A 117445-nucleotide genomic window follows, 5' to 3' on the forward strand; every position below is an offset into this window, starting at 1 on the left:
CCTGGGTTAAAAACAAAAATTCAAAATCAGCACTGTTTAAAGGTATCACAACCACATTCTCATTAGTAACTTGAAATGCCTGGTCACATTCTTGTAGTCCACACTGCAAATGTATCCCCAGGGGTCTTACCCAGCTTGACCTTCTTAATCATTGCTTTTCCTTGCAGCATTGATGCTCTGATTTCATAGACATCCATACAGACCAGGTACAGACTCAGGAATGCAGCATGTCACCTCTCAGGTCAGCAACAATAAGGCTGTACCACTATTAGAACCATATTCCTAGGTAATTTCTGACAACAGTCTGGCTTCCCTCCCCTTGCTACACCATGTAATAAGATGCTGCATAGCATTCCCAGGAGTTACTTCACTTTGTCCTGACTCCTTGTGTTCTTGCTTCAGCTTGGTCTGAAGCTCACTAACGTTGTGCTCCGTTCTGTTTGCATTTGAGGACAAGAACAACATCGCAGCAATGCACAACTTGGAAATTTGGTTACCGTGTCTGTTTACAGTGGATACTCTCAATAGCAATGCCTGAGTTTGTTTCCTGAAAATTCACTGCTTTCCCAAAGTATTAGCACTAATTTTTTTATGGGATTTTAGTAAACTAGCATTTGGCATCTGTATCTTCCTACTTAACAGACACCAGCCTTGAAACTTTGGTTTTTTAACAGCCTTTGTGTTCCAGCTTCTTGTAAACTCAGTTACGATCCAATTCCTGCCAAACTTACTCAAACAAAACTTCAGTCTGATATAAGCAGGAGATTTAGGTAAAGCTAAGGGAAGGGAAAAAAATAATCAACACATTTGATTTCTAAGGAGCCATTCTTTTGGCAAGGCAGTTCTAAACACCAGCCAGCTACAGGACACCTGGCTTATACTTGGAGAGATGGATTCAGAAGAACCCAACCTGAATGTTTTAATCCATAATGTTGAGAATAAATAAAAAAGCACATGTGTACTTCTTGCAGGAGAAGATTCCCTAATTATTGGAACATTTGTTATTTAATTCCAGATTCCGACATGGCTTCAGTCCCAGCAGTTAAAAGCCTCAGGCAGAATGAGTGTGACTCCCAGAGAAGCATCTGAATGATCAGACAGGAAGGTTTTCCTTAACATTCACCTGCTATACTGAACTAAAGGTGACTAGAAATACTTTGGGTAATTGGACTGCAGCCAAAGAACATGCCCCAGCTGCCTAGAGAGAGGCCTCACTCCCAGCTTGAAAATTTCAAGTAAAGCACTCAGCCTCTCTCTGTCTCGTGCTCTGCTGCTTTAGGCTTCCAGGAGCTAGAAAGCAAACACCAGAGAACAACTTTCTCCTTTGCAGGAAAACAGCTCACTCTGGGAGAGTCAGAACCGAGCTTTGGTGCATGATGGGTGGCAGGGAAGTAAAAAGAGCAAAGTTTTCACACAAAGAACATTTGAACTGCAGAAGTCACTCATGTGATGAAGCAGTTGCCATGAAACTGCACCCTCTTCAATATAAAACTGATTTCTTCACCTTGGAGTTTTCTGACATTCTGCTATGACAACAGAACCATGTAAGTTTGTATTTTCATCTTGCCCGGAGTAATCTACTTGTTAAGTACCTTAAAGGTATTCTGAAATTCCACTGAAAGACACTCAAAAATACTTCCACGTAATTCCTAAACACCCCAAGACCATAAATGGGTATTATTTTCAGAAAACAGAATGTGTGCCAAAAAGCTTTAGATCAAAGTATCTTCCAGTAGTTTTATTCCAAATTTGGCCATGAAAAAGTCCAACTTAAAAACCAAAACTAATCTAGCCTTGACATTCAACTGTCTGATAACAGTCTTCTTTTAAGGGGGAGGAGAAAATTTGACAAACTGAAGGTGACTCAGATTGAAATGACTATCACTAAAAAAAAAATTTTATCTAATTTATTTCGGGAAAATGTGCCAGAGTGCTTGTTAAAATTTCTGCCAAAGACAACAAAGTAGACACACGTTTCTTTCTTTTAGATGCATGTTTCTTCCTTTTTTGCCCTATAGTTCCTTTCATAAGAACTACACGACACTGGCAGTTTCAGCTTCCAGGGTCAGTAAGAGCTGCCTCAACCCCTCTGACAATGTGCTTCAACATTGAAGAAATCGTTTTTTCATAGAATCAAAGAATCACAGAATAGTTTAGGTTGGAAGGGACCTTTAAAGGGCCATCTAGTCCAACTCACATGCAATAAGCAGGGACATTTTTGACTAGATCAGCACCTCATCCAACCTGATCTTGAAGATTCCAGGGATGGGGCATCTGACACCTCTCTGGACATCCCATTTTAGTGTTTCACCACCTCCACCATAATTTTTCCCCTAATACTGTTTGATTTGACCTTTCTTCAGCTTAAAACCATTACCCCTTGTCCTATCATTACAGCCCTGCTAAAATGTTTGTTCCCATCTTTCTTCTAAGCCCCTTTTAGGTACTGGAAGGCTGCTATGAGGTGTCCCCAGAGCCTTTGCCCCCAGTTCTCTCAGCCTGTCTCCATAGGAGAGGTGTTCCAGCCCTCTAAACACTTTTGTGAATCATTCCAACAGGTCCGTGTTATTCCTGCACTGGGGACCCCACAGGTGCAGGTGGGTTCTCACCTGAGCAAGCCTGTCAAGTTTACTTTTTTGCCCCTCATGGTGGCCAGAAGATGACTAAGGAAGTTTGGAGAGAAAGAATAAAACAGTCTTTAAAGGTACTTAAAAAAATAATCTCAACAATAACTGAATCCATTTAATTTAAAAATTTATTCAATGGCTTAGCTACAGTTTGAAATAACTTTCTGAGTCATATGTGGGTCAAAATTTAAGACTGGAATCTGAAGACAATCTCTAGCCAGTGTCAAAATTTACCCTGAACCTTTAGACAGAACATTTGTTTTGTGCAGTTACCAGCAAGAACTAAAAACGTATGTGATAAAGATGGAAAAATAGTAAATTTTGTTAACTGTTTTTTTTTAATTGCACCTTCATGTAGGGAACTAATATTCCATTGGTATGGCTAAATCACTCCAAATAAGCAGGGCAGAGGGGTAGAATCCCCTCCTCCCTTGCTGTCCACACTGTGGGATCAGCTCAGGACAGGTTTGGCTTTCTGGGCTGCCAGAGAACACAGCTGGGTCATGTCCAGCCCCTCACTCACCAGCAATTATCAACACCAGGGGCTGTGCAACCCAGCTGCAGGTTGCTGTGCATAAACTATTTACCACACTGGATTGCAGTAGTTTTTATTTGGGATGCCATTTTGATCACCACATTCTACTTCCTGACTGCAGATAAAGCCCACTGGCAGATCAGTGATCTTGCCTGAGAATATCAATGTATTTCTCTGTCAGCCTTCATGTTACTATCTATTCCTTGCTGAACAATTTCACACATTTCACAAAAGGCTTTGATTGCTTAACAGAGCAGTTTTATCAGGACAAATGCAAATTACTATTTACAACACATTTTTGATTCTCATCTTGGCGTCAAATGGTGTTTCTCTGTTGCTACTCATTTAAGACTTCACTTAGACCTTAGAAATGAGGATTCACCTTATAAATTAAGAGTATTCACTCTGAGTAAATCTTGCATTCACTGTCTAGACTGTTGGAAGATGTTAGATTTCAGCATTCCCCTTATGCTGAGCAGATTCAGATTCCTACAGAAGACAGATGTTTGGAATTCTTGAACAACTCTGTCTTGCCTAACAATACACTGAAGAATCACATTTCAGATGATGGTTCTGCTTGTGTGACATCCTCCCATCTCCACTTTTTTGCAATAAAATGAAATGGAGAAAATACAGAAGAGGAAAGCAAATAGCATTTATTGTCTAAAGACAATTCTGATCCTGAAGCAAATTTTAAGGTATTCCTTTTTACAGAAGCTGGGTGTATTTAGTAGAAATTACTCAGAACAGCAACTGGTTTAACCAGGAATATGCCCTTCTAGCCCAAGAATGGAACTGATAAAGCAATTTCTGAATGACTTTATATAGGCACAAGGCAGCTTCTTCTAATTTTACCAGGTTAATGACAAAATTGGATACAGCCAAGTAGTTCATGCGTGCAGCTGTGCTGAATCAGACAAGCTTTACCAGAACAGTTTTAAGAAATTGTTAACAAAATTCTCACACAGAAAAGTTTACCAGAGATAGAAAACTAGCAGCATGAAAACCGGGAATTGTTTATTTAAGACATCCTGGACACACTGTATTAATGTCTCCTACAGAATTCAGGTTAAACCCTGAGCAACTGGCAATCTTTTTCTGTGTCATAAAATGTAGTTCTCAGAATATATGCATGCAGCTTTTTTGAGCACCTATCCTTCAGAAACACATGATACCTTTAAACACAAAGTTTTGTTTTCATGATGCTTAAAACAGGATTTCTGTCAGCATAACTTGTGTTCTGCCTCAAAACAATATACATTTTTGTGTGTTGTGTATTATTTTTAAAGTGTTCAGACAAGAAAACATTTTAAAAAATTTTAATATTGTTGTCTTTAATTCTGAAAACAAATAGAAAACAGTACATTTTCCCCTCTAATTGTAAACTTGTGAAAGACTTAGTCTAAGCATATTTTCACATTGACTTGGGCTAGGAATAGCCAGTTTTCAGGCAGAATTTCACACATGTGTAACACGGTTCCATTCTGTATGGTTCATGTGATCTAGAATACACAATTATTCAAAAAACATCCAAAACTTTAAAAAACCATGGACAGGCAGCATGTGCTGGTGTTGCTTGATAACTAGCTGATTATTAACTAGTCAATTGGCAGCTTCACGTTAATCTGTGACATCAAGCCACAAAAAAATGAGACACCAAGTGAATACTCCAAGCACTTGTAATTGAACACTAAGTTTCAGTGTAATATGTAAGGAATATGACTGCTACCTTGCCCAAAGAGTTTGGGGTATTTTGTTGTAATTCTTCTTAAGTGTTAAAGAAAATAGTAATTTTACAGCACATTTGAAATGAAGTTGGATTTCAAAGTGAGTTCAATGCTTTTGGTCATCACCATGGAAATGTGACTACTCAGGCACAAGAAATTTCTTTGGTACTTTTATTTTTCTTTTCTCTAAGCACAGCATTGGTGACAGCTTTTCTAAATTTAGAGATGTACCTGGAACTAGAACTTTGTCTTTTCAAATCAGATCTCCCTCCACATTCTCTTTGGCATTCTGCACAAAGATTAACCTAACCCCTCTTTGCTGAACAATGCTCTTCAAAGCGGTACTCTCTGAAGAAAATAGTCTAATTTTGTAAAAATGGTTTATTCTAAAAATTGGCACATCAATGAGAAGATCCCCCTGAAAAGATTCTATTGTAACACCTCTAAAATGCCAAAGTTCTCAGTTATGAAGTGTACGCCACTTAGAACTGCTTCACATCTTGAGTAAAAAAAGGATGCAACAAGCAAGAAAGCATCAAGATTTCAGCAAATGCTAATAAAAACTTTCAGTGCTTCTGTCATTAAAGAGTGGTTTAGGTTGGAACAGACCTTTAAGATCAAGTCAAGCATTAACTCAGCATGGCTAAGGCGAACACTAAACCATATCCCCATGTGCAATGTCTACACACCCTTTTAAATCTCTCTATGGATGTTTACTCCGTCACCCCCCTGGACAGCCTGTTCCAATGCTTTTCACCTTTTCTGTGAAAAAATTCTTCCTAATATCCTAATTAACCCCCCTGGACCAGCCTGAGGCCGTTCCCTCTGCTCCTGTCCCTGTTCTCTGGGAGCACAGCCCGACCCCCCCGGCTGTGCCCTCCTGGCAGGAGCCGTGCAGAGCCACAAGGGCCCCCTGAGCCTCCTTTGCTCCAGGCTGAGCCCCTGCCCAGCTCCCTCAGCCTCTCCTGGGGCTCCGTTCCCTTCCCAGCTCCGTTCCCTTCCCTGGCCACGCTGCAGCCCCTCCATTCCCTGGGTGAGGGCCCAGAGGTGCCCCAGCCCTCGAGGTGTGGCCTCAGCAGGGCCGGCACAGGGACGGGCCCTGCCCCGCTCCCGCCGCCACCCCAGGGCTGGCACAGCCCAGGGGCCATCGGCCTCTCGGCCCCCTGGGCACCCCTGGGCTGTGTCCGGCTGCTGGCACAGCACCCCCAGGGCCTTTTCCAGCCCCTTTCCCCCATCCTGGAGCTCCATGGGGTTGTTGCGAGCCGAGGGCAGGACCCAGCACTTCCCCTGGCTGTCCCTCAGCCCACGGATCCAGCCTGGCCAGAGCCCTCCTGCCCTCCAGCACATCCACATCCCACCCAGCACCACCAGGTGCTGCCAGGAACCGCCTGAGGGGCTCTCAATCCCCCCATGCAGAGCTTTGATGAGGATGTCAAACAGGCCTGGCCCAGCCCTGATCCCATGGGAGCCTCCCTGGTGCCAGCCCAGCTGGGTGTCCCTCCATGTCCCACGGCTCCCGGCCCTGCCCTCAGCCCGCTCCTCCCCAGGGCACAGGGCCCTGTCCATGAGCAGCCAGTTCCTCCAGGAGATGCTGTGGGAGAAGCTGTCAAAGGCTCTGTGAAGCCCAGGCAGACACATCACAGCCTGTCCCTCAGCCCTGAGCAGCTCACCTTGGCACAGGAGGAGCTCAGGCTGGTCAGGCAGGACCTGCCTCTCCTAAACCCAGGCTGGCCAAGCCTGATGCCCTGGTTGTCCTGTCCCTGTTCCTGATGGCACTCAAGGTGACCTGCTCCATGGCCTCCCTGGCACTGAGGGCACGTGACAGGCCTGTAATTCCCTGGATCCTCCTTCTGACCATTCCTGTAGATGCATGTCACATTTGCCAACCTCCAGTGAACTGGGACCTCCCCAGTTTGCCTGGAGTGCTGGTAAATGATTGGAAGTGGCCCAGCGAGCTCTCAGCACCCCTGGGTGGATCCCATCCCACCGCTTGGGAGTGTCCAGGTGTTCTAGCAGCTCACTGACCATTCCCTTGGGGATTACGAGGGTAACATTCTGCTCCCATCCCTGTGCTGCAGCTCAGACTGCTGACTAAACAAGGTAAATGTACTGTCTAGTATTCTTCCTAATGAAGTTTGTCTTTGAAAAGAAACAAGTGCATATGCTTGGAAAAGAAATCAGGCAAAGAATGTCTAGACCCAAATGAACCAGAAGGTAACTACAAACCACTTGTAAAACACTAATGTGGCAAAAAACATCTACATCTCAAATGCTTGCAAATAAGAGTCCAAGTAAGCCAACCACAAAAATATTGATGTGTTTCTACTTGCTAACTAAGATTTTTCAAAGTGCCTGATAATATTTATAATGAGATAATATACTCTCATTTTAAAACATTTAAAAATATTTTAAAATATTTACTTTAAGAAATTAAGAAAATCTAGACCAATGCAATGTGAATTACAACAATAGTTCAGTTACTTTCCTAGTTAAAGGCATTAAATTGGTATATTTTTACAATTTTACACAGTGCAATGTGATAAAGCCTTACTTAATGACTTTCTTATTTGGGACATGCTACAGTGAACACCTGACAATACAAATCAGTGTTATCAAAATGACACATAAGAACTGGGGGATAGGAAGATGTGAAACAAGTGATACAGTAGGAAAAAAAAAATGATTGTCACATTTTTGAAACTATCTTTTTAACATATAAGCATTTGAAGTTGTCGTAAGTACAAAAATTAGTAAACTTTTAACCACTATAAAAATTCATAGTTTTAACTCACAAATCCAACATGTGCATTTACACATAGCTTACACAAAACATCCCAAAAAGGCAAACCACAACACAGCCCTGTTCTCCTTTCCTTAGAGGAAACTTCTCAGCCAGCCTAATCTGGAAGACACACATCTTCACGACCATCACAAGGATTTCAAGTCACTTATTCTGTTTTCTTTGCTTGTTTTTTCTTAGCACCCTCATGGTGCTGCTCAGAAGGCTGGTCACAGACTGAAGAGCCATTGGAAGATGTGGTACTTTCACCCTTCACTTTGGAAGGTGCCTTTCCTGAGCCAAAAAACATTTGGCACACTGCAGCCTCAATGGGAGCAAATGGAGAAGTTGCACATCTCATCAACATCATTTTTACCTACGGAGAACAAGGATCAAGTTACAATAAAAGTTGTGATGGCTTCACAGGTAAACAAGCTCAAAGCTGAAGGGGTGTATGGCATTTTTAACTTTCTACACAAGGATGAGGCTGTGCAATCACCAACAGAATTCTGCTCATTTTAGCTGAAACTGGGCAAAGAATGCTTTTTTTTCTGACCAACGCTCTTCACGCAGCTATGAAGGGAATTTACAGGGAGGTCAGAGAGGGATTTTTCCTTGGGAACTGCAGCAATAGGACAAGGGGGAATGGGTACAGGGGAAACTTAAGCTGGATTCTAGGAAGAGATTTTTTACAGTGAGGGTGGTGAGATACAGGTTGCCCTGAGATGTTGCTGATGCCCCAACCATGGTAATGTTCAGGACCAGGTTGGATAGGTAGGGTAGGGGGATGAAACTGGATGATCTCTGAGGTCCCTTCCTTAACATTGTATGACTCTATGTTCTGTGAGCTATACACAAACAATGTGCACAAACAAACTCTCTGTAAGATTCATCATCCTGAGAATAAATTGCATTTAATGCCATACATGTAAGGTGAAGACCAGCTTTTATGTGTAAGTTTTGTGCCTTGTTCAAACTGAAAAACTAAATGGAGTGGCTTCCTTCCACTTAAATTGGAAGAATGGGATGTGTAATTCCATTTTGAATGTATAGGTCTATAACCAGACCTTAATTAGACTTCCATATTCATTCCACAAAGTTCAGAGATTTAGGTGGGCACCCCTTAGGACACATAACTTGGAATCAGGATTGAAAAGCCTGTTTTTCAGATCAGGGTACTGGACAAGTTTATATAGCAACAGTTTTTACAGGTTTCAGAGACATGACAAGTTTCTAGGAGACATTATTAAAGGACTATACCAGATACACTGTTGCTTTATTCATTTATTTGCTAAGTGGGTGCAAGTTCCTGACTGTCAGTACAACCATCAGTGTAAGGATTTAGTTACTCCAGTGCAGCTGGACAGCCAGCTCCTGTGGACACCTGCAATTTCTCACTTCCAGAATAACATTCCTTTCTTTCTTCATTCCCAGCATCTACTGTTCAACAATGCCTTTATCATTTCAGATGGAAAATCAAGGGGATATAAGCTTCAAGTCTTGGCTCCCTACAGTTGACTTCTGCAGAATTAAACTTGTCATCTCCTTCCCAGAAAGGAGACTGGCAACCACACTTCCACACATTCTTTGGTCTGTTCAACACCAGCTCTGAAGCTGTTAAAATTGCCAGATATCTGCTAACAGAGATTATGTTTTCTTATAAACTAGTAATCCAGAAGAAAGACATCATCCTGGAAATGAACAAGACTGGAGGGACTGAAGACTTCAATAGAGAAGTAGTGTCTATTTTATTACGAAATAGTTACAGCTACTTCAAAGTAGTTTTGGTACACTTTCCCTTCCCACCCAAACACTTATTTTGCGAACATCTTAAATCAAATGAGAATCCAGCTGGTTTGTTTTACAGGCCCACTGGCAACTGCATAGGTATACACAAAAGACAGAGAAAAGGAGAATTTCTTTCTACAATAATAAACCTTTTTTTTTTTTTTGAGATTAGAGACATACAAGCCTGGAACATCAAATACTGAGTGCCAAAATTCCTGATTTTTTCTTTTCCTCCCTGTCCCCTGCATACATTGAACAGAATCAGTAAAAGAACAGGTCTTCCATTCTGCTTATGTACAGAACTCTAAACACATATCTTCAGCAGGAGCTACCTTCCCATCAAGCAGCATGCATTTCAACAATTAAATAAAATATTTTCTGTTATTTGGTCACTAGCAACTTTCAAATTCTTACCTTGAAGACAACAAGAAAGATGGTGTATAAAAACACAAGGTTGTGTTTTGCTATTGGCAAGTACTGTCTGCGTTGCAGGGTGAAAAGAACTGCTCCTATCAAAGTTACCTTCACAGGGCTAGAAATCAAACAAAGAATGTTAATTTCTCTTCTCTGCTCCACAGTGGAAGCTGCCTGGAAAGCAATACATGTTCTTAAGTGTGCAAAATAATTATTTCTGAATAGAACTAAGGAAAACTTGTGGTAACAGTGCTAAGATCCAAAATCCAGCTATAACTAAATTAAGATTTTCACTTTATATAATATTACTACACTTTCTGTCCATAAATCATCAAGTCCAGCACTACTTCAGACATCCAACAAACTCCTTTTTGACAAATACTCCTCAAATCAATGCTTCTATTCAGACTTTATATGTCAGCTTGATTCTCTTCTTCCTTTCCAAATATATCTTCTTGAAGAGTTAAAATTACAGAGCTCACACTACTTGGACTAGACATAAAAACAGGTTCCTATACCATACTCCAGGAGTTAGTTACTCCAAGGTGTTGAAGAGTAACACAGTCCAAGTCTTGGTCCACTGTAAAACTCCAGCAGCTCTGGGGCTGTATCAGCTTAAACCTGACTGAAGCCAGGCCTGTATTACCATTTTTTGCCAACAAAGCTGTGCGGACCTGAGACATGCAAAGATTTCCACTCTGTTTCCAGCTTACAGCAATCTTTGTTGTGGTACTAAATCCCTTCCGAGGTATGCAGCCAAAAAGCAGGAGAACTTTGGTCAGTCATCCAGAATTCTCTGCATTTCTTAATCTGCATGTGACATGTACAGGTGACATTCCTGTTATCACAGAGCATCTATTGTGGATCTGTTCTTCACTGTCTTTTCAGGAACCAAAAAACTACATCAAATTCCTGCTCAAGAAGCCCAAAAAACCATACTGTGTACACAGGCATCTCATCCATTTGCAAGATGTTTGATGTTTTTAACTCTGTAACTTAGTTCAATTTAATGCTCTTAAGACTTATACATAAACAAAACCTTTTAGATCTTTTTTGAGTTACTTTGAGCCATACCCACAGTGGAAAAGGAGAATATATACACGTAATGCCAATCAGTAAGCATTGTTCTGGTGTTGCACCTGTAAAGACATTTTTATTTGTGTCTACAGTGCTATTTATGACAGTCGCCTTTTCCTCTGTAAGTTTACTTTCAAGACTGCCATTTAGGCACTGATAAGAGAAAGAGAAATTCTAAATACTTAGAATTTCGGGAAAAGCCAACAATTAACACAATGCACAAGAAGTTGAAATTGCCAAAGAGAAGGCTACAAATGTCTCACCTGTTATTCTGTGTCTAGGAGTGGCGGCTGAAAAGCAAGATAGCTTTTTAAAAAAATAAAATTATGATTTTAAAAGACCTGACTGTAACCTGGGAAAGATCAAAAGAATTTTAGGAAATTATCACAGTGACCTTATCTTGACTTACAATAATAGCTTGTGGCTTTCCAGCCTGTTTCAATTCTCATTTTACAGAGAAAACCAGGAGGCATGTAATATTCCTCATTCTTTGCTCCTGCACGAGAAGTAACTTTTTCCATCTTGCAGGTCATTTCTGCTATACTGAATAACCAATTTGTACTTTCTCAAATAATTGATGTCTTTGGAGGAAAATAGCACTGGCAGCAAAAGTAAGAGTGACAGTGTTCAAAGGAAGCCATCTTAGTGATGCTCAGAACATACACCAAAATTCACTTGTGTATTTCTACTACCACTGTGCTTTCATTTTGGATAGAAAACCATGTCCCTGTAAGACAAACTGAGCCAAAACTGCTTTCTAGAAACTCCTCACTAGGTATTTACTACTTTCTGACAGGTTTTTGTTGACTTCTCTTCCCATTTGCAGCTCTTGGGCTGTGAACATAAAATGATTAAAACATCACTAAAAGTCCCAAAGTTCATTGTCCCATCTTTCAGAGGATACACACCAAAACAGAGTACAAATATGTCCTAATGGGTTTTTCTGGGTTTTTTTTTTGGCTTCAACCACTGAAAGTAAGCATCCACACCAGGAGCCAGCATAACAACAGCTAACTTGTTGCAGTTTTTAAAAAAAACTTACTAGGACATCTGCAGGAGCTCATTGGTTTCAGGTTTCCACACTCCTCTCACCAGCTGCTCAAAGTTGGAAATTAAGCCACCACCAGCACCTGAAATTGCAGAGATTTATGGCAAGTTTCCACTGACTGCTACCATTGCTATGCCACTGCTCCCAGAAAAACTCATGACACCAGGTGCTAAATGTGGCACCAAAGCCCAGACTTAAAAAGATTTAATCCAACCTCTCATACAAACAAGACTCAAACAACAGCATGAGACCTCAGAGGCTGAGAGACTCAGCAGGAAGCTCAGGTCTGCCTGCAAGTGACAGCATCTGAACTGATGCAATCATCACATTCACACGTGTTGCTTTCCACAGCAGCACAGAATCAAGCAGAAACAAGAGCTGCACAACTACTTTTTGAAGGGACCCTGATGCTGTGGCTGCAAATACAGCTGTCAGGAAGGTGGCTTCCAGAATTCCAAATGGCAGGCAGGCAACAAGGGTCATTCCTACGTTTAAAACCAAGTAATGGCTACAACATAAAAACCTAAGATACCCAGTTCTCTTCTTCAGCCTCATGCAAGGCAATAATGTTGTTGCAAAGTTCAGCAACAGCTACACAGAAGATTTACTTCTTTATTGTCATCAACTGCCCATCCTGCAAGCTCTCGTAAGACCTTCTGAAGGGAACTCCCCTCCAAGTCCTTCAATGTCACTCTTAATTCAGGCAGAAAATCTGCAGCACAGGCTTTTTCCTTCAGGGGACATCAGACTGCATCAGGATTACCATGCCCAGCACAGCAAGGATGGTGCTACAGATCTGCTGTAGGGGCTAGACATTTAAACACCACCCCAAAAAACCCCAAACCCTCAGAACAAGATGCTGTGCACGTTACCTCTGGCCCAGCCCACAGCCACCATGATGAGACAGGCATCTTTGTAGACGGTGTCTGCATGCGCAATGCCATCTGTGATCTTCCAAGTCCTTGTCACTTCTTTCATCCCTGCCACCAGAAGACGAAGAGGCAGAAAGGAAAAGCAGCGGCAGAATATGTCTTCTGGGCAGTAAAACACCAGATACCTGAAAACCATCAGGAAGAAAACATTAGCCACACTTTTGCTAAGGAATTATTTTTTCATAATCTTTAAAGATATTTTTGGAATGCGTCTAGCAATGCCTGACATACTACTGACAACTCGAAGTCTCATGGCACACATCTTGGAACAAATTTGAAAAGCTTCTGAGCACACCTGAGCTTTTGCACCACAACCGAGCACTACTGACTCACTGTCACAGAGAAAAATCTGTTCAAGTCCATGTGAAACAGCTTTACATTTTTTCCAATTGTTCTGCACCTTACATATCACATTTTTATAATTCAAGTCATTAAAGTGGTATCTGATTGACTTTGTGTGGTTTGAGTTTATCTTGTGAGTTATTTTTTGTTTAGATTGGACTAGGGGAGGTTGTTTTGTTTTGGTTTTTTGTTTGGGATTTTTTTTTTTTAATAGGATTACAACAGGGTGGTAAATTAAATGCTGACTCTGTGCTTCCAGACTGTAGGTACCTGGAATTATATAACTTCAGCAAGAATGCCTCCACTAGTTAATGTCATACTACATGAAATGCATGGCTATTTTTAAACACATTTAACATCTTAGTACTCACCAATTCTAGCTTTTACAGCTTGCCAGTTACAAGCACATTTCTTTATTCAAAGCACTGAAAGAACACTAAACAAAATATCTTTGATCAACTTGCTTTTAAAACCAAGTAAAGATGGCTAACAGTTAAATCCTAAGTGACAGTAAATTTTAAAAGATCAGATTATGTAGTGTTTTATTATATGTCTTCAATAATAAATAAAATTCAGTTCTTACTGAGACATTCTCAAAAACTCAATCAAGATTAAGTATCTTGATTAAGTTGTCTTAAGTAGATTATTTCAGTACAGGAGTAAGAGTAATAATTGCATAAGAGCACAGAAAGTGTTTAAAAGGAAGGATAAATTTTGTTTTCTTAAAAAAAAAAAAAGACATTGCCCCTTTAAGGTTTTTGATCTCAATCCTGCCTACCAAGAATTTGTGAGGCCCTTCCCTTTATCTCTTATTGTAAAGATAAAGATATTGTAAAGATGCCTCTGTATGCAACCAGGCTTCAGCTGATATGAAGCCAGAGATGCAGAGAGAGGATGTATTTTACAGGCTACTGCAAAAAACCATTTAAGCCACCTACTCCCAAAACAACTCACACCAGAATTAATTTAGATCTGCAGAATGTGGGTTTAGGACCCTGAAGCACTGGTGACAGGACTGAGGCTGGCCCTGAAGGCCCACCACGGCATTCCTGCCTGTAACCTCTGCTAACAGCAGATGCCGCTGTCCTACAGACTATTCCGGAGCATTCCCCAAGCCCAGCACGACTCCACTCACTTTCCAGTCCCAAGTGTGGCTTCAGGAATTCCATGGTGCACGATCTGGGACCAGGAATTAAGGTCACTACACTCAGGAAGAGGGGACTTTGTAGAGCTGGAAGCTTAAAACGTTTTGTAACGTTCGCAGCTCCTCACTAAAACCTCCTTTAATTTGTGCACAGCAAATCACATTTGACCACAGTGAGTTAAACAGAAATCCGTCTCTCTTCAAGTGTACTCCTAGCTCGTGTCACTTGATGAAACAAGCAATCATTCTGCCCACATCAGACTGACACAACCACAGGCAGGTTCTGTTAATAATTCACTAATAATACATATAATTAATTTCACCAAATTAAATATGTCATCTTCTATTACAACACAAAGACCATAAAACTAATACATATACCCAGAGAGACAGAAACACTTGCTTTCATGTTAATGAATTTGCAATTGTAAAACTTATGGGGCAAGTGGAACTAAAGGATTTTAAGCAGGTCAGACTATCCAAATATAGTGGTTGAGATTTCTAAATTCAAAACCCCACTGCTGCTCGCAATTTTTGTTAAGTTTGAAGTTTTCCTCAAAGATCATTTTCTGGAACAAATGAACTCCACCGGAAGACCAAATTTACATGAAAATAACTCCAGAATGTTTTTTTAACTCCAAAGCAGGCCAAACTGCCTAATACTTGATTCAATTATACGATTCAGCTAGCTACTGTCTTCCACCACTACACACACCCATCTGGGACAAAATGAAATACAGAAAAAAAAAAAAAAGTGTCTGGTAGTAGGAACTGGAGGACAGATGTGTCTTGGAAAAAGCCAAAATTTTTACATCAGCCAGGTTCTGATCTTCAATAACTACTTTTTAAAAACTTGGCTGCATTTATGACATACCTATGTTCGGTAAATCAACAACTGAATAACTTTATTAAAAAGTAATGTTTGCACCTGTTTGGAATACTAAAAAAACCTAAGGCAAGTCTAATCTAGCAACAGAGCATTTGGTAACACAACAGGCTGTAAGAGCTGCTCTCTGTTCCCAGAGAACAGGATCATAGCTGCTGTGACACTCTGGATGAAGAGACAGCATCCAAACCCACAACACTTTTAAGTAAAAGTTCTGATTTACGCGGAACCCCGATGGTACAGTATCAGTTTACAGCATACACCTTCCTTAGAGCCAATATCACTCATCTTACCCAACTGTGGCTGCTTACCAGACTGAGGATGCCAGTAGAATATTTATGGTCTTTGCCAGAAATGCTACTGGAGGCTCACCAAGCATCAAGGAGGACAAGACTGAGCCCCCAAAGCAATAAAGCATTGCACTAAACCAGCAGGCCAAGGGACTTCGGACCGACACTTCCACAACTCCTGTGGAAAAAAAACCCAACAACATGTAACATTCTGCATAAACAGGAATGAAAACTGGAGAACAACATCATGTTTTAAAGGTCGGTATTTTTCGATTTAGTTCCTTCGGGTAATGAAAAATCCTCCAGCAATCAGCAGGCTCTCACAGGAAAATTTTTCAGAAATACAAACCCCAGGGCAGGGTGACTTAAACTCCTAAAGAGAAGTGAAAGGCTGACATAAAGTGTTTTCTGAATATGTTTTGTGCATTAGTTTGTTATATCTAGGTACCAAGAGGAAAAAGCTTTCAGAGCATAGCAGTGAGGTCTTGTTGTAAACAGCCTGACACAGGGACACGCTTTCAAATTTGTATTAAGAACACCTAAGTGGCTAATCTAAACAGGATTGCTGACATTTGGAGAGTTATTCTAGGAATTCCATTTCTGCTTTTGAGTGTTCCAAGAATTCAAGGTAACTGTTTTCCTTTCTTTTCTCACAATATGCTGCTGTGATTGCTGGGCAAAATGAAAACTGCATCCAAGATAATTATCAAATCGTTTTCACCTGCACTCTTGAACACGGGGGGGGGGGGGGGGGGGAAAAAGGTTACCTTGAACTATAATAATAAATGTAAATTTCCCTATTTATTAAAAGGTTGACAGTTTGGTTTACTTCATCATCTTTAAAATGAACAATCATTTTAAAGTGCAAGTTAACTATGCCAAAAAGAGTACATAATATTCAAAAATTATACTGGAGGTATTGGGAAGTATTAACCATTTTCACAGGAAAACAACATTTTACCAAAGCTAGAAATATGCTCAAGTGGTTGTTTTGACTATTTCCTTCCACTTTAAAAGTTCAGTGTTGCCAAAGCTTCCCCTTTACACTTGGTTCTGAGCTGTTTGCCTGAACAAGTTTAATTTTCCGTAGTCCAAAGGCTGAAGTTCACAAAAGCACTACTGTCTGCCCCAAAATGAAATCTGACATCTGTTCCCAATTCAGAGTAGAATCTTTAGTTTATCAGGCATTTCTGTGGGAAGAGAAGCTTCTACCAAAGATGAGAGGCTCAAATATTTAAAAAAGCATACAGCACTCTCAATTCATTCAATGCATTAACAAGTTTTGGTTTTAGTGTTCCAGTTTTAATGCTGGCATAGATATCAAGTACCGCAGCACTATCTAAATGCCCATAAAACAGCCAATTTATAAAAATGAGCACTCCTCAGCACTACAGAATACTTGAATATAAAATAACATCTCTTTTATTTTTAACTATTTTGCAATTTATTTTTCAAACTGCAGTACCCAGTGCTCCCAGATAAGACACTTGCAAATTATTAATGGCTTGTGCTTACTACTTTTGGAGTAGGCTTAAAATTAGGTCTCTGTTCTCTCTTCAGAGCCATTCTCCTGCCTTCCAACAATCACCAGCTTCTCCACACTTCCTTTGCCCCACAACTAGCAGCAAGTGGTTTTCAGTTTTAAGGGCACATCCAGATTGCCCTCTAGCAGTAAGCTCCACAGCAGAGCAGGTAAATGTCTTCATTTTACAAGTAAAAGGTCAGGAAACTGGAACCTCTATTGCACTTCAACATTTTTCTGTTGGTCAGCACTAGAAATGGCTCAAATGTCAATTTTTAACAAGGATATATATATATATATATATATATATCCTTGTTTCCTAACAAGGAATATACACAATACAGAAGACAATGAGGCAAAAAAGTTGATACTAGTTTAAAGATCATCTCAGCATTGCTAGTTAAATTATTACTAGGGTGTAGCCTTTCAGAAGACAAATTCAGTTTTTAAGTAGGCCACATGTTTTTATACAAAGTGGTCATTTATATTTGTCCTCTGATGCATCCTCTAAAATTAATGAGGCATCACACAACCACGCAATGGTGGATCTGCCAGAAGGCCACCAGCCCTGCAGATGTACACTTCTGAAAGTTAGGGAAAGGTTTCAAAACACAAGGACTAATTTTGAATATGGCTTTAAGAATTGTTCCTGAACAATAGTAACATTAAAAAACAAACAAACAAAACCAAGGAAAAAAATCAAAAAACCCCAAACAAAACAAAAACAAAAAAAAACCCAAACAAAACAAAAAAACCCCCAAAACAAACACACAAAAATACACAAACAAACAAAACAAACCCTTAACCAACTAACTATTTGTGTCAATAGGATTATAACTGCTTCAAACTTTTCTGCATGTTCCAAATAGGCAATAATGCACACTACACACACATCTAGTGAGCACACCAGGAGGATTTGTACATATTTTGTCTAGTACCCCATTCAACCACATAGAATATCCTTAGTTAAGATAAAGGATTTATAGAGTCAGACTTAACAGAGCAAAACTATGCTGAAGCGAAATTATTTCTCTTCAAATCACCTCAAACACATCAGGAACAAACCAAATATGACACATCCTCAACCACCACCACCTTTCGCTGTGCCTCCATCCCAAAAAAAGAAAATTGCCTGTTCTACAACTGGCTGGAGTTGCAAGCAAGCAACTCCTAGGCCATCCTCAAAGCACTAATCAAGAACTCTTCTTTTAAAACATACAGAAAGCAACAAGTTGGTTGTCCTGTCACAAGTGAGCAGGAAAGCCTGGCTAGGAGGATTGGGAAAGTCCCACTTAGTGTAAACCCATCCATGATCCAAATGCCCACACTGAATCTGATTTTAAGCAGTGGGGGTGGGTTGGTATTTTAATGAGACAGTAATCTGGGATAAAGTAAATGTGGCTGTAACTTGACCACATACTTCTTACATCACCAGGCACTCAAGGCTATCCCGTAATTTCCCTGTCAAATATAGCTACTGTTGTAAGTTTCCAAAAGGAACATAGACAGCATTAATCGATGATAATATATCCATACTGAGTATTCATAATAACTGCTATTTCAGTTATGATTTAATACTCAGTTAAAACCACTTGGGAAGTGAGAAACAGGCCAGCAGGCAGTCACCTGGATTACAGTTATTAATTCCAACTATTAGAAAATACCCAGGAGTTCTGAACTACCAGCTATTAAACTGAGAAGGAAAAAAAAATAAAAAAATAGGAGCATGGATCTGACCAGACTTTGGATAGCAATTTTCTTTCCCTAAGTGTTGTCTCACTACAACTAGGCAGAGAGGCCTCTCATCCTCATCTTTAGGTGTGCCCATTCCAGAGGAAAAGTTTAAAAGCATTGCATGATAATGTCAGAAAGTCTCCTTCTAAATGGAACAGACACATTACACAATGCCACAGCCCAGCACCCGTCAAAAATTTTAGCAGCATTAACAAAGTTTGGTGAAGATTCTAGAATGCATAAGCACTTTACACCAGTCTCCACAGTCTGTTAAGTGCATTTCCTCAGCAGATGGTTAAAATTCACCTTGGAACAGTTAGGAAGGGACCAAAGAACAAGCTCTCACTAAACAAACAGGGCAGAGCCCTAGAAATCTAGGAGCAGGAGCTCCCAAATTCGCCCTGTAATCCCAAAAGCCAGCTCAGTTTCCTACACAGTTACTGTACACGTGTCTAAACCCACGCCACAAGTAGCTTGATTCTAAACACAGAAACAAGGCCAGTGCCTACATTTGTGACAGGAAAAAAAACCAAACAACAAAAACAACAACAACAACAAAAAAGAAAACAAAAACCAAAACAAACAAAACAAAACAAAAAAAAACACAACCAAAAAAAACAGGCTTGGGGTTAACAGCCAGAGTAAAAATGATTTTCTGGAAGAGAGCATGCAGACTGAAATGCCGTGATGTGCTCTTATACAAAACCTTGTTAGTGGAAGTGGAAAGCTTTGCTAAATTCACTTTACAGTCCACGGGGTACAATGCTGACAAGCCACTGGCACAGGACCTACCTGTGAGAGTCCTGAGCTGTTTCCTACAAGGCAGAAAGGCCTTAACACCGCCCTGCACAAACAGGGTGTGTGAAGGATGTAAAGTCTAGCTAATCTCTCCTCTCAGATGCAATTCTGGGCACAGAGATACTGTCCTGTGTTACACACACATTCTCTGCATAAACCCAACTTCGGGGGGCTTCAGCCCTTTTACTCCTGAGACCTCAAAACTGAAACAAACAATCAAATAACTGAATTTAAAAAAACCTAAAAGCTTTCCGACAAAACTCTTGGCTGATTTCGCCAGCGCCTCTTAACTTCTGGAAAGCGAGAAAAGCTTTGGCTGGGTGTCTTTAGCGGGCAGTGAGACAACACTTATGGACAGACGGGCTAATGCAGGCGGCAGACAATCCCATTTGCACGGCCACGAGGTAACCGGGACGGCGGCTCCCTTCGGAGCCCCATCCTCACCCTGCCGGGGCTGGGCACCCTCCGGGACACACGGGGGAAACACCAGGATCCGCATGGGGGGTGTGGGGTGTCCGCCCCGTCCCGCCCGCCCCGCTCACCCCGCTGCTCCTTCAGCGCCAGGACGGAGGCGACATAATGCGCCAGGTCGAAGAAAGGGAACATGCGGAGGCGGGAGAAGCTCAGCGGCACCTGCCACAGCTCCATAGCCGGGCACGGAGCTCCCGGAGCGGCTGCCCGGGACGGGAGAGCCCTGAGGACGCGGCTTGGCCGCTGCCGGCCGCCGTCAGCGCGGGGCGGGGCGGGCGCGGCGCCTCACGGGGCTGTCCCTCCCTCAGCCCGCGGCTCCGCTCTCCGAGGTGCCTGCCCTGCCTTTTGTTTGCCTTTTTTTGGTCAGAATGCTGGTAGTCCTGCTCCATGCACAGTTTGAGGTCGGTTGTGGCCTCCCTCAGAGGCCCAGTTGCGTTTGTGTTGCTTCCCTGCGCACTTCGCGCACAGGTCGCTACGCTTACCCTGATACATTGTTTTTTGGGGTTTTTTTCTTTTTTCTTTCCTGTTGAATATTTCTGAAGCTCATCAAGAGCATTACCAGCCTGACGGTCGGTTCCACATGTGGTCTTTCCCAGGTTGATGCTGTCTATTGATAGGTTACTGAGGTTATTAATGTACACCAGATGCTGCCAGAGCTCAGCAGAAGCGCTTTAATCCATCTTTACATCCATTTTGATAGTGAGGGCTAACTTTGCTTCCTTAAAGTTCTATATCCAGTGTTGCACCAATCCCACAGTATTTTCAGCAAAGCTAGTTTGCTCATGAACTACCCAAGTGAAACATTTTTGAAGATCCACTAACTCCAATATACATGACATTTGCTTTTTCTTTGTTTACCAGACTCGGAGGATCTGAAGAAAATTCATGTAATCAGGATGGTTGGGGCTGGAGGTCTTAGGGAGATTAATCCACAAACACCAGAGGTTTATGTCCAAAAAGGAGACAGAGGAGTCCTTTTACTTTAATCAAATAAAGGGAGAGGACATGGGGCATTCCCCTGAGATCTCTCAAATTTTTGGAGGATGCAGCCTCCTTTTTATCCCAATTTCCCTTCTCTCTTTCCCCATTGGCTGAGGTACTTGAGAAGTACAGACTTCCCAATACGCCTGATACCAAAGATTTCCCTCTAATGTACAACCCTCCCTTTTAATTTTTAATTCTTGTGGAATTTAGGGGTTTTTCTTCTTCATTGTTTCTTTGGTCTTTCAATGTCTAATTTCATCTATCAGCAAACCTAAAAACCTTGTAAAAGCAAATATCTTTTTCCGTTCATCAATCAGTGGAATCCTTCCCATTGTTTCTTTTCACTCCCAGTGCTGGTTTTATCCACCAGCAGACCCACAGCTTGTTTGTAAACACAAATCCACTGTTCTTCTCAGAGGGGACCTTAATACTCATTCATGGGCAGGAATACCTTCCACAATCCCAGGTTTCTCCAAGGTCCATCCAGCCTCGCCTTGGACTCTTCCAGGGATGGGCAGCCACAGCTTCCCTGGACACCCTGTGCCAGGTCCCACCACCCTCACAAGGAAGAATTTCTTCCTCATATCTTATCTAGATCTATTCTCTTTCAGTATGAAGCTGTGAAAAACGCCAATCACTTGTTTTTAAAAAGTTTAATGATAATAAAATGGTTATTGAAATAGCAATATAATTAGAGTAATAATAATTTGGACAATTTGGATTAGGACAATATGAGACAACAGAAACAAAGAGTTATGGACGCCTGGGTACCTTTTTCTGGGCAGCACAAACCCGAAAAAGGACCCACGTTAACAGAAGATTAACCCTTAAAAGCAACAGCCTGTTGCATATTCATACACCTCATCCATGATGCATAAATTCCATTCAAACACAGGATTCTGTCTGGTCAGTGTCAGCTTCTTCCTCTTAATCCTGATGGTGTCTTCAGGGCTGAGCAAGGTGGGAAGACGTTCGTTTCTTCTGATAATGGAGCAATAAATTCTCTTTCTCTGAAAGATTCAGGTGTCCTGTGGCTGCTATCTCAATGCGAGTCCTTTCTTTAGAAAAAAAGTATCCTACATGGCATAGTTTCTATTTTAACCTTATGTTATAACCTAAAACTATACTTAACACACTACTTAAGAGGATTAATACAGCATAACTTTCTAACACAACACATATGATATTCATTTTAATATTTGCGAAAAGCCAATCATAAAATACACATTTTTCTCAAAGCTGTTCCCCCTTGTCCTCTCACTACATGCCCTTGTAAACAGTCTCTCCATCTTTCTGACAGGCTCCTTTCAGTTTACTAGTTTGTGAATTTTTGGCTGGTTTTCCCTACTAAATTTTCCCTGAACTCTTTCTATCTTTTCCATTCAGCTTCCATATGCTGGTGAAAAGAACTTTTAAAGGCCCCAAGTTTTGCAAGTTTCCAAGTTTCCAATGCTCCAAGTTTCACTGTATGGTGAAATTAAGCAAAGCAGTCTGAAGATCTGCAGCTTTCACAGGTGGTCTTGAACTTGTTCTTTGCCTACCAAGAGCTAATTTCAGGAAATAACTGAAATTGTAGAAGCATTCTGGGGAAAAGGTTTATGCCACTCAACATAGCAAACACTTGAACTTTTCCCAGAATAATTTCAGCTTGGTATGAATAGCGAGCTGTTATTTTCATTGATTTGCCTTTTATCAGTACCATGTTCCCAGAATAAGTTCCTATTCTCAATGTCTCCTCCTTTCTGTGCATCCAGTGACTCATTTGCTCCCTGAGAACTGACCTATGTGCATGCAGCCCATTTCTATTTCCTGGCCATTTCCATCTTCATTTCATCTACATGAAGAGATCCTAATTTAGTCAAAGTGATCTCTTTCTACCCCTGTCATTAACAAATCCTTATTTTCTGTCCTGCAGACTCAGAAGCCAGAGTTTGTTTTCTAGAGCAGAATATCGACTTGCCCAGTTTAGAGGTAATTAGACATAATACATTTCTGTAGCAGAAATGAGTTCAGCTTAATTTTTTTTTTTTTCCCCCTGAGCAGGGCTCTGCGTCCGTGCAGCTACAGCCACGGAGCTACTGACGGGATTTAAAACGATGTAATCTTTTTCACTCCTTGCAGTACTGGTTTATCCCCACCGAGTGGCATCCGTTTCATTGCTAGGCAGTGAAAACTACAAACTGCTCAGGCTATCTCGTGTGCGATAGCCTGAGGGAAGAAGGAGAGGGAGGGAAATTAAAATGGCAGTGACCGCAAGGAACCTACGGTGACACAAAAATAAAGTCGCAATTTGGGCCAGCAACATCTGCACTGCAGCCACCTCTGTGCCTGCAACTTGTGTAGAGATACCCAAATTCTTTAACATGCCAGCAGTGATACCTCTACTGCTGCTGTTTTGAAGCAGATCAGCAATCCCTGCTTGAACTTTCAATTTTTAGTCAGGTCCTCAAATACATAATACTGCACTGTCACTGCACCTGAAGTGTTGCTCTCCAAAGCAGAGTTGTGCTGGTCTGGGCTAGGGTAAAGTTAATTTCCTTCCCCGAGGCTGGAGTGGGTCTGTGTTTTGGATTTGTGCTGAGCTCAGGGGTGATGATACAGAGATGTTTTTGTTATTGCTGACTGAACAGAGCCGAGGGCTTTGCTCCTCCTCATGCTGAGGAGACCCCAAGTGACCCCAGGGATGTTCCAAACCATGTGACAATATGTTCAGTAAAGTGGGAGGGAAAGGAAAGGGGGGACATTTAGAGTGATGGCATTTGACCTCCCAAGTCACTGTTCTGTGGATGGGACCCTGCTCTGCTGGGAATGGCTGAGCACCTGCCCAACCACGGCAAGCAGGGAATTAATTCCTCGTTTTGCTCTGCTTGTGTGAGCGGCTTTTGCTTCCCTTATTAAACAGTCATTATCCCAGCCTGTGAGCTTTCACCCTCCCAGTTCTCTCCCCAGTCCCACTGGTGGGCAAGTGAGAGGGTGGCTGTGTGGGCTTGGCTGGTGACTTGGGGTAAACAACACAGAGGTAACTGGTGTGGAGGTGGATCTCATAGCAGTGAGGTGGGAAAGCATGTTAACCACCACAATTTAAACAAGAAAGACATTTTGATGAGTTTTCCTATTTACCAGGAAATAAGAGCAGCAGTTTCTCTAAGACTGCTGGTGACCAGGGAGAGATTACTGCATGTTCAGGGTGGCATCTTAGCAGAGCAGAGAACAGAGGAAGCCACAAAAGAGAAATCAGACCACAGAACACAGTCTGTGTAATAAAAGTAGAGTAACAAATAAGAAAACGTAAAATTTGATCAATTTCCAGCTGTCCTGGGCATCTCAGCAATAATTTAAAGACAGTCGGTGATAAACACCTGAAATGATCCTGCTCACCCTTGAGCAGGATGCTGAGAGAACTGTGTCAGTGTGAGCTGATGGTATTAGTGTGTGAGCTGGGTACACCTGTCTCTGTGTTAGTGTGTGTGAGAAACAATTGTTTGTGTTTTGCTGATTTTAAACTGGAAGAACACATGCCCCTTTCTTCATAAATTGGGAGCAGGCTAATAGTGAGATCTGAACAGCACAGTGTGCATAAAAGAATTTTAAAGATGGACTGTTGTGTTGTAAAAGTGGAAAGCTCATTGTGAAATCAAAGCACAAACCTGAACTTACTCTGTTGCTCAAGGAATTTTATCCTGACCTTAAAAAACCCCACTGTAAACACCTGCTGAATAGTTATCCAACTTGTACATTCTCCAGAGTATTTTTCAGAGGGATTGTGTTAATTTTTGTGTTTGAAAAAAAAAAGATCTGTCTACTTAGCATGGAAGTATAGCTGGTGAAGTTGCTGCTTAATGTGAGATATGTTTATTTAGTGTTTTATTTTGTAATGTCTGTTGGGGTCCTACAGGCAATGGCCTGGAGTTCAAAAATAGTGCCTTAGGGGGAAAAAAAGGAAGAGAACTCCTTTGGTATATTTCATCAGTATGCCTCAAAACTCTTACTCTTCTTCCTCAATTCAGGAAATTAGGAATAATCTCTTTTTATGAATTATTAGGTTAAGTTTTTTTTATCTTCTAAGATCTCTCAAGCTCAAGCCTGTGGATCAAAATCAAGTCAGATGAAAATAGTAATCCTTGTCACAATATGGAAATGGGCATTTCTACTGTCTGCTCTCAGCCTACCACATTTGTGATTTGTAGCCATGTGCCACACTGCTGTCTGTCTCCTTCCAAACAAATTCTTGCTCTGCTCCACAGTTTTCTGCCTTGTTTCCCTGTTTTCCAACAGTTTTTTATCTCCATCAAGCTGCTTACTTTGATCTTCTAGAGCATTTTCCTGTTTCCTCTCTCACCAGCACCATATATTCATCAACCCTGCATATTTCTTTCAGTGTCACTCCCCACTGCTTGCCTGGTTGTCTTGCTTTCTCCATGGCATCCTCAGCATTTACTCATGGCTTAGTACACCTGTCAGTCTCCTGTCTGTCTCTCTGAGAATCTGGCTGTTCATTCCACTTTTGTCACCTTACTTGTGCATGCCTTCAATCAAAACTCATAAACTCAGGCCCCACCTTTCTGCATCTTCCTGCTTCATCACTCTGGTTACCCTCCTTCTTTTCCAGTTTTCCTTCAGAAGGTCAGATCCTGTCTCCTTTCAGATTTTCTGAAAAAAAAGAGAGAAAACAAATCATAGGAAGTTCAGATGGCCAAGTTTCTCCTAACTTAACATTACTCTGGTTTATTTTCCTTGCAAGCTGCTTAGTGCCAAGCTAAATTGGAAAGTGCAGAAATAATGTTGGGGTTTTTTTTTTTTAAACTGAGCAGTGGTGTTCTTTGACTTACATCCACCTCAGCTCCATCCTCCCTCATGCCAGATTAGATTCTCCCAAGCATTTAAGGATCCATTTAAAATTTCTCTTCTGCAGCCTTTGAAGCAGAAGCACTGTGTTCTTTCCTAGGTGAAGCCTAGGACTGTAGCAGCTGCAACCAGTTCTGCTGGCTCTCTCCAAGAGGTCCCTGGTGTCTACCCTTAGGTCATGGACACACAGGTAGGCAAAAGTGTGTGCTTCAGGCTATGGATGTATACAAAAAGATATATCTGTCTATCAAAGAAATACTCCAATATTTTGTCTCTTTATTGCAGTAGTAAACTCAGTGATGACTTCACATAGAGTTTAATTCAGGTTAACAAAAATTAGAATTCTTGGCTGCTAGGCCTCTCCCTAGCATGTTTTGTTCCTTAACAGTATTCTTTCTGAAAGGAGCTGATTTATAGAGAAGACTTTAACTCTTATTACCTTGATTATCTCTCTGCTGCATCCTTAGATATATCCCTTGCTGACTGGTTGGTGGGACTGAGACAAGCTCCAGCCCTCTGTTGATCCAACCGCGATTCAAAGGATGCCTTTCCCTGCAGTCGTGACTTTCCCTCAGCACTGGCATGCAGGAGTGCTGTGCTGTCACGGTCCCTGGGTGAGCTTTTGGTGATTGTATTGACTTGTGGTTCAGCTCCAACAAACACTGAGCACCTCCCTATCCTCTCAGTAGGTACCTGATTCTCAGGACTGGGTGCTCAATGCATCTCCTGTGCCTTTCCTCACTGTAATGCAACAGTTGTGGGCCTGCTTCATCCAACTGCTCAGGATTCTCTTTTTCTGGAAAAACACATGTCAGTAATAGTAACTCCTAGCTAGTTTCAAGGTTGTAATCAATCACAGCTGGCAATACATTCTTCACATATTCTTCTTACATATTAACATCATATGTATATAACTTAATAGTTTCAAATGAGGCCAAAGCCCATTGCATTTAAGTCCCTGTATATATTTAGCAAAATAATCATCTTTGCTTACTGTAACTCACTATTTCTATTAAAAACAGCTAGGTAAAGCAGTGGTTTGGGGCAGGTCATCCCTCAGGTCAGGAGAAAAACAAGGAGACAGAACAAGACCTTCTCCTCAAGGTTATGGTACTAACTCTGTTTATTGCTTTGTCAAATCCTTCCCAGTCTGGTCTCACCCAAGAGCTGCTGTAGAAAGGAAGAAAAGGATACAGGAAGACCTCAAACAGTACAAATGACAGACCTCAAACTACTGCTGTGCACTAAGTCCTGCTGCATTCACTGGCTTTTCTGTGTTACATCTATCAGCAGGGCAAAAGCCCAGGTCTTTAAAGCTCATTAGATATCAGTGGATTTTAAGTGTTCCAAGAGCTCCAGGCATCTAGCACTCAGGGAGCATAGGATGTGGGATTGCTGATTGTCTCAGATTTAAAATTGTTTTTTTTAATCAGATCTGCTTATGTGAAATGTGACACAGCTCATAAAAATACTGTTTGGTTGGGATCACATCTGATAAACTTCCCTGCTTCCCAGGGAAAAGAGAGAAAACAAGGCACATTTCCATGCATACAGTGAACATAGATGCTTCCATCAATATCTGACAATTTCAAAATACTCTTTATACTTGAATTTAACCTGGTAATCTTACATTTCTGAGGCCTTTTTTCTCTTTTTTTGCTCAGTGGCTCCATTCATTGTTATTTTGTTAATTTTGTTAAATACTGATATAGGCCTTGTAATGCACCACACATTCAGCAAATGAGATCTCAAATAAAGAAGAGCAATGCTGGGAAGATATTGCATGTTTTCTACCCTATTCATGTAATACCCTAATGCAAATGCAACTGAACCCAAGACTGTCCCTGAGATGACAGCTTCAGGGCAGTCATTTTTCCTCCTCCATTTGTTTTTATAAAATGGTGTTCAGAGGTATTCTACTTAGGGCTTCAGAACTGAACAAATAGTCTCTTCTGCATGAGAAAGAGGAGCTGTCCTATTTAAGGCAGAGTGCAGAGCAACTGTCTTCCTTCCCTCTCCCATTTTCCCTTGGAATAGCAAAGGATCTTTGGAGACACTTGACTGGGCACAGTCCTGGGCAAACAACTCTAGGGTGACATGGCTTGAGCAGGAGGCTAGATTAGATGGATCTCAGGGGTTGCCTGCCAATGCAAACAGCTTTGGGATTGCTTTAACCTTGAAAATGGTTTTTTCCCTATCCTTTATATTTTTCTTTTCCTCAGAGCTGTTTCCTGACTGATTACTGCTGCAGCGAAGACGATGTAAAACCAAGCTGGGACTCCATCAGCTCCTGCAGAGGGACAAGTCCAAGCTGTGAGCTTGTGTCTGCAAAGTCACTGCCCCTTATTCAATAAATTTTGAGTGCATCATCAGTCTAACTGGACAGATGAGGGTGTGTGTGCTCAGAAGCTGTCTAGTGCCATAGCTACCACCTGACAAACCATTTGTGGAGCGTACTTCAACTACTAGATTCTGGGAAGGATTAGTTAAGGAGGGGAAAAAAAAAAAAAGCAACATTCAGCAGGAAACAGACTTCTCATTGTGCCCCTTCATTGTATATTCTCCGTGTTCCCTTTTCTGCTCAGAGGCACAGGCCAGTTTGGGACACTCTAAATTGTCAAGAGCAGCAAGGGGTTACCCGGAGTGTGCTTTGTTTGGCAATACAGACGGCTTTTTTTGTTAACTGACTTGAACCCATTGTCTGTGCCCCCCCCTCCCAAACCTCTCTCCTGCCTTCACCACCCTTATCCCTAGCCCAGCTCACCCTCTGCAGATCCCCTTACTTTGGGTTCATGAAGTACAAATTAGCATAATCAGATTATCTGCATGGGGTTGTTCAGCACTGAGCTAAAAAGGAAGAAAAGAAAAAGTGGCTCACAAAGAGGAGCCCTGAGGAGGGCAGAGCGGGTGGCATTGCTGTTGTGCTGTGGTGCTGAAAACTTGCACCTGCATAGCAAGCAGATCCTCTTCTCACTAAGGACTCTCAGATGGTATTAAAGCATAGGAATTAATTGGGGGGAGGGTAAGGACACTGAAAGGATGACAGGAGAGCTGGGATGGAGAGGAGAGGAGAGGAGAGGAGAGGAGAGGAGAGGAGAGGAGAGGAGAGGAGAGGAGAGGAGAGGAGAGGAGAGGAGAGGAGAGGAGAGGAGAGGAGAGGAGAGGAGAGGAGAGGAGAGGAGAGGAGAGGAGAGGAGAGGAGAGGTTCTATTCATTTAACTGTCTGGACTGGGAATGTATGCTTCGCTGACAGAGAAAAACAGTTTGATTTCTATTCATCATGGAGAGGAGATCATCTTGGTAATCTGGCCAATCAAGATAAGACTTTTAGAGTTTCTGCTGGAGATTGATAAGAAAGGTAGAAGAAAAAAAAGGCAACTGTCTAGGGGCAGGGTATGTGTCTCTAGGGGGAGTTTCCTGGACATTTTCTGTGGTGGACTTGCCTTGCTAAGAGTAGTAAACAATCTGCTTGATTGCCTTAGTGGCTGCCCTGATTCTCCTCTTTCTGCCCATGCTGGGAGATGAATGCTCCCAGAGGACTCAAGACTCAAATCCGTGGCCATGGGTTTTAAAAGCAGCTAGGGGCTCTATATGCTGGTGTATTCAGGAACATGAGATTGAATGACTTGAAGGTGCCCGTTTTTAAAAATATATTCAGGCTGCTTCCACACTACCAGCTTTTCCAGCTGAATTGTCTGACCAGTCAACCTCATCTGTCTGATGTATCTTAAAAGCATTCATGGACAGAGATTACAAGAAAAACACCCCAAAAAGCAGTCACGGCAACCCTAAAATGTTTCAAGTTGAGCCCTCGAGATCAAGAGTCTTACTGACAGCCCCAGCCCTAGAGTTTTTCCTCACTTCAGAGAGACAGGATGAAAGGAAACATAAATGTCAGGGTAAGTCAAGCTTTGAGGCTGTATTTATGACAAACTCCTGCCTAACTTGAACCTCCAGTTTTCAAGAAGACTGTCTTTGGTTTGATTTATCTTAACAGCACCACACAGAGAGCTGCTGGAAATATTTAACTGATGAAGTTGTGATAAATAGAAAGAGAAACTTTTTTCTTTACTATTATTTTAGCAATATTTTCACTTCTTTGAATTTAAAAATTTTACTTTAGCAATCTAACAGCTGTACTATTGAGGGACATACAAAACATATTGGATAACCAGAAACACATAATCAGTGTATGTCTGTTTTGGTTCAGGAGCCTGTGTTGGGAAATACTTTTGGGAAATATTTGAGATTAATTGAAGCCACTACTTCAGAATTACCAAATTACTGGCAGTTTGAATCACTTGTTAGATGTAAGAGAAACAAGGTGATGTTACTCTTTTTTCTGCAGCTGACATATACAGAAACGGAGTCTGTCCATGTCAGAGGCAGAAGTCTACGTCCCTACAATAAGTGTAGTGTCCATCCAGGTTATGTCAGGCAATGGCAATCTCTCTTGTTTTCATTTTTTTCACTTACATTATTCTTTAGTCTGAAAGAAGAATTATTTTAATTATAAAGGCAAAATTTGTGTGTTTTTGTTTGCATGTGACCTTAAGTGAACTTAAACTGATTTCAAGGAGATTCTAAAGGTAACATAGATCAATAGATAGTAGATAGACAGAAAGATAGAAAGACAGACATGTCTGGTTTCTGTTTTCTGTATCTGCTCAGCTATTCTATTCAAAATTGACAGATAAACTTATGCTGCTGAAGTTACCTGCCATGACTTTCTCACTTCTAAACCTGAGAGCTGTGAGCACCTGTTGGCACTCCACATGTCTGTGCAGAAATGTGGCCTTTGAGACTGGGCTGTGCCAAGCACAGTGGCTGGGCATGTTCACCAGACAGCAGCTGGCTGCTCTTCTGTGCCTGGAAATTTGGGAAAAATGTTTGCAGCATAGCTCAGGAGGAAGAGCCAGAGCAGGCAGCTCCCTTCAGTGTTGAGTAATTTCAGTTTCTTTTCAAGTGGTGGGAATATTTCCCACCCAAGCAGGCTGTGCCAGCACCAAGTGCTCTTGGCAAATCCAGTCTGCCAAGCTCACTCTCTCTGTAGGGAGCTCTCAACTGGCAGCTGGCTTTTTGCCATTCAGTCCCACAGAGACCACTGCAAAGCCTCTCAGCAGGACCTGATTCTTCCCTCGGAAATATCTTTTAACCTACAGGCAGTAAAATATTTCAGGTCACGGTCAGCTGGTCAGAGATCTTGCGGTTAACTAGGTCTGATAGCCTCCACTCAAGGTGCTTTTAGGCATTGCAGTTTCCTCTTGAGAGTTCAGGTCTTTCCAGTAAGTGTAAAGCTTTTTAAAGCTGGAATTTAGTGCTGTGAAGTCTTGAGCTGAGGGAATCCATAGGTTACGTTCTGGTTGGCTGTAAATCAATGTATCAGAGCATGGCAGCCCTGCTGTGATCTGAAGGCAGAGTTAATATTGTCTGCTCTTGGCCTTTCTCAGCTCCAGGGCTGAGCCCTGCTGTCTGCCAGGGTTTGCCAAATATAGTCACCAAGAGAAAATCAATGCTAATCAATGTCTACAGACAGGGTTGGAGGCAGAACACCTCCCTGGAGACTTGCTGTCTGCAGGCTGTCATCCTTTAGCTTTTCATTAAGGTTTTAGGCTACCTAAGAGTCTGTTTTTCAAGGTGTAGAGTAGGGAATTGCAGAGAAAGTGAGGGACCTTCCCCATCTCTAAGGTAGTGCCCCCAGTAGGTGTAGAAAGGTGTATGCCGGGGGAACCTCTGCTGCCCTGTGCTTGTGGATACCTCTCTGCATTGCTGGCCAGTGTAAAAGTCAGAGACTTCATCTGAATCCCCAGTGCAGTCCATGCTGAGATCCACAGGAGTCTCACTAACTTCTTCCTGCTCCTCATCCTGAACCTCTTCTGTGCTGTTCTGTGACACTGACACTCAGCAGGACAGACGTACCCAGGAAAGACTGTCTGCTCTTGGCCTCTCTTTCTGGTTCTCGGTTCTGGGGTGTCTCTTCTCCAAAAGAAGTTTATCACAGGCTCCTCTCTTGTGCTCTGCTGGGTTTGCAATCCCAGGCAGTGAAATAACCTGTGGAGGGATGGGGTGTGCATTTGTGTGCACATGTGGAAAGGAAGTGGACTGAAGATACATTGGGATGAGGCTCTGTTCCTTACACAGAAGAATTGGACCAACTCAAAGTGCAAAGAAAATGCTGCCCATGGCTTACAGAGAGAACAAAATTGAATAAATTCAACCAGATATAAGTTGGGCACAGGGCAATCTCTCTACCTTCTGTAACCCAAGTGCTTTTCTGAGCTGCTTCTTCCACCCACCTTCTCCCCTCTGATTCTCTCAGCACCTGCTGTATTAAAAATACAATGACATCCCTGAAAAGTGGCAGATTTGGGCTCTGTCACTGTGTCAATGACCTTTAGATTTAAGACTGGCTCCCAAGTGACCCCTGCCCCACAGGTCAGTAGTTAAGTCGTCCATTCTCTCCACCTCCTTTCATCACCCAGCCTTCAAAGAACAAAAGTCAGATTTGCCTTCTCACACTACTTTAGCCATGCTCACTGCATTTCATTCCCTAGCAGCAAAGAAATTTGTGAGAACTGGTTAAATACTGGAAAATAAGTTCTTAAATTGTTCACTAATCATATGCTTGTGAAACTTATTGGTGCTGCACCTTTGCTTTTTGTTTAGAATCAGGTGCTGGGATGGATCTTAGTGTCCTGAAACAACTCTGCTTTGCCATTTAATGTAGCTGTCCCAGGAATCCTGTGAGTCCCCCTCTGTGATGCTCACTGTTCCTTCATTCCCCCATTCAAACAAGGCTGCTGAGTACAAGCCTTACCACAGTGTCTTCCTCAGCCTGGGCAATACTCCAGAAACACATGTGGGATCTCACTGTGCACTGTCTAGTGCCAGGCACAGCATGTTCACATCCACCAGCATTTGAATCCACAGAATCTCAAGCCAAAGCCCAGATTGCAGACCTGGCCTTCCTCTAACCACAGGCTGGCCCTCACTGGGATTCATCAGGAGACTACAGCATCCTTTCAGGATACATTTGCAACTCATCCCTTTCCTTACATGGCCCCAAATATCCAATTTCAATTACGTTCCACAGCCACAACAGGGATGTTGAGAAAGTGGACGTGATGGGCGTCAGCTCCCTTAGGCTCTGTGACAGGTGAACAGTGGCAGAACTTGTTTCCTGCCTCTGGAGAAAGTAATCCTTTTCAGCTCATTTGAGCTGAAAAGTGGAGCTGTATTGTTCCACTGATCCTGTTAGAAATTCCAAGTGAAGGAGTGTCTCACTGAGCTTCCTGCATCACAAATTCACAGGAGCACACTTCACATAGGGGTACCATGGGTTGGAGCAGACCATGAGTCTTTTAACTTTCCAGCACTCTGGTTTTTTATCCTTGGAGATAACCAAGGATGCTTCTAGAAAATACCACCTTAGCTGGTCTTCCTTGCATATTGACAGCCATAGCTTCACAGAAAAAAATTACAAAAGTAAAAAAAATACTGTTCATAAAACACTACTCAGCACTGCTAGTTACAGCTGGGGACAGCAGGGTCCTTAGGACTAGGGATATTTTTGTCATTTGTACTAAGGTTTTGCCACTGCAGCAACACATCTGAGACATTTTCAGCCAGCTCCAAATAACTTGGTACATCTCCATGGCAAAGGTCCCGTTATCTCACAGCACTGTGTTGGCATGGCTGTACCATGGTCATTTCCAGAGGAGGGATTGCCACACAATCCTCAGCATTTAAACTAATTTGACATCACCTCCTGGAAGCAGAGGGCTCTCTCTAAGATGACATTGCCTTGTTTGGTATAAATACATACTGGACATCACACATTTCACACACATCAATACATTTTGAACCTCACATTTACTGATTTCTTGACTTTTGTATGTAATTCCTTGAGACTGTGCTTTGCTGACACACATTTTGTGCAGAAATTCCTCTCTTGGTGTTCATAGAACACTCTCAGGGGTGTGAGATATGCAGTCAAGCATGGAACTGAAACTGTCCCTGTGATCCAGTGATTTCCCATCCCTTCCTCACAAGTTCTGCGTCTGTCACCCTAGTGCTTCCTCTCCCTCTCCAAGACTCAGATTTGGTTGGGGATTGGATTGTTCTCACCAGCTGTCAGAAAGAACAGCTTTACATCCTATGCTCCCCTCAACTTTGAATTAATTTTTATATCCAAACCTGGACTCCTGTTTGAATCTCTAGGTTGTGCCTATCTGAACATCTCCAGATAACAATGGACTCCAAATTAATTCTTTAGAATGTCATATGCTTTTTAAAATGAAGTTGATTAAAATCTTTTGAATTGTGAATTTTTGGAAGAGATAAATAACAACATTGTGCAATGAAATTTTAGTTATTTGTTGTCTTTCAAGGGCTGGTCAAAATCTTCTTAGCACATAGATAGAAATACACTATGAACTAAAAGCATAAGGAATTACAAAATAAACAAAGAATTCCTGTCATTATTCATCATCTGATAATATTGTTTCTACCACCAAGACTCTTGCATAAGAGACAGCAGAAAAATCCTCTGCTGGAAATCACATCCTAAGGTCTTTGAGATCCTCTACTGAGTGGTGTGCAAATGTGAAATGAAATTTTAGAGAAGTTTAGAGCAACAAAGATTAGTTTCTTAAATAATTTATTTGGAATATATTAGGTGTTAAATAACATCATATAGCACAAAGTGTTATCAGTTGCACTGCATTTGTTCATGATGACGCAGATAAGAAATCCCCAAAACACGAAGAAGAAACTTGACCAAAAAAAAAGAAATCTTTGGTAGAGAGATCTAGGGAAATACTTGCTGAATGTGACAGTAGGGAGCTCCTAAACTGAAAGGAGATCAAAGGAAATGGTGATATGAACCGAAGCAATAACAAGAAGGGAAGGTTTTTAGCATAGAAAATACAACAAGCATGTTATGTTACAAAATTGCCAGGTTCCCTTTCCCCTTCCCAGTATGACAGCTGCTCACAAGATGTTTTTCCTTGCCTTGGTGATTTGTGTTTCCTAGGATAGCAAGTGACTGATAGACCCAACAGCACCACCATGCCTCAGCAGGGAATGCTCTGGTTTACTTGGACTAATTTGTCCTGCTGCAACTCCAGCAAGCCAGCGGAAAGCTGGGAGGAGGATGTGGCTCGTTACCTTGGAGGTGTCATGCAGAAGAAGCTGTGGCTCCATTTAGTCACATTAAGGTGGGCAGAGGTGGGGAGGAACAAACAGCAAAGGACTCTCGGTGCCTTTCCACTCAGCTGCTCCCCAGGGCCACCCTGGCAGCTCACAAACCCAGGGACAGGCAAAGTGTTCAGAAAGGAAACCAAATCAACATGAATCATTCCAGCTTTCTTTTTTCTTTCTTTCTTTTGGTCAAAATCTCTCCACTGGCATACCTGTACCTCCCAGCCTCAGCACGGGATGGGGCGAGCTGTGTTCTTGTCAGTCCTTGGCTTCTGTCAAGGCTGAGGACAGCTCAACATTCCCACAGCAGGAGCCAGCCCTGGCTTCTTTGGTGCACCTGGTGCTTGGTGAAGCTTTGAAAGGCAGCTCAGCTTCAGGTGCCAAATCCCCTCATGCAGAAAGGCCGTGCATGCTGCATGCACAAACCCAAGTTCTGCTTTCTGAAAGCACCTCTTTGTCTCATGAACAAACAGAAACAGCCCAGGGACATGCCTGGCCTACAGGAGCTACATTTCTTCACCAGTCATGAACAATTTTCTTTTCTAAGCCTTGACATGTACCTTGGCCCACATGAAAATCACGAGGCACTTGTGTCAGTGGGAGCAGGATCTCACCAGAAAGCCATTCTGCTTAAACCTGGTGTCATTTTCTCTGCTATTTTGGGCTGCTTATAAATCACATGAGCAGACCAGGCCTTGTCTGGCACAGGTCATAACTCAAGTCAGGAAATTAGATTGGATTTTTTTGTGGGCAGCAATAACCCACAGTGGCCACTTTCATGCAGTTTATCATGTAAACACCCACAGCGTGATGGTTCCTACAGGGCAGTGACTCAAATGGAAGATATTTACACCAATTTCTTTGTCCTTGCTCCATTGGCCCCTTTGGGATGGTATCCAGGTGCGAGAACCTCAGCTAGGGCAGGTGAATTTGGGGAGTTTAAGGGCAGTCAGTGAGATGTGCATGCATAACCATATACACAGCTTTGTCCACAAAGGTTTTCACTGAGGGCTTTGTCCTGGCACCTCCCTCCCAAAAAGGACCTCCCCCATTGCTACAGATCCTACAGAGCAACAAAGGCATTGAGTCACCAACCTCTTTGATGGGCTTTTAAGGCAGCTGGGGTATAGCTGACCATCTTCCTTCCTGTGCACCTGTCACTGCTATGGAGGAGATTTACTTTGCCTATTGAACCCACTGAAACTCATCTGTGACTATGGATTTTGTCGTTTTGAACTGGCACTTTTTGCTTTAACCTAACATTTAATTTTTGCTTAATGTGCTTTGCTCTGACATCAGGGGTCCCTCCAGTCTGATGAAGAAATATGTAGCTAGGTTCAAGGGCTAGGACTTAAATTAAAAAAAAAAAAGTATCAAGCTAGAAATAAGATCCACAAGTTCAAGAGAGAGTGCAATTAGCCCCTAGAACAACTCAAATATCACATCTCTCAAAATCTTTCACTACTGAGGCCAGATATCTGTTGTGGACAAATTTTGTGGTGCTGTCATAATTCTTCATCTCAATAGTGTTTCCTTGAAATAGAATAGGAGAATAATCTCTTTCCCTGTCAGGAAAGAGAAGGAATTTCTATGCCCTGATTTATGGAGGAGATCTGGACAGAAGACTTTCCTGGCCTGGACTCTGCCACGACAGCAGCGAGTCCTTCCAAGCTCCCAGAGATCACAAGTTCTCCCTCTGGACTTCCAGGTTTTTTGCACGACCAAGTATTTCCTACCCTATTAAATAAAAATGCAAATTAAATAGCAATAAATACAAATAAATAATCACAATACACCAAAGAGCAACCCACAGATTCTGCCAGGAGAGAGGGACTATCACACTAACACCGAGACTTGCACATCTCATTGTCTGCTAGGGGGATGATGCCTCTGACCAACACTCTACTATATTGCTGCTCATGCCGGGACAGGAGACACCACAGTTTTCAATCAGGGTCAGCTCCTCCATGCTCTGCAAGTGTGGGAAGAGCCCCTGGATGCTGCCCCGGGCTGCCACTGCTGTCTGCTGCAGGCCTGGCTCTCCCAGGACCTTGACGAGGAAGTTGATGTATCTCATGGCCAAGCGGAGCGTCTCGTTCTTGCTCAGTTTTTTGTCTGGTGGGTGGGTGGGAATGAGCTTCCTCAGCTTGGCAAAGGCACTGTTGACGTTTTGCTGCCTCCACCTCTCCCTGGTGTTGGTGAAGATCTTCCTTGTCATTCTCAAGGTGCTGCAAAGCAAAGGAGATGGTGAGTGAATGCTGGATACCCGTGGTTTTCACACAGGCTGCTTTTTTAGGGCCGCTGTAACCTCTGGGCCAGTGGCAAGCACAGAGTGGTTTAGGCTGCTAAATTTTACCCCCTCTTGCTGGTGCTCTTGTCCTCCATGTCCTTCACAGATTCACCCTAAAGTCATAATCAGAAGTATTAGAGATGCAACCGGATGTCAGAGTTCAGTAAGAACTTCACAAAGGAGGTAAAGCAGTTTAATTTCCTTATACAACATTTGGTGCTGCTGCAAGCAGAGTTCCCCCCTGCAACAGAATTCCCAACAGACAATGCATTTGTCATCCCACCAGGCTGTGTGAGAGCCACACAGGCACTTTTTATGGGGGAAAGCAGGCAGACCCAGTGCAGAACATATCCCCGCTTTCCCAGCCTCATTTCACACCTCCCTGGGGTCTGCACCCAGCTGGCCCAAGCTTGGTGATTCCTGGCTGGAGCTAAGCCAGGTGGACTTCACCATGGGCCTTCAGTGAGCAGCCAGCCCACACCACAGACGTGTGACTGTGGTTATTTCTCCAGGGCTGAGCAGTCTGCTTCCCTGCCCAGCCCACAGTGGCTGCAAGGGAATAAAGAAAAGTGTCTGGTGGCAGACACTTTTCATTCTGGCTTCTCCTTTAACCCCTGAGAAATGCCACAAGTGTGATCAGTGCATGGGGGAAAGTGTGATTCCTACAAAGCATGCTGGCATCCCAGACAAAACCTCTCCCCAGCTGTTCCCTGTCCACCCTCACAGAGCCAAGCATAGGGAGCCCCGTGCCCAGAACAGACCTGGCAAAGAAGAGTACTGAGGCAAGGGGTGCACAGTCATTTTAAATGCCATTTACCAGAAAGGCTGTCAAAAGTTCTTTGTGCTGCCCTTACCTGTCTCCCACCACCCTGGGAAAGTGCCTTCCCTCCTCTCCCACAGCCCTGGAGGAGACAGACTCCTCCATTTCTGAAGCAGCTCTTTATGCCAATGGCATGCAGACAGTTGGAGCAGGGAAGAGCTTTCCACAGCCAAGAGACTGAAGGACAAATGTTTCCTTACCCTCTTAGGCATGTGAAAACCTCAGCTTTTTATACCCATTGGCAAACCCTTCTTTACTGTAGTCCTCTGAAGGGGAGTGGGGAGCAGAGGGAATAGCATCCTTCATCCCCAGGAAGAGGAAACTTTGGGATGACAGCCCAGCTGTGATCCTGTTTCCATCTGAAGCAGCCTTACACCATGTAAGACACTTGGGGTTCACCAAAACACGCGGTGAAAGTCCAAGGGAACAAAGAAACACAAATGTGACTCACAGTTTAATTGGGATTCCCTGTCAGAGAGCCAAGGCAGGGAAGTTCCTGCCCAGCTCCTTCAAGTTTCACAGATCACCAGCTGCCAGGGGAACACAGCTGCAGCACTGTGAATCCTGTCACAGCTGTGTTCAGAGACCTCTGCTCAGGGATGCACACCCCTGAACACTGTAAATGCCTGCTCTCACTGACAACACCTCACATGCTCCTCTTGGCCCTGGCCTTTACACTGGTAACACATTTCTATTTTGGTAGAGGTCTGAAATTACTGTCATACCTTTAGGGGATGAGAAAACTGTCTCATCAAAATGGCCTTGTTTCATGAAAGGCTCCTTTAAAAAACAAACTCCTTATATTTCAGGTTGCTGAGAGTTTTTCTTGTCTTTTGTAGACTTACATTAAGACTCATTGCTTGATCCAAATAGGGATTATATCTCTCTTATTATTAATTTTTTTAAATTGTTCTCCTACCCCGTGTATCATTATTGGTTTGTGCTGTGGGAACAAATCTGCTTGGTGCTTTGCACCTCCCTCAAATAGGTTGCGTGTACCTTTCTGGCAAGAGCACTGCCACATCAGTGGTACAGATTTAAACACTGCCTTTCAGTGCTTCTCTGTACTGCAATGTTTTCAGTGCCCAAGGCAAAACTTTTGCCTTTACAGATTAGTTCTTCCAAGCAGCTGCTCAGATCCATGTGAAATGCAGAATGCCACCTGCTTCTTTCTCTGTCCTCTCTTTTGGTGTTTATGTTGTTGTTTGATTTTTTTTCCTTTTTTTTTTTTTTTTTATTCTGAAGACATCTCTATCTGTACAAAGGTAACATAAGGGAAGTTAGGAAGTTATTTGGGTGTCCTTGTCTCTTCTGATGGGTTGACTGGACTGTATTTTGCCAGGCCTTTGGGGCTCTGCACTGTAATTATGCCATGTGGGTCAGTTTTTGCTGGGTACCTGTTTACATCTCCTTACAGCTGCAAACACCAAGAGAGAGTCTGCCTCTTGTCTCCCTCCTGCTGCAGGCAGCCCCCAGCACAGCGCTCCAGGAAAGCAGGGTAACACCCAGCCCTGGTGCTGTGAACATGCCCTCTGGTCCTGTTAGTGGTGTTATTGGTGGAAAAATAAACCCAGCCTACTCCTTCACGCCGTGCTTCCTTTGTCTCTCCTCTCATGCCTTTGGAAAGGACAGTGCTACGTTTGTGGTCACAAGCCTTGTCAGCAAACAGATGCCTTTGTGAGAGCAGCTCCTGCTTTACACTTCAAAAACGCGTGTTTGTATTTCTGACATTTATTCGAGATCAGCAAACAACAGCTCCTTTCCTTTCCCAGTGCCTCCTCTTGCAGGGATAGCACTTTGGGGGAGCTTTGTTTCAGGTGTAAGCCACCTTATGTGTCTCTCCACCTTAAATTCTCCTTTCTTTCTTTACTGGTGTGGGTTTCCTGTTGTTGTGCTTGGAGTTTCCATTAGAAACATAGCAGAAAAATTATCCTGGTCCAATCCTGCAGTGATTGCAATGTTTCAGCACAGCTTTTTGCTCTAGTCACCTACACATCCCTCAAGTTTTCTGTAACCACAGCACCTTCTAGTTAAAATGCAGCCAGTTTGCTGGCAAGGGAATCTGATTTCCATTTCTTTTGTCTCATTCCCTTCTTTCTTTTCCTTCCTTCTCTCCAACTTTTCTCACCAAACTTGTCTTTCAATGTACTGTTTGCAACTTCAGGTCTTTGCTAATTTTGCACAACCAAGCAATGTATTCTTTAGCTTTCTCTGATGCACTGTAGGAAATACATGCCATCTACTTGGTCTGTTTTAAATCTGTGCAGAAATCACCTGTTTGTACAAATAGCATGTAGATTTATTGCATGAACCTGCAGGTTTGGACTCTGTACTTTCTGCTCACCTTTCCTAAACACAGATTAACAGCCTCACATTTAGCTGAGAATTAAGAATCTAGTAAAACAGCAACTTAAATTCAAGAGGATTAATTCTGCTCTCAGTAACCTAAATCTGGAAGTTTACACCATTTTCACTGGAGGAATTACTTTGAAGGGCAAAATTTTGCACTGAGGAAAGGATTTAACTCAGGTCAGGAAGGCACGTCCAGAAGTAGGATGTAAATAGAGTTTCATGAGCTAAAGTGCACGTCTGCAACATGTAAAGAGAATTATGCAAAGAAACAAAGGAAAAACAAGCCACCACCACCCACCAAAGAGACAACTAAAGCTCTTTGCACCCCCTACCTACCCATTTGAAAAATATAAAAATGTGTGGTGGGCGGAATCCTGGCTGTTTCCAACGCAGCCAGACAAAAGACTGAGCGGCGGCGGAGATGAAGATCTCTCCCAGCAGCAGTTCTCACAGGCTCTCCGTGCTAAAGCCTTTCAGGCAATTCAGGCAGCAGCAGAGCAGCAGAGCAGCTCGGGCACAAAGCACATCTCTGCCAGACATTCCCCAGCAAATGGCCCCCGAGCCAGCGGTTAATGCCTGAGCGCTGGCAGGGGACTCGCCGGCAGCCCGGCACTCAGTCATAATTAGCAGGATGCTATTAACTAAAGATCTTGGGCGAGAAAGTTCCTCCCTCAAGTTATACCTCTGACCTCGGTGAAGTTAAACCCATGTTGAAACTGGCCGCTGGAGACCTGCTCCTGCAAATCTTAATCAGACAGCAGATGCCTGCTGCCACCAAGAATTGGAGTGCCTCTAGTAAACCTGCGGTGCCACACCATCGCTCCACAGGGGAAACCCGGTGCCTGCTAAAATTGGTTATTTAACACACTGCACTGGATTTTGTTAAGTCCCCCAGCCCTTAAGTAAATGGCAGCAGAAGAGCAGATGGTTTCCTCTCCCAGGCAGGTGCTTGTGAGCCCGATCTGCCACGGGGAGAAGAGATTCTCCAGCTATCACTCCTTGCTGCTGTGCTTTGTTCGCTTTGCATCCCTGTGATTTGGGCCGGAGGAGAAAGGGGAAATTCACAGTTCCCCTCTTCAGTTTCACACAGGCCTCAGAGCGTGGCACTCAGCTTCACGCAGAGGGCAAGACCGAGCATGGGTATTACAAGATAAAACACTACCTATTGCTGACATGGGACTTTATTTCTTTTTCCCATTCCCTCGGAGGAATAAACTCATTCCTTGCAGCTTAACTATGCACAGTTTGCTGCTTGGATTTCAGGGACTTTCTTTGGGCTGGGAGGGGAAGGAAGGGAAGAGGGGACGATGCACCCCAGCTTGATGGATTTCAAGAGGAGCAGCTCGCCACCAGGGACAGGCTCTTCCCCCAGCTTTCCTCAGCTCATTCTCCCCATTGCTGCCTCCCTGCATCTCAGGTCTGACCCTTCCCAAAATGCCTCCCACCCAAAATCCCACAGGCGTACCAGTGGACAAGGACACAGAGAGATCTCAGTGCTGAGAGTGAATGCTGGGCTGGCAACCAGGGACTTGAGCTTCTGTCTGTGTTTCTGTGGTTCCCTTGCCTCAGGCAAATTCCTTTTTATTTCTTTTTTTTTTCTTTTTTCCCCTGCACCTCCTTGACCCTCCTGCTTATTAACCTCTGCAAGGTTTGTGGAAAAAAATTGTCAAGTGTATGTAAGAATTTGTGTGTTAGAGCAGATCCAAGCACAGGGTGGCCCAGCCTTGCAGTGCTGGTAAAATGAATGAGAAGAGCCTTTCCCTGCATCCCCAGGGTGATTCCTTACACTATCAGTGAACTTCATTTTATTTCAAATAAGATGTGGGAAGAGGAACTACTTCAGGAGTAAACAAGGGCTCCTTTCTCTGCCCCTTGCCTCTGTTGGGGGTGTTATGTGACAATCACACCACGGCACACAGGAGAGCAGAGCAGCAAAAGCACGACAAAAACCAGTCCATGCTGACACAGTGATTTACCTTTTTTAGAGCCTTTAAATCCAGGACAAAATGCACACAGTAGAATCTCTCCTCCTGGGAGCCCTCCTGTCTAAGGGCAGCATTTACAGAAGCTCTCACAGTCACACTCGTGCTCTCACTGAAGCTTTAGAAAAGGGAAATCACTGGAGTCCTCAAAAGCAGCTGTGTGAAGGTCTCAGGACTAAGTCACCCTTCGTGTTTGGGGTTACTACACTGCACATGATCCCAGTTCCAAGGGGCAGCTCTTTCACCTGACCCAGTGCTGCCCCTGGGTTGCTGAGCTTTGTGATCCAGTCGCCCTCCTGGAGGGTTCAGGTCTTCAGCATGGAAGAGCTCTCTGCTTTCTGAGAAAATCAGACTCCACAGTATGCACACTGTGCCGTCATGCCCTCTAGGCCTGCCTTGGGAAAGGAAAATCTGCAATGAAATGAATGGGCTGCCACCCAGATGGGTTTTGGGAGAGCACAGAGTATGTGGCCAAGACCTTGACAGTAGTGATAAAGATGTAGCTCAAGAAAAGTTTTACACATGGAGTGCAAATGCACTCTGCACATGGGAGTGGGCTTTTTTGGGGTTTGGGGGTTTTTTGTTGTTGTTGGGTTTTTTTTTTTTTTTTTTTTTTGTCATGTAGCTCTCTTCTGCTGAATATTTTTTATGGCTCTTTGCAGAAAGATGAATTATACCAAAAAAAATAAAGAACCCACTCATGGGCTGCAACAGCTTTTGCTAAACGGAGTTCCAGTGCATTGGCAGGGGCATGACAGCTTGCTAAGCTGAGAAAGGAACACTCTGCCAGGTTTAGCTTTTATTTGCTGAAGCTGCACTTGTGCTGTTTTCTGTTCCAGAGAATCTGAGAGTCTCTCTTGGAAAAACGCTTCTCTGGCCTGAACGACAGTTCCTGTGGGTTTCCTTTAACAACAGTCTCTGCCAAATTAACAGCCCAAGTACTACAGAGAGACACCTTCACGGTGCTTCAAGGTAAACACAGAGAAGAAAAACAGTTGGGTTCTGTTCCAGGAGTTCTTCGGGTCTCTTTTTCGTTTTTGTTTTTGTTTTTTTGCACACAGGCCCAGTGTGCAAAACCCTGTTCCACACTGGTATTTCTCCCACCTCATTGCATCACCCATTCCTGCCTCCCTCTCTCTGGCCTGAGGAGGCAGGAGGGCAGCTGTGAATAGCAGAAAACATTTGCCTGTGTATGCAGGGAAGTCCACATCCCCCTTCAAGTGAGGAGTGGGACCCGATGCTGCACATCTTACAGCTCAGCAGAGAGCAGTCTGCAGCACCTCACGCTGTTGGAGAAGTCTTTGGGAGCAGAAAGGGGAAAATCCAGCCAATGCAAAGGACATTTGTATCAGGGGGAAATGTGGGTATTTATTGTGTTTGGACATGGCCCCCAAACAATATTTGCTTTTGCTTTCTATCCAGCTCTGCTCTGATGCTGGTGGCAGATCTGTCTGCGACTCAGACACAGCAAGACTCGAGGTCTGACAGCACCCAGTGTCCTCTCCCTGCCAAAACTCCCCCTGGGCTGCTGCCCACCTTGGGTCACACCTGTCCCTTGGGTCACCCATGAGCACAGAGGGACGTGGCCACCACGGTAAAACACCAAAATGCCAAAAGTGAGATGCAAACCGCTGCAAGACGAGGAGCACAGCCCCATATTCCCCTGAATGTCTTGCCACCAGCCTCTATGGGGCTGCTCCTGAGAGAAACACCAGCTCAAAGATCATCCCTGCCTCAGCCACCTGTGTTTAGTGCACAGATTTCCTGCCTGGCATGCTGGCTCCGTGAGCTCATCATTCCTTGGATCACCTGCTCATATCACAACTACCTTAAAGGTTTATGTAAACAGGCAGTAAAACCAAGCTGCCTTTATCTTCTGGGTTTTTTCCTGGTTTTCTGGGGTTTTTTCTGGTTGGTTAGCTTTGTGGTTCATTGTTTGTTTGGCCTTTATTTTTTTCCTTTTTTTTGATATCTGTGTGAAATAAGATAGAAATGCATGGTGGAAAAAGATTCTGAAAACAAAATATTGTCCTGTAGTGTTACAAGGAAATCAGGAAGGATAGGGACAGCTACTTCAAAAAACGTGCATGTTTTGCTGTTTATTAACTTTCTCAAAAAATTGTTTTATGCAGAAGGCTACCCCTGGAAATAGAAACATGTTTTATACTCGCAGTTTCAAAAGTTTTGTCACAAATCTGAGAGTTACTAATATTTAACAGGAAAAGTGAAAATTTTTTAAAAATGCTAAGCTTTTCCTCCTAAGTGCACTGTTGAACTGCAGAAAATTCAAATGCCTATATGTTTTACATCTGCATCAGATGTAACACAGATGACCAGTAAAGTATGGTGATATTTTTAAATATGTGAGGATTGGAATTTAAAACTTATTCCTTACACTTTTACCTGTTGACACTGAATTTCCACACAGTCTAGTGAGTAATTAGTACATGATTATTTGTGCTTTGGCAAGGAATTTGTTTTAAATATCAAGCAGCATTAGAGAATTCACTTAAGTTTTATTTCTAAACTCAGGGAATCTATGATGCTCTGTCTAATCCTTTTGCACCACTGCAATAACTCTGATTTACAGCAGCTTGCAATGCTATAAATGAGTTTGCCTAATGTGCAATTATACAGCTGTAAGAAAATCTAGGAATAGTTAAGAACAGTGATTATAAAATCACTTTTGTTTCCTCCACATCTCACCGCCAACATTTCTCTCAAAAGCAGTAAAACCAATCAATATTTTCTTCTGGTAAGGTCTGACTCACTGAGTCCCTGTGGGGACTAGGAATTTGGAAAGCTCAGGTACAAACTGTCTCTTCACTTGATGAAGTGCAGCCACCTCTAAGTGGCTGTTTGTCAGATGAGATGCCTTGCTCTTAAATTTTTGATGACAAGAACCAGAGGTGCCACAATAAAAATCCAGAGAACTGGTAAAAGGCCACTGAAGACATCCCTTCCTTTTAGGATATTCCCCGCTTGGAGGGGAAATTTTGGCTTCCCAAAGAAAGCTGCAAGATAAGCCCAAAAGAGGGGAGGATAGCTGTAAAGAGAAGAGGCCATTCACTTACTTTTCTGCTACTTGTGCCTCTGGAAACCTGGTCAGGGGGCGGACAGGCAGCAAAATCAGGAGCTTCCTGTGATTCTTTCCCGACTGCTTTTCCAGTGCCTGCCCACGGAGCTGGCTCTTGCTGGAGTCAGCCTAGCGCTGGTCCCGGCTGCCTCATTTATAGAGTAGCAGTTCCTTTGTCTGGCGCGTGTCACCACTAGTCCTGGCAATCCAGGGAGCTCGTTTTGCATCTCCCAGGAGATGCTCTCTCTGTCCTGCCTTTTCTCTGCTCGCCACATGGCCCCCCTGCCCTTCTCTGGGGCTGGTGTGGGCTTGGTAGCAGGAAGCATCCTTGCCAGCTTTAGCCACTTATCTCAGTGACTCTGGCTAGAACTTTGCAGGAAAGGATGGAACCAGCATTAGCAATGGTCTAATTTTCCCCTCTTTTTCCTCTTCTGTTTGACGAGATTTAAAAAGAAAAATTACTCATTTATCCAGCTCTGACAATGTCAGTGTTTCCAGAAGCAGAGATGGCTCTTTCAAAAGCCCTGCTGAGGAACAGGCTGGGAGTATTTATTGCACTCCCAGGCAGGAGGAAGCTCCTGCTCTGCTCTGACAGAATGTGAGGTGTAGCTGGGGGGATGAAAATGTGCAGACCAGTGGATCCTGCCCTCCCTTCTTTGGTGGGAGCTCCCTCTCACTTGGAGTCACAGCTGGCACATTCTGCAGGCAGAGGACGGTGACAGCTGCTGCCACTGCCCCAGTGCTGCCCCAAGCCCTGGTGCCCCTCTGCTTCACTCTGTGTGGCAGCAGGAGGTGAACTCACACCTCTTCCAGCCTGCCCTTCACTCCAGGGCACTGAAGGGTTAACTCATGCTTTTACAGCAAAGATGAGCCAGCTCCACGGCCCTGTGGCTAAGATGTAGGGTCAGTGAAACACAGACTTGTGTTTCATTGCTGGGGTTTCCCCAAAGCTTCCTCTCTGAGCAAGGACAACAGGCCAGCAAGGTGACATGAGTGCAAAACCCAAAACCTGCAGAATAACCCCACCCCAGTCATGTGTCTGTGTCCATGACAGGGACTGGTCCATCCAGCCTCAACCTGGCCCTGGGTAACCACTCATTTATAGGTCATTTATAGGTCATTTATCACTCATTTATAGGTCAAACACTGGCACAGGCTGCCCAGAGAGGTGAGAGGTGCTCCACCCCTGCAAACACTCAAGGTTCCTTTGGATGGGGCACTGAGCAACTGATCTAATTGAAGATATTGCTCAGTGCAAGGTAGTTGGACTAGGTGGCCTTTAAACGTTCCTTCCAGCCCAAACCAATCCTTGTTTCTATGGAAAGAGTCATAAAATTGCCCCAGGCACAGGCCAACTACCCTTACTGCAACCATACAGATCCTTTGGGACCCATCCAATCCTTTCTGCTCCTCCATCCACTTCTCCATGAAGTGCTGGGAGTTTGCTTTGGATGAACTTAAGAGCAAATAGGGAGAAAAAGAGCAAGATACCTGCTTATGCCCTAGAGCAGCAGGAAATATCCTGGGGATACCAAGGAGAACAAGGGGTGGGGAAAGAGAAGCCCCAGCTCATCACCCCCCTGTCATGGGGCGGGAAAACTCCTGCACCCAGGACGAGCCGCTCCAGGCGCATTGCACCACTCCTTCCCTCCGCCAGCTCCCAGGAGAGCTCAGCTATTTCCCAGACCAGCTCACCCCAAAGAGCAAGACGGCTCAGCGGTGCTCGCCTGTTGGGTTTTTAACAGCGCTGAGGATGTTTCAGCAGACGGGACTGCCCCATGAGTCTTAACAAGGCAGCGGCGGAACGATGCGGTGGCTCTCTCCGGAGAGAATGAGCCTCGGGTCCCTGCCAGGGCAGGGCTGCTCCCTGCAGAACTCGAGCGGAGGTTCAGCCCTTTCACACGGTAAATTAACAGTGGCACTACAGCCTGAAAGCTGTGTCAACCGCTTCATTTAGCACAAGTGTTATGTTAACTAAAGGCCCTATTCCGGAGGGGCCTTTGGCCTCACAGAAGCCTAATTTCCATGTAATTTACATTGGAGAGTTGGAGAGTGCCCCTCCTCTCTGTTACTTCCTCCAACCTATTATCTACCCAAAACCTGCCCTGAGATGCTCCGGGCAGCAGTCGAGGAGGAGGCTTGCAGGTCCAGAAAGGGAAGGGAACTGAAGCTCCTGATCCCTAATTGCTTCAATACTCCACTAAAGCCTAGAGCTTTCAAAACCTGTCCAGAAAAAGCACTACAACCAGGAAAGCAAACAAACTGACAATGGTTATTTCAAACACTTTGCCAAACATTTTTAAACAAGCAAAACTGAGTCATGCCTTTTTTCACCAAAACGCACAAGCACTTGTGGGAATGTTTAAATTTCCAAAAGTCAAGCAAAAGCTATCATTAGTACTTGCCCTGACTGCCAGCTTGTGCAGCCTCCTGTTTCTACAGGAACAGTCAACCCACAAAGCTTACAAAGTCTGCAATTATAGCAAACAAATATCACTACATACCCTTCCTTTAATAAAATATAAAAATATTCATGTTTCGATGTGACGGTGTTCACAGGGCTGAGGGATGAGGGAAGAGACGGGGATCTGACTCCATGTTTCAGAAGGCTTGATTTATTATTTTATGATATATATTATATTAAAACAATACTAAAAGAATAGAAGAAAGGATTTCATCAGAAGGCTAGCTAAGAATAGAAAAGGAAAGAAAGAATCATCACAAGAGCTTGTGTCTTGGACAGAGACTCCGAGCCAGCTAATTGTGATTGGCCATTAATTAGAAACAACCACACAAGACCAATCCCAGATGCACCTGTTGCATCCCACAGCAGCAGATAACCATTGGTTACATTTTGTTCCTCAGGCCTCTCAGCTTCTCAGGAGAAAAAAATCCTAAGGAAAGGATTTTTCAGAAAATATCATGGCTACGTTTCAATAGACACATTCTCTAGTGCAGCTTTTGCTTCTGTTAACACAAGTAAAACAAATACTCATGCCTGTCACCATTTTTTGCAAGCTTTTACTTCACTGAGTGTACCCCAAGAAATAAAAACCAACAATGGTCCCACATATACTTTCCTTTCAGGGAGAGGGGTAGGATGGACTGCTTCTCATCCCCACGCGTGCATCCACACGGGAGAGGATGCAAATGTGACAGAACTTTGTCCTGCACTGCTGGGGCACACCAGGGCCCACTGCCAGGCACTGGGCAGGAGGTCCCAGGTGCAGAGCCAGCACTGGTGAGATGGCACAGGGTTGCTGGCATTTACACCAGCTTTAAGGGTCTTTTTCATGCTGTCAAAATGGTCTGAAGGGGTCATACATCAGGGTCTGCTTCACCGTGTCTTTATTAAGCTTCCTATTGAGCTGTGATTACTTGGCACCCATGAACCACACCAGTCTTATTCATCTTCCTCTCCATCCTTGTCAGTGGCCTGGCATCAGGGGGAACACATTACAATCCATCCATGCAGTCCTGGCATTACTTTTCCACAGACAAGGATAGTGCAGCTCAGCCAGGAACAAGCGCTGTGCAAGCAACATTGCACCCAGGGCTTGCTCCCTCCTCACAAAAATCTCTGCTGGGATACATCCTAACAGTTTCCCTGGAGTCTGGGGCAATTCTTTGCCTGCAACAGGTCTGGTTTTCAGCAGCCACATGTTACCAGTTCATGGATGTTGAAGGGGACACCAAATGGATTTTGTGAGGTGTGATGTTAGCAGGTCACTTCAGCCACCTCACCTCTGCACCACGGGAACTGTCTGACCTGGGTGGAGCAGCAGCCTGAATGCTCTGTCTTATGAACTTATGAAGTCACACATGTCCATGTGTGACTCTGTGAAGTGGTACACCCGAGAGTTGGCCATTTTGAAGAGGTCAGTAACATGTGGGTGGCTGCAGAGTGTGAACATCTCAAAAATGTGCCTCTTTCTGAACTTTGGCATGCCAGGATTAAAATTCCTGAAACAAACCAGGGGCAAAACCCTGGTTGTTCCTCTTCCTAAAAGGAAGAAAAGCTGTTTCCGACTGTGTGGTATGCCAGCAGGAGCAAAAGGCTTCATCCTGCTGCACAACTTCCAGAGCCAAGAAAAGCCTCTCCAAGAAAGAGTGATGGTCAGATGGGCAAACAAATGTTTATGGTTCCCACTGGGCCAGACCTCAAACTCTGTCTCTCTCCAGCAAAACTCCTATTTGCAAGTGGCCAGGAGATAGCAGAGAACCCTGTCTAAATACAAGCAGAGATTTCAAAGGATGGGCCTGGATTTGAGTAATTTTTTCAGCTTTGTGAGGTGACCCAGGTGAGCCTGATGAAACAGCAGACACAGAGTGATGGGCAGGAGAAGGACAGAGAGAGGCTGCAAACTCACAGCTGTGTTACCACTGTGACTTCAGAGCCCTGCTCTACATATGGGAACAATAAGAAACAATTACTCACATCTGGGCTGCTGCCCTTTAAAATCATAATTTAGATTTATAGATTTTGAGTATATTGAGCTGGAGGAGGCTGCTTGAGGTTCAGAATGGCAGCCGCATGCAGACTGCTGAAATACTAAACTTTCATCATCTAGAGCTTTTCTGTGGCATTTTGAATCTCTTATTAGTGTTAACAAAATGCATCAGGGGGTGCTTTAAATTCTGGCCACACTTTCTGGCTTAATTCCAGAAGCCAAAAATCTCCTCCCTTTTAATGCTGAAACTTGCTGATAGCATTGAAGAAAATGTTTAGCCACAGAATAAAGAGACTGAAAACCTAATGTGCCTCTAAACCTTTTCACTAGGAGCAAGGGGAGAGACAAACAGCTCATTTTCCACTTGACACAGATGCACCTCGACATTAAAAGTTATTGGAAATCACCTAAAATAGAGGAAAACAAGTCAGGCATCTGAAAGAAAAAGCAGCTGCCACTTTCAGGAGCACACAATGTGGAGCTCAGCCAGGTTGCATGCAGCAATAAGGCACCCACATCAGCATCACTCAAAACAGGGATTAAAAGAAATGTGAAGTTGAATTTGAGAAATTCTTTCTGACCAAAAGACTAAAAGCCCCAAAAGTCTTTGCCATAGGTGCACCTTCTGCAACAAACTTACAATTAATGGCAAAAAGTTGTCAGGAGACCAAGAGCTTTCATTTCCAGTATGACTTCAGGCAAAACCCTCAACCCCCAGCCATTTGGATTTTATGTGCTGGGGATTCCAGGATTTTCCACAGTCTGGCAAGTTCTCTTCCTTCATGTACAACTCTTTGGAACCATGTAGCTTGCTCTCTGAGGTGAACTCTTGTAAGAGAGGAGGGAATTTGCTCTGAATCCCTCCAGCATCCCTCAGTGTCGGTTGCTGCGTGGGAATGGCTGAGGTTGAAATCCTTGAAGGAGAGGTCCCAGGTTTGGTGCCTGGGGCTGCTCCTCTTACAGGACCAGGTGTTCATGTGTGTGCAGAGGGACACTCCAATGAAGACAGCCTTTCAGGAGTTCATTATGATTTTACAGTTCATTTAATGTAGAAAAAACAGATGCACTCACTATCCTAAATCTTAAAGGTAGCTTTCTTCCTTCACTTTTAAAGTTACTCCATCCTATTATTTTGCTGAATTATGAATGTATGCCAATATTGCTGCCTTGATGGTGGAGAGATGGTATAGCTTCAAATTTCATTTTCAATGGTTTTGTTGTTTAAGTTAAGTACTTTCTTATAATTTTTTATCAATTTTGATCAATACTGTTTAAAGTATTTCTGTACTTCAGATGGTCAGCTGGTGCAAAGGGATGAACTTTGATCAGTTACCACAGAACAGTTCTGACTTGCAGCATACAGGAATCAACCCATTACTCTTTCAATTCACCTGTATTCCATCCCATGATCATGCTAAACACCCCTTTACTTTCCACTGCCTCTACAGAAGCCAAGGGCAGACAGAGAAATGAAGACAAACTTTAGACAAAATTCCTATTGCACAGGTGAGAACTGTGCAAGATGCATATCTGCATTTTTCAAAATAATTTCTCTCTCAAGGTCAGGCAGAAGCTCCTAACGGTTTGCACCAGGGTGCTCATTTTCCCCACCTGGCCATGGATATTGTTCCAGCAGAGCTCCTGTCCCAGCCTCTCACACCACAGCCCAGGGAAGCAGCTCCACTGACACCAGAGAGGTCCCTTGTGTACACACCAGTGTGTCACCACCCCACCTGTGTCTGTCACCTGAGCCCATGCAACCCTGATGTGCCCTGTGACCTGCTGGACACATCAAACCTGCAGGATATGAGACCTGTGTGTACAAATTTTAAACAGGCATCTTTGCTTACCCTGAGTGAAAAAGGTGTCAATATCAGAAAGTGTGTTCAACAACAGAGAAGGGATGGGGAGCAAATTCTCTTGGGCCACCTGTGAGTACCAAAAGCCCAGTGCAAAGCCCTGGTTGTACCTGCCACAACAGAGGCAGCCTCACCCTTGTCACAAACAAATTGCCTTTATCCTGGAGCAGCTTATCCACAAATGGAGCTCAGCTTGGTTTTCATGGTCATTTTCAGTGGGCACACGAAGAATTAACAAGCTCTCAGCTCCTCTGTTTTATTACAACTGACTTCCCTTGCCTTCTCCAGCTTTCTAGTCCAGTTGGTAAAAAAAATACCCTCAGTTCTCAGTGGATGGAAAATGTGACAGCCTCAGAGACTGAGCGAGAGCCACAAACCACATTCTGAGCAATGGTCAGACTTGAGCAAGGCACTGGTGTGACTGCTGGGGCTCCTGGCCCGTGTTTCAGGAAGACACAAGTCTGTTCTAAACCCAGAGCCAGAGGTGGGGATTACTTTTCCTGCACTAAAGCACGGGAGAAAGTTTGGCCCAATACAAGTCCAGGCTTTGCAGGCACAGATCATTTTTGGTAAGCTGCCCCTTCCTTCAGTTTCGTTGCTGTGCTCAGGGGCTGACTCCAAGCTGGGGACAGCATCTGTCAACCAAACGTTGTTTGAGGTGCTGGGCTTTCCACTGTGAATAGAAAAACTCATATCACAAGTGCAAAGTGGCAGGCAGGAATCACAGAATAAACTGAGTTGGAAGGGACTCTCAAGGATCATCAGCCCAACCCTTGGGCCTGCCCAGCTCTGTCCCCAGGAGTCCCACCATGTGCCCGAGGGCATTGTCCAAACACTCCTGGTCTCTGTGCTCCAGGGAGGTTGGGGATGCTCTTCCAGCACACCAGAGGTACCATCCTGGGGCAAAGTGCTCCAGGAAGGCACCAGCACTGCTCTGCCCAGCCCAGCACCCAGGCACTGCTCACAGGGAGCACCCACTCCTGGCCTTTGGTTTGCTGGTGTCTCCCACTGCTTGGCCAGGGCAGAATGCCTGCCTGCCTGCATGGAAACAAAGCCCTGCTCCCCTGCTCCTCATCCCAGCACCCTCTGCCCACCCCTTTTCAGCAGGGCTGCCTTTTTGCAGTTTAAATGTTCCTTTTTAGAGTGCCTTTTATTTCCAGCTTGGAGAGCAGCGGGACGAGAGATGGGATAGGGATGCTGAAGTAGTGATTTACATAATCTGATTAACAGAGGATTATCCAATGGCTGCTGAACAGCCTTAGTGTGCTTGAGCTAAAAACCTTACTATTCATTGCTCTCACCACCCTGCAGGGCGGCTGCACCTGCAGCACCAGCTAATACTCTCCTGGGGACTTCAAGGAAGGAGAAAAGCAGGGGCATATTTTTATTATTATCTGGGGGAAGGTTGAGGAGCTGCAGCTCCTTGTGTGCAGCCCCTAATTGATCTGTCTGCATTGTCACCAGGAAGATGAAATGAAAGCTGAGCCAGTTGGCATTATCAGGAACAGCCATCACCTTTGAAAAGGGACAGCTTGTGTGGCTCCTCCCAGGTTCCCCGTGGCCAGTTCCACGGGGCCCATCCTGACCTGCCATGAAAGGAGCTGGGCACAGAAGGGTCTTGCACATGCAAGGACCTGAAGCACAATTTCCCCTGTGCCTTGCTCAGCTGGGAGCAAGTCAGGCCCAGCCCTCACTCTGGGACCTCTAGGATCATCAAGCCCAGGCATTAAGTGCCAAGCCCACCATAAAGCACGTCCCTAAGTGACTAATCTATATGCCTTTTATATCCCTCCAGGGATCACCATCCCTTCTACCCTTTCCATTGGCGGCCTGTTTCCAGGGCTTGACAAAGCTCTCAGAGGAGAAATTTTTCCTGGTATCCAATCTAAATCTCCCCTGGCACAACTTAAGGCTGTTTCCTCTTGTCCTGTCACCTGGGAGAGGAGATCAATCCCCAGCTTGCTACGACTGCCTTCCAGGTAACTGAAAGAAAAATAAGGTGCTCCCACCCTAAACCTCCTTTTCTCCAGGTTAAATGATTCCAGTTCTCATAGTGGAGAGCAGCAAACCCTTCTGTAACAATTCAGCAGGCAGGATGAAATAAAACCAGCCTGGAAGGACAGCTAAATGCCACAGCTCCTTTAGCACAGTGCAAACTCAGCACCACTTCAGGGCATCGACTGGGGCTGAGTCCAGCTCTCCCATAAGGAATGGGAGGTGGGTGAAATTCAGGTCCTGGCAAGGCAAGATGCATTCAGCATCTGCTGGTTTCAACAGAAGCAGGTCTGCACCCCAAGCATCCACCCGTGATGAAGGGTTGAAACTCCAAACTGAGAAACACATGAACTCTAGAATGGAAAGAACTGAGGACACAGAGATCTTCAGCTCAGGAGAAAAACCAAACACTGTGAGCTGGGCCCTCCTACACACGTTCACATCAAAACCAGGGAAAGAAGAAGAATTTGGATTTTTTTTTTCTCCCTCCATTAGACAGAGGGACATCTGCAAGGCGGGCAACTATAAAGAGTTTTAGAACATTCCAAGGATACTAAAAACTGAACTTCCTAGAAGAAAAGAGACACAAAACCCCCACATTTAATCCTTCCCCCACCTCTCCCCACCAGTAGAAATTCTGCAATATAATCACCCAAGACTAATTGTGAGTCTTTGTTTCCAGGAACACACTCCGTCCACACAGCGAGGTCTGGAGATGCTTTACATATTCACTGGTGACTCAGACTGCTGCATTTGTCTCTGAAGACCTGCCTGACAGCTGCCACTCACAGACACCACCTAAACAGATTTACAGCTCAGTGTGTCTTCCCCTCACTCCTGCCCACGGTGTGAATGAACAAAGGAACACGGCGGCCTAGCAAAGCAGGGTGGTTGCAGAGTGTGGTGAAGTCATCCTGCCTGTTTGCTCATCCAAATTTTCCTCCTCTTCTCAAATCAAGAAGGGGAAATGCTTCTGACTTGGGGGTAAAAACCACAAGAACAAAGAAGAGAACACCAGGAGACAGACACATGGTGTGTGCCCAGCCATCACCACTGAGTGGGTTGGTTTATTTTCAAGGAGCTGTGACACAGAGAAATGTCCTTTCACTGTTCAGCCCTCAGTGCTGCCTGGAAACGATGAGCCCTGCCAGCTGCTGGCTGACCTGCCAGGCTGGACAGCAACTGCACCTGTGGGATGTCCAGCAAGGTGCCCAAGGTGTCCATGGCATCTCCGTGCTCCTCTCCGTGGCAGAGGTGTCGTCAAGATATTCACATGCTTTGGTGTAATTAATATTCCCGGGTTTAGGAGTTAAGTAGCATCTACAGAAAGGGATAACACTGCATCCTGGGGTACACAAGCTCTCCTGCTTTGAGAAAGATAATCTCTGTTGCTAAACTAATCCTTCATGCTGGCATCTTCCCAGATGTCAAGAGGAATGAGAAGCCAACAGCAAGCTAGAATTTCTCTGTGCCACGTGCTGTGGGAAACCTGTTCCCTGCAGAGCCTTATTTTTCTGTACAGCTGTACCTCTGTGAGGCCTCCTTACACCTCGTGATTGTTTAATCTAGACCCTTGTCTCCTGATCAGAAAAGCATTCAAATTGGCAAAATGGACGTGAGGGGAACTTGTAGGTGCTGGTGGGTAAAAGTCAGGCCCCTTCTTCACCTGGTCTTGTTACCTCAGTACAAGAATTGAAGGGCTAGGACCCAGTGCAGATCATCTGGCATCTCATGGTGTCCCAGGAAAGGAGAACATTTCCACAGATCACAGAGACAGCAGAGACAACAGCAGCATCTGTTTACTCTGGCCTGTGTTCCCAGAGAGGGACTTTTATACATATTCCCCAGAGGCTCAGCAACCAGAACAAAAACATTTCCTCACAGCTCCTATTACCTTTTTTCCATGCTTCTGTCCCCAGAAAAAGCAGCAGAGCTATTTAGCTGCCATCCATTCCCCAGGCACACAAACTTGACCCACATGAGGCACAGAAAATACACAGACAGCACAAACAGAATGAAGGGGAAAAAAAAAAAAACCTTCTCCTGAGCAGCGGGCACATTTCTCACAATAAATCTTCAACATATAAATAGCAGCAGCAGCAGCTCCTCCCCAGCAGACAGCAGGCCAAGTTATGGAGCAAAAATCACTCCAAGGAAACACATTCAAAATTCAGGATCTAGGTCTGGTCGCAGTGGTGAGAGGGAGGGATGGATCTTGTGAGGCGGTTGTACTGCTCCAGCTTTAGGTGTCAGCTTAAACATTGGCTGTTTTCAAAAAGGTGCCACAAACCAGGGGCTCTTCCCTTTCCCCCTTGCCCAGCCCTGCCCCCGGGCCCCTCCCGGCTCCCTGTGCAGCTGAACAACTCTTTGGGAGCCCAGGACAGCTCAGCTCGGGGGCCCTGCGTTATTTATGAGTTTGGGAATCAGAGCCCTTCGGTTCACTGCCAGTAAATGGCAGCGATTGGCAGGAGGTGGGGCAGGGGGGGAGGCTTGTGTGCAGCTCTTCATTCTCTGCTCCTTATGAAAAGGGAATCACTCCAGCTAACTGGCCCATGGAGATAAGGATTTCAGACAATCTGCATTAGCCTGATAAGCCAGGTTTGCATTTCATAAAGATTGTTTGTTAAGAACCTCGGTAAAATAAAATACAGTCAGGAGGGCTTATCAGCACAACTCATTTCCACCCGCACCACTCCGCCTGTCAGCGCTGACATTTTTTTTTTCCCCCCCTATAAATTAAGGTCCCTGCTTGTGTCCCCGGTCTCTGGGATGGAACACGGACCAGGGATCAGTGGGGGAGGGCTGGGAATAGCCTGAAACCTCCCAACTTCGACTGGTCACTGTTAGAGCTGTGGTGCTGATCCACAGGGTGTGGGAGGGCAGAAGTGCCCACCTGGTGGGTGGGTTGGATTTTCCCTCTCCATGCAAGCCAGAGCAGCTGGGCTGGCATCAGCAGCCTTCCCTCTTTGTAGCAGTGAAGGATCAGAACAGGGAAAAGGAGTTAATATACATTTCCCTCTATTTCATGCATTCCCACTTCCTCATGATGCCTCAGGTTTTAGCTTTTACATTTTTTGGATTCTGTGCTGCTTTAGTCTGGGCTTCATATGAGGGGATGGTGAGCTCTGTGCACAGAGCAGGGAGACAAAACAATTCCTTCTCTAGCTGGGGACCAGGGACAAATGATCCAAATCTCAGGCCCAAGAGGACAAACAACATGGGCTGGAGAGAGAAAAACAAGAAGGATGGGACTTCAAAACCTAAAGCTGGAATTCGACAATGAACTGCAATGTGCAAATGGAGCAGAACTGATAGAAGTGAGAGACCCCATGACCAGTCTTCCATTTTGTGACCATTTTGGTCCATCTTGGGTGTAGCCCTGGCTGGGCTCTTGTGCTGCCCAAGGTGCACCCATTGAGGCCTTTTAATAAATCCCTGCTTTATTCTTTAGCTCCATCTAGTCTCTGTTCTAGGGCAGCCTTCACAAGGCATCACTCACACAGAAAAAACCCACAACCCCTAACATGTGAAATTATGGACTCCCAAGGCCCTGTCAGCTTTCCCTCTTCACTCCTCCCTCCTCCCTCTTCAAACAGGCCATATTTTGTTATAAAACAGCCTTGATGAATCACAGAAAACAATTAGAACACCCTCTGGTGCTCAGCTTTTCCCCCTCTTTTTTTCCCAGCACCTGCAGTGTCTGCAGGGAACACACCAAAGCCATTCTGTTTGTACAGTGCTGCCTTTCCAGGAGGTGGATGCCCATTTCTGCACAGACCATGAGCATTATTCAGGTTATCACACTAATTCAGAGTCAGAAAATCCTTTTCCAGCCCCCTTTGGATGGAGAGTCCCAGAGAAAGGCAGCCACCCAAAAACAATTAACAAACACAGGGCCTTCCATGATTTGACAGCCAGCACAATTACAAAGTCACTTAATCTGTATCATCTGTTGTTTCCAGCTGCCATTGCTGCACACACTTTATTAGGGTTTTTTTTGGCAGAAAGACCTTAGCAAGGCAGAGAGCATCCTGGTAGGGCTTTGCATTTCTACCTCAGTCCCTTGCTAATGCTGTGGAATAACAAAACAATTAGTGCCACAGGTAAGGATGACTCTCTCTCACATCTTTTAAGGAGTATAGCTCTCAGCACGAGCACTGCTGACCATCAGAAAAGTTGCATTAGCCCCATTTCAAACAGATTCCTCCTTTTCAGGCCCATTTGTGGGTGACATCTGGGCCTGTGCAGCCACAGTGGCAAAGCCTTGTATTACTTCAGTGAAGTTCTCATGAAACTCCCTTGCCTCAAAAAATGAGATGGAAGATGCAGCAGCCTGGTCACCACTCTGGCCAAAATCCGAAGTACCCATCTCCAGGCTTCCACCAGCCTCATGCCAGCCTGCCAGATGAGGCATTCATGAGGACTGGATAACAACCAGAGCATTTCAGAAGTGATATTGGGAGGGATGGGAAGATTTGGTGGTCAAAGAAAGAACAGGAAGCAATAATTTCTGGGTCTTTCCTTGTCTTGTTCACAGGAGATATTGTGGACCTTTACTCAGAGGTTAGGACACCTCCAATGTGCTGCAGAGGAAGGCAGATCCCTGGAGGGCTGAGGGGCAGCAGATTAATTGGCTGACTTCATTAGCTGCTTGCAGCAAAGTGGCTGTAAAAGAAGAGGCTAACGATGGTCTCAGCACATTGACCCCAGCAACAGCTTTATCTCAGCAAGCAAGAAGAGGCATTGCTTCTGATCAGACACCAAATGCACTACAGAGGCATCATTAACCCAGAGAAGTGGCTGCAGCAAACAGCCAGGGGCTAAAGGCATCAGCAGTGCAGGAAAGGCATCACAGGTGGCTACAGGCAGCACATGGAAGGTGTTTGATGGAGATGGGTCCCAAACTCCTTCACTGGTGTTCCTGTGTTTCCAGGTATGTTGGAGATATGGGCATTGTGTTTACCATTAACGAATTTATAGATGGCACCAGGCTGGGTGGGATGTGGATGTGCTGGAGGGCAGGAGGGCTCTGCAGAGGGCTCTGGCCAGGCTGGATCCGTGGGCTGAGGGACAGCCAGGGGAAGTGCTGGGTCCTGCCCTCGGCTCGCAACAACCCCATGGAGCTCCAGGATGGGGGAAAGGGGCTGGAAAAGGCCGTGGGGGTGCTGTGCCAGCAGCCGGGCACAGCCCAGGGGTGCCCAGGGGGCCGAGAGGCCGATGGCCCCTGGGCTGTGCCAGCCCTGGGGTGGCGGCAGGAGCGGGGCAGGGCCCGTCCCTGTGCCGGCCCTGCTGAGGCCACACCTCGAGGGCTGGGGCACCTCTGGGCCCTCACGCAGGCAATGGAGGGGCTGCAGCGTGGCCAGGGAAGGGAACGGAGCTGGGAAGGGAACGGAGCCCCAGGAGAGGCTGAGGGAGCTGGGCAGGGGCTCAGCCTGGAGCAAAGGAGGCTCAGGGGGCCCTTGTGGCTCTGCACGGCTCCTGCCAGGAGGGCACGGCCGGGGAGGTCGGGCTGTGCTCCCAGAGAACAGGGACAGGAGCAGAGGGAACGGCCTCAGGCTGGGCCGGGGGCAGGTTTAGCTGGATATTAGGAAGAATTTATTCACAGAAAGGGTGATAAGACATTGGAATAGGATGCTCAGGGAAGTGGTGGAGTCAGTGTCTCTGGATGTGTTTAAGGAAAGGCTGGAGGTAGCACTCAGTGCTCTGTTTGGCTGACCGAGTAGTGATCAGTCATAGGATGGTCTTTCCCAACCTACTTGATTCTCTTACACGTATTGATGAGGATCACACAGCAAAACAGGACCTCCAAGGCAAGCCAAAAGCCCTCCTGACATCCTTTTCCCTGTCTGTGCTGGGACTGAGTCACAGGAACACACTTTTCTTTCCAAGCACAGAGCAGGACACCTTGTTTTGGAGGAGTGGAGGCTGCATTGCACTGCTGCAGAGGATGTCAGACCCTGGAGAGGGAATGCTCCAAGGAAAAACCACCTCATTTTCTTGCAAATAATGCAGGAGAACCCACTGCATCAGTTAACTGGGGGGGTACAGGGGTATAATCTGCTGACCTGTCACCCCCATAGAGGGATGGGGACGAGATCAGGGGAAAAAAAACCTTAGATTGTTCAGCTCACCTGCCCCAATGGCTTTTTATGCACCTGCCGACTGATACAGCATGAGGAACTGAAACATCCTTGATTTAGAGCATAAATTACATAGCAACAGCTAAAACACAAGTGTGTTATCAACATTTATTCTCATACCAAGTCCAAAATCACAGCAACACACCAGCTACTGAGAACATTAACTCTGTCCCAGCTGAAGCCATGACAAGAAAGAAATTTTTTCACCAGATGTCTCTGGTCAGTCACAGAAGGACCCCTTTCTACATGACAAAAATGTATCTTGGCTTCCTAAAATAAAGTAATTAATTAAAATAAATCACAAAAAAAGGGATAAAAATACAAACCCAACAACCTGCCCTGGCTCCTGTCTTTACCGGCTGTTCCCTATTTAATCTTCTCTCCCTTTCCATGTTTGTTCAGAAATCCCTCTTCCAGTGCAGCTGAGAAAGGTTGTTACCAACAGGCAACCAAGCCTGAATGCTGACAATGTGAAATAATTACAGAAGCCCAAAGAGCAAACACAGAGATTTTTTTAAATAAAGCAAATGCTCCTGCTGCCCCAACTGGCTCCTGAGACACTGCTCTGGACAGTGGCAGTGATAAAGAAGGGCTGGTGTCAGCTCAAGGAGGGAGGCCACACAGTTCAACAGTAGCTCCTTGTGGAAGCTGCTTTACTCAAGAGTTTTGACTTTTCTGACTGGAAGTGGATGGGTGAAAGGCGTGGTAATTATTTGCTTTATGTCAAAGAGAGCCACTTGGCTTATCCTGGGTTTGAAGTGGAAGGAGAAGAAATGGCTGAGCTGAGGAAACACAATGCTATTAAGCAAAGATTATTAGCTGGTGTAAATCGTCTGCTGGTGCCACTTTACCAAAACAGTTGATGTAGATCAGTGAACACAAGTGCCAGGCAGACTTTGATGTCCTTCCCCGTAATTTCTCAAGTTCTTGCTCTGTTCTGCAATTCACAGAGTGATAGAAACACACAGAGAGGAAGGAAATGAGCCTGAGCAGTGAGGCAGCTGCCCCTGAGCTCCTGAACTGCTGTGTGAGCTCAGAGAATTCTGTTGGGGAGGAATAAAGGACAGAAACACATCCCTGGGAGCCACTGCACTGTGACAGGCAGTCACCTTGGAAGGAAGGTGTCTGTGTTGTTACACATCTCGTTCATCTGTGCAAAACACACAATTACAGTGGGCACTGCAAAGCAGAGACTGGTTTTCTCTGCCTTTTCCCACAATTTTCTAGAGCTGACAGATTTCAGACTTCTAGAGAATTCTAAAGCAACAAAGGATTGTTTAACACCAGCAACCAGTATCTCCCAGGCTCTGCTTCAACAGCAAGGGTGTAACAAGATCAGCTACTACTTTTTCATCTGGACTGCAGAGAAAGACAATCATACTTCCAGGATCCTCTCCTGCCTGCATCACCACAGTTTTGCCCATTTTCTGTGTCTGAGGTTAAAAGAGCAGCATGGTAGAACAGACACAGGCCCTTCTGTCGGAATATGGCTCCTGGACAGGTGAAAAGCATCAGCATCTCCCTCAGAGCCTCTCTGCAGCCAAGCATTGTCCATCCCATGATTGTTCTGCAGCCTCAGCTTGGATCAGACACACCCTTTTTGGAAGAAATGCATTCACCCTTTTGGTGCAAACAATCACATATTTTTTCAAGTGTTCAAGATGCTGCAGTTTTCTCTCATTTCCCGTGAGAGCATCACTCCTAACGTGAGCTCCGGTGTCTGATTCCAGAAATAGATCCTTTCTTAAGCTCATATACAAACGATGATTCCAATTTCCACCTTCTAAAAGCAGGAAGTTCTGGAATACTACAGAATTATGGGAAATAGGAACTCCCTCCAGCAGGAAGACAGGATTAGGTACAGAGAGTCCTTAAGTACAGTCAGGTCAGCCTTTGCTGGCATTTGCCTGATGTGTTCTCAGAGACCCCCAAAGTAACAGGTTTTACACATTTCCACATGTTAAATACTCAATCAATTTGCATTCCTCCCATTTACTTCTATTTCCTACCACCCACAGAAAGGAGCACACACATCCCTTCCTTTTTCTGTAACTATCTTTTATGGCTTTTGAAAATGGCCTTTTATGGTCCGTTCTCTTCAGGCAATGCTATTTCTTCAATCTTTCCTTGATGTTATTCTGGAACTTTGATCACTTTTCTGTCTTTAACATCTGCACATTAATAACATGAAAAACCTTGTTTGCTACAGGGAAGACAAGGGACTTCACATGTGGTTGCTTAAGACCATTAGGAGAATTCAGGAACTACCCTCCTCTCCAGAGCACTTCCAAAATGAAGGCAGTAAGTCAGTTAAGAAGGTAACATAGAATTAAGAATTACATTTCAGATGAGGCAAGTCAGGAGAACCCAAGAGGAGGCACATCTCAATCTGGCTGTTTCTGTGGGTATGCCAAGGCTTCAGCCTCATGATGTGCCCCCAAAGAGCAGCAGCTCCACGATGTTCACACTACTCCTGGGCATCCAATCTGCATCCAAGCAGGAAATCTGTGGCCGGAGCACTGTAAGAGAGTGACAGGAGATGTGCAATCTCTCTGTGCAACTGAAGGATCCTTTCTCCTGCCTACAGGTGGGCTTCTGCCTTATTCAGAGCATCTTTACTGTATCCAAGTATCTTTATTAAAAAATAAATGCTCAAAGACAGGCAGTCAATAAGCAGAGTAAGAAACATTTCAGGATCTTTCTCCATGCATTATGTCATGGTAACTGCAATGAAGTGTGTTAAATGCTGCCCAAGATGACAAAACAAAGGATGAAACAGCATCTCAAATTGCAAATTAGACTCTCCTTTTAATCAGTGTTAAATATACACTTGTATGTTCTGAAGAGAAAACATTTTAACCTGAAGAATACCTTACAGGTATAATCAACTATTCAAGACATCCTCCCTTTCAGGGACATGCATTTTTTTTCATTAGTCTTTTCATCGACAAAGTCAAAAATTTGACAGATTATAATTTTCTGAGAGCACCTTTTCTTTCACTCTTAAACATTTATCACATCTCAGAAACTCACAGACTTACTGCATGTTATTACACCAAGAAGTTCAGGACAACAGAGTTATGAACATGGAAACCACAAGGACATTCACCTTCTTTTTTTCCATTTTAAGGAAAAGGTACAAAAAAAATTCTACCTGAGAAGTTATCCCTTATAATGTCATGGTTACTTAAGCAAGTGAGTGGTGTTAGCAGGATTTCACATCTCTCTCTTCTTAACCAGGCAGAACAAAGTTCCATCCAATAGAAGAGCCAGCCTGACAAGTTGTTGCCAGAAGCTGAACAATTTACTCCAATGTTTCAGTGACAGGAGAAACTGAAACTGAGAGGACTGGCAGGATTGCTGCTGCAAATTTGATGGAACAGTTGGTATTTGTACACATTTCTCCTTTCCCTTAAAGAGAAGCCTCTGTTCTGTGGAACAGAAAACTGTGAATAACCCCCATTTCTGTCTACTTGCAGGAAAGCAGGGATAGCTGTAATTTGCTAAAAAACAGTAAAACATTTTACAGGGAGAACACACGGACTGGGACACTAAAACCAGAATTTTATTTCTTTTCATGGGGAAGCCATCCCAGCAGCATGCACCTTCACATTCTTTAGGAAGGACAAATTGAAAAATGTCCAGTGTCAGTAGTTTCTCCTTCCATTCACTTAGTGTTACACCATCACCAGATACCTCCTAGATGTAAAGCAGGTGGTCACACAGGTTCTGTGCCACAGAAACATTCCACTCCCAAGAGCAACCCCTTGCTCATGGTAGGGATGTACCAGTCTCAAATCAAGCACATTTGAGGTACTTGTAACTCTGGTGTTTTGAAGTTAAACAGTCACACATTTCCTTTGAAAAAAGAGGAACTTCTCTGAGATTTTCCAATCCTAACCTTCTCTCAAGCTTGAGAACTGAACAGTCTGAAGGTTTTGATGATCCCAGGGATGTCAAAGCCACCTGGCCACTGTTTACATTTAAACAGTCAACTGCCCGTAAGTCCACTGCAGTCTTCTCTACTCCCTTTGTGCAGTTTTTCTTTCAGCTTCCCTTCCTTCCAGTTGCTTTTCATCTTCTCCTTTAACCACATGGAAAAAGCACGATGAAGGTGAAGAAAACACCTGTTAAGCAAAGGGAGGAAAATGCCTCCTTAGGAAACATGCAAAGGAAACGGATGTCGATGCCTTTGGGCACTGGGAAATCACAAACTGACAGTTCTGGGGACAGGCTCTGTCAGCAGACAGGGGTCAGTAGATTTGGATGACATTGTCCCACTCATCAATAGGCCAGATTCCGTTGTCCTGCACGTTGAAGGGTGAGCTCTTCCAGTCCCATGTCTTCACAGGCACCTTCCACTCCGGGCCGTAGTTGGCCTCCACGTACTGCAGGGTTTCACAGGGCACGTGCACCTTGAGTTCCACAAACTCAGTCCAGCACAGAGTAAACTTGGGAAAGAGATACCTGTGCCAGAACAGAAGGGTGTGGTCACTGGCAAAAGGCTAGAATGCGCCTCTAAGTAAGTTCAAGGAGAAAGCAAGCAACAGCAGCAAGTGGCCATGTCACATTTATACTGTTTTTTCTCTTACACACTGGACAAGGGTGTTATCAACAGTAACTGGTGAACATTTGCTTCATGTGCTTAGGAAGGAGCCTTCCTAATTCTTTTGTTGCTTGTGTTCACATCATTCTGCCACCTATAGGTTCGTCCCTGCCTCTGCTTTGCCTGTTACAAATGGGATTGAATGGTTACCCCTTTTAGAAAGCACTGCATGCTTACAGGAGTGGCAGCTCACAGGTAAATTTCCACAACAACATCCTATCAAGTCGAGGTGTCAAACAATACCAAAGTCTACCCACTACTCCTGCAGAGGATCACTCCCACTTCTGAAGTTCTGAAGACTTCCACACAAAAAGAATTTTTAAAAAAAGTGATCCTAAAATTCCTTTTCACAGGTTAAAATGAAGCCATAAGCACTTTGTCCTTTTAAAAAACGTTTGTACATTTGTGTGATGAACTAGAACTGCCCCCTCCATCTTCTTGCAAGCATGAAGTTAATTTAATTTCTAAGCTCTCAGCAAACAATATGAGAAAAAAAAAGCAATTGTGCTTCATGCCTTAAGTGGAAGGAAAGAACAAAGTGATCAAGCATTTTTTGGATATCTATCCAGAGCCTGCTAATTAAAATAAACTCTTACACAAAGTCCTCTTTGTTAAAAACCTACAGAATTAGCTCACTTTAAGGACTAAAGCAAACAGTGTGGATTTGATTCCCAGATTCAGTTTTTGTAGATACTCATTCCCTGCTGGAAATTGCAACTGTCCAATATTCAATTTGCAAACAAAGAAGACGCCTCAGTTGCTGCAACTCCAAGACAGTATCAGGAAGATGCACATGTTTGTGTCGGGAATGCTGAGGAAATGTTTGTGCACATGGAAAAGCAAACCACACAGCCAGACTGTGAGGGTTAGAAACCATTTCTCCAAGGAAACAGAGGCTAAAAATGACTATGAGAAGTATTTTAGGGACTCAATGAGAAATGCTCTAGCTCTCCACCCTCTAATTTAGATGTATAGAAAGTATGCCTGTGCAAATATTTAGCTTTCTGAACAAAACACCTTCTACTTTTCAGTTTTAATCTTAGAAAAGAACTTCCACCCTTCTCTGTGATGACCCAGTAGCAATCAGCATCTCTTCTGACACTATAATTCCTTTAAAATTGTGAGAGTAGATTTAGGATTCAGCATGAGCAAACAACCACTTCTCTTCTGACTGACCTCCTCACTTTTGCCTTCCTCCAAAATTCTGACAGGGCTGGAGATTAAACAAAATTGAGTGTCATTCTGGTGTTGTATATAGTCAGATTAAGCATGCCAAGTGCTCCCACATCTCACAGTAACAAAAGCTGGGTCTCTTTTCTCTTTCTGAGTGTGTATTTGGAATAACACACGTCTGGAATTACTTGGCTAAGGATTCTGAACAGCTACATTTCTGACATGGCTCAGGGCCTTTATGGTGGTAAACAAGCAGTTTTCCTGGTCCTTTTCTGTGTGTACTAAACTAAGAAACACCAGCTCAGAATTAGAGGCTTGGCTTCCCTAAGCAAAGTTATTACTGAACAAGAAAGCTATGTTTGGAACTTTAATAAGCCACCACCAAAAATAACTATGAGGCTACAAGAAAAGGAGAGAGTTTTGTGGAAGATGGAGTTCCAAAAGAGCTGTAATACCCAGGGATAAAAACCTGGAGTGCAGCACAGGGTCACACTGATCCCCTATTCTCATGTCTTGGACCAGTCATTATCAAAAAAACAGGGGAAAAACATCTCTCAAGTATCCAAGGTTGGATGGAATTTTGAAGGAGCAGTGTCAACTCCATTGGCATGGAAACAGCTACTGCAATTTAGATGCAACAAGAGCACAAAGAGGAGGAAAGGAATTTATTGGTCAGCTTGCTTTTCAGAATGCACCATGCATGAAAACTGGAACTGCTGCTATATTCTAAAAAAAAAATGCTTTGCTATACAGCACATTTTCTGTGGTGATATTCCAAGAGCTCTTTCTTCTGTCTATTTCTAAATGTGCCTTTTGAAGCTGGTTATCAAAATATCTTTCCCAGTCTTTATTTATCACTTCAGAATAAAGATAACTAAGCAAGGATTTGGATATTATCTCCAACTGGATGACAGTGCTCACAAAATTCCCATAAGCTAAATACAAACAAATACATTTCAGGCAAAATATGAAAGATAATGACATCCTATAGAAATCTACAATGTTTTCAACTAGTCTGCAGCAATCTCCTACTGAGTGAAGGCATGTGATTGAAAGAAATAAATCTAATTATCATCAAACCCCATATTCAGTTTGCTGAATTGATTGGGATTAAATCATTAAATTAAATTATTAAATCATTGCTGATTTAATACTGAAAGGTGTGAAACAAGAAACATGGGATCCTATTCAAAATTCCATTTTAAGAACATGAACAGTAAGGCCTGCAGGAATTGTCTGTGTTGCTGTCACAACCCAGTATTCCAAATTGCTACCTCAAAATCCCAAATTGTGGGCTTTTCTGTGCAAGGAGAGTTGAGGCTTTTTGCCATAATACTTCCTCATCAAGACAGACGCCTAAGGATTAATGTTCTACTACAAAATTAGATTGTGCAATAAACACTGTTTTAAAGATTTTTTTTCTCATCTTGGGTGCTTATGTAACTGGGGGCCTGTCACAGTCAGATAAGATCTGTTTAATACATGATATGCCAGCCCTGCTTTTGATTTCACAAGAGATCTGACATTTACTCTCTAGTAAGGCACAGGACTGTTCTCTCTCTGCTTCACTGGTCTCAGAGTGCAGAATCTCCACTGATTCCTCTCTGACATCCACATTTTCACAAAGAGCACAGGCTTTGCCAGGCAACAGCACACAAAATGTCATCAGTAAACACGACCTTGTTCGATTTCTTTCCTACTAGTGGTACAAATCCAGTTCTTACTTAAATTTCTTGCCCGATTTGGCCTGAGTTCCTCCATTCCATATGTGGTCATCCTCTTCATAGAAGAAAAAAATGTCAAGTTTCACATCATCTTCTCCCTGAAAAGAGAGTTCCAAGCTGTCTTCCACCTGTAAGACAAAAATACACACTGTATATACACGTAAAAATACAAAGCAACTTATGTCAGCAGAAAACAAATTCATTTTCATTACATATACAGATATATTTCTATTCTAACTGAAGAAAACACAGTAACTCTGCATTATTTTTAATATTAAACACTTCTGCAACTGAAGTCAAAGTTACAAATCTACAGAAACACACACACAAAGTAAAATGTTCATTTTCTATATACCTTGCCAAATTTGTGCTTCAGTGGCAACCCTGCTTTCTGAAAGGCTGGAATGATATCTGCTTTGTAGTCCCTTATAAAGATTCCCAAATCCACATCTTTGCTGTGAGGAATGACATTGCACTGCCTAAACCAGCCTGAGGGGGAAAAAAATAAAGCAGAAAAATCCCAAACTAGTTAATTCAGGAATGTGAATTTAACAGAACCAAAGCAACACAAAAATGAACTGCCCTAAGATGACCAGGCAAAAGTCTTTGACTTTAGAGGCCATAAACAAGACTTTTGCCTTTTTTTTGTATGGGATGAACCACATCAAAGCAAACAAGTATTACTGCACTTATAGTCATCTCTCTCCCTTCAGAAAGCCAAGAATGCAAGGGAAAACAAAGATAATGTATCTTCAGTTTCCTAATTTAAATGCATAAAAAAAGAAAAAAAGTTCTTTATGTGGGACCAAATCTAATCAGCAGTTAACAGCTACAGGGCCACAGCTGTGCTTCTGATTTGCAACTATTGTTTTATACTGCATCCAAGATGTTAATCATCTTTCAATCACCACTGCAAAGCAGAGAGACACAAAGTGGGACATTCTTTTGTCTGTTTCATTAAGGCATCTTTTAGTAACTGTTCATTCAGAAAATTGTATTCCCTAGTATTAAATAAATACAAGGCAAATGTGAACACATGAGTCTTCACTAAGTGTTTCAGAAACAAAAGAATCCTCACCAGTGATAAGACACTTGTACCTTCAGCAGAACTGAAAACTTGCATTACCTAATCTAATGGACTGCAATTTTATTAAAAGTTTGTTTTGAAAGAAAATAAATTAATGTAAACTGTATTTTAGAAGTCAGTGACAAGCATCTAATTGCATGGGAAGAAAAACAGGCTTAGAGTGTACTTGGACAGCAGAACAATGTGCTCATCACTGCGTTTTCCAACTGGCAATTCAGTGAATTCCAAGTCACACAAATTAGGGAACTGTTGATTACTTCCTAGCAGGGATGAACACAAGACAGGTAATTGCTAACAACCCTAAATGCTTCGCTGGAAATTTGCCCGCAGCTCTGCTGCTCAGGTTTCTAAAGAAAAAGATTTTTTTCAGGAGAAAAAAGCCCTATTGCAATACAGTTATTACCTTCCAACCCAGTACTTTTGGCTGACATCACAAGCAGTGGAGGATGAAGTGTTTAAAGTTTCAGGTGAGTGTAAAAATGCAACACAACACAAATTTTTACCAAGACATGTTCCACTGCTCAGCCAGAACTTCACTCCCAAGTTATTCAGTGTTAGGGCAGCCAGATGAAGCAAAGATTTTGCCTTTTTCCTGAATTCCACTGCATCAAGGGAGGCATCATCAGGATACAGCTGGAAGGCAAGAGTAAGCAAGTTACTGTCAGAGAGCAAACAGTCCCTTCATTTTTTCAGCATCCTAGGGAAAAATGACCTTAAAAAACTTCCTTAACTAATACCTGGGCTAATATCTGTTTTTACATACACAGTCCATGTTCAGAACATGCACTGGAGTGAAAGTGGAAATTAAGACTCTGAATCATCAACCTTCCTTTTGTTTCCTAACCACAAGCATGAAAATTCACAGTAGACTACAATAAGAAAATATGTATTAGACTCTGATTCTCAGCAGTTGGCAGCAACACAGGTGAGCCCTTGTTCTGCACGTGCTGAAGTCAGTTCCTGGAGTCCAAGGAGAACACAGGGACAGAATCAGTCCCTGCAAGCACATCAAGGCTTTTCCAACCTCCAGAACTCCATGATTAATTTATTTGGCGCCACCAAGTGTCCGAATTGGGTGTTGAGTTTTAAGGAGAGCTGTCAAGGAGAAACAGTGTGAACACAAAAATTTTCCAAACAGAACTGTGGCAAGATCTGCCGTCCATGCAAAGCCAAAACCAACACGGGAGACTGAGCAAACATTACCAATTCTAACAAAGGAACAACCACTCGGCTTTCTGATGGATTTCTTTAAGAGCTCTTGGGCAACAAGCAGCCAAAATTAACTTTTCCAAACAGGTGCCAGCTGCTTGTCTCAGTGTTAAAGCTCCAGCAAAGTTCAATAAACATTAGGGGCAGGCACATTTTCTCTGCCTGTGGTGATTTCTGCCTGGAGGCTGAAGTGGATTATATTTTTCTGTCTTCCACAGGTGAAGGGATAACACATGGATGCCCTTGTGACCCTCCTGCTACCCAAATAAGGATCTACAGCCTGCTAGAGTGAACAGGAGTGGTCCTCCCTTTTCCTTAACACCCGAATGACTGCAGACTGGAGCCTCCAGTGCCCTTTTCCCCCTTCCATGAACTCAGAGATGGCTCATGTTCAGCGGTCTGACTCTGTAGTCTTAACTGTGAACTTTTAATCACCTTATAACTCATGTCCTTTCCAAGTTAGGACAAAATGCCCCCCACACTACAGCAGAGACACTTTTATCTGCTAAATCAAGTAGCAAAATTCTAAACATACTGCTCTGAATAGTGGTGAAAACATTGGCTTACACAGTCAGAAAAGCAATTAAATCAGTCACTTTGGAATGTGACCATTTCAGATAAGCCAAATGAGGAACATGGAACTGCAGGACATGGTTCAAAAAATGTGAAATTAAACACTTCTCAAAACTTTGAGGACTGCCATAAGGAAAGTTTTCAGCCATGAAGACACACCAGTTTTATTTGTGTCTCTAATAAAACAAGTTATTTTTTACATAAGATCCATTTAACAGTAAGGGTGTGTAAGAACTATGGATATGTTGGCTCCCTCTTGGAACAACACATTCTCACAAGTAAAAAACCAAAAAAGGCCACGATCTTCAGGCAAAGTTTTGATTTCATTACCACTTAGTAAGCTATGTGGAATGAGAATCAAGTTTTGTATTTAGCTTTGTGCATGTGAACAATCCCATTTAGGTAAAAAAAAAAAAAACAAAACAGTGAACTGTTCTTAGGTTTGGGTCAATCAGTGAAAACACACATTTCATCTCAGAGACACCACCCAGTTACCACTAACCTGAAAGAAAGCCCGAGCTTCTCTGTACCTACATTCAAGAAATCTAGAGTGGGACATCTCCTCTAGAAAACTGGACGGATTTTTTGGAATTTGAACTTTTAAGTCATCAATGGAAACCAGCAGAAGTTCTGGCCTGCATGGAAAGAGAGATAATATTACCCTATTTAATTCCAAACCACATAGCATTTATCATTTAACTCAGGTTATAATCTTAATGCACACTACTGGGCAGTGATCCCTCTGTCCTAATACAGGCCAAACCACTTATAAATGAAAATAGCAACTAGAGCTTCACCAAATTCCCCACACATTTCAAAATTTTGTTTAAAAACAATTCCTACACCTCCAAACCCCAAGCTGGTTTGTCAGATCACTGATTTCTTTACTGACTCATGACTTGAATTTGTTCAGAGATGTTGTTCAGTGCATCTTAAAATTCAGGCTGTTTGGTTGTCTAAGTGTTACAGGATGGACTTCAGAATCAAATTTTACTCTGTACTTTGAAGCTATTTGCTTTTAAAAGCTATTCAGCCTTCATAATGATTGAAGAGGGATTATTTAACAGCATATAGAGTTTCCTTCGAACATTTAGGCACATAACTCATACAGATTCTTTGCTTTAAAATGATGAAGGGGTCAAATTAATGGAAAAAGTTAAACAGATTTATTTTGATGTGTGAAATGCCTCAATATTTTTCTCATTTTCTCAGAAACTATGTTCTCAAAGCTTGCACTTTGGGGGTCTGACTCATACCTGAGCTGAATTTTAGAACCTGACTACAGGAAAGAGAGTAGTTTTACACACAGAGGAAGGAATTTTGGGAGGGCCATGATGGCTTTCTCCTTCCCCTGTTGTGAGCTCACTTTTCATAGGCCCCAGGGTAGCGGCCGAAGTGGAGTTTCCGGAAAGGCACAAACTTTCTGTCCATGTGTTGCTTGAGTCTCAGGGGTCCATGCCACAGGAAATTGCCACTCCTCTCATAGAAGACCACCAGGTGAATGGCATGGGATGCCAGTTTGAATATGTAGTGCAAGGGAATTTCCATCCCAGACAGGTCATCCATCCCATCCAAGCGGGGGTCCTTGTTTATAATCTTTAGCCACTGGAACCCCATCTTCTCAGCAGTTCTAAACAGGCCCACCTGAAAATGAGGAAGACAGGAGGCAGAGCAGGGTAAAGATTAGAGAACCAAAATTGGAGGGTAAATGCTTATTACTAACTCACACCATTCCTAATTTTCATTTTTTTAATCAGGCCTAAGCAGAAGTGAATCAAAAATCTATAAGAGCTTGAAGACCAGCAGTCACAAGCAATTCCAACCACCTTCTCTCCTTGTCTTAAATTTTGTCCCTCAAACTACAAAATGAAACTGCAAATAAATGTTGTAAAGCCATGCTTGGATTAGGTTTGTTCCTTGCCATAGCACCCTACCCTGCACTCTCAAACTATTCTCTAAAACTGTTCTGACAAATTTGGTGTCCCTAAGTCCTTGAATAACAACACCATTAACACAAAAATGAGTAGCCCAAAACCTTCTTTTGTGGGGCAAATAAAAATCTCACCAAAAACTGAGCACTGCCCTCACGTAACAGGATTTCATATTTCTACAAACAAAGGAATTAAATTCTGGCCGATTTAAAAAAACCCAAACTAATCAGCATCTGACGAGCCTTTCAAACCCCCCCCTGAAATGTTCTGTATAAGCATATCAGCTTCTTCCCTGAATGATACAGAAATTATCACTGAGACACAAAGCAATGGGAAAATGGATTTATCTCAGTGTGCTGCCGTACAACTTTGCTCTAACTTTCTGGAATTCTTTTACACCTATGGGTAAAACAGCTGCCTGATCAGGCCCAGAGTGACACCCCTCTTCACTCAAGCTCTTCAGTGAAATAGTCACTGATCATTTCCGTCTCCTGATTTTTCTAATTAAAAAAAAAAAAAAAAAAAAAAGAAAATCTAAAAAAAAAGAAGAAGAAAAAAGCTGTTCGTCACTGGTATCTTTAGTCTGTAGAAATTAATCTAAGAAATATTTCCAGATTACACTTAATTGATGAAATAATATTGGATTTAAAATTGTCCTTCCTCACATGCTACACCTCTATTTTTAACACAGGCATTAAAAATGTCCTAACATCACAGAGAAGCAGAGACACCATTAAGTATCAGCAATACATTAGGTGAAATGGTATTAATTACAAAGATGTGCTAAAAGAAATGTAAATCGGCAGACTATGATAATTGTCATATCAATAACTGCATTTCATTCTTGATAAGTTCCCAAACTCCAGATTTATAACAGATGCACCTACATTACAGGCTCCAGGTTCTCCTTCTTACTTTCTAACAGACCTTTCTTTCCTTTTGGCTTAGACTCTGACTACCAGTGGTTTTTTTTTAATATTGCAGACAGCTTCTAAAAAGTTTCAGCTATAAATTTCTCCTAATGTGTCCAGGCTAGTAAATGGGCAACTTTTATTTTCAAACAAAGTTTCCTCTGCCTACAATATTACCCCACATGAATTCAGATACAAACATGCAAGCATTAAGTGACAACATCAAAGAATATCAAAGAATGCATTAAAACACACAAATGTGAACAGAAAAATGCACTTACATCATGTTTCCATGTTTTGTCTAGTAGTGCAAAGGTGGTAAAGTCTCTTGGAGCACAGAAGTATTTGCATTCTGGGCTGGGGCCATCAGGAGAGCTTCTGATCTGTTCAATGTCTTTATTAACCAGTCCCAGAATCAAAGGATCAATCAAATACACTGGAATATTGTGACTGGATATTAATCCCAGGAACTTCCTAACCACGTGCTGTTTGACAGAGGACAGAAAGACCATCTTTGCATTAAAACTCTTTGACAGAAAGACACCCCAACCCACTGAAAGAAGGAAATCTTATCCCCCAAATACACCCTCTGAGTGTACACTTCACTTCCAACAGACAGTTGTGAGGCTGAGTGAGAAGGCAGGATACTAGTGCCAAACAGAATTTGCATTCTGGTCTACCCAGGGCACTCAACATTGCATAAGGAGTAAAAAAGCTGCAGCAAGAATGTTCTGTGCCTAATGCAAGGGGTTATTAACTTGATTCAGCAGAGAACATTAATCAAGCACATTTAAATGTCCGTGGCACACAGAAACCACTTACAGCAGCTGCAGTCACCCTGCCACTTAAATGTATTCAACTGTAACATTTTCATTTAATGATTTTAAAGCTCTGGCTTCAGGGAGATGTGAAAACATGAGCACGGGATGTGGTCAACAACAGAGTTTTGGCAGCAGCATCACCTGTGTGGTACAGGCACAAGCAAGGCCACCCTCACACTCCACAAAGCTGAAAGGTGAGTGATGTGCTTGTATTACTTCTGTGACTAAAACTGGCACACCAGAGTGATGAACAGGAAAAAAAGTCTGTGCAAAAGTATCCACCTTTCCAATCCATCACTACTCCAGGAAAACAGATGCTTTCAGCTGAAACTTAAATAAGTTTAAAAAAACCCATAAATAATGGTAGAAAAGCATGGCCTTGATGTTAAGTCACCAGGAGAAACATGTTCAAATTCAGTATTTTGGACACACGACTGCAGGGACTCTAAGGAAGGCCTGAAGTGCAGCAGGTGGCAGGATCATGGCACATCCTTCATCACTGATGATCTCAGAAGAGCAAGTTAAACCTTTAGGAGAGCTCTGGAAGCCCCCTGTGACCGTGACACCTCACACCTGGTAGGCAGCTCCAAGAGGTGTCACCTCCAAGAATAGCAAGGCATTCCTGGCACAAGCAAGCAGTGCACAGAGCAGTTGGTCTGGATTTTCTCCAGGGACAGCTCTTAGCCAGAGCACCTTCCCTCTTGCTCAGCAGAAACCAGGCCTTTAAATGGCCATTCTGCTAATTAGCAACATTATCATGTTGCATCCAAACCGAAAGGCAGCCAGCTCCCAGCACATCCCTCTCCTTAACCATCTGTGCTGTTTTTCCACTGGGAGATCAGTTAACAGAAAGTCTTCTGTGAAAACTGTTTCCAAACAAATCCCAGCTACAAATATGACAGGGGACCTTCTGATTCCCCAGGGTGGGCGTTTTTTGTTGCATTCAATCCTGCAAGACACAACAAATATCCCATTTCAAGCACCTAAGAGCACTCCCAGCACTGCTCATGAGGGCTGGAATGCAGCTGGGGAATGCTGAAATGTGACATTTTCCTGCTTGGGAAGATCTTTACAACCCAGCACAAGGAGGTAACAGACCTGTGACCAGCAGCTTAAAACACCTGCAATGGGCAAAGGAGGGTTGTGTGACCCAGGAGCTTCTCAGAGCAGCAAAGAAGCTGCATGGCAAAGCAGCCAATCTGCTCAACACCCAGCCTCAAAGGACACAAAACCGTGGATCAACACTTCTGTCTCAGAAAGAAAAAGTGTTTCTTCCTGAAACATTAACAACAAATGGAAGCACTGCATTGGCAAAGGCTGTGAAGCTGTAACTGTTTCTCGATTTTACTTTACAGTGATGTTTTGATACTCTCTTTACCGAGCAAAGTTACAAAGTGTATCTCTTCCTCCTTCAAAGCAGAAAGCGCCCAGTGAAGAGTGAGAAGAGTGAGAACTGGACGCTGGATTTGCAGTTCCAAGTGAGTTCTGAGACTTGTGGAAGAGCCGCATGAACCAGTGACACTGTACATACCCATCTTGTGCTGTCTTGGCCTGACTGGCTTCCTCTAGCTTTGGAGAAAGCTGCTCCATTCTATCAAAAAAAAAAAAAAAAAAAAAAAAAAGGGAAGGGGAAAGGAGAAAGAAGAGAAAAACCCCAAAGTTTCAGTTGAATCCTTGTTTTCTTAACATGACATCCAGGGGCATTTATCCACTTCATGGATAATGGAGTTATGCCTCTGGTCATGCAGCTACAGTGCTGAATGTGAAATCATAACTGCTGTGGCTTAAATATATTTAGAAGAACAACCCAAGCCTCAGGGACCTCCAAACATGCAAGCATTGAGTGGTGAGGCCTCGGGTTTCCAAGCCAATGTGCCAGCAAATGTAAAACAGGAAGATGACAAACGCTGTCAGGCAAATACCACAGGGGCAGGGACAGTGGCACTGTGCCTCAGTCTTTCCAGGTGTAATCCTAGACAATTCAATTTTAAGGACAGCATTTTCACGTGAGAGAGTCAAGGCAGCCCGTGGCTCAGCTTTTTGGCTTTTCCAAAGCACAGAGAATTTCTCAGTTGTTGTTTAAAAAGCAGAAACGGTGAGACAGAAGTTGAAGGTTGCAGCAGCAGCTGTCACTGACACTGCCTGCACTTAATAAGGAAAGAAAAGCCAAAAAACAAGTCAGGGTGCTTTGAAATCTGCACGGTTCTTCCGTGAAAATAAAAGGAGTTCCTTTGTGGAATCTGAGTTGCAACTGTAAACTAAGACCAACAGCGGATTTAATTTACAGTAACATTCACTTCTTTTGCTGTCGCAGAAAATCACTCGCCTGGACGTTCCAGGTCAGGTATAAAAAGAGATACAAACAGCATGCCAGATATAAAAGCAGGATTTAAACGGTGACATCCAGCACTTTAGGAGCACTGAGTCACAAAACCCTAAGGCGACTGCAAAAAAAAAGTTGAGATTTCTCTCCGCCATAGAAAACCCATTGGAAAACCTGCGTCCAGCAGATACTGCCTCCCTTCGGCAGAGCCCTCAGACAGAGCTCGCTGCGACTTGGGAGGCGATAAAAGCCACCGAGTAACGAGAGCTGAGGGTGAAAAGCCGCGGCGGCTGGAAGCTGGCGGGGGCATTATTCCCTGCGGGAGAAATCGGATGGCCCTGGCTGACACAGTGACTCGGATACCAGGCTGGGAACCCAATCCCGACTGTACCCCCGCCACCGGACACCGGCCTGGGTTCCCCGCCCGCCCCCGCGGCCGCTCCAGGGAACTCCGGGGGTGGGCGGGACTGACGCCCACACAGCGCCGCGCAGGGAAACCCGCGCAGCGCGCTGCCTTCTCTCACCTTCTGCGACAGGTAGAACTTGTAGTAGCACAGCTGGAAGAGCAGGAAAACCAGGCTGGTCAGCGAGAGGAGCGCCAGCACCACGTTCCTGTTGATTTTCTGCATCAGCCCCGCGGCGCGCCGGGAGCCGCTGCCCGGCCGCCCTTACCGCGATGCGGCTTCAGGCCGGAAAGCGCCGCCGCAAAGCGCAGCCCGCCGTCGTAAAACACCCCCCCCCCCCCCGCTGTCGTAAACCTCTCCTCACGGGGGTCCCTCACCCACCCCGAACCCCCAAAACCGCCCCAAATCCCCCCAAAACGAGGCGGAGGTAAAACGACAGAGAGACACACACACAGGGCTGCAGATTTCTGTATTAGTACAAAACATCGCGTCACACGCGGACGGCACCCGCCCCTGCTTCCCACTCCCCTCCATGGCGGGGGGATCCGGACTGGGAGCCCGCGGAGCGGCCCCAGGGATCATCGGGATCTGCCCCGAAGGAAAGCCAAGGGCAAGCTGGCCCTGCCGCAGGACATCCAAAAATAGCGACGCTGGGGCACGACAACAACACAAGTCACGGTCAGTGTCCATCCAACACCCCGCACGCCTCAAAATAAAAACACGGACAGGCCCAACACGCTCCCAGGTGGCTGCCCCAGTCTCCATCTGAAACGTGGGAGGGGTGAGGAAACGGGATTCGTACAAAAAAATCCCATTTTTGTGTACAAATAAGCTGCTTCGACTCTGCTTTTCCTGCATTTCTGAAAAATGAACCTGCCACCTCTGCCCTGCCTGTTTGGTATTTGCAGAAGCATTTATATCCCCAGATGGTGGTTTTTTTGTTTGTTTTTTTTTTTTTTTTTTTAATCATCCTGTCTGACACTGACATCCCTAGCTGCAGTTAACACAGTTCTTAGTTTTCCACGGGACAATGGCAGCTATGCTCATCTGATGTATTAATACCACATGGAAAACCTTCAGTTCCTCAAAAGTCAGGCTTTCAGAGTTAAAATAACTTCTGAATACCAGCAGAAAGTACTTAAAAAGAAAAAAAAAAAAAAAAGAAAAAAATTAAGCATCTCCTTTTGGTCATAGAGCAGAAAACTCCTGTTTTGCCACCATGCAGTATTGGCTCCAGAGTAAATAAGCCTGGTGGATTGAACTACAGACCTTCAAAAAAATCTGATCTACTGCTGAAGAGCCACCCCTCTCCAAATCCCCAAAGTGGATTCCCAAAGGAAAAGGTAATTCCACAGGCTCCAGGCATCCCTGTCCAGCTGCAAGCACAAACCCTGCACCAACTGCAACAAAAAGCATCACTGGGAGCAGTGTGGTGTCGCTCATCTTCCTATGATGATGGGTGCTGGAGAGACACTAGTTCGGAAAAAAACAGTCTAAAAAAAAAATATCTAAAGTGCTTAAGGCAATTCTTCATATCCCCATTTACTAAAGACAACTGGACTAAATGTTAGCAGCAAAAATTTGACATCTGTGCAAACTATTATATAACAAATCCATCTTTTTAAGGGTAAAATGTCACATGTTAAGGTTCACCTAGGACATGAGTTAAACCAAAACTTGCAAGTCACAAGTCACAGTATGAAACACTTCCAAGCTGTCCTCTAAACTAACTGTTAAAAGAAAATTACATTTTTACATTGGTGCATATCAAATTCACCTTGCAGGTTACACTACAACTTGCTAAAAAGAGGAAAAAAAAAAACAAACAAAAAAAAACAACTGCATAATTTGAATGGTCTTGTGGAGGGCTGAATAATACTCATGGTTCTCACAACACATTAGCTGTTTGTAAACATCCCCTTTCTTTCCACAGAGGGAAATTTAAGAGGAACTGCAGCTGAACACCTATGATCGAGACAAGTGATGAGGATGAATGGTGATGAGGAGGTGCCAGTCTGTCCTGGTGCCTGGGCACCATATCCCCGGACTAGAACTGGCTGCAAAACTGAGTTTGTAGCATTTATCCCCAAGAACTCCTAGTCAGGTGTCCATTGCAGTAAAATGGAAAGAGAAAAGGTTTTACACAGAGTACTTGCATAACAATAACATCTGCAGATAAATGTGTGAAGCAGATTCAAACACTGTTGACCAAGAACCACGTCACTTCTGAGCATCTTTGTCCCAAAGCCCAAGCAACAGAACACGCAGAAGAAGGTACACTTAAACTGGGAGAACTAGTTTGTACTTTCCTCTGCAAAAAGAGATTACAAGTTCACAATGCAAATAATTAATAAATGCTCAAGTTCCCGATACAAAATAAACATTTAGGGCTCAGCCAACCTGTCAACTTCATGATTCCTCAAGAAAAATAACACTTTCCAGAACAGGTAATTACATTTCCTTGCTAATTTTTAACTTTTTCACTGAACATCATAGCCAGTTTATTAGAAGGTGTCTCAAGGAATTTCTCCTTCTCTTGAGAAATTGTGATGGACAGAAAGGAGCCATTGGTAATATTGAGGTTTAACACGATTAGATGTTTATGGTTCTATGGGCTAAAGGATATACAGAAGGAAAATATATTGGCCTAGCAGCAAATGAGCCAAATCATTATGGACCGTGAATTTATAGCAGTTTTCAGGTGATACCAGCAAACAATCTTCATTAGGAAACACCTGATTCAAGAATGTACCTGAAAACTATTTATAGGCTCCTCGGCTTGATTAGAGGGAAGAAAGCAGATTAAAAAAGCCTGTAATAACCTAGTAATTCCCACTGACAAGCTGGGATTTTTCCACGAAGAATATAACATGATTTTTTTTTTCTTTTTTTAGCTCTCCCATTACTATGAATCATTTGACTACTGTTTTACTAGGCTTGCAAATGGGGGTCAAGGCAGTGGAACATCTCTACGTAATTTTCTAATGTAATTAGAATGCAATTAATGTAATGGTGACAAACAGGAGGCAATATCAATACACATGGTTTTAAAAAGGAGTTACCCATGGAAAATAGGAAGATTTTATACCACTAGGGGAAATAATCACAGCCTGCTCTTACTGTCTCTTCATACCAGGCCCAGACATTCTTGTAATATCCTTCTGAAACCATGCTGCTGTGGTATTTTGCCAGGCTAGGCCAGCAAATCAGTCTGTTTTCAAAATGCATCTCAGAAATCACAAATTCTAATGGGAAGCCTAGTAATAATTAAATACATAGTTAAGTAATTTGCATTAGGAGAGCTAAAAAATTGTATTTGCTATATTCTTCATAGAAGAATACTATTTATAACAAAATTAATATTCAAGTCTGTAACAAAATGCTTGAATACAGTATTAGAAAAGTACATAGTAACAGCTCTTGGCTTTTTTTCTTTTTTTTTTTTTTTAAATAGGCAACAGTTCAGCTTTCTGACATTTTTCTGGATTCCCAATACTGGTTCCTAACACTTTAGCCCCAAAACCTTTGCACTATCAGTACCTGGGCCCTAAACAGCAGAGGGTAGCAAACCCAGTAAAATCCAATGCTCACAAGCTTCTGTGAGTAATAGCTACACAGAGAAACAAAAACATTCAGCAGGAGAAGTTTTAAACAGACATTACTAGGCAACATTATTTAGGCTGCTTGTTGAACCACCCAATCCATTTTCGCTCTTCTGAAGAGTTTTCACAGCACTTGGCACCTGCAATCCAGTCGTCACTGTGAGCCCACCACACCAGATCTAGGGGGGAAAAGAAAAAAATCTGCATTATGGACCAAACACTTCTCTCTCCTCCCATCCCACAATTAACTAGCACAAATACAGCTGCGTGTCCTCTGTCACAGACCTCTGTAAAATATTCCGATCACAGACAAGCTGATTTTTAAGTTCATGAAGTCTAAGATACTTCACATACTGTGATTCATAACTAAGTTTATAACAAAGACCTAGCACTCAAATCACTTGCTCCTAACTAGAAAAATTCTTTGAAGGCAAATGTGCCAGCAGCAAGTAAAGTGACAATGAAAAGCAACTCTCACTATGCTCCAGTGCCTTGAAGCAGTGCTTATTTTTGTCATGTCATGCTATAATTATGCCAGCATAAACATATTACAAAAAAACAAATTAAGAAGCTTAAGGGGCAGGTGTCAGCAACTTCTATTCTGCACATGAAAGAATGCTGTACTTTCATTATTATAAATAAGCTTGAGAGCTGTAATTAAGTAGTTTGTCATTTTCACTTGTCCTGTTCAGTCAGTAAGGCTGTTGTCACTCTGTGAGGGGCTGGCTGTGTGAGGTGGAGAAGGACAGCCTGAATTTTGGCAAGCAACAGTTTCCCCAGATGACTTGGGAACTGAATTTACATGAGTCAGCCTTTGCTGTGCTAAGGAATGGCTAACACATGTATCCCAGTAGTTCTGAAGCTGTTCTTTTCCCCCTGTGCTGAAAAGGATCAGCAAGGCAAATAAACAGCTCTGAAAAAATCTAGACCTGTTAAAATCCCAGGCCTACACACGCTGCTCCCAAAGCATGATGCACTTGATGGCACCTTACAACACAGCTGAGGCCTCCCAAATTAGCTTAACTAATTACTTAAATAATTAAAGGAAAACTAATAGTAACTAATCTTTCCCCTGTGTGTTTTGGGCAAGGTTTGAGCCTTCAACACTGCAGTAAGTTGCTGCCTATTATCTTAGAGCAACAAAAAAGGTTGTGCAGGGCACTGAACTGACTGGCAAGAAAATCCTACTGAGCTTTTAAAGATGTGAAAGGTGGAGACTTTATTTCCCACTGGAAAGCATCAGGAGCTGTTTTGTCCCATGACACCTGCTCTGATGGCTCAGAGCATCCTGGACTCCATCAGTTCAGATCACCTATTGTAGTGGACTTATCAGCCACTGCAATGTGCTGTTAATTTCATACACACAAATTTAATGACTTCTGTTTACACAGCTGAGACATCCAGGTGCAGAGTCCTGCTGGGGTGCCACTGTAAGCATACACAAAATCTAAAAGAGAACAGTTAAACACTTTTAAAAATTACTAGTCAGCCAAACAAAGTGTTTGGAGTTTCCTTCTTTAAAAAAAAAACAAAACAAAACCAAAAATAAACAATTAAAACTGAATTCAGTGCTAGAAATGGCAAGATTTTATAGATACTGACCATGAAGCCTGGTAGCAATGGTTGGGTAAACTTTGTTCTGAAGGTGTGTAACAATGCCTTTGAGCTTGCATTATAAAATGAAAGCTGACCTAAGGGAGAGAGAAAGACAGAGAACAAGTTGAAATTCAGCTTAAAGGTAGATCAAGATGCAGTTGCTGTCTAACTTGTACCAAAAAATTGATTCTTTTCCAGGACACACTAAGTGCAGCCCTCAAGAGTGAAAATTCACTATTTTCACTGAATTTCAGTAGCTATGTCACACAGACAACTCTGTCATTTGACATGACAAGCACTTAGGGGCTGTGTTGTCACGAAAGACTGGATCAGTCTGAAAGTAATGCACTTCCTCAGCCTTGGACTGCTCCAGCTCAACAGAAATAGTAACTAACTCTTTTTACTAAATCTCCTAAGGAGAAATTTACCTCCATCAAAGTCACAGTACACTCCTATTCTGTCTGGGACAGGTATATCTAGAGTCTTTGCTTTATTGTTATGCTTTGCTGAGAAGGTGGTTTGCAGCCAGTTGTTGATATGGATGCACCAGCTGGAATTAGTCTTTCCCAGCTGGTCAAACTTCCCCGGGTTTCTGTATGTTACTCCCACGCTGTAGGATTTGCAGTCCTTCTGGGCTCTCACTTCCCAGTAATGCTGTCCACTTTCAACAGCAGTGTCTCCTAACAACAGAAATACATTTAATTACAACTCAGTGTAGTTAATTACAACTGAGTGTACCTTACAGTGCTGCCTTCCTAACAGGCACCAGTGATGTCTTCTCTATTTCGTTTTAAGACAAAGAAATCTGAACCATAAGGAACAAGAAAACTGTACAATAGAATATAAATATAAAACAGAATAATAAGAGTGCATTTAGCTACACTCATTACAATGAGATACATTTAACACCAATTTATGTTTAAAAGCCGTGCATGCCAGTCACTAAGAGCTTTGTAATACAAAGCAGAGCTGAAAACACAAAATTCTGGTGTTACATGGACGAACTGCTCCAGGCAGGACAATGTTGAGTACACAGCCTTAAACAATAACAAACTTTCCCTCTGATTCTTGCCTGGTCTTCCCTTTCCTAACAGAGCAAACAAGCTCAGCTCACCCAGCACTGTGTAGGATTCACCAGCAAAGCGATCCCGGCTGCCCCTCGCTGAGGCCCTTGGGCTGTTAGTGGATCTCTTGGGAGATGCCGTGTTGCTTCTGAAGGAGAGATCAACCACTCAAAACCTGGGCATGGCCACAGAAGTGCACACTCAGGTGTCCCTGAGCCCATCAGGTGCAAGAGACACACACAAAAACACTCTAGAAAGGACACATTAGTTGATGCCTCTAACAGCATGCATGCACAACAGCTGAGAGGGAAGAGGTGACAGAAGAAAACATACAGAATGTTGTAAAAAAACAAGTTCAGAGGCAGCTGAGAATGGAAACAGAGGGGGGGGAAAGCAGATGTGTGGCACATGGTTTGAATGAAACACTTTAGGATGAAGAATATTCTAATGAGTAATCAGTTGTATAAAAGAATTATTTTAACCTAATGAGGTTTTCAAACTTTTTTTAACCTTGGTTAGGCCCTCAGAAATAATTACCAATAATTTAACCATTAAACTGAGTGAGGGCTATTTGCAATATTCCTCAGTAGACAGAGAATCACATCTGCTTACTACTTTAAAGGGAATCAGCAGCAAAGAATTCTAACTTCTCAGAAATATCTGTACAGTTTTACAGTTTAATTTCATTGACAAAAACCCCCAAAAAGTACAAGGTCAGTCTCTGAAATACACTTGAGAAGTAATTTTTAATTTCTCATCCTCTGGAGACTATCACACATTGGCCTTGGAAGAATATCACCTACAGAAGAGTTTTCTCTCCAGCTGCTCCTTCAGCTACTATTTGCTAAAGCTACTTACTACTTTTATGTCCATTAATACAGTGAAGTTCAGCTTGTTTTCTTTCCAATTCATTCTTTATTCTCAAAAACCATGTCCCTTTTTCCTACTGTCACCACAAAAATAAAATCACATGGGAATCAAAAGCTAAGTGATACTAAGCTGCCAGATGTAGGTATGCTAAAATCTAGCTCCTGACCAAGTTTTTTTTATTCCACTTACAGAAGCCTACAAAAAAATCAGTGATGAAAAAGCTGTTTACTTGAGCATCACTATTTAGCATGTAACAGAAGACAACTATGATTCCAAACTGCTCACAAGAGATACACAAGGGGGTTTAGTGTACATTGTACAGGTGCACCACATCAAGTGCTTTTGGATTTTGTAAATATGGGGGATGATGCAGTTTACTTACCAAAGGAAAAAGTTAGCAAGTGATAGCATGAAAAAAAAAAATAGCAAAGCCAAGAATTAAAGCATAATTTCAGAGGAAGGCACTCTGCAGATTCCAACCTGCTTCATGGGCATCTGATATCATCCACTCACATTCCCAACAAATGCTGCTGAAAATTTTCTATTAGACCTAGTACAAATGGGCTATGCAGAAAGCAATGTAGCAATGTGGCCATTTAGAGAATCACAATCAGAAAAATGGAGGCACTTTGCGAGAATTTTCACAAGGTTAAGAAAGCATTAAAAGCTTCTTGGTATCATTTACTTTGCTCAAGTCTGTAAATGGCCACTGCATGTGCTTTGTCCTCTCAAAATTTAATAGCCTTTATCAGTTCAGAAAATTACATTGACCATTTGACATAAAAGCTGCAAAAAACCAGTTGCTCAGTTTTTCCTCCACAGTGCTTACATCTCCCTTCCAATGGAAGGCAGCAAATTTCATAGCACAAATTCAGTTTTGTGCCTGTTTTTCAGTAGAACACAGTCTTTATTAGCCAGTAACTGACACATTTCGTCCAATATTCAGTGGCCAGATATTCTTGTCTCATGGTTTAGATTTGTTGCCTGCAGTACTGCAATTAATCCAAACTTCCTCACCCATTTCAGAATATACTCCAATCAACATGCATTCTCTTCTGGAGAAGAAAGGTCAAGAAAGGAGATCAGAAATTGAGAGGCTTTTTTATGGTCCAATAAATGAAAGATAATTGAGAATTTTGTTGCCATTGCATATTCTCAACTCTTCAAAACTGCACATTTTTTTGTTTAAAGTAACTATACTACAATTTTTTCCCCCACCTCCCATGGAGCCAGCTCCAAATTTCCCTTCTAACTCAGACATCCCACAGATGTTTTCAGGTGGGAATAAAAGCCTCCTACAAGAACCAAGCTCATCTAAATCCCCTGCTAAACAAGCTCAGTCTGAGATGCAAAATTGAACATGTGACCATGTCCTTCTAGCAAAGCAGAGACAAGAACTGGGGGAGTTCTCTACTGATAGCTACAAAGAGAGACCAAGGTGTAAAATTCCCTGAGCTGAGCAGGTAGGAGCATCTCCAAGACATTTTTTTAAACTTAATTTAGCACAAATTGCTAAAATTTGTGTAGTAGAACAATTGAAACTGAATTACTTCAAGAGCTTATTTTGCTTTTTACAAAAGCTTTGCTTTACTTCTGATTTCAAATCAGAGATAGATTCACCTGATAGATGAATAACAGGGGACTAAAACCTGTAAGAAATTAGGCTCCTGGGCATTTCTTTTGGTCCCACAACTTCTAAACCAGCAAAAGAGAGCAAGATATCAAAAATAGGAAAAGCAATTTCTTAAAAAGGTATTTTACTAAAAAAAACAATAAAAATATGTGAAACCAGAAAAACACAACTGCACAAAGAATAGGAGAATATTTTACCTTACTTTACATCTCAACAAAAAAAGATTTCTTAGTCAAACTCTTGGTTCTGCAATTGGAATGGCCATGAAGCTTTTAACATATGCTTCACCCTCTTCAAACATGTAAAAACACTTACTTCTTACCCTCTGATGTCTAGTAACAACTACAGCACAAGTTCAGAAGCAAAGAGGTTTCTGAGGTTCAGAAATAAGCACCAAAAATATTTTAAAGTTCTCAGAAAGGAGATCTTTATCATATTTGTAAAAAATTTGCCAAAGGGTTAAGAAAGCATCAATATGTCTCTAAGTAACAGGGATCTTTGGATCAACATTAAAATACACGATGCCCTTCCAGCCATTGCAAATCAAGTTCCATACACATTAGGATGGAATCCTTCCAGAAAGACTCTCTTCCAGTCACTGGATAATATATCATCTCTATGAATCCAAATTAAACTGCAAAATAACTTCTAAATGCACATGTGCACTGTTACTGATAAAGGCTATTAGATTTGTTTCTCATGACATCAAGCAAAGGAAAGTAGCACAGATTCCCAACAAAACTAGGTGCTAGATCCTAGGAATAAGAGGTACATTATCACCTTCTATTGCTCTTCAGCAGAGGATTCTGGCCACTGTCGACAGAAATAAGTAGTCATTAAAGAACTGTTCTATCACTACAGTAAATTATCCCCAGTTTTAAAATGCTAATAGAAGTTATTCTATCACACTTCGGGCAATATATGCCTGTGGAGAATATATTTGTTCATAAATTATCTCAAACTATGTGACTATGGAAAGTGAATGAACCGTGCCTGAGGGAGTAGCCATTTGTGTGGACCCAATCTCACAGAGCATTCCCAAAGCCCAAGAGGTGAAGCACAGACTGGGAGTGGGGATGTGGGCTCTGCACAGACCCAGCTGAACACCAGGCTCACAGCCCGCCAGGTGAGGGAAATCCACACAGCAGGACAGGCTGGGGGACACCCAAGGGAAGAACAGCTCTGCAGAAAAGCCACTGAGAGTTTGGGAAGTAGAAGCTGAGAACAACAGTGCCCTGTGCCATCCTGGCAGAGGTGGACAGCCATACCCAGCCTGTAGCCCCAGCACAGTGACCAGGAGCCCAAGGCAAGTGAGTTCTCCTGTCCTTTTGACACCTGTGTCCAGGTCTGGGGTCCTCAAATTTACACCCTGACATAGCAGAGCAAGTCTGTGGAGAGCCAACACCACAGTTAAGGTCTGGGGCACAGAAAGACAATGGGGTTTGCTCTGCCTGAGGAAGACAAGAACCAGTTGCTGTCTTTAATGAGGTTAGCAGGAAGGAGAGCAGAGAAGATCAAGCCAGGCTGTCCTCACAGGGGTCAGATGGCTGAGAAGCACCTGGGAGTCACTGCACCACAGGGGATTCCAGTCAGGTACCAGGATATTCCTCCCCTCCCAAAAAAGTGGCCTGGAACAGAGGGCTAGGAAGTTAACACATTCCACATCCACATATTCTTCATCCTTGGAAATATTCAAGGCTCAGCCACAATAGGCAGAGTTAAACATTCTTCCAACAGTGTTTATCCAGAACAGCAGACATCTAACAAATCTACCAAGAGCTCTGCTGAAGTTAAGTGCTCTTCCTGGATGAAATCAGTATGTTTAGAGCTGCCACATCCACAATAGTTATGTTTCATTATCCGTTACCTTTTGCTGTCTCTTTTGTTTTATTGGCACTTTTTCCCTCCTCCAATGAGAGTTTGAGATAAATTCAGACATCACCTATATACAGTACCAGTTTTATTTAACTTCCTCTTTCTCAAAAAGGCAAGGCAGTCAGCTCTTCCCTTATTTTTTTATAGCAGAAATGCTGTCTATTGACCAGAATTGACCTGCAACACTAGTAAACACAGAATTACATCAGCTGCCTGTTCACATTTACCTTATCTACTGCCCTGGCCTTATGTGGCAAAGTTTTGGTACCAGGAGAAGAAGAAGCCATAGAGGAGGTGAGTGAGCAGCTGGTGAGTAGCCAAGGTCAGTCCATCACAACTACACCTTAGCTCAGTACACTGAATGATACCCTAACAAATGCATTTTTAAAATAAAGAAATATTATTTAACAATTATGACACAATTCTAGCCTCTGCATCAGTGTGGCAGAGGAAGGGAAATAAAAAAATTAAAATTTCTTCCAGAGAAACATTTCTGAATGAAAATTCCTCTCATGTCCCACTGTCCCCAAGTTCTATAATTCACCCCTGCCCTCCTTCCTTTAACTGCCAGATGAGATATGCCAGACACTTACAAACAGAGTTCTTACCTGTTTTTATTTTCCTTCCCTTTTATTTTTTCTTGGCCTTTGCCTCCAGTAGGATCCCATTCAACGTAGGTGTCTTCAACTTTCAAGTTCAGATGAGATGAAGTACTGTCCAAACTGAAGACAAATGCTGGTCAAGACAAAAGAGAAAACAGTGAAATGGTATAATGGTTATTCAGAGAAATGATAGAAGCAGTAGTAAAATTGTCCCAGAGTTTTATTGAGCATAATGAAAATTTGATTCCAGTCTGACACTTGGAATCAAAAAAACTAATACAACAGACTGAATTTCCTAAATATATTTACAGACTGTTATATAAACATCCTGATGTCATCAGATATTACAGTTTGACCCTGAAAGAACATATATTTGAGATTTTTAAGAGCTCCAAAATGCACAAGTGTAAACAACAGTCAGGTTAAGCATATGGACAAGGAACTTGATTTTCTCTGGGTTGATTATTAAAGAAAGTGAACTAAGTGCTCACCCAGGAATAATGAAAATAATATGGGAAGCATGGTAACTGCCTGGACAATCAAAACCAGAATTACTTTTCTGGTACTGGACTAGGGAATTATGTGGCTATTAAACAGACACTATGTCTCTGACAATGACTGTTGCTTAAGAGTATTAAAATAATTATAGAAAAGTTACCAGGATGCCCATCAGCTCATTCAAATTCTAAACAGCTTTATTCTTACAAAATAACATTCAAAAGGAAGATAATTTATCCTTGTATATATTATATAGTTTATACCAGTCATTTTGCCCTTTATACCAGGCCTGGATGTAAATCAAACCTCAGGATCACTCTCTCACCTTAATAGCCAAGATTTGTGTTCTGTCACAAAACATCCCTTCCAAGAAATTTCTCTTTCAGTTTATTCACAGAATGTTAGGAAGCCACTCTAACAATTCTCAGATCAACTAACATCACGACTGTACACCTTAGGCAACTGGAAGCTGCCAGCTTTTTAAATATTGACAGTGAAGAGAAACTGCAGCTACAAAGTCAAGAAAACCCTTTCCAGCAACTTCTATTTACAGAATCCTGTCTGCCACTAATAACAGGATAATCACACCAACTGTTTAGATGCCCAAAGAGTCACCCACAACATTCATCCTTCTTCTTGCTGTATGTTGGCATCATGCAGCAGCACATGGGACTGTCACTCCACGGTTCAAAGCAACCAATGCCAAGCTTTTGGAGAAAGTGACACTAACTGCCCCATTTTTTTCAGGGTCTGGATGCCAAAAGGGCAGCTCTGTGCCAATAAGCTTCTTAATCCTTTACAGTTGTTTCTCCTTCCACTTAGGAAGTGTTTCAGCAGGGCTCATGCAGAAGCAGACTGAGCATAACAGGTTCATGTATGAAGGCAAAGAAGTTTAAGTGCAGGATTTTCACCACAGATAAGGTTCAGGAGTTTTTCAAACTTTACCTTTGGTTTCCAGAGTCACGGGGTCAGAGTATTCACCTGCCACAGCTTTGTTGCAAGCCTGTACTCTAAGGTTCATGTATTTTGTATCAAATCTCAGACCTACAAAGCAAATGTTTACAAACTTGAAGATGTGTTCATTACTGATGACTCCTACAAGACTAAGATCTACCCCCATGTAGCTGCCTTTCATTTATCTCAATCTGCAAAAAACATGCCTGAATGCTAGTGTGAACTTCATTTAACACACAACTTTTGATAGAACCTCAGAGTCAAAATAAAAGAACTGTTACTGTACAAAGCACCCGTGACTGATGTGCTATAATGGCAGCTTCATTACATGCAGAAAAATGGGCATTTTGCAAAACTTACAAGCATAAAGAGTTATATCAGTATTCTTGGGTTTCAAGTATAAAAATCCTTTACCTGATAATGTGTACTGAGTAGCTTTAATGTAGTCAACCAGCTCCCAATGCTGCTCCCCTTTTAGTCGAGGGAGCCCATCAAAGTTGGTTTTCCTATACTCCAGCACAAAATGATCAATTCTGCTGTCCTCCTCAGGCATTCTCCACGATATGGTTATGCAGTTGTCAGCAACCAGACAAGCTGCTACATCTATCTCTGGAGCTTTAGGGACTGCAGAAGGACAAGCACACAGGTCAGTTTGAAAAAGAGAAGGCTAGAGTGGAGTGGACTTAAAAATATGAACCTACAGGAAGAACACCAAGAAGCAAACTTCTGCTTCTATGTCTGTGGAAGGTAAGTTCAGCTGCACCCCTCACACAGCATCACTTATAATTATTTTCATCACTACAGACACTAATATTTTGCACTAGTTTCTCTTCAGTTACCCAGTTTTCCTTTCTTTTCACCCCTTTGCCTTGAAAGGAGGGGGAAATAGTTCCTAAGGTCCACTAAAGACTGAAGTTTTGTTTATAGGCAACAGAATTCTACTTCCATGAAATCAAAGAGCACTTAAGTCTGTCGAAAAAAAGTTTTGAAAAATAAGGCATTTACATACTATTTGTAGAGTCTAAAGGACATGCAAGGAAGACTTTTGCTGCAGGAAATGAAAAAGAAGTTTTATTGTTTTCAGTTTGAACTTTTGGTGTCTGAGTAATTTGGAAGTACAGCACTACAGTAGAAAAAGCAAGACTGATATCCAGTCAATTTTCCTGTTAACAAATCAGAGGCCTATTTCAAATTCCTATATATTTAACAAGGAAAAATGTATAAAAGTCACACTAAATAATACCTTTATCTAGATGCAAAACTTTTCTCACACATGCTGTTAGATCTTTGCACTCCCAGTGCTGTTAAACACATGCATTGTGAAATCCAGGACAGTGATTGACACCCAGAGTCCAAGACTAGAAGGTGAATTTCTGCCTGGACACTGCCAGATGACCACTAGGAATAACAGTGGTCATTTACTACACCTGCTACCACATACTGTATCTGCAACACATGGGGCAGAAATGAAAACTGATGCTGCCAAGTCCTTAACAGATTTGGATTCGTGACCTAGAGATGAAACAACTTTACATCTCTGCCAGCAGTGCTCTTGTCAATATATTCTCAGTAACAGCCAAGGGCAAAGTGTTTTAAATTGGAAAGCAATAGGATTAAAAAGGCATGAAAGATACACACTGGTCTAATGCACCCAAGTTTGCTATCAAAGAGGAACAGATGGATTAATACACAATTTGTAATATGGAAGTATCACTGTATAGTGGACTGTCCCTCACCTGTATTTCAGACTATGTCACCCCTCCTGTAAGCAATGTGTAAATTTACAGTTTCACACGTAACACTCCTGCACATGAACAGGACTTTGGGGTGTCACTCAGAATCAAGCTGGCATGGACAGTCCTAAGAAACCTCAGGTAACTTCACAGAGTACAGAGGAACTGACAACTCATGAAAAAACATGGTCCAGAAGGCTCACTCTCACTTCTGAAACCAAAGCTGTTTTCCAAAATGGTGCCTTGTGTAGAAATTAACACAATAAAACTAGGAAACTGTCATCCTCAAGGTATCCAATTTAACATACAATGAGTAAGAATGAGTTTAGCTACTCTGAAAAATTTGCTAATTAGGGTGCGAGAGGAGCAATTTTCTTTTGTTTGGTTGGTTTAAATGTAGCAAGCTGTTGCAAGCTGTAGCAACAAAATAAACTCACTGGATATGGTTTTTACCTGGCAAAAACTTCACAGCTTGTAGCATCCTCTTTTCCAAGGCAAAGTCCACCATCATATGAGTCATACTGTCACTGACTTTTGGTTTCAGAGAGAGGCGGAATGCTGAAGCCACTGTGACGCTGAAGCCAAGAAAGCAGCATTAGCAAAATGTATTTCCCATTGTCAAGTCCTATATCCCATTTTCCAAAACAGCAGACAATCTGTATCACTGACGTCAAACCACCGATCAAAGGTTAGAACATTTTTCTAACACATAATTGTTTACCATTTAGCACACTCAAAATAGAAAGTTTTGCTAATGTGACTGGTTCAGAATAATGGTGTGAGCTACCAGCTGTTCCATATTACTAAGCAAATAAGTATCAAGGAGATGACTAGAGATGAGTTTAAAACTCTCAACTAGTTACAAAAAAACCTGGATAAGAAACAAAACAAAATTCACATCACTTGACGTAAATCCAGCAAGTATGAAAAGTTTGAAGTAGTGAAGACTCAGGATCACGTTTATGCATTTCTAAACAAGATGATGATGATGATACTATATCTATCTATTACCTTATCAGGGGATTAAGAGATTTTTCAAGCTGTGAATTAGAACATGCAAGCACCAGACCAATTTTACAAGATATACTAAACACTGAAGGACCTTAATTCAACTAAAAAAAGAAATGCAGGGTCCTGCAGCTGGGCAGAAATAACCCCCAGCACCAGCACAACCAGCTCTGCAGGTCCTGGGGGACAAAGAGCTGTCCCTGAGCCAGCAGAGTGTCCTGGGGACAAGGAGGCCAAGGGCATCCTGGAGTGCCCTTGGAGGGCATTGCCAGCAGGTCAGGGAGGGATCCTGCCCCTCTGCCCAGCCCTGGAGGCACCTCTGGAGGGCCGTGTCCAGCTCTGGATCCTCAGGACAGGAGGGACACAGAGCTCCTGGAGAGGGGCCAGCCAAGGCTGTGGGGGTGAGGAAGGGCCTGGGGCATCTCCCTCACCAGGAAAGGCTGGGGGAGCTGGGGCTGCTCAGCCTGGAGAGGAGCCCCAGCTGAGAGGGGCCTCAGCCCTGGGTGTCCCTGTCTGCAGGGAGGGACAGAGCAGGGCCCAGGCTCTGCTCTGTAGGGACAACGGGACAAGAGGAGTGGGCAGGGACTGATCCCAGGAAATTCCAGCTGGACATGAGGCAGAACTCCTTCCCTGGGCAGTGACCAAGCCCTGAACAGACTGCAAGAGAGGCTGTGGAGTTTCTCTTCACTGGAAATATTCCAGAACCTGGACACAGCCCTGTGCCACGTGCTCTGGGGTCACCCTGCTGGAGCAGGGACATTAGGGGAGATGACCCACTGTGGTCCCTTCCAACTGACCCATCCCGGGATTCTGTGAAGCACAGCTCCCATTTTCACTCCTGAAATCTTAGCTGAATACTATTATGAACGGCCCCAAGACATTTTTGTACTCCAACTACACTACCAAAAAATCCCAATAAAAAACAAGACTCTCATGTAATTCTCTAACTCTGAAGATACCAAGCCATGAAGCAGATTTTGAGTAACATTGATTCAGACAGCAGAGAGATCCCAACCCCTCCTTTAAAAAAAAGACTCAACTACAAAGTAATATATATGCCACAAAAGTCAACTGCCAAGACCTGAATCCATTTTACACCCACTGATGTGTGGCACCTTTAGAGCACCTAATACATATTCCTTCCTGCACTCCACCAGTATGTAAGAGAGGTTGTATGCTAACCACAGATACATCAAAAAACATTGAAAGACAAAAAATCTGGTAGTGTGGAAGGAAGAGGAAATGTGAAGTTTAATATCAAAGATATATGCAAGTCAGGAGTGATGAGCTTTGCAATTTTGGGGTATGAGACAATTATGAGACTAAGCTGAACATCACGAAAGACAATTCAATTGATTTGCCAAGAAAAAGCTCACGCTCTGAAATTCAGCATGGGCTGCCTAGCACATCAGTGCTCAGCCAGATGGGTAGAGAAAATCTCCCCTTAAGGAAGAATAATCCTCTCATTAGCAGCAAGAGAACACCAGGGAACAGTGGGCTTCAGACAACTTTTTAACTTCTGCTCAAACACCAGTCTTGGACAGAGAACCCCAAAAGATGTGGTGATAATTTCAAATTTCAGAATAATTTCAAGAAACCAGAAGAGGATACTTATTACTGACAAAAAATACTAAAGAGTCCCATCACTGACACTATCCACTCTCCCTTTGATCTCTTAAGGATACTAAATCTTTACCTCTGGAAAAGCAAAGATTAAATTAAACTCTAACAATTACTCATTTTACTCCAAAGTTCAGAGAATTTAGTAAATCAGAGCCTTCAGTGAAAACTCTGAACATTGAAAGCCAACCTATTTGGTCCAAAAAGGCAACAGCATCCTGTGAGCTGCTTCTCAAAATATTATGGACATCACAGAAGCTCTTCTGAACCAAAAGGTCATACTCTTGGAATAGAGTTAACATTCTTCCAAGTGAAGAAAATGGCCTTAGTATTGATTTTGATACAGCCAAGTTTTGCTTTTTAAACAATTGTTCAAAGAAAAGCTACCAGAAATAATTTCATAGTACTAGTGTCACCAGAAGTATTGAAACAGCTACAAGACTTTTTACATTTTGAACAAAAATTAGCTAGCAAAAGTCTTTAAGTACTTGAAAAACAAAAAAAAACAACAAGATTCTCTCACAACTAAAAGGGGCAGAGTCAGCTTGAAACATCATTAAATTGCAGCCATGAGGTATTAATAGTAAGTTTATTAACAATAATAATTAATGATATACATATATATTCAAAGACAATAATTGCAGCTGAGGCAGAGCTCCATTTCCCTGCATCAAAAATATCTTTTTATTTAAAGTTACAGAAAGCCAGGAAAAACCATACTACGTGAGCAGCACAGAAGTTTGTTGTTCCCTCTCAGAAGCTGTGATAACTAACACTTAGAAAAGAGTCAATGAATTTGATTAAAGCTGACTATGGCCCTTTTGCAGTCAATGCATTTTCAAGGATAAGATTAATTCAAAGACAGAAAAGTGATAGATTTTGTACTGTACCTATCTTTGATCTGTCTGGCAGCCTTGATGCATGTCAGGGAGAAGAGAGAGAAAGTAGTTAGTATTTCCATGCAAGTATCAATGGCAGTAACATGCAAGAAGGCCAAGAACAATCTCTGCTGCATTGCTCAGATTTGAAGTTCAAAATGAGTTTAACATTTTCCTCAAAACAAACTGCCCTGTGAAGCATGTTAATAGCATGGGTTAGCACAGCAACACTGTAACATCTGGTGGGGAAAAAAACTGATTTCCAGAACCACACCAAACCAATTCCAAATTACGCAACTTTCTGAGTGTGACTTTGTATTTTCAGATTTCTCTTAATCAGTTAGATTTACTCTCCATGGCTTTTTAAAAGAGCTACAGAACCAAGCCATTAACATTTAACTGCCATGATATTTTCTGTGAAACTAGGTGCTTATTTGTGGCATTAACCATGCCTGACTTGCTGAACTACACACCCTGGATGGATGCCCTGAGCAATAAGAAAAAAACAGGACTTAGTCTAACTTTTGCTCCAAAAGCTAGAAAGTGTTGCTGGAAAAGTATAATTAAACTCTCTCTGTATATCGGCATTCAAAAATAACAGCACATAGCTCTTCTCAAATAATAGGACTGAAGCAGATGCAGAAGTGATGACATTTAAAAGACAAATATCAACTAGTATGTTGAAAGACAAAAATCTCTCTCCTTCACCAAAAGGAGCTGCAAACCTAAGACAAAAGATTATTGCTGAAGTAGTGAGGGCTTGGTTGTGTCTGCTGAAGCCTTACTTCAACACTGCTCCTTGATCCAGTTGCTCATTCAGCTGAATTATTTTCCCTTTCAAAGAGACAAGAATCATCAGGCAGATTCCCTGAGTTTGAAGTAAAAAGTAGAGAACTTCCAAATTTTTCACTAAATAAATATCTCGTTGAGAAAAACAAATAGGAAATCAGGAAATTAGGAAATCAGGCTGTCCCTGCTACAAAATTGCTTATATATTCCCAAAATGGGAAGCAGGAGAAAACCAAACCAAGTGTTTAGAAATAATTTAGCTTAAGAGGTAGCTTTGCTTTACCTCAAAACAAAGTTACTGTAGGAATTACTGACTGATTTTCCTACATGGCATAAAACAGAGATACTTCCCAACAAAATCTCTGGGTTTCACCTCCATGTCTTGTAAAATATGAGATAGCCAGGCCTCAATATCTTCTGCAAGACACTTCCAGCTTAACTTCACTGACTTTATATTGTTTCCAGGCTACTGACAGAGCAGGATCAGCCCAGCAGTGCCTGATCACATCCTACCTAAACACTGAATCCTCCTGCAATTTGCCACTTATGTTCTTTTGACTTCCAGGTAAATCAACTCCAAGAATAAAGCCACAAAAATATAACATAGGGAAAAAAAATTAAAATAATCTTATGCTAGTTGCTCCTGAACCGATTTACTGGAATATCCAAGGAAAATTTGTGAATGTACAAGAGTCAGGGCTTGAGATGCCTCTTCAGGAACATTGGCTACTCGTACCAGGAGAGCAATACAATTAGCTGCCTAATAGCCAAGGCAATATTACCTTAAAATGTCATCCCCAAGTGTACAAGTGTAATACCAGTATCAAATCCTACGTATTAGAGCTCACTGAATTGGATTTCAGTATCTTAATCTTCAGACTCCAAATCTGAAGAGGTTTTCCCCCCAGCAAATGCTCAGACAGCTTTCCTTGGTGTGTTTGATTAGAAAAAAAAAGCATTAGAGAAATCTGAAATAGAACAACTTCCAAGAAAGTCAAAGCTACATTTTGCACAGAGTTCAAGACACAAATTAATGTCTTGCTACAAGGCAGAAAGGACAGCTCCAGCTGAAGAAAAATACTGTTTAGGAATTGGTGCTCTTAGAGGCAAATAAATCAAAGCTAACACCCAGAAAGCACGACAGCACACAAACATGCAGCCAAAGGTAAAACTGACACAGGAAGACAGCTTTCCCCCTCACTCTTTTAAACTGATTTGTGTCCTTGTTCCTGTTAAAATGCACAGAGAAAAAAAAAGTAATTGGGCCTTGGATTTGGCGTGGCTGATCCCACAGCTATCAGCAGGATTACCGTAGCAAGCATGACTGTACTGATTCAGTGGATATGGGGAACTGTTGCCTTAATTCGCAAGTATATTCTTCCAGTTAGATACATGTTATTTCACCCTCCCTTTCTGGGGTCATTGTGCAAGTTTGCTTAACAATGACAGTTGTCCAGGAGAAGGCACTGTATTCCCTTCCTGTCACCCTAAACAAGAAAAAAACCAACTTGTTTTATCAGAAATTGCATAAAAATTCAGGACTATGATGTTTAACTTGGCTTTTCAGCAGAGCAGTATTTTTATATGCCTGTCTATCCTCACTCTAAGTACAGCTGGTAAGTTTACAGTGTCCAGGAGAGTAATGCAAAGGACATTTCAAATCGAGACAGAAGTCAACACCTGTCTCACACACATCCAGTCAATGTTTTCTACCTCTAAGAGTTCCACAGGGTTCTTTATGTCCAGCGACTGCACAGCAAGTTCCAGCAGCTCTTCTGAGCTCTCCAGGGCACGGCTGCACTGGCTCAGCTGATCCTGGAGCAAAAACAGAAAGAATAATGTGATGTATTCCCACCAAAACAGCAGTTTGTGAGGCACCAGTCCTAGGAACTCCACAGATTTGTTATGCATTTGTGACAGCTTATTCCCTTATATAACCAAGGCCCCTGACAGTGCCCTCACTTCACTATGCTTGACAAGTGCACAGTGATACTTGGCACATCCCACAACTCCAAGGGGGTGAAAGCTGAAGTCTGACTTAAAAGCCAGATTTAATTTCAATGTCCTCTTTCCCCCAGCTTCAGGGTTTCAGAAAGCAGAGAAATAAACACTTATATTCATGTGCACTACAATTTCTATTTACAGGACTGCACTTCATCACTGAATGACTGTGTAGCAATAGCCTTGAAAAAGATGGTGACTTTACCAGCTCTGGAACTGTCACAAGACAATCCTGAAAATCAATATTGCTGTGTAACAAATGGGGATAGCATAACAGGAACAGAGGAAGTTTTAAAGTGTTTCTTTGCAGCTGCAAAATTTTTTCAGGAGGAGTTATTTATTTACCTGCAGAGCTTGAATTTTACGAGCTTCTTCTTGCTGAATAGTGTTGGCCATGCTCCCCTTCATCTCATGTAGGACCGAGTACAGACCATCAAACTCCTCATCCAGCTCACTGATGGCATTAGAGGAGTTTACCTGAGAGGAGAATTGAAAATGCTGTTTACACTGGAAATAATGCCAAGAAACTGAAGGTCACAGAATTCCCTACACACGTTTTGCCATGACCACTGGATACCTTGTGACAGCTTCTCAGCTTATCAAAAAGGGAAAAAATATTAGGAATGATCTAACAGTCTCCTAACTTGCACAAAACCAGCACACTTTGGCAACTTTGTTCCATGCCAAAAGCCTTGATTTTCCTCACACAATTGCATATGGATTGCTAGATGTTTGGAAGGAGGATGTTGCCCAGTTCCAAATAAAAATATTTCATTTAATGCTAAAAACTGCACTCAAGAAGGCAGTTTAAAGATTTTCTGGATAATTTCCATTTCTGCAGCCAACCTGACTCAGCTTTAGGATGAAACAACCTTTGGCTGATTGACAGGCTGAAGGAACCTAAACCTCATCCTCATGCAGATGATCTAACAAAATCTAACTCTAAACTTGAGCCCAACAATTTGAAACTGGTGAAAACAGAAAGAACTTTCTCTCAAGTATCATCTTCCAGTCTGCCAAACAGAGCAGAAATCTGAAAATACAAACTATTTCCCACTAATGGGGGACTCAGATCTTGCATCAGATTAAAGATTATCTTTCCCACACAAAGGAGGTTCTACAAAGCCTCTTCACACAAAATGCAAGGCCACCATACCTGTCATCTAGAGACAGACTTAAAAAATAAAATGTTTTTCTATCTAGTTCCAACATGAAGATGTATTTTGAACTGGATTCTCACAGCCCATCCCTTAGACACTACACAGAGTTTGAGACTAACAAAAGTGCAAAGGTGCCCCCCTCTCAGATACAAGCTATGAACCTTAAAATACCTGAACATTTGATATTGTATGGTTCAGCATATCAATGAAGTTGTGAATTTCATCATTTTTGTTCACTAGAGTACTGACAATCCTTTGCAGAGTCTCCTAGAATTACAAAAAAACAAGTGAGAGAAGTTGTAAAAAATTGTCTTGCAATTTTTTTTTCAAATCATCACCATTTAAACATGGATGAAAATTCATCACAGACATTCCAGCTGCAGCAAATTCAGTTCTGACAGGATCAGAAAAGGCATTTTTCCAGTTCAGTGAAAGAATATTAAACCTCTAGGAAGCATTCCACCAAATTAAAGATCTCCAGGTGTTAGTCTGAGAGAAATCAAGAACCTGCTTTAAGATACCCCACTGTTTGACATGTTTTTCTACATTAGTGACCTGCACCAAAATATCCACTGGCACCACAGCTCCTCCAGATGACAAAACACGTGCTTGTGCAGCCAAACAGAGAACCATAAAAGAAAATTTTTAAAGCTGGTAAAAGGAAACCTAGAAAAAAGCTGAGATCTCCTTGTGTCAAAAGAAGCTACTGTCAAATAACCACGCTGACAGTTTATTCTACATGCAGAATAAATCTGTAAAAGTGATTTGTAAACTTATTCTACAAGTGGGAAAGTATTTTGGGTGAGTAATTTCTATATTCCAATTAAAAGTGACCTCAAAGAGGAAAGCTTACTGACAGCAGGGAAAGAAAACCAAGGTTATTTCAGTGATGTGCACTCCAGCTGTTCAAAAAGCAGTAGATTCAGCTTACAAAAGACATACCAAGCCAGAAAAACTATTAAAGTACATCAGAACTTATTTTAAATTAAGTAAGACCACCAAGTCTAATTTTGTTGAGCAGCTAGTCACATAGTCTAAGAATTGGACAAAAACACATCAATCCTTGGTATTTAATAAAATTAAGTCAAGTTGTATTGTTCAAGAATTTTAAGTAAAGTTGTATCATTAAGGCATATCAGGATATGTAAACAAAAATAAAGGATAACATGAGGAGTTAACTAAGAATTTTCTGTAGTTTAACTCAGGCTGGCTGATAAGAAGTTTTAGAAGCAAATCTAACTTTAAAAAGACATGTAAACATTGTCTTGATTAATACATTATTAATCAGCTGATCCAGAGTTTCAAATGCTCATCTTAATGTTGTTACTTGATAAAATTTAGAAAACCAAGGCACAGGGAGATAATGCCTTGGAAACAGCCAGACCACCAAAAGTCCCTCCCAGAAGCAGTTTCTCAATGACCATGTACTACACAGACCACATTCGTTTGCTAAAACCAAGAAAAATGTTTTATTGTTTCACAACACCCACAGTGAACCTCAACACTACACCAGATTTTTTAAAGAACTCCTCCACTAGCCCTAAGCTGTGCTCCTTCCTCTTTCCCCCGACACCTCCCCGGGCAGTTGCCAACAAATCTGCAATGAGATATTTATGGGTACTCCAGCCCCTGCCTGTTTAATAGTGCCATACTCGGGAAGTTAAACCACAAGTAGAATTAACAAATTTTAGTGCTTTTACCACAGGTGTCGGATGGTGTTGCACACAGAGGTAACAGAACAGACAGCAGTGACTCAGGTCTGGGCTCTGGAGGAACAGAAACAACACCTTGGCTTCTCACAGAAAACAGAGGCACAGAAAATCTTGACCACTTCATTACCGAGCCTGCTCCTCGCCTGGCGAAAACTGAGCATGTTTGAAGGCAGTTTTGTACGCATCAGAATGCCAGATGAATAGCCATTGTCCAGCCAGCGGCTTCTGCATTCAGCACTGACCAGAGGCAATTGTTTCCACAGGCCAGATAGCCTGGAGATAAGCCTTAGATCCTATGAGCACAACTGTCAATTTGGATGAACGCGGAAAACCCACAATCCTCTTTCAGCGCGGATCTTAGGGCTTACTCAGCCGCAGCACATGGGGGAAAAGTGTTCTTGTGTGCACTGCTGAACAGTGCTGCTCGATTTTATAGCTACATCCTGGTTAAAGGGGAGTACCTACATGCGAGGAACATTTAAAAGGCCTTCACACAGCCAAACGCACGGCAGCAACTGCAAACCAGCTGTTAAAGAAGATTTTCACCTAAAGTTACAGTTAGCTGACTAAATGTGGGTTGGTATTGCTCTTTTTAAGTAAGCTAGCAATTTCTCTGTTACGAAACTCAACCAGGTTTGGTGAAAATTTAATGAGTTTGAATGCTCTTTAAAAGTACCCACCAACACTAGAGGGAATTTTTCTAAAGCACCAATTCACAAGCCACCAGAACAACAAAGGCAGCTTTTAGGAACCACTATCTTACTCTATTTTCCAACATAATTTTCTCTTCACTAATAAGCAATAAATAGATTTCCTTCCAGACATACCGTACATGCCAAATTAAAAACATGCTCCAATATTTCCATTTCTTCCTTTAAGGGGAATTTATGAAAAGCCAATCTAATTTAATGGAAAAAGGGCTTCTAGAAAAATTACCAATGTAAGCAGCAGATGAGGCCTAGGTTCGACATCATTTTATAGAAGAATTTCAACAGTACTAAGCCCAGTAAAGTTTCTTGGTATTTCTGCACTAAAGGACATTTAATTCAACTGCCCACTGATGAATGCATTTCACAGAATTTGCAATTCTGTATTTCACAGAATTCTCGTACAACCAATTTCCTTTGAGCTTTCTCTCTGACCTCCCTATGTGAGGTCAGTTTCAAATAGATTTTCAAAGCATTATGAAATGTTTATTACAGAGGTAATTTTTGCTGCTGCCAGTGAGCCTCATGATGCTTCTCCCTTTTGTGTCCTAATTTTCCTCTCTGAATCTGATGCACTTAGCTAGGGCAAAAAAGAAAAACAACCCAAACATGCCACTGGAAAAGCAAGAGTGTGGATGAGCAAAGGATGAAGAGTAAAAAAGGATAGGAAAAATAAAAGGAAGCCCTACATAACATGTAGTTTGTAGTCTTGCCAGGTGGATAAAAACAGAATACCCACCTTTGAAAGTGAGTAACTAACACGACATGGCACCTCTCGAAGCAGACAGGCACCTCATAAAAACTAAACTTTGATAAATTCAACAATCACAGCAATGCTGCATTAGAAACAAGTTACAAAGTTGCCCAAGATCATACTGAAGGTTCAAGAGCTGACTGCAGGCAGAACAGCTTCTGAAACAGTCCTGGCTCTAGGACAAAATCATGAGACATTATAACTTTCATATCCAGATCAAATTTCAAGGAGGTCACGCTTACTTAGCTTCCATTAATTTAAACTCCTGCACTTGTCAACACAGTGAGGCTGCCAGAGTTTGAAGAACTTCATACAGTACAGGTGACATTACCAAATTAACCCTTGGCAGAGAAGCTACTGTAAAACACAAGATCCACTGCAGTTTTACTGCTGCATTCAGAACCTCTGGGATTCAAATATGATCAATGACCCCACTCAGAAACATCCACCTGGAGGACACACAACAGGGCACTCCTCATTTACGCTTCCCCCAGAGGAACAAATCTCACACAGAGCAGGCAGACAGACCCAAACTGACAGTTTCTAGCAGAAACACACCTTTTATGGCATTTCACATCTCACACTCCAAAGCACACCTTCAGAGACGTCAGCATAAGTATGATTTATGTAAAGTAAGTTATATGGAATTACGGTGTTTTGTGATTCAGGGTGTTGCTTGCTCGGGATGAGGAGCTGGATTTGCTGAAGGTTTGGGCTGCCAGCTGTGAACTCACAGCAAGCTCTGTATCTGACTGGGATACAGTTAATTTCCTCAGTAACTTCCCAGTAACTCCTACAGCGCTGGGGCTTGGCTTTAGCAAGAGAAAACCACTGTGAATTTCTGTAATTTACAGTAAATTTCAGATCTGTCAATTTCATTATCAGCACCAAATTACTCAGCCCACACACACACAGACCCGTTCCCAAGGTGAGGAAAGCACGGCATCCACAGAACACAGAGGATGCCCTTCTGCACTGAGGGACTGGAAGCCAAGAGGCTGAGCCACAACTTTCTGCACAGCAATATCTGTTCAGGAAAGCCCCAGCGCTTGGGTGGGCTCATCTCTGCCCTTCAGTGAGATCCCCGAGGGATCTGATGGCAAGAAATGGAAGGAAGGAATTACAGGGCAGCAACCACAGCGAAAAAAAAAAAAAAAAAAAAAAACAATCCCCAACAAAACCCTTTTATGCATTAGTTCCCTTCAACACTAGATGACATCAACGGCACACAGAAGGGCTTACGCACGCACCATAATTACTTATGACAGGAATACACAGAATGAAAGAGCTCCACAACCGCTGCAGCACTTCATTCCAGAACGGCGAAACAGCCAGGGCTGGAAAACATCAACCCAATCCCTGCGGCAGAGCAGGCTCACAGCGGAATGTCTCCAGAAGGAGGGAGCCACACCCAGCAGGAAGCGGACTCAGGATCCCCCACAACTCCGCCAGCAGCATCCCCGCACCGCGCCGCTGCCCTCCCGCACCGCGCCTCTCCCCAGGCCGAGCGCCGGGGAGCGCCGGGGAAGCGCCGGGGAAACGCCCCGCCGGCCTCCCGTGCGGCCCGCAGCCCCTGCCCCGCGGGGACTCACCCGCTCCTCGTCCATGTCTGCGGCTCGGCGCGGCCGGGCCGGCGGAGCGGGGCCGCGAGGAGCGGGGCCGCGCTCCCGGCGCCGCCGCTCCCGCGGGATGAGCGCCCGCGCGCCCCGCCCCGCCTGGCACGCACCGAGCCTGCGCGCGCCTGCGCGCCCGCCCGCAGCCCCGGCGCCGCGGGTTCGAGCCCCAGTGCCGGCCCCGGCGATGGGCGGGGGCGGCGCTGCTCCGCTCGCCCAGAGAAAGCGTCTCGTCAATTCATACCGATATCGCCAGTCCACACCAGCACCTCCAATCCACACCAATATCTCCAAACCATCCGTACCTCCAGTCCATACTGATGTCTCTAGTCCATACCAGCACCTCCAATGCATATAAATACCTCTAATCCATATCAATATCTCCAATCCATATCCATACCTCCAATCCATATCAATATCTCCAATCCATACAAAAGCCTCCAAATTCGTCTTGGTGGTGCCCACTGGCATAAACTCAACACCAGAACTTCCCCCTCACTTTTCCCACTGAGGATGGCAAGGCACTGGTCAGCTCACCCACCAACATTTCTTTTGCTAGGAAAATTAATCTGTAAACACCAGAGGTTTCTGTCCAAAAAGGAGACAGAGGAGTCTTTTTACTTTATTCAAATAAAGGGAGAGGCCATGGGGCATTCCCCTGGGATCTCTCAAATTTTTGGAGGATGCAGCCTCCTTTTATCCCAATTTCCTGGCCACATTTCCCCTCTCTCTTTCCCCATTGGCTGAGGTACTTGAGAGGTACAGACTTCTCAATAACCTGATTCTAGAGATTTCCCTCTAATGTACAACCCTCCCATTTCATTTGTAATTCTTATGGAATTCAGGGGTTTTTCTTCCCCATTCTTTCTTTCATTTTTCAATGTATAATTTCATCTACCAGCAAACCTAAAGTTTATTTGTAAAAGCAAATATCTTTTTCCATTCATCAATCAGTGGAATCCTTCCCATTGTTTCTTTTCACTCCCAGTGCTGGTTTTATCCACCAGCAGACCCACAGCTTGTTTGTAAAGACAAATCTGCTATTCCTCTCACTTTGAATCTCCTCCAGCAAGTCTTTGTTGGAGAAGCTGCTTCTGACCTGGGGTCCTGGTGGCTGTTGTGTAACAGGGCAATACGGAGACTTTGTGGGTGTTTATTCCTTTCATTACCTGCTATTTTTTGTTTAAAAGGAAATAAAAAAGAGTGGATGCATCCAACAGTGTATTTTTCATGCCCAAATATAGCATGGATTTTAAGGGGGTGCCATAATCGTGCAACCGAAGGAATAATGATGCCTAAGTGCAGGAAATTATTTAGAGGTGAAGGAGGAGACCTAAAGATAATAACTGTGACACAGAAAAGGCTGTCAAAATTCGTGGAGAACCATTAAAAACAGTGATAGCTGTGCAAGAAATTACTGTGCAATGCAGCTTACCTGAGCTCAGCGCTTGAAATGCTCATGCCCTAAGTAACCAAGAGCTTTGGAAGTTGCCTAGGAGACCCTCTGATATATTACATTGCAGCCATGATATTTTCTGAAAAATCCTTTCCTTAGGATTTTTCCTCCTGAGAAGCTGAGAGGCCTCAGGAACACAATGTAACCAATGATTATCTGCTGCTGTGGGATGCTACAGGTGCATCTGTGATTGGTCTCGTGTGGTTGTTTCTAATTAATGGCCAATCACAGTCAGCTGGCTCGGAGTCTCTGTCTGAGATAGAAGTCTTTGTTATCATTCCTTCTTTTTCTATTCTTGGCTAGCCTTCTGATGAAATCCTTTCTTCTATTCTTTTAGTATAGTTTTAATATAATATCTATCATAAAATAATAAATCAAGCCTCCTGAAACATGGAGTCAGATCCTCGTCTCTTCCCTCACCCTGGGACCCCTGTGAACACTTCACATTACATATCTATAATGCAATCTTTTCCACATTTCTGTGGAAGGCTGCCTCTCTGAACACATTCAAACCCCATCTGGATGTGTTCCTGTGTCACCTGCTCCAGGTGTCCCTGCACTGGATGGTCCGGTTGGATTTGGGAGCACAGCCCGACCTCCCCGGCCGTGCCCTCCTGGCAGGAGCCGTGCAGAGCCACAAGGGCCCCCTGAGCCTCCTTTGCTCCAGGCTGAGCCCCTGCCCAGCTCCCTCAGCCTCTCCTGGGGCTCCGTTCCCTTCCCAGCTCCTTTCCCTTCCATGGGCATCATTCCATGATGTTTGTATGGGGTTGGATGTCCTGTGAGGCAGCTTTACTTTACCTCACATCTCAATAATGCAATCTTAGGGAGTATTTTTTTTTTTTCCCCAGAGCTGTGGAGTTGGAAAGGAATAGTAAAGTCATGATGATGATGATGATGGCATTTGGCAGGGATGCAGCCACTGGGCTGGAGTGCAGAGTGGTGGTTTCCTGGCAGCTCTGAGCACTGTGCTGGAATTAAAATGCAGCACGTTTGGCATGGACACAGCAGTAGGAAACCACTTCCAGTGTGGAAACTCTCCAGTGTGGGGAGATTTGCCCCCTGCCAGTGAAGGTGGCAAAGGATGCCTCTCTAAGGCCATCCCTGCCTCTGTGAGTCCCCTCCCTCCATGGCTGTGCCTTCTCCATCATCAGCACTGCACAAATCCAGGGTAAGAGGATGCAGCAGCATTGCTCCAGTCTCCCCATCTCCATCTGGAGACCTCCTGCATTCACTGGCACCAAGCTGGGCCTTGGAAGTGGTTTGAATATTTGTGTTTTTTCCAAGTACCTGATATCTTATTTTTTTCCAATTAGCACCCACAACCTGGGCTGGTAGTGGTAGTTTCAATCTGCAGCCAGTTAGAAGGTGAGGAGAGAAAATAATGTCTGGTCATGCCATGCCTCAGCCTGTCCAGAGGCAAGGACAATGACTGTGACCATGAGCTCATAAATCAAGGTTTTCCCCAAAGAGTTTAGAAACAAAATACTAAAATCCAAAGGGATTTTTCATCTCTTGGCCTGGGAGGCAGCAGGGTCAGAAACAGTGCTTGTGGTCAGACACCCAGGGGCAACACTGGAGCCCTCTGCAGTGTACTGGGGTGGGTGGTTAAATTGATTTCTGCAGCCCTGGGCCCACTTCTCAATTCCAGACTGGATTGTGCAGGAAGATTCGGTCACAAATTCCTTCTAAACTGTGAGAGGAGTTTCCATGCCACCACGGAGAAATATTTCCACAGTTTTGTGGGTCCCTCCAGCATTCTTGTGACAATGAATCCAGAGAAAGGCACCAGAGGGGTGGAGCACATCCCATACAAGGAAGGGCTGAGAGAATTGGGATTGTTCAGCCTGGAGAGGAGAAGGCTCTGGACAGACCTAACCCCCCTACCTGAAGCAGCCAACAAGAAAGATGGAGAGAGAGAATTTCCAAGGACTTAGGGTGACAGGGCAAGGGGGGAATGGCTTCACACTGGCACAGAGCAGGGTTAGCTTGAGCATTGGGAAGAAAATTCTTCCCTCTGAGGGTGGTAAGGCCCTGTCAGAGGTGGTGGTGCTAGAGGGGATAAAAACTATCTTCAAAGTTAACAATCTGCATGTATTTTAGGCCAAAAAGAAATGTCACAGACAGAAGACCCAAAGGAAACAATGGCAAGAAGCTGGAGGAGGAAGAAATACTTCAGGCCCCTAAAACAATAATGGACCCACTTGGGCAACCACAAGTAATACAAGTAGAAGTTGCATTTTATCCATCTCCATGCAGGGTGGTGAATTAGATGCATCTCTTTGTCAATTGAAACAAGGCTTAGAATTTTAAGGGAGGCTTTTCCCCCAGTTTTCTTCTGCCACTAAACACAATGTTTCCTTACACTTTACCCCTGAAGCATAAACCAAGAGTTAGCCTCACCTGGCCACCTCCAAAAGGCACTTACTATCTTGAAAGCCACAAGAAATAGAATATTAACACACTATTCTTGATGCTCCAGGCATAAGATAAGGCTGTTTTTGTGGTTTTTTCAAACAATAGCCAGACCACAGTACTTTATCTGTAGTGCCAGAAGAATCTATGTAATGTGAGAAGAGAAGGCAGCAGCTCGTTCTGTATGGAAGTAGTTAAAAATTACACAAAAACTCTTTCTGAGAAACCAAGCTAACCAAATTCCAGGAAAGGAAGAAGGCCTTTATGACTCAGTAAATACTCTTTGAGCTGGCTTTGAGAAGCAGCTCTAATGTGCAACTCAGTGTGGCTCTGGCACCGTCTAACCCCTCCCCTTGTGCACCTCCAGGTCACTGTGACTTTGGAAACCCCTTTTTTAGGGTGGTTAAACCAACCCCACAACCACCAACCTGGAGCCCCCCTGTGTTTTTGAGGGTCTGTAAATGGACAAAGCAAGGAGTGAATCACAAACTGCCTCAGCAGGCTCTTCATTGTGCAGGCTTTTCTCGATGCATCATTCCTTTCTTGTTTTTTTCCCTGTTTTTGTCCCTATTTGGAGAATGACAGGAGCCACCCGCACAAGCAGCCAGCCGTCGGTGGAGCTGCTGAGAAACCTTTGTGAACAGGGCATGAAATAATCTGAGAACAATAAAGACTTCCTCGGATTTCTTCCCATCAGACTTCCTGGAAATGGCTGAGCTGCCGCTGTGGGTGGGTGGGGAGACCATGACAATGCTTGTTTATCACTTCATTACCTCGACGAGCAGCAAAGCCTCAGAAGTCAGTCTGCTGATGGCTGGTTTGTCTTCGGATGTAATTAATGCAGCGTTTCCATCACAACCCATGAAAACAAGGTTTGTGAAGTTGCCTGCTCCCCACTAACAGCTTCTGCTGCCTCTCTCACAGGGTTCTGCTGCACAGCAAGCACAGAGGGCTGTGGGCAGAGGAAAACAGGCTTTCCCCCAGCTCTCTGAATGAGTCCTTGCACTGGAGGAGACACAGTAAGGTTTTTATTTGTGTGCACGCAGAGAAAGAAAGCTGTCACTATCAGATCTGCTTTATTGTTTCTACAGTAGGCTCTGCTATTTAAAATTATTTACTACTATTTAAAATTATTTACTACTATTTAAAATCAAAATCTGCACACAAGCACAGCTCTGTGATAAGAACTGTGTGTTATGTACCTACACTTAGTATAGCAGAGCTTTGATTCTTCATGGATTTTTCTTAGCAGTAGAAATTAAGGAAAGTTAGAAATAAAGGAAAGTAAAATGTGTTCTGAGACTTGAGCAGCTGATTTTTCTCCCCTGGAATTCCCTTTGAAATCCACTGCCTTTCTAGTTTAACATACATATTGTAGTTTTAACCCCACCTGGCAACCAGCCATCACACATGAGGAGAGAAAATCATGAGCCACACACTCACTGCCCCACCAGCTGGATGGGGGAGAGAATCGGAAGCATAAAAAGTGAGAACACTTGTGGGATGAGACAAAAAAACCCCCACAAAGTCTAAGATTTGAATTGCTCTTCACTTAGTCCTGCCTTCATTCCCAGTATAAATACGGTGTCAAATGAGGGTTTGAATCTTTAAAAATAGTATTTTTATAATTTAAAGCACTGTAAGTCAGTGGTGAAGCTGTCTCCAGTGGAACTGCAAGCAGGGAGGAAAAGAATTTAGTGAGATTGATGTAAAACCCACAGTCATCACTTAGTACATCATGAATCAGGATAGGTGGGATGAAATCTTTTTGTCCTCAACTCCAGCTCCACATCATCAACATGACAGAAAAACTTGGGAGTCTGAGGCCTTTAAGGACACATCCTGTACCAGGTAGCAGAGTGGCTGTCCTAGCTCTCTCCCCAACTGCTCCCTGCAGCCTGGAGTTCAAACTTTGGATATTTCTGAGGGAAAGAAAAAAAGCCCCAAAAACTAAACAAACAAACAAACAAAAACCAAAACAACAAAAAAACTCCAAAAACCAAAACAAACAAAAAGAAAAAAAAAAAAGAAAAAAAAAAGAAAAAAAACACCCCCCCAAAAAGAAAAACACCACAAAAGAAAACAACAAAACAAAAACCCCAAACCAACAACAAAAAAAACCCACAAAAAACCAAATGTGGCATGGAGCACTTCCTTTGTCAGTCACAGCACTTGGATTTGGAAATTTTGCTGTTTGCCTGGGTAGCAGCCTGATTCCTGTAAGCACAGTTAGCTGGACAGACAGTGGATGCAGGAGAGGCTGCCCCAGAGGGGCCCTGTAGCTCCTGGAGGAGAGAATTTCTGACCTGGTGTTGAACCACAGCCTCTTCCAGAGGACATAAACATCCCGCCCCTTGCAGGTTAATTTTGTGGGTTTTTGTTGAAAACACCTGTACATGCTCCTGGTACTCCTTATGCTCTTACAAATTGTTCTTACAATTAAAAATATTCCAGAAGAAATGATAGAGTTTAGATAGCTAAACTAATCAGTTAGACACCTTGTGCTCTCCAGAGCACATTTTACTGTTAAATTCCACATTCCTTTTCTCTCCCACTTCCCTGGGTTTCACACTCTGGATATTGCCGCCATGCATGACTTTCCCTTGAGCACCACACACCATTTCACATCTGGTTTTTAGGACAGCTCCTTTGTCAGAGCCTGGTCCCCTTTAGAGACAAACTTCTGCCATGGCACCAGAGGTGTCACAGAGCCCCTCAGAGCTGTGCCTGGGTCACAGTCCTGTTCAGAGCACTAGGGTGGTAACAAAAACTGCATGTGGCTGCAGGGGAAATAGGTGCTGCTCATTTTGGGGACATCCAAGCCTGCAGGTAACAACCCTTCAGTGCCACAAGTTGGTACAGAGCTCATGGTAGCCAGGACTGAAAGAAAATAGACATTCCCCATCCTTGAAAATTGGCCTGGCATTAAATTTCGTGAGCTGTGGGGATAAAAGGGGATATCCAAGCCCAGTAAAATCAGTTCTGCTCATGCCATGCATTGCCCTGTGCTGCTGTGGTATCACAGCAGAGCCTTGACAAGGCCTGTGCCATGGCTGGGACACTGCCCTGCTGTGAATTTAATTTTCCTACTAATGATTCCATTGGGTGAGTTTCAAAGGGACCCGGCTCGGTCGAGTTTGGCCTTCAATTTCACTTAAGTGCTGTGGGTTTCTTTCTTTTCTGGCCTCTCTCACTGTGTGCTCTGAAACAGCTTCAGTCCCAGCAGTTTAAAAGATTTGGGTACTGGGAGTGTGGCTCATCCCAGAGAGTCTGAGTAAAAATATTTGTATAAATATTTCCTCTATAAATAGGATATACCTATTTCCTGTATAACTCGAATTAAGCAGAGCCAGAGGAGTTCATGAAAGCTGCTGGAAAGGAACAAAAAGACTCATTCCATGGACACTGGTCAGGAGCCACCCACCCGTGAGGCCGAAGTTTGAGTCCTTCAAATCGCATCATTTTGTCAGTTTCTGAAGCTTTATTTTGCTCTCATGCCTAAGCACCTCTTGGAATAAGCTTTGACCCACCTCAGAGGACAGGGAATAAGTGCATTTTCCTAGCCACTGCCTGTGAAGGCTTGGCTCAGAGCCACACAGTCAGAAAGTCACTTTACATTTTAAAACCGGGTTTGAGAAGCCCTGCAGCCAGCCAGCAGCAGAAAGAAGGCAGGCAGTGAGGAGATAAACTGCAGAGGAGCAGAGGTAACACGAAGAGGGGAAAAGAAGAGGAAGGGAGGTTTTTTTTTTCACCTGGCAAGCACACCTGGGGAAAAGGGTCTGCAGCTGCCTCGTTTTTTCATGTAGCAGAAGGTAAGAAGAGAAGAGAAAATAAGAGCTCTCCCCTTCAGGGAGAGATGTGCTGGCATACTCCAGTGGAGAGGCCAGTTGTGGTTTGGAAGACAAGGAGCATAATTAATGAGGTTTCCAAGGCTGTCTGCACTTTTTGCTGGGCTATACACTCAGCTGCACTCCTCTGGCCATTAAAAATTAAGGAATACTGTTTCTCCAGCTTGTCACACGGACCTCCCATTTACTTTTCAGAGGTCCCCAAGCAAATTGTGGGCAGAAGCTTTTGCCTCCATGGCAGACTGCTGCTAGGGCCAGGGCCACCACTGATGTCACTGATTGAACCCTGGCCAACAACTGCTCACTCACTGCCCCTGCCACAGGACTGGGGAGAGAATTAGAAGGGTAAAAGTGATAAAACTCATGGGACAAGATAAATACAGTTTAAGTTTAAAGAAGTTCAAAAGTTAAAAAAAAAAAAAAAGTTAAAAAGTTTAAGATAAATACAGATTTTTTTTTCCTCCCCTGGAATTCCCATTAGAATCCATTTCCTTTCTAGTTTTATAGACATATTGTAGTTTCAACCCCACTTGGCAACCGACCATCACACAGCCATGTACCCACTGTCCCACCAGCTGGATGGGGGAGAGAATCAAAAGTGTGAAAGTGAGAAAACTTGTGGGATGAGACAAAAAAACCCACAAACCCTGAGATTTTTAATTGCTCTTCACTTAGTCCTACCTTCATTCCCAGTATAAATATGGTGTCAAATGAGGATTTGAATCTTTAAAAATACACACAAGGAAAGCAAAACAAGGAATTCATTCACCATGGGCAGGGAGGTGCTTGGCCATGCCCGGGAAAGCCAGGCTCCATCAAGGTGGCTTGGGAAGACAAAGGCCATCCCTCCAAACACAGCCCCTTCCTCCTTCTCCCCCCAGCTCTGCCTGCTGACCCCGACACCATATGGTCTGGAATATCCCTCTGGTCAGATGGGATCAGCTCTCCCAGCTGTGCCTCCTCCCAAATCCCTGTGCAACCCCCCCATTGGCAAGCAGGAAAGGACCTGATGCTGTGCAAGTTCTCTTCAGCAGTAACAAATGGATCCCTGGGTGTGGAAACCCTTCCTGAGGATCCCCCTGATGGGGAGACCACTAAAAAGTTCTGTGCCAGGACTGAGAGACGGATGGGACTTTTGGGTTTTTTTGGTCTCCAGGTTATTGTTTATTTTTCTCTTATCAAGAGTTCAGCACTCCATCTGCACACCAGACTTAGTGTACAAAGAGAAAGGCACCAAAAGTCACAAGACACACAGGTTCAAGGTCTTTTAAAACTATTTTGTCCAATTAACTCTTAGAATGTATTTTATTTCTGCCTTTCTACCAATAACTAATTATTTCTCTGTTCATGCAACATTTGCATTGCGGCTCTTTCTAAGTAATAATTCTGTGCTCCCAACACAGCATAAAATGGAGTAGATGAAGAATCTCGAGGTCTCTAGCTGGTCAGAGTGACCCCAAGATGAGTTAGAAAGTCTCTTTTCCCAGCCTGGTGGTCAAACAAAGAGTCAGAGCTCCTCATTTCTCATTCTCAAGGTTGTTTATTGTATCTTATCTATAAAATTCTTTCTCCTGTCCTGCTGAGGTCCACTGAGCAAGACAGTCCAAGGCACTCTGCCTGCACCTGGGCGGTGTTATCTTTTTATACTAAAAACTACGTGTACAATATTTACAATTACTTTCCAATATTGATCATCTAGGTTAGACAGTGAGCCTCTATTCTAAACCAATCTAAAAGTGCCAGCACCACAGCAGAAGATGGAGGCCAAGAAGAAGAAGGAGAAAGGCTGGATATGCCCAGATCCCTCTGTCTTGCCTCCTGAGCCCCCTTCTAAAAACCCCCAAAATATCTATTTTTCACCCCGTGATAAATTCACTATCATTCTACTTAAACTGTCGTGGCTTGTAAATCTTCATACAAGGTTGGTAATGTTTTTTTCCAAGGGCTGAATCAAAGGCACAGGGGTCTTGGGCTCTGGGCCAAGGTCTCTGAGCCCCCTGGGCAGGGTCTCGAGTCTCCCAGAGCAGCCAGAGGAATTTCCTGGGTTCCCACAGAAGAACAAGAGGGAGATCAGACAACACTCGAAATCCTCGATCCTGTCTTCTATCTACGTCCATATTAAAACCCCAAAGCTCTGAGTTTTTCACCCTGTGATAACCTATCCTACAATCTACTTCACACCCTTGTAGATTCCAATTCATCCCAAAGTCTTGGCAGCTTTCTCCATGGATTATGGTTAAAAACAGTGTTCACCTGGGGATCAGGACTTCCCAGGACAGGCAAAGAAACATTCCCTGTGCCCTGGGTTCCAACACCCAGGCTATCAAGACTGTTTCCAGCACAGAGCCAAAACCAGCCCTGCCCAGCAGCCTAGAAGAAAATTAACTCAATCCCAGCCCAGACCAGGTAATAAATGCTGGTGCACCTTGCAGGACACAAGGTCCCTAAAGCTCCTTGCAGCAAGGATTAGCTGCTGTCCTCTTAATGGGCTCCGGAGCCGCTAATCCCGGTTTTGTGCTGGCTTGCCCTCCTCACCCAGGGCGGGCACGGGCTCTGCGTGTGCTGCTGTGTGTGCAAGGAGCTTCTCCAGGGAGGGGCGAGCTCCTGCCACCCTTCCTGGCTGGGAAAGCGCTTGGATGGTGGCTGCCAGCGCCCAGCTGATGGCACTGTGTCCCTTCGGTCGGCCCGGCCCGAGGAGAAGGCGATGCAGCTTTTTCCCCTGGCTGGAAAAGCCGGCACGCCTTTTGCTGGCCGAACGAGTCCCAGGGTTTAATTCATCCGCCGGGGATTTTATTTTTAAAAGTGTTTTTACCCCGTTCTCCTGGGGGCGTGTGTGGCTGCGGCGCTCTTCGCAAGAGAATTGCTGAGTCCTGAAACGGAGAACTGCTAAGGAAAGTTACTAACAACTATTTGAAATTAATCAGGTGTGACAGTATTCAATTGTCGGGTGCTATTGAGAAAATTTCTGGAATGCCATGGCCACAGCCTTTAATTCAACCCCTGGGGCCGAGGCCTGGCTGGTGGCTTTCCAGTACTCTGAGCTCTTCTGAAGCAGCTGCAGTTTTGCTCAGGCCAACAGAAGTTGTTGGGCACGTTTGGACAACTTTGTCAAAGGTCTGAGGAGCAAAGACCAGCCAGAAAGGTGGAGGGTGTCAATTTGCCAGCACTTCTGCTGGCTTTGACATGGCCTGCACCATCCCAGGGCTGCTGCCACATCACCACAAGACCTGAGTCTGGGTCTTGCCTCTGGATGAAACAAAGTGCCGCTTCTATTTGTGTTTTTTGTTGTCTTGTGGAGAATGAAGTGCTAACAAGGGACCCTGCATCTTCCACTTCCACTTCAATGGTACCTAAGAGTGAAGTTCAAACCCACCCTACATAAGAGTTCCTTGTTTAATTAATTTTAAGGTGAGATGGTTAAAACTACTTGAAAGTGCCTTTCTGCCCTCCCCTTTATTTGCTGAGGGGGTCAGAGTCAAGAGCAGTTGAAAATCCCAACAAGACATTTTATGGAGTGGCACCCCTGCTTTCCTCCACAGAGAGAGGAACTGGAGCAGGGATGTTAAGGAAGTAGCAATGCACCCACTTTAACTGTTGCCAGCAGAAAGCAAGGAGATTAAAGCTTAAAATAGCTGCAGAACAGCTATTTTATCGTTTAAAACAGCTGCAGAACAGGTCATCGACTGATCTCATAAAAGGCAGGACAGAGATTTCAATACATTTCCCCATCAGGGCAAGCCAGAGTTGGAGACAGCTTCCATTCTTTTTTCCCTTCTCTCAGGTGATGTTTAATCTGTGAGATAGATTTTATATCTGGCTTGACAAATGGCAGAGAGAAAGAGGGAGAGGTGGAAAGGAAGGAACTTTGTCCCAGGTTTCAGGAGCAGAGTTGGGGTGTGCTGTGTGACACCTCAGGTCTGAGATGGAGGAGAAGTGACCTGGAGGGAAGGTCTGGGGGGAGGAGTGTCAGAACCCAGGAAATTCCTCTGGCTGCTCTGGAGGACTGGAGACCCTGTCAGGGGGCTCAGAGACCTTGGCCCAGAGCCCAAGACCCCTGTGCCTTTGATTTAGCTCTTGGAAAAAACCATTACCAACCTTGTATGAAGAATTACAGGTCATGACAGTTAAAGTACAAGGATAGTGAATTTATCACGGGGTGAAAAATAGATTTTTGGGGTTTTTAGAATGGGGGTGCAGGAGGCAAGATGGAGGAATCTGGGTGTGTCCAGCCTTTCTCCTTCTTCTTCTTGGCCTCCAACTTCTGCTGTGATGTTGGCACTTTTAGATCGGTTTAGAGTAGAAACTCACTGTCTAACATAGATGATATGTATTGGGAAGTGAGGGTAAATAATGCACACACATAGTGTTTAGTATAAAAATCTAACACCGCCTCTGAGGCGGGCAGTGTGCCTTGGACTGTCTTGCTGAGTGGACCTCAGCAGAACAGGAGAAAGAATTTTATAGATAAGATACAATAAACAACCTTGAGACCGAGAAATGAAGAGCTCTGACTCTTTGTTTGACTGCCAGGCTGGGAAAAGAGACTTTCTAACTCTTCCTGGGGTCACTCTGAGCAGCAGAGACCGCAAGAGAGGAGAGGTGTGGATCATACGTGGTGTGCAAGGCTGGGGCCATGGACTTGGTCTTGGAGAATGATGGGACAGCCAAAAAGAGAGGGAGGCACAACCAGCAGAGAGTGTGGGGGAGAGAAGGGGCTTAAGGCAGATGATGGAGAAGGAAACTGTCAGCAGAAGGCCAGGCTGAGTTTTACATGTGGCATGAAGACCTCCTGTGTGTTCAAAGAAAAGAAAAAATTAGGACTACAGTGATTGAGGTAAGGTACAAAGCGAAATGCAGGGTGTGTGAGCCTGGGAGACAATAAGAGGATTACAGAAAGGTTGAAAGTTGCATTTCTGCACCTCTGCAAAGGCAGTGTTGTGTGTTCTTGTGTGCCCTCTTAGAAGAGGAGCAGTGAATGATGGACCTGACCCCTCAGCTTCCCAGATCCTGAAGGGTTAAAGATTGGCAACAAGAAGAAAACTCCACAGTATGGTTTGGGCATGATAAGGTAACACAAATCTGGGGAGCAGGAAATGGGTGTTCTGACCCTGTCCTACTCTTTATGTAAATGAAACAGGAAGAAGCTGAGCTTTGTGCCAAAGGCTGATCCTCTGCCACCTCTTGGAGAGCAGGAGCCTCAATTCGGTCACACAGGAGCCTGGAGAGATCGTCTCCTGACTCTGGAATAGCTGAGAAACAAACTTCTCTTCTATTCTTCCTATTTCTGGCAGCACTCCTGTATTGGAATTGATTACCAATATAGCCAGAAGGGACATGCCTGGGCTCGTCTGGCCCTTGCTGCTTGACCAAAAGGCAGCAACTGTGGTGTTTTCACCTCACTGACACCTTTGGCTAAGCTGGATGCTGCAGCTGGGCGCTAGAGACAAGTTCAGACATGCAGGAGCTCAGGTTTTGCTTGGCAGAGAAGCTCTAAGGCGAGGATGAAGGAAAGGAGTCAGGTTCTGCTAGAGGTTTTCAATCCAGAGCTTTATTCCTGGCCCACAGGCCTCTGAATGCAGTAACAGCTCTAACAGAACCTCTCAAACCACGTGGTTGCTGTTCCTGTTATCCTCGGGGAGAGGGAGAGGAAAGGGGTAGGGTTCCCACCAACCAGGTGCAGGGGGAGAAGTCTCAGGGGTCAAATGACACCAGGATGGCCCAATGTCCTCCAGGGGTGTAAGGTATCTTTTGAACTCTACCAATCACTCAATGGCCTTCTGGAATGCCAAGATTGATGGACAGCAGTCAGCAGGGGGCAAGGGGAGGGGAAGGGTGGGGGCACACCTGGGGAAAAGAACCGGGATACCTGAGACAGGCTATTGCATCACACAGCAACACTCCTGGGCTGCCTGCATACCGGGCACGCTGAGTCACACAGCCCAGCTCACTCAGAACAGGGCCGTCCCCAGCAGGAGCTGCTCCATGAAATGCCTTTGAAGACTGGAGATTATTTGGATAATTTTTTTTTTGGTCAAAGATATCATGTCATGAGCTCTCAGGGCACTAACTGCCCTTTGCTGGTTTGTTAGAGGCCTAGAACAGATGTAAGAAAGAGCGGTGTGCTCTGGCAGGGGGAACCAGAGGAGGGAAAAAATGCCACCATTTCCTTTCACAGAGTTGTACTCAGCC

General features: G+C 43.5%; 4 protein-coding genes across 7 annotated transcripts; all 4 read right to left on the bottom strand.

The window, feature by feature from the left end:
- Positions 1 to 7252: 7252 nt before the first annotated feature.
- TMEM38B (transmembrane protein 38B) lies at positions 7253 to 20311 on the bottom strand. The gene is made up of 6 exons (XM_066569328.1): positions 20186 to 20311; positions 15611 to 15767; positions 12868 to 13052; positions 11990 to 12077; positions 9871 to 9988; positions 7253 to 8044 (listed from the first exon to the last, which is right to left on the bottom strand). The coding sequence occupies exons 1-6, from the start codon at positions 20289 to 20291 to the stop codon at positions 7838 to 7840; spliced, it is 861 nt and encodes a 286-aa protein (XP_066425425.1). The 5' UTR covers positions 20292 to 20311; the 3' UTR covers positions 7253 to 7837.
- A 14274-nt stretch (positions 20312 to 34585) lies between these two features.
- Positions 34586 to 45773, bottom strand: TAL2 (TAL bHLH transcription factor 2). The gene is made up of 2 exons (XM_066569283.1): positions 45663 to 45773; positions 34586 to 37372 (listed from the first exon to the last, which is right to left on the bottom strand). The coding sequence occupies exon 2, from the start codon at positions 37360 to 37362 to the stop codon at positions 37018 to 37020; it is 345 nt and encodes a 114-aa protein (XP_066425380.1). The 5' UTR covers positions 37363 to 37372; positions 45663 to 45773; the 3' UTR covers positions 34586 to 37017.
- A 17119-nt stretch (positions 45774 to 62892) lies between these two features.
- On the bottom strand, positions 62893 to 77148 carry FKTN (fukutin). The gene is made up of 9 exons (XM_066569470.1): positions 76992 to 77148; positions 75676 to 75735; positions 73605 to 73808; positions 71848 to 72125; positions 70984 to 71116; positions 69203 to 69332; positions 67968 to 68101; positions 67613 to 67740; positions 62893 to 64576 (listed from the first exon to the last, which is right to left on the bottom strand). Exons 1-9 carry the CDS (start codon positions 77094 to 77096, stop codon positions 64363 to 64365), a joined length of 1386 nt encoding a protein of 461 aa, XP_066425567.1. The 5' UTR covers positions 77097 to 77148; the 3' UTR covers positions 62893 to 64362.
- A 173-nt stretch (positions 77149 to 77321) lies between these two features.
- On the bottom strand, positions 77322 to 104156 carry FSD1L (fibronectin type III and SPRY domain containing 1 like). Of its 4 annotated transcripts, none has more exons than XM_066568676.1 (14): positions 103941 to 104156; positions 98926 to 99021; positions 97940 to 98071; positions 97307 to 97408; positions 94817 to 94839; positions 91752 to 91873; positions 89980 to 90189; positions 89557 to 89655; positions 88120 to 88246; positions 86417 to 86449; positions 83184 to 83281; positions 82498 to 82749; positions 82076 to 82164; positions 77322 to 80652 (listed from the first exon to the last, which is right to left on the bottom strand). In XM_066568676.1, the coding sequence occupies exons 2-14, from the start codon at positions 98953 to 98955 to the stop codon at positions 80533 to 80535; spliced, it is 1437 nt and encodes a 478-aa protein (XP_066424773.1). In that variant the 5' UTR covers positions 98956 to 99021; positions 103941 to 104156; the 3' UTR covers positions 77322 to 80532. The 4 variants fall into 4 exon arrangements, with proteins under 4 accessions (XP_066424773.1, XP_066424770.1, XP_066424772.1 ...); XM_066568673.1 differs by lacking the exon at positions 103941 to 104156 and adding an exon at positions 103520 to 103601; XM_066568675.1 differs by lacking the exons at positions 86417 to 86449; positions 103941 to 104156 and adding an exon at positions 103520 to 103601 and having other exon boundaries at positions 83184 to 83278.
- Positions 104157 to 117445: the final 13289 nt, after the last annotated feature.

Source organism: Molothrus aeneus, chromosome Z (assembly GCF_037042795.1).
Source record: "Molothrus aeneus isolate 106 chromosome Z, BPBGC_Maene_1.0, whole genome shotgun sequence".
Taxonomy (NCBI): Eukaryota; Metazoa; Chordata; class Aves; order Passeriformes; family Icteridae; genus Molothrus; species Molothrus aeneus.

Bases quoted from the DNA above. Each gene is read 5' to 3' on its own strand.
- TMEM38B (XM_066569328.1), bottom strand. From the start codon at position 20,291: ATGGAGCTGTGGCAGGTGCCGCTGAGCTTCTCCCGCCTCCGCATGTTC. The intron at 15,768-20,185 runs GTGAGCGGGGCG...TTTTTTCCACAG, and splicing joins GGCGCTGAAGGAGCAGCGGG to GAGTTGTGGAAGTGTCGGTC. The intron at 13,053-15,610 runs GTAAGCAGCCAC...GATGGTTTTCAG, and splicing joins CTACTGGCATCCTCAGTCTG to GTATCTGGTGTTTTACTGCC.
- TAL2 (XM_066569283.1), bottom strand. From the start codon at position 37,362: ATGACAAGGAAGATCTTCACCAACACCAGGGAGAGGTGGAGGCAGCAA.
- FKTN (XM_066569470.1), bottom strand. From the start codon at position 77,096: ATGCAGAAAATCAACAGGAACGTGGTGCTGGCGCTCCTCTCGCTGACC. The intron at 72,126-73,604 runs GTAAGTGCATTT...CCTCATTTTCAG, and splicing joins ACAAAACATGGAAACATGAT to GTGGGCCTGTTTAGAACTGC. The intron at 68,102-69,202 runs GTAAAAATTTGT...TTTCCCCCTCAG, and splicing joins GAGCAGTGGAACATGTCTTG to GCTGGTTTAGGCAGTGCAAT.
- FSD1L (XM_066568673.1), bottom strand. The intron at 90,190-91,751 runs GTAAAAACCATA...GTCCTTCTGCAG, and splicing joins AGCTGTGAAGTTTTTGCCAG to TCCCTAAAGCTCCAGAGATA. The intron at 88,247-89,556 runs GTAAAGTTTGAA...TGTCTTGACCAG, and splicing joins CGTGACTCTGGAAACCAAAG to CATTTGTCTTCAGTTTGGAC.